Source organism: Centruroides vittatus, unplaced genomic scaffold (assembly GCF_030686945.1).
Source record: "Centruroides vittatus isolate TY-2023 unplaced genomic scaffold, ASM3068694v2 contig_955, whole genome shotgun sequence".
In the NCBI taxonomy this organism is placed as follows: Eukaryota; Metazoa; Arthropoda; class Arachnida; order Scorpiones; family Buthidae; genus Centruroides; species Centruroides vittatus.
In genome coordinates this window covers 2,661,175-2,763,344 of record NW_027122634.1, presented here as the reverse complement: position 1 = coordinate 2,763,344, position 102,170 = coordinate 2,661,175, and the positions used below count along the sequence as shown (strand labels likewise).

Genomic DNA, 102,170 nt, shown 5'->3' with positions numbered 1-102,170 from the left:
AAAAGAAAGATATCCTGCAATTGATGCAAATCATATATATAAAATAATTTTTATTTTTTATTATTTTTTGCAATTTTAAACTTTTACTTTGACTTAAATTCAAGAGCGGCTTATATTTGAAATAATATGGTATCTTAAATTTTAGTATTATTTTTATTTAATATATATAATTGTAATATTTATAATTTATAATTTATTTTGAAATATTTTTAGAGATTAAAGGATATAGATCCAGGTATATATTATCCATTAATTATGGAAAATGGGTATGTTAACTTTTAAGTTACTTAAGAATGATGGTATATAAATATCAGGTCAGTCCATAAGTCCCTGCGCATTTTTATGACCTTGAGAAAAATCTTGTTTTGCTGTTAAAAATGTCAGTCTAATGTGATAATTTTTACACCTAAGTGTTAAATTGGATCTCATTCCTATAATACTGTTCAGAATTGTGAACATTTCAGTTGTTTATTTTCGTTAAAATGGAAGTAACCGACGAATATAAAAGACACGTTTTATACTTTTTATTTGGTGAGAATGCTACAAATGCAGCCAAAAAAATAAATACTGTACATAATCAAATCGTAATTAGTTCAAGGACTACGCAGAAGTGGTTTGAAAGATTTAGAAACAACGATTTTAGTGTGGAGGATAAGGCTCGTACGGGAAGATCCGTCGACTTCGACGACGATGCTCTCTCTGCACTAGTCTGCACTGTAAAAAAGGCTATTTCTGAATATTTTGATTCAAAACCGAAATCATTTTACAAAGACGGGATTAAAAAGCTACCATCGAGATGGCAAAAAATTGTACAAAATAATGGTGAATACATTATAGATTGAAATAAAATTTAATTAAAATCTTTTGCTGCTTTTTTTGTAGATAAAAATACGCACGAACTTATGGACTGACCTGATACTACCTACTACAATTTTTAATATTTATTATATATTTGTATAGGCCTCAAACATTAACAAATACTAATAGCAGTACTGAATTTAAAGATACAGTCAATCTTCCATTAGTAATAAGAGAAAAAGATATTGAATATCAAGTGAGAATAATTAATAAATGATTTTAAAATTATTTAGAATACAGATATACAATACATAATATTTTAATGTTTTATAGTTGCATCGAATTATTCTGTATTCTCGTTTGCTAGAAGCATATCCATATAAACGTTCTCAGATAATTAGGGAAGCCAGAACAGACATTCCTCCACTTTATCGTGCTCATGTTTGGGCAGCTCTACTTGAAATTGAAGTATGTTTAATATATTTAATGTAATATTTAAATTCATAATTTAAAATGTTATACAAATTTTAATAAAAATATTTTATCTTATATAATATTTATGTATTATGTTTCCAATTTTATACTGTAGGGAGATATTCAAGGAGATTATGATGCTATTGATAAAGAAACTCCGACAGCTACAGACAGACAGGTTAATTTCAAAAGTAAAATTGTTTGAATATGTATTTGTTTAGAAATTTTAAAATCTCTTATTTATCCATACAGATTGAAGTAGATATTCCTCGATGTCATCAGTATAATGAATTATTGTCATCACCAACTGGGCATTCAAAATTCAAAAGGATTCTAAAGGCTTGGGTAGTTAGCCATCCTCAATATGTTTATTGGCAAGGATTAGATTCTCTGTGTGCACCATTCTTGTATTTAAATTTTAATAATGAAGGTATAAAATAAAATATTAATGTAAAAATAATATATAAAATTAAGATTTTATAAAAATTTTTCAGTTTATTTTTAGCTTTAGCATATGCTTGTCTATCAGCTTTCATTCCTAAGTATTTAAACAATTTTTTTCTGAAAGACAATTCCCCTGTGATACAAGGTTAAAATTTTTATTTTTTTAGCATTTTGCATTAATACTTGTTAAATTATATTAATAATGTGTTTAATATTTTACATTTACAGAATATTTAACTGTGTTTTCTCATCTTATTGCATTCCATGATCCAGAACTTACTAATCATATGAACAGTATTGGATTCATTCCAGAGGTATAAAATTTAAAAACATTGTTATTATTGCAGAAATTAAAATTTTCAGACATTTAACAAAGTAGATAGGAAACTCAAATTATAGTGTAAACAATTAATTCAGATGAAAATGAATTTTAAGATATTTTGTAAATTAATATTAAATACTGTATTTATAAAAAGTTGTATTTACTTCCACAATAAGGATATTTTTAAACTTTCTCATGTATTCTAGTTATTTAAAAATACAATTATGCACAGCTTAACAATGTAGCTAAAAAACTTTGTTGTTGAATGAAAATCAGAGTGTACTTAAACAAACCTTATATGGTATAGTCTACTACTAATATAGCTATAAGTGATAAGTATTTATGTATCTAAACATGCAGTATAAAGATAGAAAGTTTAAAAATAGAAAAAAGCTTTTGGGCTGCAATTTGAAAAAAATGTAGAGACCTATAAATTCCCACTTTTGTCCATCTTTCCTTAATTTTGAGAACAAAATTAGATAGATGAAATCCAAGACCAGATATGGAAACCTTAGGGGCAAGATGCCCCAGTTAACTATATATGAACTTCTGAGGCAAACTGGAAGTCATATTATTTCTATTTAAAACTTTTCTATAAGTATTAGACGTTAATGGTGCGGTTTTTTGTATATATTGCTTAAGTATCAATTTCCCTTGAAAATTTTCTTTTTCTCAATAGATTAATTGATTTAACTTCACAGTTGGTTTAACCGTAGTTATTTCGTCTGTACCGCATTTCATCAGAGACAAAGACTATTGGGTTTTATTCACATTATTCTTTATTTCACTATGCATTTCGGGTGCAATCTTTTCCATTTATTTTGCACCCCTCATCAGGTGTTACATTTCTACAATTGGTAGAGAATACATTTGTTACGTTAATTATTGTAGATGGATTAATTAATATATATAAGTTATAAAAGATTATTACAGTTTTTTTGGACTAGTCATAAAGAGTTATTACGATTATTATAATTATTACATTAGTTAGATTGATTTAACACAAATTAATGTAAGGGATTATTTCAAATTTTATTATTGTTAGTATTATTCGGTACTAACCTTTTTTAAGACAATTCCGTTATGAGGTGTTTATGTCACCGTCCCCCGAGGCATTTCTAACTGTCCTTCGTTTAGTTTATTTGCGTTTCTTAAGCCCCTCCCCATTTCCTCCCACACTTCGTCTACCTCCATGCCGTTGTTTAGATTTATTGTGTTGATTTTATTGACTATTGTAAAGTGTTCTTTGAATTTTCGTAAATAGTTGTCCTTCTCTCTGTGGATTATTTTTATACTTTTTTTATCGATTGTGCATCCGAATTTACTGCAGTGATCGGTCCATGGTGATTGGTTATATTTGAGTCTGATTGCTGCTTCATGTTCTTTAATTCTGGTCTTTAGTTGTCTTCCTGTTTCTCCTATGTATATTGCTGGTTTTTTGCATGTACATTTTATTTCATACACCACTCCTGTTTCGTCTAGTTTGTTTTCATTTTGGATTTCGTTGATGTTGATGCGAAACAGGAGTGGTGTATGAAATAAAATGTACATGCAAAAAACCAGCAATATACATAGGAGAAACAGGAAGACAACTAAAGACCAGAATTAAAGAACATGAAGCAGCAATCAGACTCAAATATAACCAATCACCATGGACCGATCACTGCAGTAAATTCGGATGCACAATCGATAAAAAAAGTATAAAAATAATCCACAGAGAGAAGGACAACTATTTACGAAAATTCAAAGAACACTTTACAATAGTCAATAAAATCAACACAATAAATCTAAACAACGGCATGGAGGTAGACGAAGTGTGGGAGGAAATGGGGAGGGGCTTAAGAAACGCAAATAAACTAAACGAAGGACAGTTAGAAATGCCTCGGGGGACGGTGACATAAACACCTCATAACGGAATGGTCTTAAAAAAGGTTAGTACCGAATAATACTAACAATAATAAAATTTGAAATAATCCCTTACATTAATTTGTGTTAAATCAATCTAACTAATGTAATAATTATAATAATCGTAATAACTCTTTATGACTAGTCCAAAAAAACTGTAATAATCTTTTATAACTTATATATATTAATTAATCCATCTACAATAATTAACGTAACAAATGTATTCTCTACCAATTGTAGAAATGTAACACCTGATGAGGGGTGCAAAATAAACGGAAAAGATTGCACCCGAAATGCATAGTGAAATAAAGAATAATGTGAATAAAACCCAATAGTCTTTGTCTCTGATGAAATGCGGTACAGACGAAATAACTACGGTTAAACCAACTGTGAAGTTAAATCAATTAATCTATTGAAAAAAAGAAAATTTTCAAGGGAAATTGATACTTAAGCAATATAAAACTGTTCTCCTGAAAGCAGTTAATAGATGACTGGCACGACTGTATTGTTAAAGGAAAAGTATGATGTACAGGGGCAAGACACTGCAGTACTATTTTCAGGTGGAGAGAATATATTTTAAATTAATCCTTAGCCTGCCGTTTGCCACGCCCCCTTATTTTGTAAAACGGCCAAGGGCAAAATAGGTGAATCATGCAATATTATTTTAAAAATTCACCAAAAATTATATGTGATTTTTTTCATATGAATAAAATAATAATTTATTTATCAATATAGTTAGTTTTAAATACAACATTTTTCAATAAAGTTTGTTCTAAAAATTTATGAGAAAAAAAAAATATATGATAACTGACATTCAGACTTGAAAATTTGTTACTTTTTTTCAAAATTAACATTGTCTGGTTACTTCATTCTTATTGTCACTGAGCCAGAACAATCTATAATATTGTTCTGTAATATTTGATATAACATTTATGCGTGTACGTTTACTCGTTGTGAAATTATTGCACAATATATCAAACATTTGTTTGAAATCTGAACTTTATTCTGCATTCAACTAATATAATGAACTAATATACTTTATTCATTTCATATCAAACAAGATTATATATTTTCGTAATAAACATATGATTACCAGTAGCAATAGATGTAACATTTGCTGATATTTTAGAATTAAAAAAAATTAAAAATTAGAAATTAAAAAAATATATAAAATATCAGAACTGAAGGTCATAACTTGAATATTTATGATGCATTAACATATTATAGCTGAATAAACTTATTATAGCATTAATGAACTTATTATAGTAATATTATTGCATGAATATGCTAAAAATGAAATAAAAAATTATCAGAAAATGAAAAATTAAGAAAAAACACCGATAATTAAAATTTTTAAGTCAACAAAACACCACCTGGACAAAAATAATGCGAAACAGACAATAAACAAGACGCTGCCGTCAAATGCTGACATCTGTTGTCGATAAATTTTATAAAAATTGATTGTTAACAGGGTAACGATCAATCAGTACCCTGGCCGTTTTGCTAAACAATTAGGGTAATGATTGATCGGTACCCTGGCCAGGAAAGGGTTAAATAAATTAAAAATACGATTAAAAATTGCAGCCCGGCATTTTGACAATGTCACAATAAATAATTGCTCATTACATTTTAACTTTTCTGTTAGAAACTAAGATATAAATGTATAGTCATTTACACAATAATATATTTGTTTTTCATAAATTTTCTGAAAATACTTAATTTCATAAACTTTTTGACACAATGTACTTTTACATGACTTGTTGCATTGGAGATTTGTTTACATATTTAATGCATTGTGCAATGCCATCCCTTTTATATAGCATTAAGGCAGGTATGAATTTTTCAGTTCCATTATGGACCTTTTATGGGACCTCTGTATATGTTGACTGTCATTAAACAGAGCATAATTAATGATGATATATATATATATACACATATATACTACCTATTACATTTTTAATGTTAATAATATATACAGGGTGGGCCAATGAAAACGAAATGGCAGAGTGTTCGTGTTTGTCCAAGCAAATCGCTTGGACAGGTCGATTTTATTCTCGAGGGGACATCTTTTGCAATAAAGTTTTTGTGATTCTGAATACAACAGACAACAAAAATTTTAAAAACTCATTTATTTTGTATTATCTAAACAAACATTTATTTCGAAAAAAAATGTTTGTTTAGTTAATATTCAGATTCACAAAAACTTTATTGCATAAGATGTCCCCTCGAGAATAAAATCGATCTGTCCGAGCGATTTGCTTGGACGAACATGAACACTCTGCCATTTCGTTTTCGTTGGCCCACCCTGCATAGTTTTAATGACACACTAAGAGAAACTTAAGCATAAAGAAGTTGAAAAGTACTGATGTTCAAATCTCTGAAATGAATATATCATTAGCAAGAATTAATCTTCTACAATAGATACTGTATATGCAAGAATATTTTATTTTGAAATGTTGAACATAGGCTATATTAGATTTTTAATATCTTAATGAGTTGTATTTTTAATTTTAGCTTTATGCCATTCCATGGTTTCTTACAATGTACACACGTAAGTATGCATTAATCTAGCTTCTTACTATATTATAATATAAAAATTCTTTCTCGTGTATTATTTACAATAGATGTATTTCCACTTCACAAAATATTTCATTTATGGGATACATTGCTCTTGGGAAGTGCTTCATTTCCTCTCTTTATTGGTGTTGCCATTCTTCAACAACTGAGAGCGAATTTGCTTTCTTTTGGTTTTAACGAATGCATTCTGATGTTTTCTGATATGCCTGGTAAGTTTTTCATATAATTGTATGTTTCATTTGAACAATTAAATTAGTTGTTAAACTTGATTTTAATCAGAAAACAATTCACTTTCTCTTATGTTGAATTAATTTATTACTGTAAAAATATAATTTTTTTACAATGAAATAACTTTAACTTCATAATTGTTTTAATAATTATTTTTTTTAGAAATTGATATTCAGCATTGTGTACAAGATTCCATCAGAATGTATTGTAGTACACCAAAAAGTATTACATACAGAGAATATGAAAAGCTAACCAATAAACAGAAATGGAAGAAAACTCAGGAAGAAACATCATTGCATCCAGAATTAGTAAGTTTAATTTAAGTCAATAAATATTTTAATTTGCATTAATAATAATTAAAAATACTTTCAAGGAAATGTGTCCGGTTCCATTAAATGTATTGAAAGCAGAATTATGTCCAAGGATTTCTGCTGAAGATCTTTTAGATTTATTAGACTTTCATTTAAAAGATGATATAAGACCACGTTCAAAAGTTAAAGTTAAATTACTTTTAATTGATGTGCGAATTCCTGAAGAGTATCCTTTTAATATTCTGAGATTTTTATAAGATTACATGTTTGTGTTTTTTTTGTGTTTGTATATATACATACAATAATACAGATACATATACATAATAATAGTCATTCCTAAGAACTTAATAAGTAATGTTTTTCAACACTTAACTAGAAATTCTCCTGTCAACCACGATGGAATATTTTTTATGAGAAAGTAGAGATTGAAGAGCATGATGTTGTGATGCTGTTTCTGTAGCCCTTGACAAAACCATTCTTACTCAATGTTGTTCAAGTTGGACTTCACAGTCTTCATGGGTCTCAGTTGTTATACTTTTAGATTTAGAATTTAACTGATCAATTTTAGTCTTACGCTTTTCTCTTGGCATTTTTTTATCAACAAAATAGCTAATCTTTTTAATTCCACATAGATAAAACAAAGAAAAATGTAAATAACAAAATGAATTTATTACCAAAAGTTAGATACAAACATGGCTACTTTTCGACATGACAAATGCCTCAATTTTCATAGTAATTATGTCAAAAAGTAACCATGTTTGTACCTAACTTTTGGTAATATATTTATTTTGTTATTTACATTTGTCTTTGTTTTATGGACCATTGGAGGTTGAAAAAGAAACAGCCCTCACATTTAAAAATGCAACTTTAGGGAAATTCCATCATCAAGCATGAACTAAATGAGGTCACTGCAACATAAGTGCAATCACTGATCTGAAGTCAATAAAACGTTTATCCTATAGCTAATATACCTGCAAAATAAGTAGCTTATACTTTTCGACAGAACATAAAACGAATGTAACTGAAATTTCATCCGGATTGGACAAAAATTGCATGAGTTATAAAGAATTCACACACATACAGGCTTTTATATTAGTAATGATAAAAACTGTTAATGATGTATTTCGAAAAGTGCAAAACTTAAAATACACAAAATTCAGGATAAAATGATCAAAGGTTACCGCTTTATATATTCTGAATTGGCAATTTAAAATATTGACTACATGAATTAAAATGTTACAAAAGTTAAATGTAAGTTGTTATAAAAATATAGTTTAGTTTAGTTTAGTTATGCAGTTTCTTTTCTTAATCAAAGAATAGTTTTGTGCGGGGTTCTATCCCAGAAAGCATTAATATTCCACATCATTCTGCTTTTGCCCCAGATGGAAGTTTATTACAGATTCCTGAAGCTACAATTCTCACCAACCATAAAGGCAAACTGATTATTATTGTTGGTAGCAGTTTGGGAAATTCTGTATCAAATGTAAGTATATAAAATTTAAGTTTAGTTTATATATATATATATAAAATAAAAATTTTAATTATCTATTTATTATTACAGTTTGCTAATCAACTAGTCAGATTAAGCTATCCTAGAGTGTGTATTCTTCATGGAGGTATAAATGTTCTGCGAACTACAGGTATTTTGACAGTGAGAACAGGAGAAATATAGAATTGTGAAGAATGTAAACAAAATATTTTTCTGCATTTTTATACCAAAGTGAAAATTTCTTTCATAAGGATATATTTTTATTGTCACATATTCATATGTAACAATTTGATTTATTTAATAATTGTTGAAGTTTCTATCATGTTAATTTTCTAAACAGAATGGTCAATTTTACTACATTACATCTTATACAGAGAAATCATTTCATATCAAAGTCATTTCAAATCTACTCAATTTTTTTTTTATTAACTACAATAATTCTGTTTTGCATTGTATTTATTTTTGTAATTTTGATTATATGGTGTTGTTTGTAAATTATTGACTAAAAAAATCATCATTTTTATGCTACAAACTCCCATTATAAATTGTAAAAAATTTGAATTCATATAAACGTAAGATCAACGTATTAATTTCTTGTATGGATAAATCATATCAATACTTAGAATATAAATTTTAAATTGGAATTTTTTCAGAATATAAAAGTTACAATTCAGTTGCATGATGGTGTAAAACTTATGTTGTCAATATTTCAAAGTGGGTAAAAATATTTAAGCAAAGGGCTTACTATGTAATTTATGAATGACTACATTATAAAATATGCTCTGTACAGATGCCATTTAATTGAATGCACATACTGTATGTCAGTAGGTATATCCTTCCTGTTCATGGAAAATGTATGCTAACATATCTTCTGATGTTATACACACAAATCATAAATACATTCCTTGCATGATCAGTATTTTATAGTTTCATTTGTACAATATGGCCTTCAAATGTCCCCAAGAATAACAAATTATGGCAGCCAATCTAGTCACCTGGAAACTGCTTATCTAGCCTTGTATGGAAACTTTTGACTCAATCAATCCTTCAGAACAAAACTTGTTATTTTTACAAGTTTGTATTTGTATATTTAAAATTATAAAAGTAGAAAAACATGAAAAAAATGAATTGATTCAATAGAAAGTACAAATGGAACAATTTTTAATGTGATATACAATATGTCATCTCTAAAATCAATTTAATCATTGGTAACATCTTAATTTCTACTACATTTTGTAAAGACAATTTTAATTTCAATAAAAATTACAAACTGAACCTCAAATTTGCAGAGAAATTTAAAGAGAATTGCAGTATTTTGTTTACTATTGCATGGAAAAAGTTTATTGTAAACTAATTATGCTTGTTAGTATGTTAGTATGGTTATTGCAGAGACTGTAGATGATAGAAATATTAATTGAGGAAATCACATTTTGTCACAATGATCTTGCTCTACATTGTATTAGGAAATAATTCATAATAATAAATATGTAAGAAAAATATAAAAATCAACACAACAAACACAACACTTTGTAATATTCTCGCTAGTATTTTAGCCAGCAGAATATTACAAAGTGCGAGCATAAGAAAAATTCCTGCAACATCTTCAACAGATCTTGCAATACTGGTTCAAGGGATTGTGAATGCTCTGAATCAAATTGATTATAGTAATAATTATTATTTCTTTTAATTTTTGGTGCCCTGGCCTAATGCTTACCTTGGCTTATGTCTATAACCATTACTGAAACCTTATATAAAACAAATTACCAAATATTTCTTTAATATATTCGATATAGAATGCGGTTCCTGAAATTTCAAGAAATCAAACTTAAAATTTAATAAAATTTCCTAAGGATTCCATTTATATTAAATGCCATAATATAGAACTGAAATGGAATAAAATGAATAAATCAAAAAAGTGTCAGTTTACAAATATGTATGTTTTTCATTTTTCACTCTCTTCGTCCAGTGCACACTAAAAGGGTCCTTTTTTCCATATTTCTCGTAGTTCAGCCAAGTCAAGAATGAGGTAAGTGGGTAGTGGGGGATATGGAGCTTGACATTTCTCAGAGAACTCAATTTCTGGGCTTTTCATCTGGATTTGTTCATGAGTCCCTAAAGCAATAGTCTGGCAGTACTCACTATAATCAAAATGAGCCCTTTTCACAGGACACTGAAGGATTGAATGGATTGGTGGTGACCAACAGGAATAATTGATTTTTATAATTTTTATGAACTGAATTAATTTACTACTACATAAATCAAGCAAAAACCAACATTCTACTTCTGATAATTGTATGAATCTGCCCCAACTTTACTTTCCTTATCTGTAAAGAGGTCATTCAGATGAGATGTTAATTGTCTTAAGCCCGCTACACACCTAACTGTATACTTGGTATGCGCACACAATTTATTGTAAAAGTATACCTGACATCCATATAACCAGCAGATGGTATAAGTATACCCAAACACTGCCAATTTGGATCATGTTGACAAACAAAACTAAAGCAATTAAAGCGAGCCTGCCATCTTTGCTTGGGTCTATTTCTTTTGACTTTTCCATTAATCTATTGTATGCAACGTCTCTCTTTCCCTTGTTATATATTGATTTGATATGCCAAAGACTATCGCTCTGGGAATCCAGAATCAAATCTGGACTAGTCAAAAAATCTCAGGAATTTAATGGGTTATCCATTGGGATATGTCCGGCCCTTCCGTCTAGTGTTACCACCCTTCCGGTTTTCACCCGGACAGTCCGGGAATTGACTCACTGTCCGGGTGAACTATTAATTTAGTCCGGGAATTTCGTAGAAATTGTGAAATTACAATGAAACAAAGTTCTTGCAAATATTGTTATAAATTTACGTCATTTGAACAACGAAAGACTTCACACCCACTGAAACTCATCTGCCATTCCGCCATGTTACTCTGTTTATGCTGACGTGTAACGCGCAACCTGCCTCTCGACCTTTTTTATTTATTTATTTTATTTTTTATTTTTGCTTGGATGTTACTCCTACACAAGTCCCTAGTCCCTAACTGTAACTGATTTAGAACCAGCATGCACGTTATTCTTCGCATTGCAAAATGACATTGCGCATGCGTCAAGAACTTCTGTTCGAATAAACCTGACCTGCCGCCCGGGTCAGCGATTTTGTAAAGGTGGCAACACTACTTCAGTCAGAATCCGCCTGCCCAGCCGGGTACCGATGGATGGGGCCCGACATACCCGAATGCATTAACCCATTAAATTCTTGTGGGCCTGGCTAAACTCAATGGGCTTGCTAAAAGGGTCCTCTTAGTGCCCCAGGGCAAAATTTTAAAATTTCCCTGGAATGGATGAAATAGTGATTGTTCAGGAATTTCCGTTTTGGAAGTCATCTCGTATATTTTTCACATACAGTAAAAGCCTACATATAATCCAAAAAGATGAAAAACATTCGAAATATACAAACGTTTTCATGGACAGATTGTGCCGACGGATTTTGTCTAATATGTTTTATTGGTTTCAGAATAAAGTGAATTATTGTTGGAACAAGCAGTTAATGAGTCACCGGTGTAACTTTTTTCTCGCCAAAAATTAAATTATTTTATACGCAATACATCAAAATTTAGAGTAAATAATATCCGAATAGAGAAAAAAATCATTATTAATATTCGATAGAAATAAGCATTGTTTCTTGATGCAGTAGTAACAAGCTGCATTATTAATCATTTTACCGTAATAATTACTGTAAAAAAAGTTAGATCGTGTTGAGAAACTTCGATGTTTATTATGGCATAAATTCCACAAAGATTTATTGTATTGGCTGACAAAAGTTATTATATACAGTATTTACTGTATTTAATAAACATGAAATATTAATTCAATAAACTTTACATTGCACCTATTTAATAATGAATTAATATATGTGCGTGCATTTATATATCTATAGAATGTATCCGGTAAATGCTATAGTTTATAGATAAATTCATCAGAACAGACATATTATTTTCAACAAATATCATTTATTAGTAAATAGATTCCTATTGTGGTCTGAAGACCACGTGTTCTGTTGCCTAACCGGCTCGTAACCAACCCCTGGGGTGGTTCACGGTGTAAAGGAGGGACAGGCCCTTATAGCGTAAAGCTTCCTGTTGTAAAAGTTAATGGGAGGAGGGGAGATATGTGGTCCAAAGATCACGTGTTCTATTGCGTGATCCTTGGGTGGGCCGCAGGGAAAAGAAAGGATGGGCCGCGTTTTCGATGACAAAAAAAAAAACCCGGATCAAGGAGGAAGAGAGAGAGATCGCGCATGCTCAACGGAAGAAGGGACACCTTTTTCGGAAGAAAGAGAGAGAGGACGTGTAGACGATAGAGTCGCGAGATTTTTTTTTTTTTTTTGTGTGTGTGTCGTTTCTTTTGTTTTAGTGTCTGTTATAGCGAAGGGACAGAGTAGTGATTGGAAGGACTAAAATAAACGTTAAGTTCCTTGCATTGTAGTCATAGAGCGTGTGATTTATTTCTTTAAAGTTTCTTCTTGTTTTGTTCCTGCACGGGGAATACTCTAAAGATCGAGTACTTCCCCACACTATAATTAATTTTTTAAGTTGTAATGGCTGCAATTCAACGCTTTTCTCTTAATTGTGTCGGTTACAGGTGGATCATCCCCTTATCATTCCTCTTTCACTAAAACGGACAAATCTATTTCTTCATCGCTAAGTTTTGCATTCAACATTCCCGAGGCCTTGGTAGCCCGAAACTCGAACGGTTATGAGGGCTGAACTATAAAACTATTAAGCCGTGCACCTACAAAGGATTCGAGGACCTAGCTGCCGAAATATAGGCCGATAGATCCTGTCAGGCTCGATGAGAAAAGCTCGAAATTTTCTCCCCGAGATGAGATTCGGACGCTTCGAGCAACCAGAAAATTTCGAAATTTAACCAATTACAAGACTTTTTGAGGCCATATGAGATGGGTGTTAGAGAATATTCTAAGGTCAATATTAAGTATTTTAAACCATTGACTTTTGATTCTATCACTAAAATAGCCTCATTTTAATAGCAAACACAAAGAACGCCATCGTTTATGTTGAAAATTCACTCGTTTAAAAAAGTTGTTTTATGGTCCTCCGGGCTTAAGAGCCCTGGAGCTTAAGTTTCATTTGTTTCCGGATAAAACAGCGTCCATTAATTGCGTGCACGATTGCTTTGGCGTCTGGGAATATTTTTTATTCCAGATAATCTTCTCGGACTGTTTTGCATTGAAGACAGGTCAGTAGTATATAATTTTACTTGTAATATGATGCGCAAAGGATCTTATAGTGTTACATTCTTTTTTTATTAACAATAGTTGTGTGTTTATTTTTACAACTTAACCGTTTATTGTATTTTCGTGTACTTTTTACAAGTCGGATCTTACATTCAAGCATTTGTAATTATAAAACAACAAAAAGATTTTTTAAAAAAGCAACACGTTCGATTTTAACTGACAAATATAAATTTACAAGTCAGATGCACAATAAAAAAATTAATTGTATAAAGTTTTAATTTAATAAATTTTTATATAAAAGGAGAATCGGGAGGATCGAATCCAGGTCAACGGGTTCGAAACCACAAATGTAACAGATTAGTTAACATAAAAATTCTTATCCAATATCCAAAAACAACTTCAGTCGTTTGGAATGGTCCAAATAATTTTCTTTTGCGTGCGATTAAAAACGTTCAGTTTTTTAACTGAATCGAAAATTTTCGTTATTATTATTTGCCTACTGTTACTTCTATTTATGATGCCTTTGCAAATAAACACACTTTTAACAATTTTATTGTACAGGCGCTAAGTATTCCTGACAGTCCACAAGATGCTCAGGCTTGGAGCGAGCATCTCTCACGCTGTTGCAGAAGCGCTCCAATTGCATGAAAGAAAAATCGCCAAAGTAGCTAGAGTATGCGTAGACTGTAATGGAACTTAGGCATAGATGACAGTTTTATCAAGCATTAATACTAATTGTGCCTTACAAGTAATTCTACATTTCAATTGCAAATATATTTCATCTATTGTAAAATTTTAATATACAGGGTATACCAGAAAAATTGTCAGGATTTGTGTCTCTAATCCTAATAAATATCCTTTTAATACGATATATATTTCAAAAATTGAAGTTTATTGTTGCTATTTCAGAAAAATTATAAATTAATGCATACAGGTAGATATAAACATGAAAATGTCCTAAAACATTCTAAAAAATATCTGCATACTGCTGCTATCTATAGATCAACACCAGTAATTTTACTAAGCTAAGGCACCAGCAAATGCACTAGTACACTAGATTAAAATTTTGTGCAGTAGAGGTTCCAAATTCACCGGATCTGATGTAAAATGTACCGACTTAGCATCACTGCTTGAAGTTTGGGGGCATTGGATATACAAGGACACACACTTAAGACGACTGGGCTCCAGACGCTTCAAACAGACCATAAGGAGAGATCATCTGATCGTAAGATAAGGATATACTGTACACCTGCAACAGTGTCTTGGTACATCATCCAGAGGGGTGGAAGCCTCTCTACAAGAATCCAGCAGAGGAAAATTTGCAGACGCGATGACCGCTACTTGTCCTTCCATTAGCATCCCAACATCATCTGTTTTGAAGTGATGTGACAGAAGCATTCACTGTTACAGACTGGTAGCTTATCATCTTTACTGATGAATCCTGGTTGTTTGAAAATGGACAACCAAAGTGTTATATCTGGAAGATTACTGGTGAGCAATTAAATCCTAAATTTACTGTTGAACAAAACACTGCCCCATTGCTGATATGCTGGTCTGGCTAGCCATTTCGTATGACAAGTCTGTCAGTTGTAGTAGTAATAGTAGTACAAAGGACATTGACAGCACAGTAGTGCATTCAGGAAATCCTGTGCTCTTGTATTGTCTTTCATGGCAGGGCTGCAAACAGCCATTTTCCAGCAGAAATACAGTTAGGATTTCCCACAGTATCTGTCATGCTCCATACTTTCTTGGTTTGTCTGGTCTTCAGAACTTTCACCCACCAAGCATTTGTCAGTTTTGGTCATCTACAAGTGTGAGGAATCTGGAGCAACAGTTGAAATATCTGTGGGCAATCTTGCAGGATAGCTTATGATGCCTGTATACCAGATCAAACTGCTACATTTATCTGGACAAGAAGCATTATACAAGACACTAAAAGTTTCTTTAAATTGTATTGTTGTTTCACAGAAAATTGTGCCTTACAAGTAATTCTACATTTAAATTGCAAATATATTTCATCTATTGTAAAATTTTAATATACAGGGTATACCAGAGAAATTGTCAGGATTGTCTCTCTGATCCTAATAAATACAGAAGTTTGAAACTTTGGATATATAACCAGACCTGAAAATTGTATTTGTTTTTGATACTGTTTTGATAACATTAAATACAGTAGAATCTGTTTGTTGTAATTGTTTTTGGGCTTGCAAATACTAATACTGATAATCTGACCTTTAAATTTTTAAACATTCTAACAAGACTAAAAATTACAATTTAAAAAATAAATAACTGACGTTGCCTGAAAAATCAATTGGTTAATTTTAGTATAAAAATTGTTTTTGACTAAGTATATAAAGAAATATATTGCTAAATGCATATTTCTAAATTCAATATGGTTATTTCTATTAGAATTTCATCATACAGTTGGATGGAACAACATAAGGTAAAACATTTTCATGTTAAAGCTCATATTTTTACTTACCTTCTTTTCTCATAAATCAATTTAGGAAACAGAGTTGATGTTAAGTAATCATAAGTACATAAGTAATATTTCTAAATCTGAAGAATCACAAAATCCATTTTTTACCTGTTCTAGGAAAATCTTATGGACATAATGTGTAATACCGTAATTAACTCAAAGTAACTTAAAATATAAGTAAATACGTGCTTTTTTTATTCACAAAAACAGTGAAAACATTTAGAGAGAGAGAGCTCATTTCATAAAATATTAAAAACAGTTTTTTTTTTCTTTTTACATTTTGCAAGTTATAATAAAGGATTCATTCAGTGACACGATTTTGTTTAACTATACATTTGTATCCAAGAAATAAACTGCTAACCTGAACATGACATTCTTTGATAAAGTTAATTTTTCCCCTCTAGAAATTCATAACGATATTACTAATATATCTAATTTTACCAACAGTATTAAACTAACAATCATGTATTCTTTGGATTATCATTACTTATGTGAAATCTTTTTTTAAAAAGTATGTTTTTAAATTATGAATAATATTTAAAATTAAAATTTATTCCACGTAACAAGATTTTATAATAAAGAATGTCACGAAAAGGTATGCAACTAAATGAGTATACTTGGATGAATGCTTGGAGCATGCATCGTCATCATCGTCACTTGCACTCGCTCTTGCATTATCTAGTGAAAAATAAAATGTTACATTTTGCTACCAATATAACAAATGAATTTAACAGGCAATTAATAGCATAATCTGTAAATGAATATACACGATAATGCAGAATATTCTACCCACTTATTCGACAATTATTCAGAAATGAATGTGTTTAGCCAGATGCGAACATTTAGTTTAAGTTTCAAATTTTTGACATGCAACCATTTTAAGTTCTAATCACTTTTGACTATCTGCTGAATGCACCAATGAGGTAATTGAAACTAACACATTAAATCTTATAATAATGCATCTATTCACACTTATGACAAATCACTTTCACTTGGGTTCATCTCTTCTAATTCTTGGGCTAGCTTGAAGTCTTGAAGAGAAAAGTCTGCATCAAAATCTCGAAGATCATCCAATGCCATATCTAGATCTTCCTGCTGCTGTTCCAAGATATCTGAGATGTTTCTTCTTGCACTACTAATTTCTCTGTTGAGATTATCCCAGGACTGGTTACCGTTGACTATTACTTCATCTTGATCGGTTACTTGTGGCGAGAATATTTCTTCGGGAGAAAGTGATGATGGCACAAATCCAGCCGAGTCTACTACAGGAAGAGCACTGTTATTCAATTTGTTGGGTGGAAAAGTAAAAGAGTTCCTAATAATAGGTGTTGTTGGATGAGATTTGGAAATAGTGTTATCCATACTGGTAATGGGACTATACTGATTAATCAGATTTTGCAACATTTGATAAGGTGGAACGGACTGACTTCTATTGGAGGATGAAGAAGGAGTTGTACATGTAGAATTTCGTAATAAAAGTTGAATCTCTTGAGAAGACTGATCAGTAATTCTACTTGTTTCCTGAAACAGAAGTGGTCCTGAAGTGTGCCGCTGACGATTATTTATCCATTGTTTCAATTCAGACTGAACTGTAATATTTGGCTGATGCTGCTGTTTTGAATTAGTATTATTTTGAGAAAATAAAATCTTTGAGTTCAATAAAGATTTTAATTGCTGATATGGTACTTCTCCATTATTCTTATCATCTGTACAAGTTTCAGCCTGTGAATCTGTTTCTTGATTTTTATTAATATTTGAAGAGTATTGAGATGAAGAATCAGAAGTAAGAAACTTATCATTATTAATAGATGTTTCAGCATTATTTGCTGGAGGAGATACTTGTTCAGAGACTGGAGAAAGAGGAGCAGCACTTGAAGCTGAATTGTGTCTAGAACGCAATGTGGGTGTGTCTCCCACACAAGGAAATGAAAATTGATTTTGTGAATAACAATCGTTAACCATAGGTGAGAGAGGAGCACTTCTAGGAGACATAGTTGAACCAAGCTGATGTGGTATTCCGGGGCCAGAATTGTGTCTTGAACGAGATCCCGAAAAAAGTGTTTGACTGTAAGCATGAGGACTTCCAACTGCATTAAATGTCACAGTACGACCTTGGCTATGACTTGAATTGTGGCGTAATCGACTAATTGGAAGTGGTGTTGGTTGTGGAGATATGAAAGGTGATGTAGATATGGAAGATACTCCAGAATCAAAATTTTGTAATGGAGTCTGACGTGGAGTGCTATATGCACTCTGTCCAGAATTATGACGAGATCTTGATAACGGTACTGGTGTACTTCTAGGAGATACAAATGGACTGCTGGCAGCACTTGTTGGACGAGAAGATCCCACTGCAACAGAAACCATATTGTTATGAACAATATTTGTAGTAATAAATTGAGAAGTGGATGGTACTGGTGATGCTAAAGCTCTACTCCCAGCAGAATTATTTTCCAATATAGGAGTTTGTCTTGGAGAAATTGGAAGAAAATTAAATGCGAGACGGCGTGCATTTGGACTTGGTGGAACGGAGGGTATTTGTGTGTGTGTACTAGTTTGTTTAGAATTACAAACACTTTGCAACTGTTGCACACCTGATTCACTAATACAAACAGTATTATTCAAACTATTCACATCATTAGTATTAATAATCATTGCTGGCTGAGTTATATTAGTACCAATTATATTTACATCATTTGAATTTTCACCAGATAAAAGAGAATTTTGAATATGTGAAATAATTTGTTTTTCTGATAAACTTTCACTCTGATGAGTTTCTGTTTGTGGCAATATACTTTCTTTCTGTATTGTAATGTTCTGATCATTGGTGTCACTCCAGCAGACAGTTGTCAGTTTATCTTCATAATTACCAGAGAGTTCATTCATATTATCAGCATCTTTTATTATTAGCTGATTAAAATCTTCCTGTGTCTTCTCATTTTGATGATTAACATCAAAACTTTCATTATTTAAAGATAAAAATGAAGACACAGAAGACTGTTCAGGTGTTTCTAACTGTTCAGTTTTTTTGAAATTTCTAATTGTATTACATTTACTTAATGGTTTTGGCAAATTTCTTTCTAACAACATTCTTAACTGAGATAGTTGAGCAGCAGTGTTACATGCTTGTTGCTTTTGTCCATTAGTATTTTGCAGAACTTGCTGTGGAATATCCTTATTACATAAATCTGTCTTTTCAAATAATAGTTGATTGGATTCACTACTTATATCATAATATTCAATTAAAGCATCTGTTTCTAATTGATGAATGCTCACTTCTTCTTGATTACAGTTCTTTTCATCATTAGCAGATGAACAAACTGCTTGAATTAAAGATTCTGGAAGCAATTTATTTCCATCATCAATTTTTGCATCTCCTTCTTTGTTTTCCCAGGTAGGAAGATATGCAATTGCATTTTTAACAGTGAGAATATTTTCTAAAAGTGGTTTCTTTGAAGCAACTGCTTCAGAATCATACTCTTCACAATGGCGTTTCATGGATGACATCATTTCATTAATATTAGAAACATCAGAAGCAACAAAATTGTCACACATTTTATTTAAAGTAAAACTAGTATTTCCTGTATTTTCTTTAGAATGCAAGTCTACATTCTTGATTTGCTCATTAACATTTAATTCATTTGAATTATCAAAATTTAAATGTCCATTGAGATTAACAGCATTATTATCAAGTTCGGTATATGTAACAGGAAGCACTGATTCAACTTCAAAAGTTGCTTTATCATTAACAACTGACAGAGTACTATTATTAGTGGGTGAAGAGATAATTTTGGTCCCATTAGATTCTTCTGATGATTTTTCACTGTTTACGTCATCTGTTTGATTCCATAAATTAGACAACTTATTATCTCTCTGATTATTAGTTTCAGTTAACTGTCTTCTATTTGATCGCTTTGTCTGTAGAGGAAACAATGTAGAATTTCTATTCACTAACTTATTTGTTGTAGATTTTGGTTGAATACGTTTATATTTCTTCTCAAATTTTTGAGGTTTTGGAGATGTCTGGGGACCAAGCAGAGTAATCTGTACAGGAGGAACAGCTATAATACCTGGAGTAATACATACTGTTGAAGTTCTAGCACCCCCCTTTCGTGGAATAGGTACTTTATCTAATTTTTGTTTAATTTCATTATCATCACAGGTTTGTTCAATATTTGATGCAATATCTAAATGCTGTGTGCTAAACTTCGTTGATGAACTTAAGGAATGTAATTTCCCTTCTTTACCATCTGTTTTTTCATTATTATTAAAGTTAACTTTTTGATCAACTTCTAAAGGGAAATCCTTCTCTTCAAGTATAGAATTATCACATAGTTCTGAATTATTACAGATTTGTTTATCTGTAATATTTTGTTGACCAGATGCAGCAGTTTTCTTTCCTATTGATCTTTGAGATTTCCTCGAAGATGTTTTATGAACAACTGATTTTGTAATCTGTCGCTGTTCTTGGACTTTCTTCTTCTGTTCCTTAATCAGTTCTTTTTCTTGAAGTTTTCTCTGAAGATGAATTTGAGTCTCTCTTTTTCTGTTGCCACAAACTTGTTTTAATAAATTTGCTGCCTGATTACCTAGAAGAAAAAAGTTCAATATGACAGAATTAATGTTTTATTAAATATTTATTAATTACATTTAAAATTTATTCCTAATATAAGATTTCTAATTGAAGTATGAAATTATATAAAATTTATTTAAATTTCATATAATTTCATACTCTATTCCTAAAATACATGTATTTGGTGTCAAATAAGATTTAATTTAAAAAAAAATTCAATATGTATTAACATGTTACATATGTATGTATGTATGTTTTTTAAATTTAAAAAAATGGAGGATAATCAAGTACTCAATGAAAGATTTTTGTCATTCCTAAAATTTATGAAGAAAGATGAGAAATTAAGTATGTATGTTTGAGGTAAACACAAAAAATTAAAAGACTGATGCTGTTGCTTTTTCATTTACACGACTCAGAAAATTATTTCCGATCTCTCGTAAAGTAGTCCTCATAGTAGTTGACACAGGTGCACACAATGCTGCAGCTCATTTTCTGTAAGACTATTCAAGAGATCTATCATTTTTTCCCCTTCTACTAATCCATTTTGTTAGATGGATTGTTTTAAGATAAATTTATCAATGGGAAGAGAAAGAAGTTTCTGGGAGTAAATCTGGTTAATAAAAAGAACAATCAAATACTACAATTTGTTTTTATTAGTTATAAACATTATAATTATAAAAGCATTTTAGGATGGAATATTAACCTGATTCAAGATCACTTATTTTGCCACAATTCTGGCTGTTTCCTTTTCCCTGTTTTATACAATTTAGTCAAGATTTCAATTTAACAATTTCGACTGACAATCTGACTACAAGAAAACCATTCTTCCTTCTCAATACTCTGATGTCAAACAAGGTAATGATGTAGACCAGTGGTGCCAAACTTTTTGAATGGCAGAACAAATTGCCATAAGTTGTAGATAGTAGGTAATAGGCCACAAATATTTTGTATATTCCATATATAAAAATGTAGGCTTATTTCAATCATTTATAAGTCAAGCATCAAATACGTTATTGGGCTGGATTAAGCCTAAGGGCTGTAGTTTGGGCACCACTGATTTAGACAGTCATCATCTCTCACACTTTTCCTATATATGATAAAGAATACTAAAAAACTTCAAATATATATGTAATGCTTTCTGAGCATGTGACACCATGGCAGAATCTTTACAGTTAATTCTGGTCCTTTTCTTGATAGTTTTATAAATTTCCAGACTTTTCCAAATATTTAAATCACATTGGAGCCAAGGCACAATGTAGTATGTTCCTGCTATTGAAAGAAACATCAATATCATAGTCACAAGCAAAAGCTGCCAAGACAGTTGTACATAGACGCTTCCTAATTGTGTCTCAATGTTCCTTGATTCTAGTGCCCATAGATCTAGGTCATTTCAACATGCTCATAGCAATAATCCACTCTGTTATCCCATAAAGGAATTGAATAGACGCCAGGTAGAAACTTCTAATTAGTGGGATCTTTACCATTCTTGAATAATGAGAAGGCAGTAGTTGTCCTTTTGTATACGATTTGGAGAGTTCTGCTATTGGAGAACTCTCCAATAGCAGAGTCTAAAATTGGAGAGTTCTGCTATTTCCTTGTAGACTTCACACAAAATTTTGTTGTAGGTGACAGTCCTAAAGGGCCTACTATCATCACACTTTGAATTCATTTGAAGGTGATAATGTATGATGGTCTTAATAAACTTCGAATGGGAACTATATGCCATGGCTATACAGAAGGTATGATATAGCTCCCAGTCCATGAGTCGAAAGTTGGAATTGTGGGTGTAGGCCTTGAAAGCAGCTAGCTTATAAGAAAATGGATCATGTGAAGACAGAAAAATGAATAATGGCTTGTAAGAACTTTTTCCATAAATATTGGTAGTGGTAGAGCCATTACATGTAGTAATAAGAACATCAAGGAAGTGGACCTGGTAATAAGCAATTATTTATTGTGACATCATCACAATGTCAGGTTGCAAATTTTAATCATATTTTTTGAATTTATTTAATTTAAAACATATGCTCTCCTCCCAAATTAGTAGTGTCTTACCCCTGTACATCATACTTTTCCTGTTAGCAACAAAGTCATGCCATCATCTATCTAACATCTTACAGGGAAAACTTTTTGAATTGAAATAATGTGACTTCCGGTTTGCATCAGAAGTTCATACACAGTTAATTGGGACCTCCTACTCTAAGCTTTCCATATCTGGTCTCAGATTTCATCTATCTAACTCGGTTCTTGAGATTAAAGAAAGATAGATGGACAACAGTAGGAATTTATAGGTCTACAATTTTTTCAAATTGCAGTCCAATCACTTTGTTGTTCAAGGCAGAGAAGTAAGCCATTTGGATTGTTGTTAATGTTGTCTAGAAATTCTTAGATGGGTGGTTTGCAAGGCCAATTAATTAAAATGTCATTCATGTATCTGGTATAAAGCAAGATTTGATTCTTGAATTCAGGAAGAACTACCTGCTCCAAACATCATGCAATGTATTTACATAGATTACCTGAAGTGGGGCTGTCCATAGGTACACCTCTCAATTGCAGATGTGTGAAGCCCTCAAAGATGAAAAAGGAGTGACAAATGATGTCTGCTAACTCAAAGATGGTAGAGTGATATTTGTCTGAATGAGTTATGTTGGAAAGGAGAAAGTTATGCAGTCCAGAAGCAAGGTTCAATCTTGACAGATGGAAAAAGCTACTGAAAAATCACATAATGTGAAGTAAACTTGTTCCTGCATGGTAAGTTTGTCTAATCTCTGGAGTAAAGCATCAGGACCAGTAATTACATGTGGAAATTGTTGGAGATAAACTGTTATAAATTGATTAAGAATTTTCACAATGTAAATTGAAGGCAAGGCACACTTGTCCACTACTGGTCAAAGTTTGCTAAGGTCTACAAGGAAGGCTCTGACACAACTTAAATATTTGGAAAGTCTGGGAATTTATAAAGCTATCAAGAAAGAGACCACAATTAACTGTAAAGATTCTGCCATGGTATCACATGCTCAGAGAGCATTATTTGAAGTATTTTTAATATTCTTTATCACTTTTTGCTACATTTATGTTTTTACTCACAATAATTTGTACATTTCAGTGTTTTTGTTTAATTATTTTATTTTGTACTTAATATTTTTTGTTAAGTTTTAATCTTATTTTCTATATTTTACTTAATATATTTATGCTTCTGCACATGTGACTCACTATGTAAATTTGTATTTTTTGAATGCTTATAATTTCAAATTTGCTTTCTGATCTATTTATAATGTTCCATTCTAGAACCTGAAGATGGCCATAATAAATGATTAGAAACATTTTGTTCCATTAACAAATGTTCCATTTTTCACTGGATTTAAGAATTTTTAAAAAATTAAATTTAACTAGGACTTGTTATATCAAAGAGAGGAAACACACATAACCAGCAAAGCAACAAATTGTATTAAGAAGTCTTTAACTTGGCACAATAAACTTACAGTAAAGTTACAATAAAAACTTTTTAATATGATTGTTGTGTCTCTGGTTCTGTATGTTCCATCTCTTTGATATAAAAAGTCCCAGTTAAAAAGAAAGTCCAAGTAGACAAGTTATACTCAACATATAAAATAAAAAACTTTAGAATCACATACTTTATAATTACTTTTATATTGTTTTTGGTTGCTATTTTAATTTTTTTTTTTATAATTTTATTGTTAAATGGGATAGATCTCTTATCAATAGGTATTATTACAATTTATTTTAACTATACAAACTTGACTGAAGATATTTAGTTACTTTTATATTGTTTCACCATTGATAGCTTAACTGAATTTTAATTTAATTGGATACTTTAACAAAATTTATATTTTTGTTGAAATGACTAATTTTATTCTTAATTACAGAGTATCTATAACAGCAGTTTTTAATAAATTGTTGTGGGATTTGTATTCAATATATGATCACAGTGTGTAAATATGTAGAAAACTCAATAAATTCTTTTTTCTATAAGTTCTTGATATGTGTCCCTTGGTGATTCTGCTCACATCAACTCTTGTAATCTACTTCATCCCACATCCAATGCTGCATGTCCCTTTCAATTTGAATGAAAGTAGTGTTGAAGCAATTTCTGGCAGAGCAGTTGGCAATGGTGATACAAATACAGAATCCTTCATGTACCCCACAGAAAATTTCATATGAGGTTAAGTCAAGAGAGAGTGTAGGCAATGACAGATGCTGGTGATAATCATTACCTGACATGACCAATCCATTGGTTTGAGAGTCTGGTATTCAAAAAGTCATAGATATTTTAGTAAGTGGCAGAACACCATAGTGTCAGTAGATAAAGTTTGTATTATTGCTCTCCAGTGTGGCACAAGCCAGTTTTACAGCAGATTCAGACAGGTGCATCCTGTCACAGTTTCTTCAGTAAAAAAAAAAAAGGGCCATGAAGTCTGAATTTTGAGACTGCACAACAGATCAGATAATTCAAACAACACTTTGATAATTTAAAACAAGCATCTCTGAAACTAAATCACCACATCTCATATTCTTACAAAAATTCACAAAACTGCAATATTTTGTACACACATATTTATAAAATAAAAAAAACTATAAAAATAAAAATTTTAAAGTTTAAATATTGTAAAAGTTATCACTGACATAGCGTAGATTGAGTCAAATTTTCAAACTGATTGTATCCTATATCCACAGCTATTTTAAAATGATTAAATTGTAACTAACAGAATACAAAATAATACAATGTGTTTGTCACCACTGAGAAACTAACTTGAAAGAATTGTAAATATAAATAACATTTAGATTAATATCAAAAAGCATTGTATGCTTTAATTAAATACAAGTTAATAAAGTAAAACCTCACTAATTTGGACTAATTGGGAAAGCCTATTCTGAATTAGTGAAAGTCCAAATTAGCAATGTATTTATTCAAACATTTGTTGTGTGGCCCTAAAAATACATTTTAAATAAAGTAAAATTTTATTGTTCACTTTAATGAACAACTTTAGTGGTTTGATAAACTTTTATAATGCATTACTGGTAGTGGTAATAGTATCATTCTTGTCATTCAAAATATTTACTAATTTAGAATGAAAAAAGGCTAAATTTTTCTTTGCAATGATTTTTCTGTTCTAACTGACACATTTGTCTAAAGAGTAATGTAATACTTGTTAAAGCCTTTGTTAGAACCAACAAATTCATTATAAAAAACAATAAAAAATAGTGGTCCAAATTATTTCAAATTCTGAATTAGTGAAGTTTTAATGCACTTACATAATATAAAAAAGCATTGAGCTAAAAGACAGTTAGCAGTAATTAAAATATGAATGTAACACAATTCAGTAACAATCAAAGTGTATTTTTTGAAATTAAAAAACTTTATCTGCACTTTATATTTGAACATTTCTTAATAAAAAATTAATGCAAATAAAATAATTTTATTATATAATCTAAAAAACAGTGCACAAAAAGCTCCCTTACTCAAATTTTGAAAATTATGTTGAAATAGTGACAAAAGAAAGCATTATTATTTAGATATGTGACTATCATAACAGTGTTTTAAACAAATCTACATGGGTGATATATCCTCCACTGAAAAGCAAAAGCATGGCCATATGAGTATGGTGCTTAGTCTAAAATAAAGAATTATACTTTTGGAAGGCTTATTTTAACAAAATCTGACTAATGATGTTTGAAAATTTGAAGAAAAATTTCCCAAATGATGTACCATTAAGTAAGCCTACTTTGTATAATCTTGTTCAAAGGTTTTGTGGAACTGAATTTATTTTGCATCATTTCTAAGAACTTGTCAATCTCCAGACAACTTAGCCAGATTTATTTTTATAGAGGTATCTAAGGGATAGAGTTTATGTAAATAAATTTTTGCAATTTCAATGACCTGAAATGCAACATTTCAGCAAACTTAGAGAATAGCATGCCAACAATATTACTTATGATGTGTGAGTAGGAATAAATGTCAATTGAGTGGATATCTGCCTTCAGATGAAAAGTAGATACTTCGAACATCTACTGTAAAATTTCTGAGTACCGCTTATGGTTTGTACATGAGTTTTGTTCATTTAAATTTTGTTGCAGATCATGTTTTATTAATACAAAAATTTGAAAGATTGAATAAGGGAATTTTTGTTATACCCTGTATTTACTGTAAGTTTTAGATAATAAAATTATAATTATATAAAACTTATGATAAAAATACCTTTTTTCTGATGATCAACATTATTGAAAAACAAGAGTGTGAATGCAGCAACAGATCTACTGTCGACACACAAATTATCAACAAGATACCATGCAAGATCTTTAATAGCTGTAAATTTTTCTTCAAGCAATTTCTCTGCCCATTCTAATACAAGCTGGCAGGCTGCATTATGTACATCATCATCAGAAGAATCTTTATATTTTATCTGAAAAACATAATTTAACATATTTAAAATGTTTGGACATATTAAATTTCAAAATTTTTGAAACTTTTTAATGAGTTCAACTTTTGATGACATTTTGAAAATTGCTAAATTACATATTACACATTATTATATATTATTTCTATATCATGTCATTTATTTATTTTGAAACACTATTTTTAATTATATATATTAAAGGTCACATACTTCCATATAGTTTTAATAAAAATAACTAGCAGTAAAAACTCCAAATAATTGAATATTACATTAACTTTTAGGAAACAAGTTACCATGTTCATTGCAGTGTGACGACAAGTACATTTAACATATTATATATTATATGATAGACAAAATCCTTTTAATAGCAACCTAAGAATATTCTATAACAGCTATCTTCATGAGTATAATTGGCATATTCACGTAAAAAGTTAAGCCCTTAAACCTTTTCAACAACAGCAAAGTGGAATCATAATTAAAATGATTAGCTGAATAAAAAATTCATATACACAGAGAAATGGTGTCTGGAAAAAATCTACACAAAATATCTCAGGCTCCAGCTAATAATCAATAATTGTTAAGTATTGAACATTCAAGAACATTCACTTTTGCTCATGAACATTTTAGAATCTTTTTCTGCATTCAACTTTCTGCTTCTTTCAAAATGGCAACAAAAGATGTTGTTTTATGCCTAAGAGTGTACAATTTTTACATATTAAATAAAACATTAGGAAAAAGTTTACTTACTATAAACCATTTTGCAAATGAAGGAACTTCAAAACAGACTATAAAATGTATTCTCCAATGTTTTGAGAGTGGATTATCATTACAGAGAAAAAAATGTCTGACAGAAATGCAAAACCTTTAGCAGAAGCCATGATGGAAGAATTGGAGAGAACGTTTGAAGAGGGTGACAAAGTTTCAATTCAATCTTGTTACCCCAAAACTGAAAATTTTATGTAATTGACTCTGCAAGGCTTTGAACTAAAACACATTAAATATTGAAAAAAGCATGTAATTCTGGACAGAATGTTCAGTACATGCAAAGATTACTAGCAAAGACAAAATGCAGAAGGTTATTGCAAAAATTCTCTGAGAAGTTCTTTATTCTGGATGCTGAATTTTACTTCATCCTCTTGCATTTGACAAGTAATGATAATGGTGGCTTTTATACTAGTCAGTTGCACATCAAGAGGGGCTGAAGGGCCTTGGCACCCTCCAGAGAGAAAAAGGAAAAAAAAAACACCCAGAAAATTTTTCAAAAATATTTTTATAATTAAAATTCATTTTTTTTTGTTTATGAATCAACAAAAACTACTGGCACGGTTTCAAAATACGTCTAAAATTCATTTTTTATTTATATTGTGTTGCGTATTATATTTTTATACTGCTTACGAATTAGCAGTTGCAAAAAGTGGTGATTTTATTGAATTCACATTACAAATTTTTTTTATTCATTTAACTTGGCTTTTCCAATATTAAATCCTGAGTGCACCACTGATAGTCCTCTGACATCTCCTCTAAACCTGCCAATATAAGTTTTCCAAGAAAAAGAAATTTGTGGGCAAAGTTTTGGTTTGGATTGCAATGGGCCTGAAAAGATTGAGCCAAGCCCTCAAATCAAAAATTTAAGTTTCACTATCAATGCTCAATGATATTTAAATGAATGTATATGATGTTGCCTGATTTCTTACATTCAAAAACCATGAGAACTTGTGTGATATGGCCAGAAGATATATTGTTGAGCAGAATATGTCTTCTGGTCATAACACACAAGTTCCCACTATATCAAAACCATACTGGATTACCTGTGATGAGAGAATATCTCCTTCATCAAAAAAGAAGAATCCTGCAATTGTACCAGAAACTATGCCAATTGAGGAATTTTGGGCATTTTTCAAGGCAACTGTTTATGAAAAGTGGTGGAAGGAAAAATAAACAAAACAATCTGTTGATCAATCACATAAAGTATTGCCTGAAAAATTAAACCAAAGTTCTTGCACAGAAATTTGCACTGCACGTTCAAAGTCATGTCAACTATATTTGATGATGTGGATTTGTAGAATTACAAAAATAAAAGATAATGTGCAGATTTTCAAATGACTACTTAGTTCATTAAGTTTTCTTTTTCCACAGTAAAACTATGTTACACAAACTTGTGTGGATTATTTCCAGGCATCTGTTATTCACCTTAAAATCTTGGTTGATTATCAAATATTCTCTAAAAATATTCTAAAAGGAAGTCATGAAAAGATTGTACCTATCAATATGCTAAAGGTCAATATTCAAAAGTGGAGATTTCAATAAACCAAGTTGTTTGCTGGCTCTGAACAATCATGAAATTATTATGAGAATTTATTTTAGAAAACAACAGAAAATTACATTCAGTATAAAGAAGAATATTTCTGATATTTAATATAAACTTTACTAGCATTTTAAAACTTGTTCTTCTATGTAAATATATTCCACTTTATAAAGTTTTATTCTATTTATTTTTCTTTCTTGTGTTAAGTAAACAAAAATTTTTTGACCTAGAATAATCTGAAGATTTTAAAAGCAATATATATTACTATCCATAAATTAATTTAACTACCCAATTAAATTGTTAATTATCAAATAATTTAGTTTGGATCAAATATAAATTTTCATAAATTACAAATGCTATTGCAAACACCAAAATTTTTACAGCTAAAAAATATCAAGTATAATTAATATATCTGATTGTCTATTGGACTTAAAGATATCTGCACATTTTTCATTTTAATTATCTTGAAAACATGGATTAGAAATTTGTAAAAAAAATTTTGCTACAGATTTTTGTAAATTTCTTAAAGGAAGAAAGAAAGAAAGGAAAAAAAAACTTAAAATAGTAATTGATATTTAATAAATAGTCTAAAAAGTTTCAATGAGAAATATTTATTCTAACACAACTCCTTTCTTCAATCTCAAAACAAGTATGATAGATAACTAATAGTAAATCATCATTTCATAAAATATTTTGAATATCAATAAATGAGAACAATTTTATTTCTAAACAAAAATATAAATCTGTAGAAAAATTTTTATATATAACAGATAGTTAATAATTAATATGAAACAGCATGTACTTACATCACAAGTTTCTTTGTTAGAACAAAGATTTGGAAGAGTATGTGATTTTACCACTAGATTTTTGCTAAGACCACTATAGCAATATCTGCAAAGTTCATTATTTATGATTAATAAAATTTTAAAATATTTATTTGAAAAACATTTTACTTTATAAAGTATAATACATGCATTTATTAAAAGAAGAAATATTTAAATCATAAAACTATCTTAATTAAATTACTTTATTTTATAATTAAAAACTAGTCTACAATTCAAAAATTAATCAAATAAATTAATAATGATAAAATGATAAATATTTATTTAATGTTAAAACAGATAAATTTATAATTAGATACTTAACAAATGATATTAAAATATAATGTTGCCAATTTGCAGATAGTTATCCAATTTTGAGGTAGAGTTGTATATTTTTCTAATCTTGAGGAAAAGCTAATAATTTTGGATATTATAGAAAAATTGCTTACTTGTTTCAGTGCAAATATTTAAAATTCACAAATTGCCTACTTTTAAAATTAATAGGGAAAAATGCTAAATTCAGAAACAAAAACAATTTTTTATTCAGAAATGTTTTCAGATTCATTGTAAAGCCCTTAGAAAATTTTCCAGTTGATAATGTTCTTTTAAGAGAATGAAAATGTTTCTGAATAAAAATTATTTTGTTCCCGAATTTAGCATTTTTTCACAATAGTTTCACATTTCACAAAAATGTTTTTATATTGATAATACTTAAAATGTTTTAAATGATTTCAGAAATTTTAATAATGCATTTTTAATATTTGGAAGAAATAACACAGAAATAATCTAGACTAAACGATTTATGATAGAAACAAATTTTTGTCAAGTAATAGCTAGTCATTAATTTTCATATTAATCTAAGAATTTTCTGCTAAAGTAGATATATTTGCTACCTACAGTAGCTTTAATTAATTATTTCTAAGATCTAAAAGAAATCAAACTGAAAGGAGGACTTGAATTTAGACTCCATAAATCAACATTTAATTTTAATTATCTGTTCAAACATCTCAAACCACACTTTTGGTCTATAACCATATAATGATTTCTATGTTGATTAGGAATGATATGACAGCTTTCCATTAGTATTCAATCACAAGTTACTTAGAATAAAATTTATTTTTTTTCTAACAAGATAGTTCCAGATGTATCAGATGAAAGTTTTAATGAATTTAATAATAAATCATTTATGAAAAGCATGTGTAAATATCAATCATAGGCATATTTGTTCATTGCTTTTTTTGAGAAATAGCATAGGTCATTGATTTAATGAACTAATTGGAGGAAAGGTGTTTGCTATTGTTGACAAAAGTCCTAAATCAAATTATTAGTGAGGTTGAGGCTGACATTTTCAATGCGAAAACGTGTATGTCGGACATTCAGCGCTACCTTCCTGTAAGCCTAGAGGTTTCACAATGGCTTTTGAAACATCAGTGGAATCATGCTCGACGTTCCAAATGCCATTGTCAAACTTTTACACTAACAGGAAGGCGGCGGTGAACGTCCGACATACACATTTTCGCGTTGAAAACATCGGCCTCAACCTTGCTATTATTAATGTATGTTTTTAAAATACAATTTATAATGTACAGAACAATGTTGTTTTAATGCATAACAATACGAATAAATTATTATAATGTACTGTATAGTACATTGAGTAAATTTATATATGCCACTAAAACATCTGTTAAAGATATAAATTTCTATTTAATTAAGTTCAGTTTATGTCATTATTTAATGACAGAAACTGAACTTAATTAAACATGTTAAAAATAATACAATGTAACTAACAGTGTTTTCACCACTAATGCTAACTTATTGACCCAACCTTTTAGCATGCTCTATTCATGAATTAAAAAAAAAAGAGATTCTAAATTTTTCCTTTAGAGCAAAAATTTTGTCCATTAGATTGAGGGTTTACTATATAAATATATATAAAGAACTACCAATATTTATTTATAGATATTCTCAAATGATCTTTATTATTTGCTCAAAAGAAATAAGTAGAAAGTAATATGAGACATCAATAAAATTGGAGTTACAGTGGATAAATTAGTAAATAAAACAAAAGAAACTCAAATCATCATCAATAAAAAATTCTAACAATGTAAACAACAATTAAAATTCATTAAAAACTAAGAACAGAAGATAAACTGACAAGGAATCCATTAATTTATCTCAAGTTTTGATTATTATATAAGAAGAAAATTTTGAAGAGAACAATAACGTAAAATTCAGAAACACCCCAATATTTCAGATTTTTCAGATAGGGTAAATTTAAACATATTAATATATATTGAAATTTATTTTTAAAACTTTTTGCTATGCATATTTTAAATTTAATCAAACTATTACTGATTGCAAACTTTATTTATATATAAGCCTAAGGTTAGCGTGTACTCTTTTTGCCCCCCCCCATTTTTTGAATAAATAAAATATGTTGAATTTTTCTTTCTTAAAAGAAACAGCTTAAAGATTTTATTCTGTGTTAATAGAAATAACATTAATTTATATGGTTGGAAACCACTATGGGCCCCTAAGTCTTCTCTGAGCCTAGGAAAAAATACCCAGCTCATCTTGACTGCCCTGTTTATATATCTAAATTTAATAAATCCACTTATAGTTTATAGAATATAAAAAACTTTATTTCTGGAGTCAAATATCTTTGAAGTTCATTTATATGAAATCAAAAAAATAATTATATTAAAATTTTCATTATTAGTTCCCTTTTTATTATTATTTGCCAAATACAATTCATTGCTAAAGTTAGTGTTCTTTCATTTATATTTACAGGAAATTTTTTAATTAATAAATTTGAGGGAACAAATATTTTGAGTATTTGATATAAAAGAAGAATTCTATATACAGTATAGAGAATAATAACAAATGATCAGTTATGACTATTTCTAAATTCATTTTATACTTGTAACCTTATTTAATAAAGCATGGAAAAAAACTAAAAATGTATGACATTTTATTTCTTTGTGCTTCCATTGTAAACTGTTTATAATGGCACTGTCTGTTATACTCATGGAAGTGTTGCCATAAATCAGTCAGGGCTCACATAAATGCTTACCATAAACTTGATTTTAGAAGTTTTCTTTCAAAGGAAAAATAAGTCTAAAACTTTTAATAATCAAACATTAGCTTTTAATGTCATAAATCTGTAGCTAGGAAATAAAAAGTAAGAAATAAATGTTTTTAATAAGCAACAAATGCTGCAACATTGACATAGAACTAGCCTCAATTTTTCTTCAAAAGTAATACAAAAACAGAAAGAAATTGCAAGATCTGGCAACTTGCCCTGTGCCTATTCAAAACCATCCTTAATTATTAAAGATAGAGTAACTATATATTTTGCACAAACTGGATAAAAATAGATAAAAAAAATCACGCCTTTAAAAGATCCAGTAATGAATTTAATAAAAAAAAAATGTTTTCAATCAGTTTTACTGATCTCCATCAGTTATGATAGAATAGAACACTAATACAAAAATTTAAAATTTTAAAAACAATAAGAAGAATTCTAAGATAAATATATAAATAAATAGTTGAGGTTAATAAATAATCACAGAAATATATTAATTAAAAATAAAATACAAATAAATAAATATTATCTAATAAAATTAATTTTCATAAACGGACTGCCATGCTGTAGATAAATTGTCCACATCCCTATGGTTGATGCATGATGATTTTTTGAGCACTTTATAGATTTCCAATTTCTCCAGATAACCCAACATGTGTATATTAGATGTTGGTCTGATAATGCTTGCCTGCTCCCATTGTACTTGTATATCTTGATGTTGTGAGTAAGCCGCTAGTGCCGTATTATTTAGATTTTTATCAATTGTATACTTATGCTCGTTAAGTCATCGTTGTAAATTACGCATAGTGGCACCCACGTAGAACAGTTTTGATTTGAAATGCTGGTCGATTATCAAGACAGAGTAAATCCCCGCAGACAAATTACAGTTATACGGTTTCTTATCATTCCTTAAAATTCTGAAGATTGTTGAGTTGTGTCAGTATACTATCACTACATCATTAGCTTTGGCCATTTTCTTATTTATGTTTCTTAAAGATGGGATATAATTTAAAACAACTCTTCATTTCTGGTCTGATGAGGCATGTTGACTTTTTGATGTTTGAAAGGTTGCGATCAATTTCTGTATTATTTTTATCGAATAACCATGTTGCTCTGCGATGTTTAATATGTAATTCAGCTCCAATACTGTATCTTGTATACTGGTACAATGGGTATATGCCATTCTAATCAAGGATCTAAATGCTGCAAATTTTATGTGCCAGGGATCAACAGTTATATGGAATTAACAGAGGTTGAAAACATGGTTTCCTGTATACCTTGGTCCAGATCTTGCCATCTTTGCAAGAGACAGAAATGTCAAAGAAGTTTACTGTTGTTTCACTCTCCTGGTTTAATTGTAGGAATAATCCATAAGGCTATCATTGATCGCCTTTAAAAACTGCTGCAAATTTGGTTTTCTTTGCCACAAGATGAAGATATCATCAACATATCTAGTGTATAAGATGATGAGGTGTTGGAATTTGGGCAGAATGTTGTTTTCTAATTGTAACATCACTAGTTCACAAAGTATTGCTGAAGTGGGACTGCCCATACACACACTTCCTCCTTGTAAGTATACCTTATCCTCAAATTCAAAGAATGATGTATAACATACAAGATGTGCAGTTCCAGTATATGATTGTGATGTTTATGTGCATCTTCAATGTGGCAAACAGGAAATCTCTTATTGTGCAAAAACAAGGAGGTATTTTTATCGACGGATATGTTGCTTTGAAGACCATCATGTATTATTTGTCTACTAGTGAAATGTTACTGAGGCGTTCTATAATCTGCAGAGAGTTGTTAATTGAAAACAGATGGCAAATAGCTTTAGCATGGTAGAATTTAACTAGCTGCTTCTTGATCAAAAATGTTAGTGAATTAATTTCTCAATGACTGGACGTAATTGGTTTCCCGGCTTGTGCATCTTGGCGAATGTGAAAATTCTCGGTGTTTTCGGTGCCTATTTATTTATATATTTATCTTATTGTTTTTAAAATTTAAAATTTTTGTATTAGTGTTCTATTCTATTGTAACTGATGAAGATTGGTAAAACTGATTGAAAACATTTTTATTTTATTAAATTCATTACTGGATTGTTTAAAGGCGTGATTTTTTGATTTAAAAAAAGAGTAATGTCATAGTTGAAGCTAGTGTCCTCAACTGCATCTCAAATGACTTTCTGATATAGTCTGCCAGGACAGGAATGGCTGGAGTTTGAAATAAAATAATAATAAAACTCCTTTTATTTCAAACTCCAGCAGATTTTGAAATTTGTTGGTTTCATGACATAACCCTGTATGGTAAACCTCATATGTTTGGATACTACATTTGCTGGGGATTGTCAGTTAGTTGTTCATTATAGAGAAAAAACTTTGTCATACAAAGAATTCATAATTATGGAATTTCCTGTATTTCAATTAATCAAAAAAATAATAAATATGTAAAATGGTACATTTCCATTTTTAAATGTATTATTATTCTAAAGATATTGTTTAATTAAAATTATATTATTGTTATTATAAATAAAATGTATTACTTACCGTGAATTTCCCCTTGTACCCAATCTTCGTGGTTTAACAGAAGGAAACACTTGTTTCATAACTTTACCAAAATCAGCAGCACACAATGGTTCCAAATTATTGGCATTACAAAATGATCTAGATAAAATTCAAAAACTATCTTTAGTATTTTGTTTTTAAAAAGGCAAATTTAAGACAATAATAGTAAAAATTTCTATTTAGAGTTCATATTTTAATATACACTTATAATTTATTATCTAGTTAAAAACTTATTAAAATCACAGTTTTTTTCTGTAATAATTTTTCCATTTAAACAAGTATTTGAAATTTACACACACACACAATTCATCAAATGTTATATTTAAATTAAATTCTATTCTTTGTATTGAAGAAATGATAACTGTATAAATAAAAAGTTGTCAGTTATGTAATGTTTGCTATATACATAGAATTTGTAACAACATTTTACATATGTTTATTTTCTTATAAAACACATTTAACTAAACATATGAAATTCAATTACCTATTAATTTAAAACACAAACAAAACATTATCTCAAAATTAAAAATAAGATTATGTTATTTTACATATGAAAATTACATAAAGAATTATTATTATAATAATAAGTATAAATAATAGGTTGTTTGGGTGGTTGAAATGGGGCACATTTTTATGTCAACTTAATGAAGTTACTTCAGTTTTACAATGAAAATTTCTAAATAATGGCCATTATGACAAATTTATGTAATGCATTATCCCAACCAACTGAACAGACAGTATTTATATTTTGAGTACTTAGTTAAATGTTTTCAAAAACTTTTTGTTTTACATTTTAGTACTTTTTATATATCAGAACAAATAAATTAATCATTGCATTTGAAAATTTATATATCAACAAATGTTTGCAATTGAATTTCTATTACCATATTTACTTGCATATAAGACAAGGTTTTTATTCATTTATCACAGCTTCAAATTCCTAGGTAGTCCTATATGTGTGAGTGAAAGATTCTTTGTGTTTTTGCAAATAATTTTTGTGAACTGTGTATTTGCATTTTTTACCAGGTGCTTACCCTCTTGTATTTAAAAACATAAGTATTTTACCTGAATCATTTGAATTATTCTTGTATATTGTCAGAAGTAAAAATGAATAGCAATAGGAAAAGCAAAGCTTTTGAATTGAATTGCAGATTGAAATTCCAAAATCACACAGGGGACCGATATAAGTTTTAATCCATTCCCACATGAAAACAGATGATTATTCAAAAATCAGAATTTAGAGAAACTCATAAGTGTAATCAACAAAAAGTGGATTTGACTTAAGAACTGGCAAAAAAGATTCCCGACCGTCCAGCTTTATGTGAACAAATTATGTTGTCGATTTTACAAGATTTTTCTGTAAAGTTTAAAATGCCAGTAATTTTTGTGGGACAATGTGTGCATTTACGTTCATTTGATATTTTACTTGTGATTAAACAAAATAAAATTAGAATTGTATTAATAAATCTAATTTTCTTTATTTTGATCTTTAAAGTCCAACCTTGTCCTATATGCGAGGTCATCTTATATGCGAGTAAATACGGTATATAAAATACACTATATGAACTATTAGAAATAAAATTGCTTATTTCTGAAGACTGAATTTATTATTAGCATAACAAGAATGTTTTCATCCTATTTCAGACCATCTACAGATTATATACATGTTAGGGTTTCTCTAATATACAATTACAATACAATTAGGGTTTCTCTAATGGGATCCTGGCTGTTTTTTTAACCCGGGATAATCGTTTCATCCCAGGATATCCTGCAAATTTCTTAAAAATTTCCATTTTTCATTTTTTGTGTTAAGGTTGAGGAAATTTTGCAAATAGAAAGTATAATTAATTCATAAACTATCAGAATACATTTGTATTTATTAATTTTAAGTCTGCTTATTAGATTTTTAAATTTTTGTTTGTTATGGCATGTCAGATTGTCAATAATAAATATGTAGCCTATTTGTGGCAGGACTATGAAAATTCTTTACTTGTTAGAACCTGTAATATCTTGAATAATTGTGCCAATGCTGTCTTAATTTTTAACCATACCAGTTGCTTCAATAACTGCATTATGCCAGGTTGTGCAAATTGAGAAAAGATACAAACAAGTACAAAGTATGCAAGTATGAAATTTTTCTTCATAAACCTGATTATTAAAGCTAACAAACTGCTGAATTATTGAGCTATAAGCTTGATGCTGCTATTAAAGCAGCCAAGGTAAACAAATTAAGAATACTAGACAGCAAAAGAAGTACTGTAACACATCTCAAAAAATCTTCAAGGCTACAGGTAAAAAACCACATAACATCTGTCTTCTCTTAAATGCACTAAAGACAATTACACCCACATCAATTGAATCGGAAAGAGCATTCTCAGTAACGAGACTTTTCATTACTAAAATAAGAACCAGATCAAGTGATTGGAGTATTGACCATCTTTGCTTTTTAAAATCTTATTATAAAAATTTACAATAATATTTTGTATTATGTTTTATTTAAAAAACGAAAATTACCTTCTAATTTAGAAGTTTGATCTAAGTTCATTTTTTATTTAAATTTTCAACTCAATTCAAAGGCTTTTTTTTTTGTTGTAAATAGTTTCCAACAAACTTTAATAAATTTTTTCTATTTGTGAAAATTTTCTATGTAATTCAAAGATATTTAATACATATTTTACACAGCATTATTATTATTATTTTAAAGGTTGCAGAACGTATTAAATTGCTTTAAAAAATGAAAAATAATTATATCATTTGATTTCAAGATTTATTTTAAATCTTAAAAATAATTAATTATATTCCAGGATTTCAGGAAATCCCAGGATATAAATAATTAATTATTTTTAAGAACTGGCACAACAAGCAAAGAACTGGGAAATGAAAAACCCTAATATCAATGTTCAAAATGGAATAACTTTATAAATCAAACAACAATATTTAAATTATGTAATTAAACAACATGCTATATGGGTAAAGCTTTAATTAAGAACAAAATTTTTAATATTAAAAAAAAAAAAAATTATGTAATTTTACAGAAAGATGACTTTAATAAACTGAGAATGACTGTGTGGCTTATAAATTCATACAATTGAGTAATAAGTTTTATCAAATATTGTATAATATTGCAAACAAACTATTCATTACAGAGTAGTAATGATTTTCATGCAGAATTTTAAAAATATTTATTTCTTTTTGTTAACGATATTTTTAATATAAAATAACATTACAAACTTTTAATATAATGTAAGAATAGATTTCCAACAGTTTCTTTAATAGTACAATCAATGAAGAAAAATAGTTGCATATTATTGTCACATGATATAAGTTGTAATGAAACTAAACTACAAACTACCTCATTAAAATATTTATTAATAAATATTTTTTAATTAGGTATCAGTTAATAATAAATAATGAATAACAAGATGAAAAAAATAATTTACATATCAATCGACGTAAAGAAACTAATTTCCTATTTCTTATCAGATTTGTCACAAACTAATAGTTAATATCCCTGTTATTTTTAAATTACACATAAGGCTTTGTTCAATAATATAATGTTTTAAGATTATTGGACCCAAAAAAGCCAATTAATAATCAAATATATAATTTATGATAATTAGGATTTAAATTAAAAAATTTATGCAAAATTAGAACTGAAATGTATATAATTAGATTTTCTAGAAAATAAGGAATAATTTTTGGATTATTCTCCCAATATAATTTTTACCATGATATCAAAAATAATATATAAGGCAATTAATTTTCATTTTTTTCACAAATTCTGGAAAATATTTAAGATTATATTGTAGTAATATTAAAAGTTAAAAATTAGGTTACACATCATACAATTTTTTTAATACTCAATACATTAAATGTCTGATATTATAATCTGTGAAAGAAAAGTACAGTTATTATACCATTTCTTAAAATTTAAAAAGGATACAATCCATATGATTTTGCCTGAAAATAAAACTACTTACTATAAGATTAATCTATGTATTAATCAAGCATTAAATAGTTTTGATAAAATTTTAGCCCTTTTCTTAATTCAGTATTTATTTTATTGTATTTTAATAATTAAAATACTCAGAAAACCCATTGAAATTTTATTTATAGAAAAATGAAAAACAAAATTTGAAAAATTCATATAAATTATTTAAAAAGTAACAGAAACAAAAAATGAATTACTTAGTAACAATATATTCTTTGTAACCTTAGACTTTATAAGAATTATGTTGATGGCTTGATATTCATCATCATATGTATTCATCTGCAGTATAGTAAAATGAATGTTAATTCAAATGTAAACAATAACAGTTTAATGGATTTAAATTTGATATGCCATAACCATTGTTATTCTTTTACTCTCGTGGTCTGTGTAATAAAATATTTTTATGTAAGCATTTATAAAAATGAATCCTTACATTTATTTCAAGAATTAAAATTTGAAATTTATATGAAAAAACCTTAGAATTGTTTTTGTTTATTAAATAATTTGCTTAACATTTCTTTGAGTCAGTGATCGATACAGTATCTAAAAAAATATTACAATAAATCTCTGTTTTTACAACATAATTGGTTTCTAGTTAGCCATCATTAAATGAACAATCGTAAACTGAGATTCTATTCCTGGAAATAGTTTAAACTGTTTATCATCATTTTTAGATGGTAAGAAAAACAATAAATAGGAAGCAATTTATAAATCATATAAAAAATTTATATTAATCACAAAAGAATAGAGTCATAAAATAGTTTTCAATATTATTAAAGATATTTAAACTACTGTATTAAAGAACAATCAAAATTTTTACTTCTTTTTATTCCAAAACAAAAATAATTTCATTTTTGTGGATAGATATATAGAGTCAATTATAATTCTAAAAAATTTTAAATGTTCCAAAATTTCAATAATTCGAATAATTATTTTATGCAAGAATAAAAAGCTACATTGAACTACTATACAAACTGAATAAAACTGAACTGTAAACTTGGATATCTATTGAATAATTATACTTAATATGCTAAATCTACTATAATACAATTATTAAAAGTCAAATATGTTCAAAAAAATCTGTAATATCTCTAATATAGTTAGCTCTATCAGGCCTTAACAATTGAATAAAATTCTTGAGTCCTGATGATATATCTTGCATCAGGTATAATTGAAATATGCCCACTTCTGGGTCTTACATCATTACAAAAATATTTCTGAGGAATTAATATTAAAAATTAAAAAATAAAATTTATTTGAGAACTGTCTTCAACTTAATTAACTGAAGATCAACATTTCTTCATTTTAAATGCTTAATTGTTAGAAATTTCACCATATTTCATTGAAATACTATATCAATTATAAACAAACAAAAAAAAGCAGAAAAAAATTGATTTTTTCATTTGTTTACATTAAATTCAAGTTATTTATAATCCAACCTATATCACCAAATCCTTACTTATTTATGTCGACTTAAATGGGAAAAACTATCCTTAACATAATTATATAGTTTTTATTATAAGTCTATTTTTCAAATGTGAGTAATTTTAAAAAAGCGAAGGTCAGTCCATATGACACCTCCTAAAAAAACATCAGTCCTGAAAGTGTCAATATAATTTATAGTTAAATAATATTGTATTTTAATTTCAAAATTTAGACCATTATGGTGAAATTAAATGTAATAGTACAAGCATATTTTTTTAACTTCTCAATATATTCTAATAATAAACATATTGTAATTTTTATGTAATATAACTTATGAGTACTTCTGGAATATCTTAAATATTCAAAAATTTATGGCTTTAATTTATATATATTTTTATTAAAATCATTACTTTTGAAAATTAATAAATACTTTTAAAATATCTGGATTTAATACTTTTGGAAATAAATTTGTACATATATTAAATACTTACAAATTTAAAGTTCATAATTTAAATGAATAATAACAGTTTTATATAATTTTCCAATATCCATAACAATTTTAGCAATGGTTATTAATGCCTATTTTATATTTCAAATAATTGTAGAAAACACCAAATTTTTTAAACATTTGGAATTTCTTTAGTGAAGAGAATGAGGATAGTTTGTTATATTTTAAATATACAGCTTTCTCAGATAATCTAATTGAAATAATTTGATATGTGTTGTCTTGTACAGATTAATTGCATCAAACTAAACTTTTATGAAACAATATATTTTTTTTTCTTAAATTATTCATACACAAACATAATTTCATTTTTATATTATAATATATTTATACATAATAATATAGATGAAAACTAATAAAGAATATGAAACACTGCACATGTTTCCAGTACAAAAATTTTAATGAAATAAATGTTTTTGACTTGCTGAGGAAGGCTTTATCATGTGAATTAAGAACATTTGTTTCATTGAAATTTTTATACTGGAAATGTAAGGTGTATCTAATGTTTTCATATCCTGGAAAAGTTCCAGCTTAGACTTTTATTGACACTAATAAAGAAGCAATTATTCTTGCCTTGGGCAAAGTATTATGTTAAATCAGTATCTGTTAGAAACAATTTAATTATTTCCTTTAAAAAATTAAGTTATTATTATTGAGGAAAAAATATAAAATATAAAATATTACGTGTAATAAACATCTAATTATATGTATTATTTTCAGAAGAATCAAAATTAAATGAAGGAAAAAGTGGAAACTTTATTTGAAGAAATGTTTTTGAGTGCATTACCTTTAGGGTCCTACTATACAATTTAATAAATGTTATTTCTTAACAATATTTAGGGTTTTACACCAAGAATAATGTTTTAAAAATGAAGAAAACTCTCCAAATGGTAATGACATCATATAACAGTGATTCTCAAACTTTTTCAATCCACCGACCCCTTTGTTCCACAAAGTTATATCCAACGCCCCCTAACCCATTTTCTCTTGTGTGAGAAAGGATAGAAAAGTTTTCCTAAGAATATTTCCAATGAATGATGAATGTCACACATTGTGCCCTTACCGTACATTGTTCTCAGCATCTGGAAACCATTAAACACAATGTTTCCTCTTATCCATTTAACAGAGGAAAGGGAACAGCTGTCAGTGACCCCAACTTTTGCCTTTGGTCACCATTCAGTACCCTGCCTTCAGCGCCCCCTAGATTTACTCACCGCCCACAAAGGGGCGTTATCGCCCACTTTGAGAAACGCTGTCATATCATAATTCAAAAAATTCTTGAAGAATGCATTTCAACATTTAATTAATGCATTAGAACAGCCTGGAAACTCAGTGTGTTCAAATATCTAAATTAAGCATATTCTTTGAACAATGATAAAAAAAAAAAGAAAAATCAAGAAAAAACACTGAATTTAAAATTATTAAAAATATTTTAGATGTATAATACAAGACATTAAAATATTTGTTCAAATATTATTTACTATGAAAAAAATAATGAATTCAACATATGAATATATACATTTAGTTCAATTAATCTGCACAAGTCTAATTCACAATTAATAATTTTCCTACATATATTGAATAATAGGAATATCATGTGAATAGAGAAACTGCATTCATTAAGGATTAACAACTCAATTCTAAAACTATACACATATATAATTTTATATTTACATTTTAAGTAAATTATAATAAAAGTATATTCTTTATCAAGAGAGATATTTTCTTATCTGTATTCAATATAATTGAATATTCCTGTATTATAAATACTGATATGAAAAAAGTTTTTGCATATTTTAATTTGACGTTCTAAATGTAAAATCTACTTTTATGAGTACTAACTTTTATAAAAACAATTAGAATATATTTTGAGACTCCCATTGTATCAATAAGATTGAAATAATATATCAATTTAAAAACTGAGTTAAATTAAGTAACAAACATTAATTGTGTTAATTCCTGAAAAATTGACTTTTTCAGTAAATTTTTATTATAAAATAAAAAATATGAAAGTCAAAGAGAATTTAAAGAATTGATAATTAATTTTCTAAGCATCTGCTTTCCATGCTTTGTTTTTTTAATTATTCTGCTCTCCAAAATATGGTTAAAATAATACTAAAACTCAAACATTTTGAACTATTTTATAAAAATTAAAGTGAAATACATACTTATACTCCTCATATACTTCTTGTTTTGGGAGTGAAACATTTGGATCTTCCATTAGATGGGTTTGAATCCATGTACATGTTTGAGACACCTCAATATCTGCCTTTTTCCCTAATGGATTGTTATGACTTTTTCTGAAAGAAAAAAAAATTAAATCAATATTTAAATATTTTAAAATTGTTCTTATCTAGACATATGTTACTATTATTTAATGTTAAACTATAAATTAAGTTATATATTTAAAAATAAATAAATTTTTATATTTTTTACTGGACATTATAACAATGCAGAATAGTCCAAATCAGTTAAAGTAGCAAACATTAAAAAGGAGTTTGACTAAAAAATTCATCTGTTTATTGTATTCTACAGATATTAACATCTATTTTTTAATTAATAACTTTTTCGAACTTCTTTAGTAAATACAGAAAAATGAAAACACAAAAAAAGTTGAAAACTGTTTTTTAAATCAAAACTGCCAAAATATAATATAAATACTATTTGAAGTCTTTTTAAAACCAAAAATTTTAATTTTTTTTAATTTTACAGAAATGTATAAACTTTCCGGAAAACACAAAACAAAACATTTTAAAGAACCAAAATTAATTCCAGTAAATACTTTAATCACGGAAAATCAGGACTAATGTTTTTGGTCACTTCAATGGATCTTCTTCAGGTTCTATGTTTCCAATTTGGAATGTTCATAGAATATTGTTATCATTGTCTCAAATACATTCTGTTTTTTTAATGCATTTTCATTGACAATGATGTTCTATGGGCATTTCAGTTTGAAAACATAGGACCTGAAAGAAGATCCATTGAAAAGATTAGTCCTGATTTTCCATGATTATTTACTGGAGTTATTTTGGTTCTTAAATTTTGATATAAACATTAGTTGGATCCAAGTTGATCAAATTTAAATTGCATGGAACATTAATCAGATTGGTCATTGCCACGCACATAGTAGAGTCTAATCATGAATCTGATAAAAAAATTTTTATTACTTCAAGATATCATCACTCATGAAGATAATTGCTGAAAGTGATTGAAAAATGTTTGTTTTTGGTTAAATTTTTAGTTTGTGTGCTGAATTTTTTGTTTATTTAGTGAATTATGAAACAAATCCAGTTATTATAGATTAATAAAATTTTAAGTATTAAAGTTCAAGTTATATTAATATGGTAATATTTAATTTATGACACAAAAGAACTCCAATTATCCAAAGTGAACCAATTAGCATATTATGTTACTTTTTGTCATAGAAGCTTTGCTGTGAATGTACTGATTGCAAAAATACTGTAGTACCTTTAATATTCTTGATTGTACCAAGCAAGTAGTCAAGGAGCTGATAACTGTTGGAATGTGGGCATGAGTTGCTCACCCCTTCCTAACTACATATCTCCTGTATGTTACACTATTGCAAATGCATCACCAATATTGGTCATACATACCAATGTTTTGCTATGTCTTTAATAATATTTATAAGTCTTTGTCATGAGCATCACAATGAATAAGAAAAGGAAGTGTGTTGTGGTATTCTTTTAAAACAGATAGCTATTTTGTATTATCCGAGTTTTCATTTATCTGAGGTAGCATCAATCCACATACCTCAGATAATTGGTGTTCTATCAATATTATAATATATTTTTTAGAGTTTAATAGTAAGAATATAAATGGTATAAGACATTAATGCAGGTGCCAAATATGACATCAAGAAGGAAAAAAACATTGCTAGCATTGCTTGGATAGTTCCATAAAAATATCATCATATACTAAAAGTGCATAAGGGGCCTAATGACTTCTAATATTCTTTCAGAGAAAAATTTATCTTTATATTTGCCATTATGATCTAGACAGTTAACTTAGCAAAATTTTATTTGAACTATACATCAGGAACAGACTTCATAACCATAGTGCTAAAAGTTACCACTAGTAAATTCAAGATTTAGAATCTGAAATCATCATGGACCTGTGACACATTGTTGAAGAAATCTGTCAAGAATTTACTGTTCTGATACTTTTAATATGATTTTAAGTGCTATCAGAAATTCTCAATTCTCAAACTTGGCATTATTATCTATTAGAATAATGATGAAACAAAATTCAAATGTTTTTAAGACAATCTATTGTAATTTTTTAAAATATTTTTTATGAATAAACAAAATAGTCTACTATTATCATCCCTATTTTATTTCTAAATCAAATTTCTAGTGTTCAAATTTATAAAATTTATATAAATTATAATTTTGAACACTATGGATACAGATTATATGAGGGGAATCCAATATTAAAGGTACAGGCCAAAATTACACTAACATTTACAATTAAAAAACATAATTCATACATTCCACAAAAACTACACACTTGTTTATTTCTCGACATAATTGCCATAAACGTTGAGACATTTATCCCAGCATGACACTATAAACATCTCTTCATGGTACTGTTGTTTGAAGTAGTCCAGAATGGTATCTTCCAATTCCTCCTGATCTGCAAAGCATTTCCCCACCAAAAATTTCTTTAAAGGTCCAAATAAATGAAAATCCTATGGGGGCTAAATTTGGACTATATGGAGGATGTTGCAGTACCTCCCAATTCTGCTGTGCCAACCAGAGTTTGGTTTGATTTGACGTGTGGAACATAGTCCAGATTCAGTCCCCTCGGATTTTCATTTATTCAGACCTTTAAAGAAATTTTTGGCAGGGAAATGCCTTGTAGATCAGAAGGAATTGGAAGATACCATTCTGGACTACTTCAAGCAACTTGACAAGCAACAGTCTCATGAAGGAATGTTTAAAGTAGTGTCACGCTGGGATAAATGTCTGAACTTTTACGGTGATTATGTCGAGAAATAAACAAAAGTATGTACTTTTTGTGGACTGTATTAAATATTTTTTTAATTATAAATGTTAGTGTAATTTTGGTCTGTACCTTTAATATCGGACTCTTCACGTATATGGATACATTTATATAATTTGCATCCATACTTGTTTAAATTTTCCACAAATTTCAGAATCCTGAGAGTAATATATCTCAAATTAGGTTAGTGTGTGGTAGTTTATTATGTGTACACTTAAAAAGCACATTTAATTTATTGTTTATTTCCCATAGTAAATGCTGTTAATGTATTTGTTCATTAGTAATTGATCTTATTAAAAAATTTTAGATATTGCATAGTTTAATGTTAAACTATCTAATGATGATTATGTGTATATTAAGAAATTGTTTTCTTAACACAGATGCAGTCAAATCCACTTAATGTCACACTGCAGTTATTGTCACAAGTTTTTATCCCTGGCTAACCACCAAAAAATAAATGATAAATTTTATCTGGTTAATGTCAGTAAACAAAAGTCAGTTAATGACAAGATATTCATATCCATAGTATATTTAAATAATCTGTTTATATCACAAAGTTTGCAGTTATAAACAACTCAGCAAAGTGTTATTAGTGCATCTATTGATTTATTTTAATTATTAATTTTTAATTGTTTGAAGTGTAAAATATGATACTTTTCCAAAATAATGGTTTTGAGAGCACTGCAGGTGATTTTCAGTTTCAGAGTTGGCAACAAAAAAAATGGCAGCTAAATTTTTTTAATTTTTTGATTTTTTTTAACTTTACTTTTATGATTACAGCACATGTAATAAATTTTGTGCATGATGATAATCTTAAGTAAATATGTCAAATGTAGGATATATACTTGTGCAGTAGGCCTAATTACACCTGTGCAGTTCAAGCCTTTTCACCAAATCTCAAGTTCTTGGATGCCTCTTAAAGTCTAATGCACTTAATGTCACCATATTCTGATAGCTCCACAAATGTGACATTAAATGGGTTTGATTGTAATCTTTTTTGTTTTTTGTAAATTATTTCCAGAGTATGCAGTTTTGCTACTTTTATTTTCACTTAATTGAACTGGATTTATTTATACTACAAATTCCTTTCAGTTTCTATTACATCATTCTGTATGTTATATGAATTATACAGGGTGTATCAGAATGACATTTTAAAAATTTGGGGGATTGTAGAGGATGAAATTTTGAACATTTTGATATAAGGAACCCTTAGCCAGAAATGTGATATAAAGTTTCTACAGTGGTAGGAAGTGCTTGACAGCCCTTCACTTTGGTAGCTACCCATCCGTCCATTGATGTTATGTTATTGTTCTTGACTTCTTCCTCTGGAGTTATGTAATTTCCCTTGTGTATGCAACACCTGTAGGAACAGTTCATGAGCTTACGGAGTGCATCTTTACAGCATTTAATACCATCAGAGAAGAGCGTGGCATCTTACAGAGAGTCAGACAAAACATGGTTCATCGTTGCACATGATGTAATGAAGTTGGTGGTTGTCACATTGAATATTTACTCTAAAGTAGTACTGCCATTGATTTGATGTACAATTTGATTATACTCTACTGATTTGTCAATAAAACTTGTCATAAATACTGTATTCTACTGTTTCATTCAGCATACCGACCGCAAAGTGCAAAATGCTGTAGAAACTTTATATCATTAATTATTACGCCTTTGTGTCCTTTTTATCTAAATTTAAACTTTATATCACATTTCCGGCTATGGGTTCCTTATATCAAAACGTTCAAAATTTCATCCTCTACAATTCCCCAAATTTTTAAAACATCATTCTGATACACCCTGTATAAATATGTTACAAATATATCTCATTATTAACGCTATGAAAAGTTTAATATAAATGAAATACTTAGAAACTTTGTGGCACTCAATGTCAAAGAAAATATAAATAATAGATAAACTATTTATCCATGAATTTAAAAAACCAAAACAAAAACATTTAAAAGTTTTACACTAATACTTTTGATAGTTTTCACATCTGTAATCCTCAGGTGAAGAACTGAAAAGCTCAATGGCTTGTTACGACTTCTTTTGCTTTGTTCTAGACCAGGCAAGTAAGGAGAAATCATCTGGCATGTAACATATCACACGATTTCTGTTCGTCACGTGTCTTTTTCAATCATCCTTTTGATTTATCACCTCATCATCCTTTCTTCAATCAGCATTTTTACATTTATTATAATTAAAGCATATTAATTTTATTTCTTTAAATATCATAATTTAAAGTCTAACACTTGCACAAACATCTTTAAAGCTGAGTATGCTTACTACAGTATAATCTCCAAATAGCAGATACTATCAAGACCAAGAAGTTTGTCTACTATTTAGAGGTATCTGCTATTCAGTGGTACTGTACATGCCAATAGCCATATCATATTTTAACCTGGTCATTATAAAGTGAAGAATACAATGGATTATGAAAACAAATTTGCATTAGGAATGTGAAAGTACCAAAAAGTATATGTAACATATATAATTAAAATGTATATAAAATATATTATTCATCTTTTCAGCTGTAAAAATCATGTTTTAATTGAATTATAAACAGTAAACAGATTGTATAGAATACTTTAATTAAATGGAACATAAAAATTATGACAAAATGTAAACATCGATTAATTATTAATTCATCAAAAACACCCTAGTAGAAGTAACAAAAAAGAAAAATGAAACTGTTATTATGAGCAGAAGGGACAAAGGTCAGTTTAGGTGATCAGAGTTCAAATGTCAAGTTATGAAAGTGATTTCAAGGGGTAAAAAAATATGCTTGATATTCTTGCATTTATAACATCATTTACGATTTAAGCAACTAATAAGAATCTATATAGTGATTTGTCTATTTTGTAGTTATCAAGTAGGTGTAATTTTTCAAACATTTTGCTTTTTTCAATAAATGATTTATTAAAAATTAATTTAGCCATCATAAATTATGTCATAAATGCAAGAAAACCTGAATATCTTCCTACATTTTAAAGTAACCAGCACATTGCCTTCATAACATGATCTTTGAACTTTCATCAAATAAACACTGTTGTCTTAATGTTAAAACTGTTTATTTTTCATTACTACTGTATTATGCTTCTTGTCAAATGAATGAATAACTTTGGAAAAGTTTATGGTTTCTTGGTACCATAAGCTTAATTCCAACAATAAGACTGAAGTTTAATAACATTAATATGTATGATGATAAATGATGATTGACAACTTAACCAGATTAGTGTTCTCTAACAGATAAAGAGAATTGTTTGGCTTTTTACACCTGCCCTCCTCCTCTATTCTTATTTTAAGCCAGTCTTCATTCAATGCCTATGGTCAAAATTCATCCTCTAAAAGAGTATTTGAACTGACTCTTTGTTTTAGTTTTAAAATATTTTATATGTAATTAATTCTTTCAGAATATTGAAGATGGGACTTTGTGTTTTTGTGAGGTAGGTTATGGATGACAGTATTCATTATTTAGTATATCCGCTATTTAGAGGTAAATATTATAGACATCCTATTTGAAGAGTCCAGGAATTGTTAAAACATCTGTTAAGTAGAGATGTCCACTATTCAGAAGTGTCTATTAATGGAGGTTTTACTGCACATGGCATTTGGGCTCAAAAAGGTTTGCCATCCTTGCTCTAGACCTTTTCCCTTTCAAACTTTTGTTTATACATATAAATTACTCATGCATTCCTGTCGCAATTTCAGTTACTTTTGCCCAGATCCATTATGTTAGTTTTTTTATTTTAATTTAATTTCAATTTTATTTAAAATCATATAACTCTTTGTCCTATTCATTCAAACTGATTTGTAATCTATTCCAATCTGTAATGAGCTGTTTGATTTTTGAATTCTTTCCTGAGGATGACAGATGTGAAAACTCAAAAGTACTAGTGTAAAACTTTTAAATGTTTTAATTTTGGTTTTATTAAATTTGTTAACATTGATAAACAAAGTGGCCTATTATTTATAAATGAAATACATTTCCCTTTCATTACCTATGTCATTGTTATTAATAATTCTTCAATGTATTATTTTAATCTTGTTATGTTTTTATTCTCAATAATATCGACAAGTAAAAATCATAGAAATATTAGAAATAAAAGTATTTTAAAAACTAAATTTTTAAATTAGATATCATTCCACTTCATACAAATGGGTGTTTCTAGCTAATACTATTCATTTTTAATTTTTGCTCTTTAAATTTAACAATGATTTTATTATATTGATACTCTGTACTGTTGATATTAGCATAATTTAATTCTTTACAATGGTAAAAGAGTTGAGAGGGCTGTCCTTCTTGTGAATCGAAGGACTTAGCCCTAGAGTGTGAAGAGGAAGGAAGAGGGAAGAAGGTTAGGGAATAAGAGGGAAGAAGAAATAAAGCAAGACAGGAGAGTGTGAAGAGAAGCTGCCAAAGGGTCCCATGGGACCCCACGGTCATCTGCCTGGCCTTTATTGAATTAAAAAGCAGAACACATTTAGATACATTTGAAAAAGTAATCAGTATACAAAACAAAATTGCTTTTGATGGGAGTACTTGTCCCTCACAATAAATCAAGGTTTGCACAGTAAGAATTGTAAAAGTGTGTGAAACAAGAAAACAATTTTTTTTTTTTTTAAACAATAAAACAGTAATACTCTATTTACATTTATATACATTATTTACAATGGTCTTCTCAGTCAGCTACAGATTATGTGAATCTTGCGCCTAGATCACTTGTTTTCGTCTTCGGATGTTTGATCGGCGTCTTCTTCCTCGCTTGTTTCGTCACTGTAATTATGATTGCTGCTTTTTTGTGTGTCGTTGAGAGAAGTTTGGTTTGCTGCTTGCCGGTACGGGTTGATGAGAATTTTTGTGTCTTTGATGTATTGGTTGAGAGCACTAAAGAGGGTTTTATTACCCACAATGTCTTTTTCGTCCGGGGGCCAGTTGAATCCTGCGTAGAGTGTTTTCATTTGAAAGTTCTCCCGTTCTGTCGTGAATTTCGTGCACTCAAATAGGTAATGCTGCACATCGTCCTTCTTGCTGTCATCGACGTCACAGAGGTTGCTTTTCCTGATGCAGAAGCGGTGTAGATATTCCCCGAAGTTTCCGTGCCTTGTTAAGCACTGTGTCACACCAAAGTTCACGGTGAAGTGTTTGTTTTGAAGTCTATCTTGGATTGTTGGAAAGAATTTGTAGCAATAGCGTCCTGTTTCGGAGCTATCCCACTCCTGTTGCCAGAGATTTTGCGTGATTTTGTTTATTTGGCTTCTTATTTCAGTGAGTGGAATTCTGGCATATCCCTTTGTCGTGTTGGTTTTGGTTGCCCATTTGGCCAGTTTGTCTGCCTGTTCGTTTCCCACGTGGCCCTTGTGGGCTGGTATCCAATTATAGCTTAGATTGTGATTCTTGCTGGTGCTTTCGGAGATTGCAATAAGGTCCTGTGCAATTTTTGTGGCAATTTTCTTATTTTGTAGGATGTGAAGTGTTGCCCTACTGTCTGAAAAGATTTCGATTTGTTTCTCTTGATAGTTGTTTTGTTGAATATGATTGAGAGCTTTTACAATGGCATACATTTCTGCTTGTGTTATTGTACAGAAGTCTGCCAGCCGGATGGCTGCCTGGTAACATGTTCGGTTGTTTGGATCTTTAATTATTATACCGCTACCCGTTCCTGATAGTGTTTTCGAGCCATCAGTGAAAACCTTTAGGCTCTTATTACTTCTAGGATTTTCTTCATAATCTGTGTTTACTCTGTATGTCTCCATTTGTGCTGGATTTTCTATTGTTGTTGTCTTGTCCACTTCCTCTGTATCGTTCTTCTTAATTAGGTCTATGAGCTGTTTATCGTTTGGAAGTTGCCCTCTGTTTATTGCTTTATTTATCTCTGTATCTGTCATTTCTCCAATATGTTCTTTCTTTAGGTTCCCCTGCCAGATTATTTCAGTAGCTTTCAAGTATATGGGCTTCAATTTCGCCAAAACCAGCAAGGCATCGGTCGGTGCTGTCCGATATGCTCGACATATCCGAATTGCTGCTTTCCTTTGTATTGCTAGCAGTCTTCTCTTGTTATGCACCTTATGGATCGCCTCTCCCCACGTCTGGACCCCGTACAGCACCGCAGGCTCGATGGCTCCCTTGTAGATCATTCTCGTGTGTCTGCTGCTTAAACCCCAGGTGTTCCTGCTGATATGCTGTATCAGGTTTGCTCTTTCTGTTGTTTTTTTGCAAATTTCTTGAATGTGAGTTTTCCAGTTGAGTGATCTGTCGAAGTGGATTCCGAGGTATTTAAGATTTTCTACGTTCTTGATGCTTTTGTTACCGATTTTAACCCCTACTGACTTTTTGAGATGACTGCCTTTATTTCTTCGTGTGCAAACCATGGCCTGACATTTCTGGTGATTTATTGGCTGTTTATTGTTAAAGCTCCAGTTTTCAATTATTTTTAATAACCTGTTGGTCTCATCTCTTAGGCGGTTACAGTTTCTGTGTGCGACCATTAGGAGGACATCATCTGCATATGCCTGAATTTTGACGTCAGATGTTTCTGGGATTTCCTGTAGTATACTGTTGAACGTTAGGTTCCAGAGACCTGGCCCGGCCCTGGAGCCCTGTGGGCATCCTCTAGTTATCCGCTTTATGATGTTTATGTTTTTAGTGAAAAAGCCTGCCTGGCGGTCTGTAAGATAGTCCTGTGTTAATTTCTTGAGATTCAGGGGGCAATTGATGTCGTTAAGCGTTTTTAATACGATTGGCCACCAGAGAAAATCAAAGGCCTTCTGGAAGTCAATTTTCACCAATAAGGCGTGTTGGCCTTTGTCCCATGCCTTCAGGATGAATTCCTTAACTTTTAATGTTGCTTGTGTAGTTGATTTTCCTTTCTTAAAGCCGAACTGCTTATCACTGTTGAGGTTGTGCTTGTGCAGGTGCCAATTTATTCGGTTTATGAGCAATCCATCTAAAACCTTTCCCATTGTAGGGAGCAGGCTTATTGGGCGGTAATCCATAGGTTTTTGAGGGTTTTCCATTTTAGGGATAAATTTGACGCTGGCTCGTTTCCAAGCTGTAGGAAAGACTTTCATCCTTAGGCATTCGTTGAAGACATGGACTAGTGCTAAGGGGATTTCTTCTTGAATGGCCTTGATTGCTTCAGCCGTAATAGTATCCAAGCCTGGTGATTTCCTATTTGCCATGGTCCTGATGGCTCTCTGAACTTCCCTGAAGGTGAAAGGTTTGTCGTTGCTCCCAGTTGAGGGAAGATTTGATAATTCCCGTATTTGCTTATGGAGTGCCGTGTCTGTCTGCTGGTCGTCGTCTGGGAAGTGATAGTTTAGGATTTGCCGTATGTTATCTTCCATGTCTATTTTATTTTGGTTATTGTCAGTTATGTCGGGGATATGCGTTTTTTTCTTACGTTTAAAGACAGTTTGAAAGGGTATTCCCCATGGGTCTTTTTTATTCTCCTGGCTGCAGAAGTTTCTCCATGCCCTCGTGCGTTGTTTATTGATGTTCTTTTTATATTTTTTGAGTTTTTTATTGTATTCTGTTTTAAGTCTCTCCTGGATCTTTTCATTTTTGTTTTTGAGTATTTGCTTTCTTAATTTTCTGATTTCCATTTTATTATTAGTTAGTTCTTTAGTCCACCAGACCGTATTGATGAATTTCTCTTTTCTTGTGATTGTTGCTATCCTTTTTGCTTTGTTTATTGTGTTGGTGATGAATTCCACGTATGTTTCCAGGTCTTGTTTGGTCTTTATCTGAGGGAATTGGTAAGTGCGCCAGATTTCTGCGAAGGTTTGTTTGAATAAGTCCCAATTTATTCTGGTTTGAAGTGTAGTTTGGTTGCAGTTTGTGACGGTGTCTAACTGGAGGTAAGTCAAGATGTATCTGTGGTCGCTCGCGGAGGTTCTCAGCTGCGTTTCACAGTTTAAGATTATGTGGCTTAAATTTGTTGTGTTAATGAATACATCGGTCCACCCCTCCGCGAAGCCTGTATAGAAGGTTGGTTCTGTTGACATGTTTGACGAGACCATGTCCATCTCATCCATAAGGTTGTTAAGCAGGGTCCCTCTCTTATCCTCCTTTTTGTTGTACCATGTTGCTGATTTCGCATTAACATCACCTGCAACTATAACGTTTTTTCCTTTTAACCGGTAAAGAATTTCAGCTAATTCCTGCATACATTCGTCGTCATCGTCGTACGGTGAAAAATAGACACCAATCAGAAAGATTGGTTGTTTTTGGTTAATTATAGCTGTAGTGATTTTCTCATTACTTAAATGTGGGACAAAAGCTATATCTGTTGAGTCTGTTCGGACTATGATGCCACTTTTAGGCCTGGTGTTTTTGTTACTAGTCAAAATTCTCCAGTTTTGAAATCTGATTATTTTATTATTGATGGTATATGGCTCTTGGATTGTTATGATATCCACGTTCAGGTCGTTTGCGGTTTTTATCAAAAGAGAGCTCGCTGCTCTACTTCTCTGTAGGTTTATCTGGAGAAGTTTGATGGTATTACTGTTGTTCGCTTGCATTGCCTGTGTAGTTTGAGTTGACTGAGTGATGCTTTGTGAGGAATTACAGGCCATAGTCTATCTTTTTGATTTGTGCTGCCTTTGTTTTTCTAGTTACGGGGCAGTCTGGATGGAAAGCTCCGTGGTTGGTTGGCTGCTTCTTGTTGTTTGACAATTCTTTGTTTATTTTGTGGCAGTTTATACAGCAAGGTGGTTCCTTGCGTCTGTCGCAGTTGGCGAATTTGTGTTCTTTACCACAGTGGCTGCAATGTTGCTGTCCTGTGCAGGTTTTCGCCATATGTCCTATTCTGCAGCATCTGTAGCATCTCAACAGAGGGATAAAATCGTCCACTCTTACTGTGACCCAACTAATTGAAATATTCTTTTCTGTTATGAGGAAGTTCCTGATTTTCGGGGAGGTTGTGATAACCACATGTCTGCAGTTTTCATTGACTTTCCCTCTTGTGATTGTAGCCGTGATTCTACATTCTTCTTGAAATACTTCTTTGGTTATTTCCTTCCAGATCTCATTTTGGTCGTATATGCATGTTATTATGTTTTCATCAGCTACTGATTGAGGGACGTTGAGAAGTATAATTCGAGGTCTTCTCCCCTCTGATCGTTTACATTGGATCTTTTGTTTTATCTCTGGTATGTTCTGGATTTCCGTTTCCAATTTTTCACACTCTTCCCTATTGCCAACACGTATACATATTCCATTGTTAGCGACTTTCCTGACTGCTTTTATTTTTATTCTAAGCTTGTGTGGTTCAACTGTTTGTTGTATCTTGTCTGTGAGTTTCCTCATGTCCACCGTTGAGCCGTCTTCTTGGTCCTTGGGGTATAATATCACTGCGTGTGATCCTCCCGTTCCTTCACTATTAATCTTTTCATCTATCGATCGTTGTATATTCCTTGTTGTGTTGCTTGGCCTAGTATTTCGTTTGACTATGTCACTATAAGTTGGTTTGTGGCTATCATTCCGCATAGGTGATTTTGTTTTCCGCATTTCCCGAACTATTCCATGCATTTCATGTAAGTATCCGTACAATTTAGTAGCATATTCCCTTATTTCATGTCTTTGATTGACCTTAATATTAGAGTATGTGTGCTCTGGGCACAAGTCCATTATTTTTCCCAGTAAGAAAGCTGCCTCCTTAATTAGAGTGTTCTCTGTTGTCTCTTCTGATTCCTTTGTTTGTTGGAAATTTGTTTTCTGTTGAGTTTGTTGTTCTGTCGTGTCTTCCTCCCCTAATGGAGTGTGGGTTACTTCCGGTTCCATGGCTTTATTGTCCCATAACCGAAAAATCTAATTTAAGTCAAAAGTCAAATGACCGTTATAACGGACAGTTATAACGGTCGCCGATCAACTGTACAAAAAGTGCAGTAACTCCCGAAAAAATGGGCAGATCGGCAAAATTCAAACCGTTCTAAACACCAAAGTACTTCAGCTAAAAGATGCTGTTAAAGAACTTACTTGAAACTGTCCCAAAGAATTAGAAATTCAAGTTGAAGTGGAGCAGATAAAACAACCGTTACACGATGCAACTCGATTCCCTCTGCTCTTTAATTCTTTACAGTAAAATGCATTTTAAAAAATAATTTGAGATGGTATTTTAATTGAAAAAAGTTCATTTGTCTTTTAAAACTTTGTATTTATTTTCCAACTTCTTCATTATAAACCAAAGAGCTCAGTTTATACAAAGTTAAATTAACTAATATCATAAAATTTAGCATTATTAAAAAGATTATTTAACCCTCATCTTGGCATATAGAGTATTAAGACCTCACTTGGGAATGTGTATTCTTGGGACACATAATGAAAATTAATGTAATTTTTATATTTTTACAGATGCATATGCTTGACTATGATCATATCTTCAATTTTTACATTTTCTCTACTATCTAGCAGTATAAAATAATTGAGAGTTTAAAAAGAAAAAATTTTTATGTATAATTTTTGTAATTTGATCTGTATAATCAAAAAACTAAACTTATCAAATTTCACCTTTCCCTTGTTGACATCAGATTTGTGTTAAATTTTACAAGATTGCTCTGTCAGTAGTGAGTCAAATGACTAACAAATTGTTTTCTTGCACTCAGAGGAATGTTTTCTTTTAAATTCAACAAACAGTGTTGCCAGTAATAAATTCTATAATTTTATTTTTAATTTTCTTGTGAGACAGTTGTACACATTTCAAAAGTCAGATACATAATTTCAAAAATAAACAACACTCAAAATATTACAAAAAATATCAAAATTTGTTGCTGACTGTTTACACAGGAATGTTTTCACAGGAAAATGAACAGCTCAAAAAAATAATGCATGGACCACCAAGAATTCAGCAATTACCAAATAAATGTTTGTGATCACTACTAAATGATATTGCTGCATAATGAACATAAATTTTAATTGTTGCAAAATTGAAGGTATTAAATTTCTTATCATGCTCTGATACTGAGAAAGCTGGGCAATAACACCAAAGTGAGAAAATCATGTTGTCAAAAATAGTTGCGATGGCCCATTTCAAATGAATTGAAATTGTTCTGGTCATTTAAACCAGAAAAAAAAAGTGTAGCATTGTGGTAATGTTGAAATATTCTACATTGTAATTTTATTGAATCACGATTGTTCTGTGCAACAATTGAGAGTACAGCAGTTTCACACTGCGAGAGAATTTACTGCAACTGTTAGTAAGGTATTGTTTTTTTTTTGTAAAATTTCTCTAAAAAAAGAGGTCATAAACTTGAAAACCACTGTAGGAATCGCTTCAGAACATATCAGTTAAGAACTAACACAAAACCCACATTTCAACTGTTATTTATTTTTGAAAAATTCATAGAAAAAAAAAAACACCATGTATTTTCTGGAGACATACACCCCAAGATGAGAGTTAAATAAAGATTATAAAATAACATTCATTATAATAATGGGTTAAGAGATATTGAATAAATTTAGTTAACAATATTAAGACTTTGCAAAGCAATAAAGAATTAATTCAGTATATGAACAGAAAGAAATATAAAATAAATAAATAAAATATTAGATATTCACAAAGTTTAATCTGACAATGGCAGGAAAAAAGCTACATATTTAATTATGCAAAAATGCATATACCAAAATATTAAAACTATACTTTTGTAAGTTTAATATTATGTATATAATATACAAAGCAGTTTTTACTCACTGTTTTAGCACATCATCAACTGGGACACCTGTGGGCAATTGCAGATATAACAGTAACTTCTCAACATCTGATAGCTGCTCCACTTCTTGCTATATTTTATAAACATTTTAATTGTTAAATTTTTATGCTAAAAATTAACTTTGAAAAAAAACAGAACATTTAACATACCAAAATATTAGCTATCTTTTCTTTGACTTCTTCCCTGTCCAATAAAAAATATTGCTATTATAAAAAGTATTATAAAAGCCATTGAAATATATATAAACTTAAATTGAATAAATGTAATTTTAACAACTCTTTTTTATTTCCCAGTGAAATTGATTTGCACTTTAAAAATCCTAATAAAAACATTTATAAGTCATACCCATTTTTGTAATGTATCTATTAAAAATATTCACATCTTTTACATATAAAATTTTAAATATCTATTAAATTAATAAGAAGATAAAATATAAAAGCTTTTCAATAAAATTAATAAAATAATAATTTTATTAATTCTAATGTACAGTACATTGAGAAAATTTTGTGCATCTGTCATTTTATATGATAAAAGATATAATTTTAAAAATTTTAAATGATTACATATACACACAATTTAAAAAATAAGACAAAAAATATAATTTATCATAAAACATAACTTTATAAAATATATTAAAGAAAAATTATTTGTTCAAATTTAATCTTTAAAATTGAAAAACACAGTAAATTGTACTGTATAAATAGTCAATTCTATATATCTTAAATAAAATTTTAATTAAAAAAAATTTTATTTTTATATAATCTGATAGATTACATAATTTTTTTTTATAAGGGATGAAGAGATAATGCATATCAGAAGCTCAACTTTAATATTCATGAAAACTGTTTTGAAAGAACTAGGTTTCATCTTCAATTTCTGTAGCTATATTTTCTCTGAAAAATTAAAAACTGAATATTTTACAATCTGAATTTTTTTAACTTCTGAATTTGAAACAGATGCAAAAGTTTCTTACATCTCAGAAAATACCTCTTATCTTATATACAAAAGAAAATTTTTCAGAGAAAATAATACATAGTATATATTGTATGGCAAATCAGATATAAATTTTCATGAGAAAAAAATTAAGCAAAATATAAATATTTTAAAGTAGAAATATTTAATGTGATATAAAATATCTTTAATTAAAAAATTAAATAATTGTAATATATTTTGGAAGCTTTGGTATTCATCTTTTGACGTAAGAGGATAAGAATATCTAAAAAAGTAAAAATTCTTAATATATAAAAATTAAAAATCGATTTTTACGTTTAAAAATTTATATATAACTTAATCAATTAATTAGAGGATAATGCTGTTTTAATGAATTTGTTTTTGTTATATTAATAGGAAAATAAGATTAAATTTTTACTAAATGATTCATTTATTTTGATATATTTGGCATTATATTCGGGGGGGGGACCACTTAGAAGTCAGGATGGAAATATATTTTAATCAGAATAAATGTGGATGGAATTCAGAATTCTAGCATCGAATTCTCAAGAGATATAAAATTTGAACAAAATAAATCATTAAAAGATTTAAGTTAAATATTTTTTCTGATAATTCTGATTAAAATATTTCCATCCTGACCTCTAGAAAGTATTACCGTATTTTACGAACTATAAGACGCACTTTTTTCTTCGAAAAATTGCCTCCAAAATTCAGGTGCGTCTTATAGGTATTATTTTTTTTAAATTGCTTAAAAATTAAGGTACGTCTTATAGTCTGTAGAGTCTTATAGTCCGTAAAATACAATATGTATTTTTGTTTTGTTTATTTTTTCTGTTTAATTCCAATGAGAATGAAGCTGTTAAATTCTGTAATTAAACTAAAATATGCTTTCGTTTTCAAACTTGGTGTGTGTAGAACTTCTTGCACTTCATCTATTTGTTGTTCATGAGAAATTATGAATTAGAAAAGGTATACTTGTCTCATTTTTTACATTTATTTTATTTTTTTATTGAATAGAATATAATCTGTACAATGAAAATCTTCTTGACTAATTCCACATCAGCTCTTTATAATAAATGATATTCATAAATTCCAATATATGTTTCAGCAAGCGATCTCAATATAAAATTAATTCTGGCAGGAAAACATATATAATTTAAGTCACCTTATCTCTCATACTTCTCTGCTGGCACCACTGTTTACTTAAGAGTCATTAGTTAACAACAAACAATATTTCAATTTGTGCCTTTAATATCTTGCCAGTTAAGTTGTAATTTTAAAGAGATATTCCAAAGTACAGAATAGAACAACAACTTGCTGACGTAGAATTATAACCGACATTTCCAAATTAGTTAATTTAATATAGTCAATTTAGTTCACTAACTTAATTTTGTCAATTTTATATTGAAGCAATTGCTAGACAATTATGTACTGGATTTCATGATCATCAATTTTCTCTCTATTCAAAGAGACATTTTATATATCAAGAGAAAAGAATTCATATAAAAAAAGTTTTAAAATATATATATAAAAAAAGATTGTGTAAAGACATAAAATGTTACAATTTATATTACAAAATAAAAATTAAGTTATAAAAGTCTTAAATTTGTTTATCAGCTATGTAAGTAAGATTCAAATTCAGAGCTTTTGTAATTTTATCAAATTTTTATAAATATTTTGTATGTTTATTTTTTTAATAAGTAAAATCTTTTGTCAGACAGGACTTTTTTAACCTGTTTAAAGCAAGATTTGAATATCATTAATTTTCATTTCTTTTTTTCAGTTTTATTTTCAGCATGTAATACACGAGTGAATTTATATTAAAATTAATATAATTCATTTTTGTTGAATGTATAATATTCTTTTAACTTTGTGATTTGGTAATTTTTATAAAAATCATATCTAATCCAAAAACATTTGTCAAATTAGTTTTCAAAAATGTACTTTTTAGTATTTTTTACATTGTTTTCATATTCTTTATCATCATATTTTTTTCTTTACACATTATATAAAATTTAAACATTTATAAATTTTAAGTAAATTGATTGATCTTTGTATTGATTGTACTCCATAATATGATTTGTTTCTAAAAAACTATAAAACAGGGGGGCGAACCTGTGGCACGTAAGAGAAATCATCTGGCACGTAATGTATCATATGATTTCTGTCCTTTTCAATCATCCTTTCTGTTTATCGCCTGATCATCCTTTTTTCAATCAGATTTTTTACATTTATTTGAATTAAAGCATATTCATTTAATTTCTTTAAATATCATTATTTGAAGTCTAAGACTTTGGCATGCATTAACATCTTTAAAGCTAAGTATGCTTACAATATGGCACACGGTCTCAAAAAGGTTCGCCATCCCTGTTATAAAATTAGTAGTTTCAAAAGTGTTTATATTCAATTTTTTCTGCCTGATTTAATATTTACTTTCTTTTAAGAATTGTTTTAAATGCAAAGAATTGAAACAAAAATGGATATTTATAAAACTAAATTTTTAAGTATTATTATTTCTATATTATTAAATACTTTAAAACATAATTTACTTTCTACTAATTTTTTTAGAAATTTTGTTTTTGGAAGTTTAAAAATATTGAAACTTCCAAAGAAAGTATACAAAGAGCATTATTGTAAGTATATTACATTTAATAAATTTTTACAATTCATTAATTTTCACTTATGTTCTAGATTTATATTCATACATCTGTTAATCTGTTGTAACAACTAAATTTCAAAATTCTTCATTTGCATTCTATATTATGTACAATATATATATATAAAACTTGATTGTTTATAAAAACAAAATTTTTGAATTAACATATGTTTGTAACACATTAAGTTAAATATTTATTAATTCATTTAATGATCTATTTATTTAAATGATCTAGTATTTATATTTTGGTCTTTGATTTTTCACAAAATCACTTACATAAACTGAAGTATTTTGATTAAATATGGTTTAATATTTTTATTTTTTGATAAATATAAAATCAATTATATAATGCAGATCTCTTTAATTCATAATTTAAATTTATATTAAATTTTTTAATTCAAATTTATATACAAGTATCCCTTGTACAACACAGTACAGTACTTCTACAACATAGTTTCACTCTAACATGGTTTGAAAACTGAAGATATCCCCCATACAACACGACTTCTGGTTTCATTCTAACATGGTTTTGGAAATCCTCTGTACAAAATTTCACGATTTTTAATTGGAAACTTCTTTATTAGATATATTTTTTTAAATTCAAGTAAGCAGGTGTTTGTCTCAAATTTGCCTGTGGATTTTATAATATTGAACTTTTCAAATTATTTTGTGCTTTTTGTCAGGTTTACTTTAATGAAAACTGACAGGACAAGGAAGCAAAAATTGCATTAACACTTTCCTATCAACCAGGAGTTGCTGTTGTTGCTTTCAGACTTTAGCCTTTAAGACTGTCATTGTTTTTTCTTTTTATAGATTAATCTTCGTATTTATTAAAGTTTATTTAAGCATTGTTAAGTAAGTGTTATTAAACTTTTTTTAACTGTAGATATTACTTACCTATGACTGATTACTTTATTCATAAAAATGACAAACGAAATACAGTGGTATCTCAGTATTCAAACACAAATTTTGAAAAAAGTTGTTCTGTACTCAACTGAATAAATGCAACCTGCTAGAACAAATTTTTGATTAATAACATATTTTTATTTCATCATCCATAAAAAAATTGTGATAAAAATAAAAAATATGAAAATGTTGCTGATATTTCTGATCAAGATCAAGAAAAAAGCTGAGATGACAATGACACTTTGTAAAAAGAAAATGCGCTCGTTTAACTAAAATTAATATTAACATCATACAGTACTTTTAATTGTGATTGTTAGTTAATTGTTGATTATTAAAACAATTGATAATTTATTTCCAAACATATTTCTCTTAGTAATGAAAAGTATACTTCTGCTAACTTCTGGAATGTAACCTTATGTTTTGCATTAGTCTTTTGTTTTGTATAGCATGGATTTGCATAACATGGCACATTTTCAGAACATAACTACTGTGTTATATGAGGGATACCTGTATTTTATATAAAACTCAAACAAACTAGCATAACATTCTCAAATAACATGAAACAGCATTTTTTTAATTTTTAAATCAGGAATATATGTTTTAAACAATATTCATAATTATCAGTACATAATCAAACAATTTACAGAAAACAGAGAAAATATTAAATTATTATATTTCTGGAATTTACTGGTATTTTTGTCTTATAAAATGCACTTTTTTGATGAAACTATGTCTCGTCTCTAAAATTGCACTGCTGTCAACAGCTGCACACCTTGGAGGTATGAAGGAGTACATATCAGGAGTTGCAATTTGGCACAGAGTATTTGGTACCCAAATCATGTGCACATAAAATAAACCAGACTTGTAGGTAGTTAGGGGACCAAGAACTGGATCAAAATAAAATACAAAATGCTGAGACTGTTTCTACAAACAGACACAAATGCAAGATTTGAGCATACATTGCTTGTGCTCTCCAAGACATAGTCTCATTCCAAGAATGGCTTCGTCATTATATGAAAAATGGAATTTATTCTATAAGCTGAATAAATTTTATATTGTGAAGAATATTTTTCCCCAAAAAAATCAACATGAAAAATGACACATCAATATACTGACATGTCTTATAAGGTGAGAAATATGGTAAACTACTTCAAGCAGAATTTATATTAATGTTAAGATTGGAGAGAAGAAAAGAATGCTGTTGTAATTTTATGCTTTAAATATTGCAATTTATATTTAAGTATGATTTTTTTGTTTATACATAAATATTAAAAATTCTGTGCAAATAAAATCAGTGAAAAAACTATATAATGAAATATATCTAGATAATTAACATTTATATGATAATATTCAAATAATACAATTCACTAATTAACATAATTTCATGAAGATTATTGTATCTAAGATAGAAAAACGTATACTACAAGACATGTAAATTTTCTCCTTCCTTTTTTTATTTGCTGTGTTGCAAGTTTTTATGAAATTAAAACTGCTAAACAGTTATTTAAAAAATCTATTTGTTACTGATCACCTCTAATAAATTTTTTACTATGGTAAATTGACAAATATCAAAATACTAATTGTTAACTTAAAAACAATTATTTTTAAATTAAATAATTCAACATGAAATTGATATTCTTTATCAAGTCATAAAAAAAAATTAAGGTTCACTATAATATAATTCTCCAAAAATTATACAGGTTTACATTACAAGAAGGCTTCAATCATCTACAAATTTATTATGTATGCAAAATTATACAAAATAGAGTAGGAGAAGTGATATAAGTCCTAGTTTTTAGGAGAAATGATACAAGTGCTAGTCAATGGAAAAAAGAAGAAATATAAAGTGTCATAAACTCTCTACAGATTGGAGTTGCTGTATAATTTTGATACATTTGGTACTTGGTGAATGCATTAGCTTTGGATTCATAATCTTCTAAGAAAAATGGAACCTGAAGAAGATCTGAAAAGGGAGGGATCAAAAATGTTAAACTGTTTCTAAGCACATGATATATTGGAGTTACACAAGGGTTCTCAAATGTATATTTATATATAAAGGACAGGTGTCTAATCACATCCCACAGAATAAAACAGCCTTGTCATATGAGAAAAATCCTGTAGATACACTGTATCAATAGTAGTTTTACCAAAAGAAGTGTTCAACCTATACGACAAGTTTTTTTTAATATTCAATGGAGCAGTTTACACACAAAAAAGAGGAGTCCCTATGGGGAGCCCAGTAGCTGGAGACTTATGCAAGATGGTCATCAGCAATTGGAGCAAAAGGTCCTACCGCAGTATCTTCCTATCATCATCTTGTATAAAAGATATATTGACAACATAATCATCTTATGAAAAAATGTACCGGATGTGACGGCATTTGTAGAATCAGTTAATGACAACCCTTATGGCTTGACCGTAGAATTAGAACAGGCTAACAATACAGGTGTCCACTTTTTGGATCTAAACATCATCATCGAAGGATCGTCTATACACACTTCAGTCTACCGTAAACCAGGTACGGCCTCCCTTTACATCCCAGTTGGGTCACATGACCCTTTCCAATACAAGACTGCCGCATTCAACATGTTAATTAAGAGGGCATTTTCGCATTTGTCCACTCCAGCAGCACTGGCCGAATTGGAACATATTAAACACCTAGCGACCATCCACGGGTACCACAAGCTAATTAATAAATTGATTAATCATCACCGTCGCTCCGCACGTGTATCTGCCATCTGCTCACATCACGACAATCAACCTGAAGATAAGACACGGATCTCCATCACATATAATCCGTACATGGCTTCGTTATATAAGGGGATTGCCAACAAACGCCGTATTAAGATCACATACAGAAGATGTTCCACCATCTTGGACATTCTCCGTAACGGGAAAGATTCCGCCGATCCCAACAGACTTCCAGGTGTTTACTCTATACCTCTTAAGGATCACAGGTGTGACGAAACCTTGTTTATATCGGTTCAACCAAACGATCATTGGGAATCAGAATACGTGAGCACAATGCAGATATTCTACATGGGAGGAAGGAACTCTATGGCTCTCTCAACTTACGTGGCCGATCCTGACATCAAGGCAGCCCTCAACCAAGCGAGGCTCATCATCACTTCACCTCACCCTGAACACTTGAGGTGGTTGGAGGCTATCTCCATTTACAAATCTAGCCGCGCCACCACCTGCATAAACTATAAAGAAGAGCTCAATTTGTCCATCGCCTGGCAGGCCCTCATCGACACAGACCTTTAATCATCATCTACCCGCACTGAATGAGCATGTCCGATCAACCAGCTGTAACGTGAAGTGTTTGATTTTGTTTAAAAATATTTTTGGATCTGCGTTCCATCGTTTTTTTATTGTCTAAAGAAGAACTTCCAAAGTTCGAAAACGTTAACGACGTTTTTCGTTTCCAACACCGGTAAGTGGTTCCTGTACATGTGGTTTATATGACAAGTTTTTATCCATTTACCCATTGTAGTGAATACCTAAAAATTATTGTTAATTTTCTGAAATGAAAGTAACAATTTTAATTTATAATGAAAATATATCTTGTCCTATTCAATTGTTGTACTTCTTAAATCTCACACTTGACAAATATAGGACTTATCAAACAGGATGTGTGTTTAAAAGAGCATGGCAAAATTAATCACTTTAAACTATTGTTTTAGTATGAATTTTGGGTCTAAATACCTTGTCGGCTCTTGACAATTATTTAAAAACTGGTGTTGAATAAGGTTACAAAAAAAATATATTTTTAGTTTAATATTGACACTTAAAAGATGTATTTAGTACTCGGCATGTGATATTATATATATGATATGAAATTAAAAACAAAAAATTAAAACCAAAACGAATTTACCCAGGAGGGAGAATTTACTGCAGTAATATTAAAATTGGCATTTTTTCCAAACCATCATTGCTGAGGTAATACATTTAGAGTCTAAAATGTTTTATCAATAAACAGAAATACTAGAGAACTATTTCATGCTAAACTCACTAATTTTCCCTATTTTTCTAAGTCTTTTGAATCTTAATTAATTTCTAAGTGGTGACAATGACTTACTGAACAATTTTGCAGGACCCAGCCTCTTTTCTAAAGTTTGTATGGCGTGGATCTTTTTTATGCTAAACCAATGGAATCATACAGTACCTTGGTTTAATGGATCATTAGAAAAATGACATGTCTGCAGAACTTATAACCTGGGTTGCCTGGAGGGCAATGCAAACAGTGCAACTGCACAAAGCCCCACAATCCTGCATGATCCAACTCTTGCAAAATTTAAAAATTGATCATTTCATTATTCACTAATTTTCACTAGTCTATTTAACAGATGGTATGTTTACCACACATCTTTATCTCAACACTGAAGAATATTAATATTAATAAACTCTTCAAACCTGTTACTGGTGCGCTCTCCTACTTTTACACCACTGCCACAAATTAAATATCTCGTTACTAATGTTTTCGAACCACAACCGTCTTCCTCAAGTAATTTTTGAATTTCCAATGGAATGCTGATCGTAGAAAACAAAATTCGAACATCAGAACTTTCGAATGCACGCTTCTGGTTTACGTCTTTCTCAGTCATGCGGTATGTTTACCATTAAAATATTATTTCGTTTTTTTTTTTCCAGAAAATAAAATATTTCTATTTGACTATACATACATAGATAAGTCTAGTTGATTTTGATTTGCCTCTTCACACACTGTACAAGGCAATAACAATTCCACTGGCAAAGTGGACCTTTCCTTTAGGCTACCATTCACCGCAAAATGTAAAATAGTTAAAAAAGTCCTCTAGCGGTGGCACAGCACAATTAAAATTAATAATTACATTTAATAAAAATTGCAGAGACCAATATGACATTTCCAGAAAATAAAATGTTTCTATTTTTATTAAATGTAATTATTAATTTTAATTGTGCTGTGCCACTGCTACAGGACTTTTTTAACTATTTTACATTTTGCAGCAAATGGTAGCCTAAAGGAAAGGTCGACTTCGCCAGTGGAATTGTTATTGCCTCATACAGCATGTGAAGGGACAAATCAACTAGACTCATCTATGTATGTATAGTCAAATACAAATATTTTATTTTCTGGAAATGTCATATTGGTCCCAGCAATTTTTATTAAATATTATTTTGTTGTTTGAAACTTCTTTTTTTTAATATTAAAAGGCCCTGCATGACAACTTTACACCACCCCCTGCTTTTTCTCCAATTGACCCTGTTTATAACCATAGAAAATTCCAAACTACATTAACAGTGACTTAGAATTCTGTTTCAAGTAGGATACTGCATATTTTTATACAATTTGTCTATGTAAAACAAAACAAAATATTATTATTTATTTTTGTTATTATTAAATTAAGTCTTCCTCGTCCTTGAACTCTCAAACGGCTTTATTTCATAGCTAACAAAGAAAATAAAAGTTGTTTTACTAAATTCAAAATTACATTTACATTTTTAAAGATGCAACTTCGATAATTTTCTGAACAGGAGTTTACTTTCTGAAGTTTTGCTGCAGGGTCCAAGATTATCCCTTATGCATGCATCATAGTTTGTATATAGTTTGAAATGTAGGGTTTAATAAATTTTCTTAAAATTCAATTATAAACTACTTTTGGATGTCCATCTTTGCTGTGTGAAAATATTGGATTTTTTCCATCCATGGTTGAATTATCTTGCATGGACAAAACAACACCACAACTGGCTAGAGAATAAAAGATGGTAGAACCTACTTCAATTACTTTTTCTAGCTGTAGCAAAAATACAATAAATTCTGGCTTTGGGTATATAAGTCCCTGATGATCATTTCAATTTGTTAGACTCATAAAAAGGGACAGGAATCTTCAGTGATCCAATTATATCCAAACAGCCAGAACAATCAATATTTTCTTCTACAACATTAAATACCACCAATGTTACAGAATAAATATTGGTCTGTATAATGTTACAAGGTCTGGTTGCAAGCACAATTCATCAATTGACACATTTTTGATTTATTTGAAGTATAAAATGGCACAGAAAAATGCACCACTGTAAATTAATCTTATAAAAACAGCAAAAATCACTAAGAAAAATAAATAATGTTAAATAATCAGTCGAATAATACTGAAAAAATTAATAATTCTCACTCACATCATGCTAGTCTCAGTGCAGGGAATAGGCCGTACAGCAATGCTGCTCTGTGACAAAAATTTGCAAAATGCCACTAGGCCCAACACACCAGTTAAGAGCAATGGCTAGGCTATTTTATTCTGTGGGCAGTGGTCTAATGAAAAAACTAAAATGTCTTCACTTTTCATTGTGTCCAAATCATCAGGAACAATGGTCTTCTGTTGCAGAATGACTTTTTATTAGAGGATTTTTATTTTGCATATTTTTATAGAAGCATAGCATCTAATAAAAAATTGTCTCTGCAATGTTGTTCCTAGTGATTGGACATGGTGAAAAGTGAAGACAATCTAGTTTCTTCTACATACTTTATTGTTTAAATATCTTCAACAATTTTCAATTGATCAAGTACAGGGTTATTCAAAAAGGATGGTGCAAAAGCAAGATTGATTTGTTATCTGAAATAATATACAAAATTTACAGACTTTCAAATTACCTTACATGCTTGTGTGCAAGGAACAACTTTAAAAAATGTTCTTCACCATTTGTGTTCGATTTTTCAAAAAGTAGAATTCTGTTCTCTGTGTATGATAATGCTGCCTGAAGAGAACAGTTATATACTGTTGAAAATACTCACTTAAGTAAATCTTTTTTATAATGACAATAGACAGTTAACTGCAGAGCTATACAAGGTTAGTGTGACGTATTTGTATTTATTATTGCTTTGTTCATCGGATGAATTTAATAGACAGTTATGTTGTTAATTCTGCATCATTGCTTGGCATGAAATGTCTTTACATTTTATAACTATTTTTGCACCATTCTTTTTGAATAACCCTGTATAGAATGTGGAAGATATCGTCTTATTCCTTAACTGAAAAAAATTTAAATTTAGCCAATCAACTTCATAATGACATGTATCTACTGTATTTATCAGAAAGAGAATGTTAACATCAGAAATGAAAGAAATGGCAAAGTCTCAGAATCACACTATTTCTGTTTAATTCGTGATCTCATGCATAATTACATTGGAAATTCTTCATAGTGTAGAAGATTAATATACCGAGGTATATTATTTTTGTGAGATTGGTATAAATTGAGGACTTCACAAAGAAATTTACAGGAATTTAACACGTTTATTTATATATATATACACCGAGTATCAATTAACTTATATCTATATATTATAAGGGTTAATCATACGATTAATTAATTACAAGATTTCGGTCCTTCCGACAATTGGAGAAAATTAACGCTCAAAAATGAGTATGTAATCTCACGATAATTATACGACATGTACCTCCATCTTCCTGGTGCAGAACGGGTGACCTTTCTCGTTCACGATCCTTCCTTTGTCTTCCTAATATCGTATACGTCCAAATGTCCGAAGCGCCAGTTGAAGGGAAAAATGTCTCTTCTCAGTTCTTACATTCCCTTTTATACCTCCCTCCATCCGGGGAATTTCTCTATCACGTGACACAGGGTAAACCAATCGGCAGAGCGTATCTGCATGACGCGATACATGGTGAAAACCCGACACGGTTAACGGAATACAAAAAAATCACAAAGCAATACATAAATCAAACACAATAGTTGCGTAGCACTACAATAGTATCTAAAATTTTTGCTAATTATTATTTCATTAATTAATATTATTACATCCAAAAGTCTTAATAATTAATTTTTAGATGTTTGAATGTTAATTTTTAGATGTTTGAATCCAATCTTAACAATGTCATCTAATAAATTAAAGTAATGAAAAAATTTTTAAATAACTTTTTTTTTCATTATTTTCTTTTCCAAAGAATTTAAATAATTTACATACAATAAGTTAATGCTTAATCCTGTTACTATTTTAGTAGTTAATAAACTGTACTACTTTCAATATAAGTTATAATAATAATAATAATAAAAAAGTCAAAAATGAGGGTAAAATTAATTTCTACACAGCAAAACAATTCAGAGTTATTAAATATGTAACTACATTAATTACTAAATTACTACTTTCTCCAACAATTAGCTATCAAAATGATAATTATAATAATTTTGCATGATAATTTAAATTCTAAATATCAAGGTCAATTTCAGTTTTCACAGTTCATTCCTATTAAAAATATATTTTGTTTAGTCTAACAAAACTAAAATATGGTATTGTAAAGTACTAACATATTATAATTTAACATGTTTTATCATATAATAATAAGTCATTTCTTACATATTATAAAATATTTATAATCAAAAACTTCCTTTTTCAGATCTATTTATTATTTTCTCCCAAATTAATCTATTCATTATTTATCAAATAAGAAGTATTCAAAAACTATGGCATAATATAATAGATTAAAAACACTTATGATTGTTTATCAAATAAATTGCAATTTCATTTCTCAAGAACACCTATCAACAAATCAGGACAACCTCATGGTCAAACTGCTGTCAATTGACAAAAGTCCTTCAGTAGTTTTGAACATTCATTAAAACATTTGGAAAATGATTAAAACAAGGCTACAGAAAATGATTTTAAGAAATGTTTCACACACATTAATTTAAATATAGACATGTTTATTTTGAACTAAAGGTACAGGTACATATATATGTATTTTATTAACCATCTTCTATATATATTATGATCCCAAATAATCTTATCCAATTAAAAATTTCATCAGGTTTAGATAATTAACTAAATACAAAACATTATGCATATTAATTCTGTAAAAAATCTACCTTGAAGAAAATTATATTATAATATATAAAATAAAGAACAAAACATTTTCTGTTATCATTCATAATTTATCAAAAATTTTTAAATAAAAACAATTCATTATTAATTTAAAATCAATCAATAATGGCAATGAAAATAGAAATAACATAAAAATGATTCATTTAAATATAATATACACACAAAACAATAAAAGATTATTATTCTATACAAAAACACTTTCAATCAATCAATCAATTTTGTCAAATGAAAAATACAAATGTACAAAATGAAAAATACCCAAGAAATATATACTGTATATGTTTATCTTTTACGTGTGTTATTCATTTAATTTATATGTATGTGTTCAGGAAAGTGAACATTCATTATCAATTTTGTTTAATTTTAATTTCTAAATATTGTAAATCTTGTTAAATAAATTATTCATAAAATTTTAAATATCACTCTCTCTTCATTTATTTGTAAAACATGAATTTTGAAAATTCTAATTAGTTTAAATTTTATATTCAAATTTGTCACAAATTAATTAATAATGAAAAATATTTTCAAAAAGTTTCAAAAACTTTGAACTCCAATAACTCAGTTGTTTGTTTTTATGCATGACATTGATATAATTAAAAATTACATAATTTTTAAATGATGCCAATAAAATTATTTGTCACTTTTAATTCATAGAAAATAATAATAATATATTTTTTAAAAATGCCTTAAATTAAAAAATTTATTAATTTGATTAATTTATTCACTTTTATTGTTATATTTTGCTTATTATACTGAATCATCACAACATAATCATTATTAAATGAATGAATAAATGTAGCATGGAAAAATGAATAAATTATATTTTAAATGATGTAATAAACTGTATAACCATCCTATAAATTTATTGATATTATTTATAACATGAATGAATATATATATACCAAATGATTGCTGGATTACATCAAACTATAATTATGTTACTAATTTTAATTAAATGCATATAATATATACAAATACATAATGTGCATATTAAAAAACAAAGTGTGTGTATGTACTTATGTATGGACATACAGTTTGCTGTTTTATGTAAAATTCAATTTTAATATTTATCTAATAATTAGGAATAACCTCAAATTAAACTCAAATTCAGTAAAAAACATAATATTTACCCAAAAACAATGGTTTTCAATAGCCTCCAGCTATCATCAAGTTCTGGTATAGTGTTAGAGAATAGAACAGTGGTTCTTAACCGGTAGTCCGTGGACCACTGGTGGTCCCTGAAAGCACCCGAAGTGGTCCCTGAAGTCATCCTAAAATTATTAAATAAATGACGACGAGTTCTGTCAGTTCAAATTTCAAATACATTTTGCTTATTTAGTAGATTTTTTTGCACAACTAAATAAATTGAACCTTCAACTGCAAAGTTCAGGAAATATGAAATTGGAAGGCACTAGCAATATATTTGCATTTGAAGATAAAATCAGTGCGTTTATTGCTAAAATTGACCTATTGATCAGCAAAGTTGAAAGAGAGAATTTTTCTACGTTTGATACATTGAACCCTATTATTGATGTTCAGTGTGCTGAGATTCCCACCAGTGGCCGAGCGGTTCTGTTGCTAAACACTGGGAGTTTGGTCGCGGGTTCCCACCGCGTTCGGACAGGGTGGCCACGTGGAGTTTTCCGGGTTTTCTCCACGTTTGTAACACCTGAATAGGGGCCAGTTTCGTTTAAAAGACCTCCGGAAGGCATTATTCCCACGCATAACATTGCGTCCCAGAGACGGCAACGGGAAACCTCTCTGGGTTTAACTTTCCCTAGTAAATACCTTGGTGCGTTATTAACCTTACTAACCTGCGCCAGGTGTCGCCGTAGTCCAGTAAGGATATAGAAGGCACAGAGAAGAAGTGTGCTGAGATTAAAGGACAAATACAAAAGAACATTGCATTCCATTTGCAAAACTTGAAAAATGAATTCAATCGCTATTTTCCTGACTGCAAGGACAAAGGTATTCGGAAACTGATCCGCAATCCTTTCATAGCCAAAATTTCTGAGGTGCTGGATGAAACACAAGAAGAGTTAATTGAAATGCAACACGATAGTAACTGCAAGGATACTTTTGAGACAGGAATTAATCTTGAAGATTTTTGGAGCCAAAAAGCTATTGCTTCCTCTAAAATTCGAGAAATCGCTTTACGGTACCTAACTTTATTTTCAACCACATATTTATGCGAGCAAGGATTCTCAGTGCTTTTGATAATTAAAAATAAACATCGAAATCAGTTGGATGCCAGAGCTGACATGCTTTGACAGGCTTTGAGTAGCACTGAACAAAGAATCCAGCAGTTGGTAAACACTATGCAGTTACAAAAATTGCACTAAAATAATATAATTAATGTAACATTTTCGCAAATAATATAATACTCTTGGTTCCGAATAATTTTGTACGTGTTTAATTTATAGAACAACCTTATAAGCACTTATATTACTGCCAAACAGCTCGTGGTCCATGGCAAGAGAAAAATTTTGATAAATGGTCCCTTATCACTAAAAGGTTAAGAACCACTGGAATAGAACATAACTTTGAATACCAATCTTTAAATGATGGTGAAGTATAGTCTGATTGGTTGTTGCTGTAGTGGTATATAAATTAAAACTGGTTCTTCATCATCATAGTTCTTCACATGGACCTCAAAGGATCTCTAGGCCTAAAGGTGTCTGTATCTTTAAATGTTACTTAGATCCAAATATATAATTGAGCATCTTTGGCAATGAGAGTTCACAGTCACCTATGAGCTTTCACAATAGAAATTGCATTATCCCACTCGATATTTCAGAGATCATCTCAAAATTGGGCAAAGTATGTTCCGAGACAATCTCTGAAATATCGAGTGGAATAATGCAATTTCTATTGTGAAAGCTCATAGGTGACAGTGAACTCTCATTGCCAAATATGCTCGATTATATATTTGAATCTAAGTAACATTTAAAGTTGGCACTAGAAGTAAGAATATGAGCAATTACTTAAAAAAATTAGAAGTGTTGGTTTGTATCTTTAAAATTAAATTGCCACATTTTGCTTATGAGCTCCATATATTTCTAATATTTTAAAGTGTTTGAGAAATGGAAGCTCTCTGGCTGGATGGTAAGAAAAATGTGATGATTAATTTTAAAGATCGGTGTTTGAAATTACATTCTATTTTCGAATATTACACCAAAACTTGATGACAATAGCTGAAGGCTATTGAAAATGTTTGTTTTTGGGTAAATATTGTGTTTTACTAGATTTGGTTTTAATATGACATCATTTGTAATTTATCCTGTTGTGGTGGTGGTTAATTATTAGTAATTTAATTATTGTTTATGGATAAATAGAAATAAGTTTCATTTCCTTATTTTTAAAATCAGTTATAAAAGTCATTCAAATGAAACGTAGACTACAGTACAGTTGGCAGAATATGAGTAGTTTGGCAATGGCAATACACTCATAACAGACTTCCATCTGTGATTGAATGATTGTGCTTACACATAGATACCCATAGTGTTCAGATAGTGGTCCCAATGATTGAAAGTTTCCACATACCTTCTGAAAAGAAGTTGGTGGCTTGAACTATTCCTCTATCACAGCATGGACTTCTTGAACATCTTGATTGGAGGTGAAATGGCATCCTTTAAAGCCTTTTTCAGCAACCTGAAAATGAAAAAGTCACAGGAAGAGAGATCTGGACTGTAAGGAAGGTGAACAAGGATCTCCCAGCAGAAACATTGCAGGATGTTCATTATTGCAAGTGCAATGTGAAGTTTAGTATTGTTGTGAAGCAGGAACAACTTTTCCAAGCACAGGCTTTTAATGACTTTGCAAAGTGCTTCTATGGTTGCACAGTATTATGTAACATTAGTTGTCTCATCCTGTCTCAGCCATTCCAACAACAAAAGTCCACTCTCAACAAAGAAGACTGAGCATAACTTTGCCAGCTGTTGCCAATGACTATTTTTTGTGTGGCTGGAGTGAAGAAAATTGTTACCATTCCATGCTCATCCACTGGATGCTGGGTCAAAATGGTTGTACTAGGTCTCATCAACTGCTACAATTTGGGACAGGAATGCAGTTCCTGCTTGTGTTTATGAATATGATGTTGCAGAGATTCCCATATGCACAGATTTTTGTTATTCTAAAGAAAATTCATACCTTTCTCACACTTTCCAACAGCAATTGTTTAATAAACAAACATTTTTAGCCATATTCAGGAGCTTGCATCAGGTTAACCTTATTATTGTTGAGTACTTTGTATACAGTTGGGTTGTTGCATTTATATGCTAAGCTGGCATTTAATTGTTTGGCTATATTCTTCTATGTTGTACTCAATCTGGGAGTGTAGTCAACTACTATGCATTTATAATTTTGTGTTTTTGTTTGTAGTTGCATTCTTATGTTCCTAGCCTGTATCTTTTTAGGGTTCTCTTCTATGATATGTGCTAATGTAAGTATTAATTTACAACTGTAACCATGCTCTATCGAGATATGTTTCATACATTCTAATCCTTGCATAGTGCCTTTGATACTAGAGCATTGCATGTAGGCTCTTTTCATTTGTGCTCTGTATGCCACCGCTTTATAAATATAGGGATCATTAGATGCTAATGGTATGAAAAGAGGTTTATGTTGATTAAGTTTGTAGTATACATTGGTAAACATGTGGCTGTTCTTGAATAGAATATGGAGGTCTAGGAAGTTAGCATCAATGTCATTTTCCTGCTCTAGCTTTAATGTAAAGCTGTACAGATAGAATATTATAGAAATTCAATGGCAATGTATGTTAGGTTTAGATCTCTGTATGATTAAGATATCATCAACATAGCATATGTATAATATAATATTTAGGTCTACTTGTTTTAAATTTTGCTTTCTAATGCCCTCACTATCATTTTACATAAGTCACCTGAAAGTGAGTTACCCATTGGAACACCTCTGTTCTGCAGATAAGTTTGTTAAAGGTGAATAATAATGTGTAATACATTTCTTCACCTTTGTGTGCTAAGAGTTGTCAGTGGTAAACTCGCAAGGGTGGCACTTTCTGAAAGAGGAAATCTTAGAGTGCAAAAGCACAGTACAGCTCTAGCACAATATGCATGTGAACAAGGGTTGTCTCCACAATGTTTTAAAATGCGCATTCAATAACCATAAACTAAGAGCCACGAAGACATTTGAAATATTTGCTACAACACTTGAAGCGTGCAATGCCATAAGGTTGTAAATGCCATTTTTCTCAAAATACGTTTTATTGAAGAAATGAATTTTAAATGCAATGTTTTTTCCTACAAAAAAACATTGTGGCGATAGTGGCACTCTAAGTGGCTATATTTCGAAGATGAATTTATGTGCAAGTCATAACGTTTTAAGTGCCAAAGTGCAAGCCACATGACTTTTGGCATGTAAAATATTACGGTTTACATTTACATCATTTTGTTGTTCCAATTTGTAACGCAGTGAGTTTTTTATCCAGAACTGGATAACTGAATGCCAGTTTATTAATAGTTAACCTGTATCACCTTATTATTTGATATTTCAAAATGATATTTGGACTTCCATTAATCTTTCAAATTTGAAGTTTTTAAATACATTTTAACTTTTATTACACTAAATTAATACCTTATTGTTTATATTTTCCTTTATTTATCATAATTATATTACAATTGATAAAGATCACAGCCCAGTTCAAGTACCAAAACTGTGGGCCCAACATTGTTGAAGCCAGGAAGCAGTCACTAATAGATTATTGCTAGTTTTTAATGTTAAAATTGATATTGAATTTGTAAATTGTGTTTAATAATTTAAATGTAAGTTTTTGGTATTTAAAACTGTTTTTCAGCTGTAGAAACATTACTTTTATGATTGCAATTGGTTTTGCCATTTACAACTTTATGCACTTGCACAATTTTGGCATTTACAACTTTATGGCTCTAACCCTGTTTTTAAACTTTTTTTGTTTCCTTACCATCATACTTAGATGTTTGAAATTAAACCCAATGTTTTATTCCAAAGTGTAAATTGTTAAAATAATTTTTATAGCATTTGATTAAAGTTTGTTCATTAGAAAAAGTGTTTTTTCTCTCTCCTGAAAAGTTTGTTTTTTGGCATTTACAACATTATGGCATTGCACGCTTCACTTATAGATTCTTTACTGTTAATACAGCTTTCTTTATTCATATCCATGGCATGGCAATCTATAATAGATAACCCTTTAAAAAACAGCAGCAACCAATAATACATGCAATAATATAAATCTACATTTAGCCAGAGGTTTTTTCCTTGCTTTTATTGTTTATTAGAGGCATTTGTAATATTTTTGTTTGTATTTGTTTGGTTAGTTTGTTAAAACTATATTAATATTTACATAAATGTAGTATATATTAATTTCAAAAACAATGACATCAAAAAAAATTAGTGATCTTCCAAACTTCAAACCTGCTCTATATGTTTGATTTTGTATTAGCTTAACTTGACACAGACACCTGAATGTGGCCAAAAATGTTTGTTTATTAAACAGTTACTGTTGGAAAGTGTGAGAAAGATGTGAATTTTCTTTATTGTATGATAGTTCCAGCTTATGGATTCAATAAATTTTTGTTTTTCTGTTAGATGCTGCATCACTCATTCAGCACATACCTTCTAGTATCTCAATCAATGAGGGTTGCCGGACATGGTCCCAATACTCACATTGAAGTTCACTGCAAGCCCATAGATCTCATGGTGGAACAGCAGTTTTCTTTATAATAAAATGGAGAAAACACTGAGATCGGTGTTATATGTATGTTTTTTTTAAATGTACATATAACACTGATCTCAGTGTTTTCTCCATTTTATTATACAGTATTTGGCGTGAAAATCAACCCATTGATCATAGTTTTCTTTACTCTACTGCAGCCAGGTTTTCCTCTGTGATCATGACATGCACCTGACCCAGTCTTGGGCAGTGCTCCATGCTGCCAAAACAAACTCTGTAACCTTTTAAACATTGTACTGCATTTTAAACAGGTGTCCTTGTAAACTCTTTGCATGAATTTAAAAGATTTCCAATAGTTCCTTGTCTTCCTTACACAGAAATTGAATCACAGCTTGTTGGGCACGCTTGGACATGTCCATAATACACCAATGTTGGAAAAGCATCTCCTTTAACACAGAGAAGCAACATGTCAACTGAGCACAAGTGCTGCAGCATATCCTTGGAATAATCATTATTATTTTAACATTTTTCATATAACTAATTTTATAGTTATTACATTATTTGATATGTACAGTAGAATCTCATTTTAACAGATCATGGAACAATGGATTTCTTGGAATAATGGATTCTTTTCCCAGGTTCTACCAAATTAATGTAACTTTACCTCATTTTAGCAGATTCATAATTCAGAATAAAAGATATTTTTCTAGCCCCATCTATTGTAAACTTCATGTTTTTCCAACATTTAGTTAACAGTCAGGTGTTTCTAGGAATTTATAAAGAGTTCGATAATGGACTTATTAGCTGACATCTGGGATATGTAGTATTACAGAATTGTTCAAAGAGAGTCAATGGGTTTCATATACATCCAGATCAAGTAATTTAAAAATTTGTTAAAATACAACTCCCTTATCTGTAATGTTAAATAAACAATTTAACATTTACTATTTCATATTATAAAATTGTTACACAGATATTTCACATAAGTAGAATAAGATTTTATTATCTTATTACAAAGATGCTTCTTTACTTTAACATTATGCCCTCTATTATGTCATACCATACTTTATTGATTTGCATACCTTCTGATATATTAATGACTTTTGCCATTGTTCGGGTGTAAAACACATCTTTTGGTACAGGTTAATCCTTTTTTCTTAAACTTTTGTCAGGTGAGGTTTCTTTTCTTTGGCTGCTTTATAACCAATCTCCTTCAAATAATTGTAAACTGTTGTTTTTGAAATTGGTTTTCCAATCAAAGATTTCAATTCTTATGACATCTGTTGCAAGCTTGCATGTCTACTTTGTTTTATAATTTTTCAAGTGCTGATTTATGTCATTTTTGAAGTATATTTACCAGAGCATTTTTCAACATTTAAACTTCCAGTTTCATTAAATTTTTTCCACTGTAGACTGCAAATAATTCACTTTCTTCTTTATTTCTTGTTGCTTAATATTTTCATGTAAATCAATAATTTTGGCTCTTTGATCCAGGCTTAATTGTTTTCTTGCCCTTGGTATTCACTCTGCTTTTGTGACAAATGCTGGATTGTAATTTATACGACACTACCTGTTATAAAATTTACATAATTGGAGTAAAGTACAAGCACTATTACTTATAATTTGTCAGTATTTATTAATTTATTTCATATTATTCTAAACTTTTTGAACATCATTCACTTAAGTAAAAATTTGTGACTCTCTAACAATATTTAAAAATTAATATTTTTAGAAGAAAATATAGCTAAAAGTCCAGACTAAATATTCTCTTATTTAGTTTTTTCAAAATTTTTATTTGACCTAGTTATTATCATTCAAGAATGGGAACATTGTGATGGAATTAAATTATTCTAAATGTTTTGAACTGACTGTAATATACTATACACAGGATCAGTAAATTATAAAAATTTAAATCATAAAAGGTTCTTGTTTTATGCTAATTAGATTCCTGGAGATGTTGATATATATCAAAAATAGCATAACCGAAAGATAAATTATAAAGGGAAAGAATTACAGCTTTCAAAAAACTAGATTCACTTTCATAAAATAATTAATATGTACAAACAAACAATTAGAAACAAATTTATAGCACACTTATTCTGTAATAAAATATGATTAGATCCACACGAGTATCTAGAAGTTGAAATAATTGTTCCTACTTGCAGTTTTCATTGTCTTTTTAATTTTAATCAGTATTTTTCAATATATGTTATTACAATGGATATATTTAAATCTTTATGAACAGTAGCATGTGATTTCTCATCCTCCATTCTTCTAATAACCTCTGTCTTTTCTTCTAATGTTATATTTTTGTGAGATGTTTTAGCCAGATTTTTACTGGCAGCTGCACTTTCATTCTTATGACTTGACATAGTTCCATTCTTGTTTGTTTGCTTTAAAATATAAATTTAAAAGCAAAATTCAATATCTTAACAATGAAAACATTATATTCTGAACAAATGTTTTCAATCTCTAACAAGTCATCCCTTCAGGTTATAGGTTGACGAAATTCCAAACAGAATATGATAAAAATCAAGCACATTACAAAGATTTAAATAGGAAATTTGAATCATGTTACAAATTATAAACAAAACAGTTATTTGTACTTATGTAAATTGATATAAAATGCTATAAAAGATTTAATTATTATTTTATGTAATTAAACTAAAAAAATTAAGTTCTGTAAAAACAGCCACAAACAAAAACCTTTTTACCAGTGTTGATTCCTAATCAGTTTTCACATGTGTATTTCACTCCGAGGGGCTTATTCAGGAGATGCTTAAGATGTAGCACTTTAAGCACCAAAGTGATCAGTTTTGTCATTTTAAAATAAAAATGAACATAATACACATTGATGACTTTAATGGCAAAAAATAATCTTATACAAACAGACAAAATAAATAAAATTTTAAATAAGATTTCTCAGAAACATACATCAAAAAGTGTAAAGTACAGACTAAAAGTAATTCTATATGACTTCAAAATAAATGATTTCTTATTTTACATAAGTGAAAATAAGAAATGTAATAATTTTATACGTTTTCTATTTCTTCTTTTGAAATCAAACAAAGTATAAACTATACTGTATTTTTTATAATTTATAACCAGCCTATCAATTTAAAATTATCCATTTTCCATCTCTCATTTAATAATTTTAAAAAGTTAATGAAAGAAGAATGAAATAAAAATGTCAGGTAATCTCAGAAATTCTAAAGTAATTGAGAACATTCTTCAAAAAATTGACATATACCTTAGTACCCCTAAATCTGCCTTGAGCAGCACCCATATTATTCTCAAAATCCTGGAAACATCACTGACATCCTACACCCTTAATTTAATGACCTTAGTCTCTTCTATCTTTGCAAATGAAGCCAACACAGTGTTCATTCTTCTAGTATATTGAAATGAAACTAAAATAATTAGAATGTAGGATGCCCAATACAATTGGATATTACTAAGCAGTGCAAAATACACAGACAAAAACTGATAGGAAAAGAATTACAGTGGCTGGCATTCAGACATTTCCCGTGTCTTAGAAAGTTTTATTTTTGAGAATTCTTATAGAACTTTGTTAATTACTGTTTTGTTTTCAATTATTATTGCTTTATGTAACTAATTGTTTATTACTATTATTTACATTTATATAAACTGATATAACTGATTCTTTTAAATTTCTCATGCAATTCAAATTTTCTATTCAAATCTTTATAATACATTCTATTATTTAACTTACTGTATTTTTGGAATTTCTTTAACCTGTAACCTGAAGACAATTTGTTAAAATGAGTTGAAAATGTTTGACAGTGAAAACATATCCTGAAAAAGGTATTTAGTTTGGTTTCTAATTTTATCAACTATTCTTTTTTTTTTGTTTATAAAATTCAAAAAAATTTGAGACTAGCATTAATAGCGAGGTTGAGGCCGAAGTTTTAAACGCAAAATTATGTACGTCGAACGTGAAGTTTGACAATGGTGTTTGCAAAGTCAGTGGAATCATGTTCGACATTCCAAACTTCTAGGCTTACAGGAAAGCAGCACATGTGTCCAAGGATTATATAATGCTGCAGGAAAGCAGCAGCATATCATAGAGAGTTTAGTTCAATGTACACGTTTTCACATTTAAAACTTCAGCCTCAACCTCGCTAATATACATATTAATCCAATATAATATAAACGGATAACTATAAAAAATTTTCTACAATATACACAACATATATTTAAATGCAACTTTACTATGAATACATGTCTAATAGATGTATAGGAGCCTTTCTAAATAAGAATGTGGCATAAAATATTCAAGAAATTGAGATAAGATGAAGGAGATTACAATTGATTGGTTTAAAATTTTCTAATAAACTTGGTCTACAATAGTTTTTTGATACATGTATCAGAAAACTAATGTAGACCAAGTACAATTATATAATATCATCTCTAAACCAAATTTATAGTTAATTCAAACTAAACCATATAATAGCCTGATAATCTGGCAGATTGTTTAATTTGAATCAAATACAATTGTTTTTGATAAGCTGACTTGAAGCAAACTTTCTTTATAAAACTAATATAAATCTATTTACAAAATAAAAAAGCAAATTTGCTAATACTAAAAAAAGATTAAGATTTTTTAAAACAGAATCAGCCAGTTGATGTCTTCTATGTAAGCATAAAATTGCTGTAATAAACTTATCATACAATTTAAATAATTAAAGTGTAAACCTGATTTATAAATGTATCCAATTTCCAAAAACCTCTTGTAAATAGGAACAAGTTAATTCATTACTTATTGTGGTTAAAACATTCATTCTGGCATATATTAATCATCTTGCTAATGTTTCCCAAATATTATTAAAGTACTTCATACCACAAATTTACTGCAAAAACGCTCTACCTTGGTATTCACCCAGCAGAATGGTGCAAGTTCAGAAAAACAAATGTTTCTGGTCTTCTTCTAAGACCTGCTTCAGGTCACAGATTTCAAATAGATGGAACCTCTAAAATTTTGGTATTCAAATGTGTCAAGCAGAAAAGAGCTTACATGAAAATTCAAATTTAAAATCCTCTAAAATCGACAAATAGGATGCGTCCAAGTATAGAAATTGTAAAGCAGTTTTCATGACATATCAAACAGAGCCTTCCACCCTTGTGAAATGCACCTCTCTTTAAAATTTACACATTTTCTTTGTCTTTCTGCTTTAAAAATCTCTAGCACTTCCAGTACTTTGAGTTGGTCCATGTTTGTCATTGTTCTAATTAACATAGCCTGTTATAAATCAAGTTTAATTTCATCCCCCCACATATATTGATAGGGCAGTGGTGTGCCTGTATCTATATTGGCTCTGTGTTTAGTTAAGTACTTTTTATGGGACCTTACAGTCAAACCTAAGTAGATAAGTCTCTCTGGAACCTTTTATCTCTGAGAGGTATCCTATATATGCCTGGTGGTCTGTTGTAATTGATCAGGACTTTTTCATTTCTGCATTTTAAATACATGGGGACATCTGTATCTTAATTTTGTGCCCACATATGATGCTATTTCTTTATATATATTATGCATGTGATGATCATATGCTACCATATTACAGTAAGATTTAGTTTCTCATAGTGCTGGGTTATCTATGGGAGCATATTTGGGTGTGCTGTCTGGTGATGACCAAATGTAGTTTGTACTTTGACTCTATGCAATTAGTACTTTAAATCTTTCCTAATTGATAATCAGAAATGACCAATTTTAATGAATCTCAAACCCTCTTTATTTCAACTTCTTGTTAATTAATTTCCATGCTATTTTTATTCCTGAATTGACACTTTGAGACATCTTTCAGTACAATTTTTTTGTATTTCACTAAATGGTTCTTTCACATCAAATTTTTAAAATTAAGATGTCAAATTTCAGTTAAAAAATCACCAGCTGTGTATAATTAGATCTTAAAATGTGAAACAGCCACAGTTATAAAAAGCTAAAGATCTACATCTAAAGCAGATGCAGCTTAGCTAAACACATCAACAAACAGCTATCAATCAATAGCAAAGAAAAACAGCAATGACAATTTTCAACCTCAAACAGTGCTTACCAACTTTCAAACTTCAGGAATCAGCTTTTACAAAAGGCTACTTTGGACATATAATTTTGCCATTCATCCATGTCAGGGCAAACTACATGCTACATATGACATGAAGGCAGAAAAGAAAAAGGAGCCAATCAAATTGCTCTTTGCATCAGTGTACTTCAATACTTTGCCTGCAACTATAAAGCATGTAATTTTTTATAGTGATATTTATCCCAGCCAAAATTGTGACTTACAACTAGCCTCAACTATAAAGCACGTTTAATGTTTAATGTTACAATGAGGCCACTACCTTTTGAGTTTACTGACCACAAATTTTTAATTCCCAGTCATATACACCTAAAATGCAACAGCACAATTATGAACTGATTAAACAAGCTAAGAAAAAGTCTGGAATTGACATCCAAGTATTGTATGATTTGTACTTATTCCAACCTTTACAAACTTTTCTCATCTCATTCCAATAATAACAAACATGTTTTTTCTCCTATTCTTTGAACAAGCTAGTAACAAGCAAGCTAGCATAAACTGCACTGAAGACATGAACAGTGTTAAATTTGGCTGGTCACAGACCTTGGTAAGTCAGATACAATCATTTCATTCCACATTTGGGTGTAAGAACAAACCTAAATGTGGAAGAGTTTCAGTTGTCTCTCTAAAATGACGGGAATGCCATTTTGGTTATTCCTCCAATCTACAATAGACCTCTTCCAATTGAAATGACAAAATACAAAGATCTCTGCAATTTGATGAGGTTCACCAATCCAAATTCCCATTACATCTAGGATAATCTCTTTGATTTGGTACATTTAAGATGACCTAATGACTGATAATGATGTAGAAAGCAAAGAGGCAGCTCTAGAAACATTAGTAGTTAGCTTTATAGCAAATAATATTCAGTTAAGGAAAAACACTTTCCAGAGTTGCATTTTATGTTTTGTAAAAACCTGAAGTTGAAATAAAAATAATAGTTTGATATCATTTAAAATCTTTGAACTAGTATGTTGCATCATTCTAGAATCATGTAAAAACATGATATCTGGTTTCAAGTAACCATTCTAGACAAGTCTTTGCATCTTGTATCAATAATAGAATCTCTAAAAAACTGATGAAGGCTTATCAATCAAGCTGAAAACATTAGTTTTAATTAAATTTAATTGCTGAAAAGGTATGTAAGATGTATTCGTTGTCTTTATATAATTTGCATTTTGCTTTACAAACTTGTTTATAATCATTATTTTATTCATTTTTCTGAAAATGACAATAAATTGATCATCAAGACATTTAGGAATACAGTCAATTCTATTTAATTGGGCCACCGGTTAATCGGGACAGCCGCTTTATTGGGCCAAATCCCAAAGAACGGAAACCTAACTAATAAATTGATACATAATTTAATCACTTAATTGGACAGTAGCAAAAAAGGAATTTAGCAAGTTTTAATATATTTTAGGGATCTTCCAAAAATATGTAGACACTATGTACACTAATGTCGTATACGCCTAACAATTGGCTGAGACAAAGCGATTTTGTCTTTCACTCGGACAGTTCAGTTTTTCCGGAAGAGGTCACCATAACAGGATGTATCACATGGGGATCCCATCTGAGATGGACCTGAATGTGAGCTACTGACTCCGCTTTGGATTGGACCGAACGATCCCTTTAAAAGTGAAGGGACAAAGATCCCTGGACAATTTTTCAAGGTCTCTCAACTGAGTTGGAAGACAGCTACAGTTTCCTTGGAAGGTATCGTGTGCATAATTACATCTAGATTCGAACAGCAGCCATTGAGACCAGCATCTGGAGCTGGCGGATTCTACAGACACTCGTGCCGAAATGGCCCATCTCCAGTAAAGGAAACTGTGCTCAAAGGAAGACCGTAAGGTGACTTTTGGATAAACCCTTTCCTTTCTCAGTTAGAACATGTTCTAACTAAAAAGGGAAAAATTGTTTGATCAGGAACGAATTGAACGGTCAACCCTTGTGTACATCACTACTAATACTGTATTTGGCAACACTAGCGTGATGCAAATCAGTTATCTATTGTTGCGAGTCTGGCAAATTTATAGTATTATACAAATATTTTCTGTATTTTGGTTTAATAAAGCATTAAAGTAGGTATCTAATTATTATTTTTACCTATTTACTTATTTACCTACGTATTACATGTTTTATTTTAGAGTTTATTATTAGTTCGTTTAATTGGGGCAGTCGCTTAATTGGGCCAAAACGGATTAGTCCCAACGTGTCCCAATTAAGCAGAATTGACTGTATATCTAAATTTGTCAACAGTATACTCTCAGATATGATTTAGTACAAACTCAAACATTTGATGTCATGAATGAATCTCAAAAACACTGTAGCAAAGATAACAATTATCACACTGCTACTGAAAACATCAAAATGACACTTTCTATCAGCAGAATGAAACTTTATTACTGGTGGGTCTTTTGTACTGGAATGCATACATCAGTCATACATGAATATATAGTTATCTGTTATAGATCTACTCCAAAAGATAATGCTCATCAATTAGAATTTTTATTATAAACAGACCTGTGTCATCTGTTTTAGCTCTTTTGTACCAAAATGCATACCAGTAATAAAGTTGCATTTTGATGATAGAAAGTATCATTTTGATGTCCTCGGTGTGATAAATCTCTGTTATATTCTACTACACAGTGTTTGAGATTTACTCATCAACATTTATTGAGACAAGAAGCTCACATAATCAATTTTCTAAAGACATGGGTCAAAACATAAGTTGCAAATCCTAATGCCACAGAACTTTATAATTCTCTAATTATGAAGTAAAGTATATATTTTGAGCATCACAATGAAATGAAATTCAAAATTTCTCAACAATCAATAATCAATATGTTAAGTAAATTTTGTAATTTAGTTACCATACTTGTATTTATAGATATTGACTAATATTAATGTCAAACTATTTCTAAATTCAAATTACTAACTAAAATCATTAAAATCATAATTTTCTTTAATTTCTAAAATATTTTATTAGAAAATTTATCATCATTATCATCAATATACACATTTTTCTGTTATTTCAGATCAAACATTCTTACTGAGTATCATTTAAATTGTATTATAAAGAATAAAGATGGAATCAAATGCAGAGCTTCTGATTTTTAAAATAAATTATATAACAACATCCAATATAAACATCTACAAACCCAATTTTAAATTACAGCCAAATAACTGTTGGATTACATCAAGCTATATTAATGCTACTAATTACTAATTAAAATGTTATGTAATTTATCTAATCATTAGATGCCATTCTTGATAAATTTAATAATTATTCAAATATTAATTTAATCATAATTAATTAGAAAAGATTATGGAAAAAACAAATTGGCCTGAAATAGTACTTGAATCTGTAACTCCTGCTGCCCATGAGGACACATTGCCAATTATGCTATCTGGATTTCCATCTGATCTTCACTTTCAGCACTATTAATTTAGATACAACCATAATGGTTACTCAAGGCACCAACTGAGAACAACTTCAGTGCCCAGTGACATTTAATTAGTAACAAGGAATTATTTACTGTGACATTGTCACAATGCCTGACTGCAATTTTTAATATTTTAATATTTTTAATTTATTTAATTTAAAATATATGCTCTCGATCTAAAATTAGTATTGGCTCACTTAGTCATGGCCCCTGTACACCATACCTTTCCTTTAACAATAGAGTCATGCCAGTAATCTATTAACTCCTTTCAAGGGAAAGTTTTGAATTGAAATAATGTGACTTCCAGTTTACATCGGAAATTCTATATAGTTAACTGGGGCCTCCTGCCCCTAAGATTTCCATATCTAATCTCGTCTTTCATCTAGATAAATCTGTTCCTGAGATTAAGGAAAGACAGATGGATGACAGTAGGAATTTATAGATCTACAATTTTTTGAAATTGTAGCCTAATTAATAGCATTAATATAGCTTGAGGTAATTTAGATATCATTTGACATTAACAACATCCAATGTTAAGTTTATAAGCATTTTGTTAAAATTTTCCTATATTTTTAATCATGATATTAAAATTGTGAAAAATTAGCTTAATATATAAAACCTTATTATTTAATAATTGAAATTTATGAATTATCAATTAGTTTGTACAGGTGACACATACAAAACCAGCACCAAATGGAAAACAAAAGACGTGGTTAAAAATTAACAAAACAAAGCAACCTGCCAAATCTCATCACTCAACTATTTGAGTTGAATGATGAGATTTTACTCAGAAAAGAGCAATCAGTAAGGTTCTATGGTCACCCACTCTCTTGACTTATCATTGTGCAACTTTTACCTCTGTAGCTTGTTAAAAGATAGTCTCCCACACTTTCAAACATTGGAAGAGTTGAAAACCAACATACAATAAGAGACTGTCCACATTACAGCCACTAAATTGAAGAGTATTTTCCAAAACATGCTTCAGTAAGTGGAAAAATGCATCAAGGCAAGTGGCAACCACTTCCAACATAGTTTGAAAAGATGAAATTGCTGATAAATGTGTAAATTGTTAAAATCAAAAATAGATTCAAAATAGTAAATAAGTGGTAACTCAAATGTACAGTATATTAATACCAAATAATACTTTGGTGGAGTATAAATCGATTAGCTTAATGAGTATGACTGTAATAAATTGAAGGGTTTAAAAATTTAGTAATAATACAGGGTGATATGCACAAAACTTTAAATACAATCATGGATACATAAAGACTTTAATCCAAAACATTTATCTGAATTAAAACTGGAATAAAAACCTTGGATTTGTTTTTTTAATTATTATTGCTCCGATTTAAATTTATTCAATTTCCCTGATCTATTAAGATTGATGTACAGTACATCATTAAGTCTAACTGATGATACATTTCCTCCACTTAAGAAAATTAAAATGAAGCTATATAGTTAAAGGCAGCTAAAACTGGGAACCTGAAACATTCTTAATAAAATAAATTTCTGATAATATTCAAATATTCAAAGCCTTGATCAACAATATAGTTATCAATTTTGTGCAATTTTTAATGTTATTTGAAACATTGTATATATCAATAATGCACAACTACAGTGTCTCATAAATCGATTCAATTTTATAATCAAATTTCAACATTATATAGTTATTCGAATATTTCAAATAATCTGAATGTAAAACAAAAAATAAATAAATAAATTCTCAGTCTTATTAAAATCATTTATTTACAGAATTTAGAAAAATTGTTTTCTCAAGTTTTTCTGAATATAATAAAAATAATTAAAGTGTGTACAAATATTTTTACAATTGAAAAATAAAGAAATTACAAGTATCTTTTTAGTACTTTTAGGAAAACTCTCAGTGATATTAACTAATTGACTATTTTATAAGAAAAATTTCAAATAATCAAAGATGACATCTCAATTTTAATTTACTTAAAAGTCAATTCAGATATAACAAGTAGTCTATAAACAACTCACAAACAAGATGAAAACTAGGTTAGATTTATAAAAAGTTATTAATATAGTGCTCAGTATTTCTCTAATAGAAATTATAACAAGTTATTACTATTTTATATATATATATATATATATATATTACAAACTACATGTGCACAAACAGTAAAACCTTCCTATAACAAACTTTCACAGGTCTGGAAAAACTGTTATAGAAAGAAGGGTCAATCTAAGAGAGGTTTAGTAAAAATTATCTTTAATTTAAATATCCTTTAAATGTGGCTTGTACTGTTTTTATTGACAAACATAATACACATACCATGCAAAAAATAGTAATATGAAACATTACAGTTAGCAATAAATTATTATAAAAGGGTCAGTATTATTTTTTGTTTAAATTAGTCTTGTTATATTTGTTTTTATACTTTATCATATCAATCTATTTCTCACTATGCATAATTAAATCTTATGTTAGCTTTATAATGTCCGTGTCTTTTCTATTAATATAAAACTGCTTGAGTTTGTTCTTGTAGTCCAGGACCTAACTATGATTCAATTGATAGCTCTATAGCAAATGTTGATTTAGCTATAAAGCTATTTCTGTTGAAATTTTGGGGACTGATTTTTATAATCAATATTTATACAGTATCGTGTTATAAGTAAGCTTAGGAATCTGTGGTGTTGCACTACTTTTAATGCAGGTCTTACTTTTGGGGCAAACCATAACTAACAATCAGGAAATGATCTCCCAATCCATTTAAAATGAATTTTTAAATCCCATTTTGCACTGTTTTCTACCCTTTTCACCATTTCCTTCAATTAGCATCACTTTCTGCATTTTTCAAGCTTTTGAACAAAATTACAAAATTACAAATACTCATTAAGTTTGATCCCAGTATCAACTGTTAAACAATTTCTAAGTGATTTTCCTGCTCATTTAATGTTCAGAAATTAAAATTACACTTTTGCTTGGCTGACAAATTTCAACAATAAACAGTTTTGAATTTGAAAATTAATCCTTCCCAAAATTTAAAATTTCTTCCTGTGATTGGTTAGAGGGAAAAAAAAAAAGTCAGTTGACTAACAGTGGTTTAAAAATCAGTATAAATAAAAAATAGGCAATTTACTCTGGCATCTTTAACAAAAGTTATACACCTTTTTATCAAAATTGTAAGTATATATATACTTACCAGTGGCGTAGCTAGGGGTGCGGTAGGTGCAGTCCGCACCGGGCCCCTGGAAAGTGATAGGCCCATGGGGGCCCCAAAATCACAAGAAAAAAGACCAAAAAAATTTTTCATGGCAATCAAACAAAGCAAAATTTGGCATTTGGATGCTTGAGCTGGAGCCCCTATTACACAGGAAAATCAGCAACCTCAACTGTAATCTAGTTATACACTATATAAACCACTACACAAAAATATTTTAGACCGTTTACGTAAACAAAACAAAAAAATACCTAACGCATCATTCATCAAATGAAAGAAATTGAACGTCTAAACGCAATGTTTTTAAAAGAATAAATAAATTCAAAAGCCGAAATTTATAGAAAAAATTACTTTTTTTCATTTGGATGTTCCCGATTACCATTACGGAAAAAGGACACTCCTGCCAAAAAAATTTTTTTCAGGGGCCCACAAATCTGGTTCCGCACCAGGCCCAGAGAATTGTAGCTACGTCACTGATACTTACAATAACTGTGTGTGATATTAAAACTAATATCACACACAGTTAAACACACACACACACATATATATATATATATATATATATATATATGTGTGTGTGTGTGTGTGTGATATTAGTTTTTTATATTATGAGAGTAAGGTAACTTTCACTTGTCAGCCCGTTTGCTTTTCTTGGGTTGGCAGCTCTAGTATTGATACAATTAAGTAATTTTTTTCACAGAAGAAAATGTAATTTGCATATGAAGTTTCATATCAGCTTAAATTACACATGCCAAAGAAGAAAAGTGTTGGAATTAGCTACTAACAGTGAATGAAGTCATACAATCTAAATATAGATGTCAACTAATCATCCAAGTAGCCATTTGGGAGAGAGAGTACAGTACATATGAATTGCCATATTGAAAGCAGTGATTGACAAGAAAGTGTTCAATATGTGACCAGTATCAGCCATTGCTGACTTTGTCATGTCTGTCTGGTCATTTCACACCCAGTTGGGCTACTTAACTGCAAATCATACCTTATTTCTGGGGGTTGCAGATTTTGCATTTTTGAGCTGATTTTCATCAAGTTTACATTTTGAATTTAATTCCAAATCATAACCTAAATACTTTTATTTGTATCCCAATTTGGAGCACTAGTTTTCAACATGAGATGTCACTGTCTAGAAATTGATTTTTCTTATGAAACTTTGTGGGGATACTGAAATTTTAGTTAATAAATGGAGAAATTTTTATGAAACAGTTGTTTTTGAATATTAAAATATTCAAAAACTGGCCCCACTGACAGTCAAACTGGTGGATGCAATACTCTTGAACATATACAAGCTGCAAAAGTGTGATGCTGCCTATGTTAATGTAGGCATTTAATGATGCCTGCATGAAGCTGTGGATGGATGGCATTAAATACCAAAATGTACGGACTCTTAATAGACCAAGCACCTTTGCTTGGTCTGTTAAATGCTCTTAGCTTTCAGGAATTTAAAACCAATGTTTGTCAACTTGTTATATCATCATTTTAATGTCTATTTTATATATTCTACTCACTTTATTTGTTCATGTATTTTTATGTATTTTATCAGGTTCAACTGTTAAATGGGAGAGGAAATCTTACATCATATGCATGGCATTTCCTATTGTAATTGTGATAAATAAATAAATAAACCTGAATCACATTTCACACATACATATGCCTTCATTTGGTATGTGAATCCAGTATGTGCTAAGTGTCCCAAAGCAAACGTGTTTATTTCAGAGATGAAGAAACTTTAAAGAAAGCTCCAGCAAGAGTCACTGTGTACCATGAAGTAACAAGCTTCTCCTGCCACCTGATCTGGTTATTATAAGGTAGAGAAGATTGATAAGAGCTGGTATTTTGTATTGAAAAAAATTTTTGAGAAAAATCAAATAATTTGCTCTGCATGCAGAAGATTCTGATTCTGCTGCAGTTAATCAAATTAAGAACTTAGTTTTGGACAGGACTTAGTTTGTTCAGGAATAACTTCTACTTTATATTCATACACATTCATTGTTGATGCAATCACTGAATTAAAAAGGAATCAATAAAATCTATCTTAAGAAACGAAGCAACAATAAATGAAGCGTGCAATGCCATAATGTTGTAAATGCCAAAAAACAAACTTTTCAGGAGAGAAAAAACACTTTTTCTAATGAACAAACTTTAATCAAATGCTATAAAAATTATTTTAACAATTTACACTTTGGAATAAAACATTGGGTTTAATTTCAAACACCTAAGTATGATGGTAAGGAAACAAAAAAAGTTTAAAAACAGGGTTAGAGCCATAAAGTTGTAAATGCCAAAAACAATTGCAATCATAAAATTAATGTTTCTACAGCTGAAAAACAGTTTTGAATACCAAAAACTTACATTTAAATTATTAAACACAATTTACAAATTCAATATCAATTTTAACATTAAAAACTGGCAATAATCTATTAGTGACTGCTTCCTGGCTTCAACAATGTTGGGCCCACAGTTTTGGTACTTGAACTGGGCTGTAATCTTTATCAATTGTAATATAATTATGATAAATAAAGGAAAATATAAACAATAAGGTATTAATTTAGTGTAATAAAAGTTAAAATGTATTTAAAAACTTCAAATTTGAAAGATTAATGGAAGTCCAAATATCATTTTGAAATATCAAATAATAAGGTGATACAGGTTAACTATTAATAAACTGGGATTCAGTTATCTGTTTCTGCGTAAAAAACTCACTGCATTACAAATTGGAATAACAAAATGATGTAAATGTAAACCGTAACATTTTATGCGCCAAAAGTCACGTGGCTTGCACTTTGGCACTTAAAACGTTATGGCTTGCACATAAATTCATCTTCAAAATATAGCCACTTAGAGTGCCACTATCGCCACGATATTTTTTGTAGGAAAAAACATTGCATTTAAAATTCATCTCTTCAATAAAACATATTTTGAGAAAAATGGCATTTACAATCTTATGGCATTGCATGCTTCAAATATGTTTACTCTAACAATCTTAAACAGCTTCGCAAAATAAAGTTAGCCACAAACGTTTTCGGTTGTTAGGCTGTTTAAGGTTGTTAGAGTAGACATAAAAAGGAATCATCTTCAAAAAGAAAAGCAGTAGAAACTGTTTCCTCAGTAAGAGATTAGTTAGGTGGATTTGTAAAGCAAAAAGCTTGAGAATAATCTTGCTAAGAATCCAGACTTAAAATTTTAAATTATTGTGTTCCACAACCTTCTTTGAGTCAAGACTAAGTACCTGCCACTAACATCTGTGGATGCTGAATGATCTTTTTCTGCATGCAAAGATAACCTTTCATATAAATGCTAAAAACTTGCACTAAAAAATTTAGAAATGGTTACCATTATCTGAGTTAATTCATTCCTTTTGACAAAATGACTGTGGTTAAGTTTATTTGTATAAGGCAATGCAACATGTGGGCAATCTGCTGAATAGGGATGCTTCCCAGGAGAACTTTCTATGAGAAACTGGTCCCTAATTAGGTGTTACAAATGTGAAGAAAACCAGGAAAACTCAACTTGGCTGACCCAGTGGTGAAGCATAAACCTGTGACCAAGTCAGTATTCAGTGGTTTTATCCACTTAGCTATTGGTGGACAACAAATGATTGTGATTCAAGTGATAAAAGATATGCTAGTATAGTATAAACATGAATGGCCTGTGAAAAATGTACTGTATCCTGCAACTTAAATAAAAATTTTATTCAAGAAGTGGTGCTAATTTAATTTGTAGCACCACTTATTTTCACCATTTTTGCATTTTTTAGCACTCTGCACCTCCCATTTTTAAACTTTTTAGCACCCTAAAATCCTATCCTTAGTTATGAGATAGGCTGTTCCAAAAAAGTAATAGTAAGATTACCTAACAATTAGCCTAACAATCTTTAATATTGTGCCCAAGCTCAAGCTGGACATCATGGACATTTAGCAAGAAGATATTCAAATTTAGTGGAAACGAGTTTGAACTAGTGGGAAGCTTGCTTGTGATTTGGTAACAGTATCAGTAATACTCAAGAGTTCACTAGTCTTGACTTACTGGATGTGTTGAATTAGTGAACAATCAGATTACTAAGATTATATTATATAATAATATTAATTTTAGTACAATCAGTTGTTCCTAACAGAATGAAATAAAACCATGATCAGTTACAATTTTTCAATTAACAGTTGTAAAAATAGATACCAGCAATTAACTTAATGTAATACATAAACATGATAAAAAAAAGAAACAAACATACATTAGGTATTTTTCCTTGCATCAAATTTCAGAATAAATAATCCTTTATTTAAATGAAAGCATTCTAAATTTTTTAGAATTACTATATATAAGGAATGAAATATATGTTATAAAATGTTATAAAAACATTACTTGTATACACTATATAAATTTATATTAATGGTAATACAATTTCTAATATAATTGATGTTACAGTATAAACATTTTCAAGTATATAAAATAAACATTAATCATATTTTCCAAATTTATGTTAATTGCATATTAAAACAGAAGAACATTTATTTAGTTAAAATATTTTTAAAAATAATTCAATATCAGCAACTAACAGAAGTTTATCATTAATTTCTCTACTGTAAATAGATAATTTAAAGATGAAAACTAACTTGAATATTTTAGTTATTATACATAAATGCTATTTATATATGGTGTGTGTGAATTAAAATAGGTGAATTAAATGACAAGAAAATTTGTAGTTATTTTTATAAAACACAAATATAGAAGACAGGAAATATATTTTTTCAAATATATTTAGTTTTATTAACATTCTTCTTCAAAGCTGTTAAAAATATATACATTTATGCTAGAAAATTTATTTCCCACCAGTAGCTATAAAGATCTGCAATAAAATCAAAACCATTTAGAAAATATATGTTCTCTTTATTCAAGAGCATTTATCTTTATTCAAAAGTTTTTTCTAATGGAATAAATTTATTTTATATCATCATCTAAATTTAGTTATAGAGATAAATTAAATTAAAGAACATATATTGTAACCATCTCTATTTTTTTAACCTAGTTCTATTTTTAGACTTAATTTGAAATTATTTTGCTCTTTTGAAAACACTATTCATAAAGTAAAAGATGTACTTGTTTTTTAAAAAATCAAGATGCACTCTCATTTATTTTTATTTATGAAAAAATAAACTATCTGATTAGAAATAATCATCAAATGAATAATCAAAGAGATGATAATGTTGTTATAAAATAAAAAACTAACGGATTGAAATATTCCAACAAGATCTGAAAATATATATAATTTAACATACAATTTTTCACATTAGTTATTTTACTTTTTGAATACAACATTTCTTTTTGATTTTACTTTCTTTATTTCCAGACATTGTACAAAGAAATTTCTATTTACCTATTCTGTTTATCAATAGGACAAAGATGAGCTATACAATCAATTCAAAAAAATCCAGACAGCTTGTGTCTAGATTCTTAAATTATCTGAAATTATAATAAATTTAAGTAATCAATTAAGCATATAAAATAAAATGCAATTTAAGATTTTAATAAAAATTGCAACATTTATAATGTATAGTTACATTATATAATAATGTATCAAAATTTGTTGTTCAAAACGAAAAAACTTAGAGATTCACCTGAAGCATGACTCAGGAGGAGCCCGAAAACATTTGTGTGGTGTGCATATTACAGACACCGAACAATAGATTTACAGTGCAATTTATTTGTAATCTGGTGTGAGTGTTCGTTTTCGCCTCAAAAACTTATATTAATGTGTGAATATGTATTGTGAGTATGTAATATGTATTGTACATTCAATTTTTTTATTTAAAAATTTAATAAAATTCATATATAATACTATTACATATAAGATGTTTTATCAATGCTTTAAAGCATATTATGGAAAAATTCCTGTTTTTTAGTTTTTTTTTTAATAGAAAAACTACTTAGTTTCTAATTTATCTGTTATAATAATATAGGAAATTTTTAATATTGTTTTGATATTCATGTTTAAAACTTGCATGTAAAGAGTTTTAAATCATAAAATTTTATAAATTGGATAGAATACAACTTAAAAATAAATACAGTTTAATATTTATTCTTACATATGGAAATTCTGAATTATATACAAGTTCCTATTTATTATTATTATTATTATTATAAATCTGGACAATAAAGAACACACAATATAAACTTTTATTTTATTCTTATGGACTAATGACAAAATAACTGAAAGTTTTTACTATTTAAAAGTAATATATATCAGTATTACTGAACTGCGCAAATATTGAGTTATAAGTTATGTACAATCAAATTGTATTTTAACTAATCAGAATTAAGCACAATGAGTTTTCGACGCATTTAAATGTTACTTCCGTACACCCAATATAAAACCAAATATGTAAAAATAGCTCCCTTTCTAGAAATTAACTATAGAAATTAAACTCCAATAGCATGATTTTCATAATTATATATAAATAATAAAAAATTGAAATGTTCATAAAAATATTATCATCAAATTTTTATCATAACTTTTATATCAATAAATATGTTGATAATTTTATGTTAAGGTCCTAAATAATAGTCATAATTTATTCTATAATCAAAATAACGAACAATACAAGTTAATATTTATCAATTTACATTAAATATGCAGTTTCTAAAATTATGTTATGTTCTTCTGTAAAGTTATATTCTTATAAACAATATACAAAAATGTTCTCTTAAGCTACAACATCTGAAAACAAAACTGTAGCCAATGAAAAAGATAAATGCTGGAAGACAGAATAAATAAATAAATGTCTGTAAAAACAATGACAATATTTATTCTAAAATCTGATTATTTTTACAATATACTATTTTTAATACCTCAGAATTATTTAAGATCTATATTTAACAAAGTGAGTAATTTGACTTTTATATATACGTTTTACACTAGTCATATGTCTGTACAGTAAATCCATATTTAAGAACTATCAAAAAATATCTAGTCATTTATTTTTGTTTTCAATTGTAAATAGGATATGCAAATTATTAATATTAAATGAACTGCAATGCAACAAAATTACTTATTAAAATATTTTTTGAATTACATCTGTTTTATACATAATTTGATTATAAGAATAATTGTTCTAAAATAAGTTTTATATTTTTTACTTGAAAACAATGCTTTTAATAAAGACTAACTTTACTTATAACAACAAGTTTTAAAAATTGAAAAAATAAGTATTTTTGAAAATAAATTTACAAATTTATTCTGTTTCAATTAATATCTACAACAAATATCTACAATGTTCAAAGTATTTTCAATAGGTTTGAAAATTATATAATTTTAAAATTTACTAAATTCTAAATTTCAATCTCTACATTAATGATATTTACTTCAATATTTATTTCTAAATTTCATTATTGAAAGTTTAGACCTATATAAATTTGTAAATTTAAGTGAAACTCAAAGTTTTATAATTAATGATTTCATAAAATCATTAATTCTGTTTCAATATTTAAATTTTTAATCAGTCAATGTAATTTACAATTCTATAAATTATCAAGATTTGCTATTCTAATACATTATATTCTGTATTTCTAATAAATTTAATATATGCTATGACTTTTTTTTCAAGCAAAAGTACAGATATGTGATATCTTTTCTTTTATTTTGAATTTATTTTATATTATGACTAATAATTTATATTAAAATACCAACATCTAGCTTATTATATTTTCTGTTTCGTTTTACTAATTTATTTGTGTAAACTTTATACAATAGACTACATAACACATTTAATTTATATTTTCTTTCCCTATGACATAAACTTTGGTTATAAAATAGAACAAAGTGCATTGTGAATTTTTATTCATTTAAATAATTTATCATCAATTTCTTCCCAATTACTAAAAAATAATAAAAATGCTTTCTGACCTTAACAACAATTTTTAAAAATATGTTCACACATATTAACCAACGAAAACTATTATTATAGATTATGTAAAATTTAAAATGTGAACAAAATAAAAACTTCTGTTCAAAGTAGCTGATTGATTAAATTGCTATGAATCAACCAAACAAATAAAGAATTTCAATTCATTCTTATAATTAAATTATTCATTAAATTTAATCTACATTTTCTTCCAAATTACTTCTTTTAATTTAAGTAAAAATATTTATTAGTTAAACAATCCCACAATTAACATTGTTCACTAATTTAAATGATTTAATAAAACTATAATCAATAAATCTGTCAGAAATAATAAATTTATTAAATTTAACTTCATATAATTTTCTTAATAAGGATAATTTAATTTAAATCTAGGTAAAAGATTTTAAAAAAATATATTTCTTTGATGATAATAAATAATAATATTTGAAATTATATGTTTTATGTGCTTTTACTTTGTAAATATTTAAAGCTTGTCCCTTTGACAAATGTCATACAAAGTCAGTTTTAAAAAACATTTGTTTTTTTTAATGTTGAACTTGGCAATCCCCACCACTGAACATATAAAAGGAGTGTATTGTAGTAGAGTAAAAGAAGAGACAGTTGAATTTTGACTAATGTTCAATTAGTACAAAATATATGTTTATAATGAAATCTATTGCATAATGAATAATCAAATAGCCCTCCATATTTATTCTTAAAAGACTTTTCTAAATAATGTACTTTATACAACGAATATATATTAAATTACTGTAAAACATTAAAACTATTTTTTTAATCAATTTAAACTATTTTTAATAAATTTAGTATTATACTAAATTTATTTATCATCAATATAATAAAAACAATATCAGACAAAAGAGGCGACAATAGAATTAAAACATTTTATTAAATATAAAAAACTTAAAACTCATTTTTAAAATTTTATCAATATAATTATTAACTGATAAAAATAACAATAAAAGTTTTAAGGTCGGAAAAAAAAAAAATGATTTATAGCAATTATTTCCAATTAATATTATACATATAAAGTTTATATATACGTACTTCCTTTAAATTTATTTTTTGTATTATTTTCAAAAAATTAACAAATCAATATTTATATAACAGATAAAAATATACTACTCAAATATTTATTATTTTTGAATTTTATATTTTTCTTTATATACTTAATTATACAAAAACAGTTGCGAAGATAAAGCATATACTGTATATACATATTTAAAAATTATTTATATCTTCAATTTACTAGGAGCAAAATAATTTTAGACTGCATTAAAATATTCATATCACAAATGTCTTAATCAAATTCTTTTTAATTCTCTTTGAAAAATTATACCCGAGTAAAAATCTTAGTTACGTTCGGTTGTGTTATGTTAATTATTAACTTTTTTCAAATGCAAAAGACAAGTGCAAGAATTCAAGTTATAAAACTATTTTAACATGTTATTTTAACTTTGAAATCTCATTTTATATAACATTTTTGAAGCGCGCACGCATTAAAACCGGACGTTTTAAGGAATTAGCTCGGCATAGCCGGCACCACATCTTTTCTATAGGAATCTTAATAACCAAAACATTTAAATTCAAAATAAATTCATCTTTAATTAATCAATTTTGTTATTGTAAACAAATTTGGAGTTTTACAGTAACTATAAACAAAAATAGCAAAGTTAAATTTAAAAATATATTGATAACAGGAACAAGGTTAAACAATTTTTTAACCATGTGAGATACTTTAAAAATCTATACATGTATATATTAAATTACATACTTAATTATACACATTTTAACCGAAACAATTATAGTTTTTAGTGGAATACGTCAGCCGGCTAGAAAGGCCATAACCTATTACAGTATATATCAACTACAGCACCTATGTGTTAAATAGAAAAAAAATATATAGCATTTTTTCCCTTCGATTTAGATTTTATTCAACCGGGACGAATTCGAACGATCACGAATAATCGTGATTTCCATCGAACACACCGAATACGATATACATATATATAAAAAAAAAATCCTTTGTTTTGTATGAAACAGAATATAAATCTCACCTGATCGATTGCTGGAGACGTTCTTTAATCTTCTCCGATTTTGATAAAATATATCCATCGTTGGATTTCGGACCAAAATGAGAAATTGCGAAAGAATTTTCAACTTTGGAGCGAATCCGACCGGGATCTTTGTCATTTTCCTCTTTCGACGTCGTATTGCTTTCTTGTCTATCGCCTTCATAAGGCGCACTTCTTTCAAAAGCAACGACTCGTTCCTTCTTTTCTTCCTTCTGTGCCTCCATCCCTTCTTGCCTTGTTGTGCCAAAAACGAACCAATTTTACATTCTCCCCAAACAACACCACCATTTTGACACAACGATCAGCTGGAGGGAGAAGGAGACGCAAGTCGGCTTTTGGGCGGATTTGGCTACTTGCCGGCTGACATTTAAAATCCATTTATTATTGGCGACTTTTGAATTCGTTGAAATTTTCATGTATTAATTCATTTATATTTACTTCACGCTTTAAAAGCGTAAAAATTTCATGCTAAATGTATTTATTGTTTGATTTAAATTTAAATTTATCGTTGAGAGTGTCGTCTATTCGGACGGCGTCGCGTTTTGAATATAATGGTTGGAGTGATAGATAATGCTAAAACAAAAGTCTTATTATAACTTTTGAGTTATGAAAAAAAAATTACGGGGAATTTTGGCATTTTTAATACTTATTCAGCTCGAAAAATCTAATAAAACTTTCA

General features: G+C 29.2%; 2 protein-coding genes across 2 annotated transcripts in view; one reads left to right on the top strand and one right to left on the bottom strand.

Annotated features, from left to right (window-relative positions):
* Window positions 1-8,865, top strand: part of LOC136985223 (TBC domain-containing protein kinase-like protein) — a 19,285-nt gene extending 10,420 nt beyond the window's left edge. Inside the window, exons 10-22 of the mRNA XM_067282456.1 lie at window positions 214-266; window positions 961-1,054; window positions 1,132-1,266; window positions 1,388-1,450; window positions 1,525-1,702; window positions 1,778-1,861; window positions 1,945-2,030; window positions 6,458-6,494; window positions 6,568-6,729; window positions 6,911-7,056; window positions 7,122-7,285; window positions 8,380-8,542; window positions 8,621-8,865. Of these exons, the coding sequence (XP_067138557.1) occupies window positions 214-266; window positions 961-1,054; window positions 1,132-1,266; window positions 1,388-1,450; window positions 1,525-1,702; window positions 1,778-1,861; window positions 1,945-2,030; window positions 6,458-6,494; window positions 6,568-6,729; window positions 6,911-7,056; window positions 7,122-7,285; window positions 8,380-8,542; window positions 8,621-8,731 (1,476 nt within the window). The 3' untranslated portion in view covers window positions 8,732-8,865. The remainder of the gene's footprint in view (window positions 1-213; window positions 267-960; window positions 1,055-1,131; window positions 1,267-1,387; window positions 1,451-1,524; window positions 1,703-1,777; window positions 1,862-1,944; window positions 2,031-6,457; window positions 6,495-6,567; window positions 6,730-6,910; window positions 7,057-7,121; window positions 7,286-8,379; window positions 8,543-8,620) is intronic.
* Window positions 8,866-16,448: 7,583 nt separating this feature from the next.
* On the bottom strand, window positions 16,449-101,854 carry LOC136985181 (DNA-binding protein RFX7-like). The gene is made up of 8 exons (XM_067282392.1): window positions 101,474-101,854; window positions 58,836-58,869; window positions 58,668-58,756; window positions 44,124-44,255; window positions 36,017-36,133; window positions 30,374-30,458; window positions 27,064-27,268; window positions 16,449-20,865 (listed from the first exon to the last, which is right to left on the bottom strand). The coding sequence occupies exons 1-8, from the start codon at window positions 101,713-101,715 to the stop codon at window positions 17,249-17,251; spliced, it is 4,521 nt and encodes a 1,506-aa protein (XP_067138493.1). The 5' UTR covers window positions 101,716-101,854; the 3' UTR covers window positions 16,449-17,248.
* Between the last annotated feature and the right edge of the window lie 316 nt (window positions 101,855-102,170).

Excerpts from the sequence above, each read along its gene's own strand:
- LOC136985181 (XM_067282392.1), bottom strand. The coding sequence starts at position 101,715 with ATGGAGGCACAGAAGGAAGAAAAGAAGGAACGAGTCGTTGCTTTTGAA. Across the intron at positions 30,459-36,016 it reads GGTACAAGGGGAAATTCACG|ATATTGCTATAGTGGTCTTA; the intron begins GTAAGTAATACA and ends TGAACTTTGCAG. Across the intron at positions 27,269-30,373 it reads CTAACAAAGAAACTTGTGAT|ATAAAATATAAAGATTCTTC; the intron begins GTAAGTACATGC and ends TATGTTTTTCAG.